Here is a 143,889-nt window from a genome sequence, read left to right as displayed (position 1 = left end):
AAAAATTGTTTCGTTTTTATATTTATCAAGATGCACAGCAATTGCGGTCATAGTATGAAGACCGAGAAAAGAAGTAGGAGTGTAAACAGCAGAGAGATAACAAGTTTCTTTGTAAAAAATGTCGAGAAAAGAAACAAATGATTCAGCCATCCTAATATCATATTCGGATATAGCGTTTTCGCCATGTTCGCTGTTAATGTAAGAAACAATAACATTGACGTAATGCTCGGATAAGAAGTTGGTCAACATGAGAAATGTAGAATTCCACCTAATTTTGTTATCTAGGTGAAATGTGCGTTCTTGGAGACCGTTTAGTCTAAGGCGTCTCTTAAGCTCATCTACTCTAGAGGTTGAACTATTTATCCAACTAATGTAATTCCTAATCTTGTTGATCGAAGGGTCATAACTAGAGGCTCCGGCTTGAACTATGAGGTTTATGATATGGGTAGCACAACGTTGATGCAAAATGGTATCGTCAACGTTAAGTTTCTCCTTTAACTCCCTAATCATGGCGTTGTTGCTTGTGGCATTATCTAAGGTTACTGATATAATCCTATTGGTCAAACCTCACTCACCTATAACACTAACTATGATGTCTAAGATGTTTTCACCAGTGTGAGAACCTTCTATCCTCCTAAAGGCTATGATACGTTTGTTTAGGTTTCAATCGTCATCTATATTGTGCCCTACAACGCTCATGAAATCCATCTTAGATTGATCAGTCCATATATCCGAGGTTAACGCAACGCTATATCTACCAGATGATATTGTTTGTTTCATTTGTTCCTTTTCTCCTAAAAACCATTTTAGGATATCGGATCTCAACGCTTTTCTAGACATAATTTGAACGTTTGGAATTATTGAACTCATGAATCTAACGAAACCTTGAGATTCGATATGACTAAAAGATTGATCGGTGGAAACAAAATATTCTACTAACTCACGTCTAAAGCTTACAGGATCGATGTGACTTACCTGGCTTGACGAGGCTCCAGATTGAGTCCCCTGGCAATGCCTGTGATGACTCCACAATAGCGACGTCCCGACTCTTGTGTTGTGAGCGCTGAAGATTTTGCCACAACTGTGACATTTTCCGGCTTTTTCTCCGTTCGCAATCACCTTTTCAAAGAAGGTCCACACAACGGACCTAGCACGACGTCATGGTGATTGTTGTTGTTGTTGAGCACCTTCATGTTATTGTTGTTGTTGTTCTTGTTGTGCTCATCATTGTCGTCGTTGTTGGGTCTCCTCTTGTTGTTCACGTTGTCGAGGTCGTGGAACTTGACTTCGAGGTTGAGGTGGTGGTGGTGGTGGTAGGTCTTCTTCTTCTTCCTCCTCCTCCTCCTCCTCCTCTTCTTCATTTGGATTTTGGGTTTCATCGTCATCTTTTTCTTCATTTGGATTTTGGGATTCACGATAATGTTGCTCGAATACTTGAAATTCTTGAAAAGCCACTTCGGATGGCGGAATTTGAGCTTGATAAGCTTGCTCGGGATCCATTTGAGGGTAATATGGCATTTGGGTGTTTGGAATTTCGGTGAATTCCGAATGGTTGAAAGTAGGAGCAACATAATTTGGATCGAAAGAGTATTGGGTGGTTGTGTCGGGGGTGTTTTGGGACAAGTGCAACCAATTTTCTTCAAAACGGTGCATTCGTTCACCTCGGGAAGCTCTTCCCCTTCGACCTCCTCGGTTGTGGGATGAGGATGCCATGAAAAATTGAAAGCGTTGGAGAGAATTTGAGATTAAAATCGAGAGAGTTTGAGAGAATTTGAGATTGAGATTGAGAGAATTTGAGAGAGTTTGAGAGAGTTTGAAGGAAAGGTGTGAAGAAAATGAATGAAATGGGAGGTATTTATAGATTTTAGAAATAAATGGGTAAAAAAAAAGCCGAAATGTATAACGGCTATAAAAAAAGGGTAAAAAATTCAACGGATCTTTTTTTTGGGCCGTTGGATCAAACCGAGATTTAAAAAAAAAAAAAAAAAAACCGGGACTAACGGGATCACTGGATCCCGTTAGCCAACTTAACGGGACAGGAGTCCCGTCCGTCACCAGTAACGGGAGTCTCGCTCCCGTTACTGTGCCTAACGGTAGCGGGGATTCCGTCCCGTCCCGCTACCGTTAGGTCAGGATTACCTCAGAGAGTGAGAGGGAAATTTTATTGGGGGAGAAAGAAGTTGGTCAAACATTTTTCTCTCATTCAGTCCATATTTATATTTATAGTAATTCAAGATCCTACGATCAAGGAAAAATAACATAACTATTTCATTTTGTGTTAGTGTATTTTTATTCTAATCCGCATAATAAATCATAATCATAGCTCTAGTTTGAATATAATAAAATATTAACTACATAGAATTAAATCAATTAGTTAATATTTTATTTTTATTTGAATATTATATTTATCTACCTAATCAAATTTGTGAAACACCTTTTATTATATTCCTTAAAAATAAAACTCAGTAAATTTCGTTTTATATATCAATAAAACGACATTCCAAGCATTACCTCTAGCCGTGGACTTCATTATAAAGCTCGTTAGTCCTTGTGGAATTAATTAGGTAATAACTAATGAAAATGAGTGGATGGATTAAGTACGGTGCAAGAGAAAGGAAAGGAAATTAGTGATAAATTGCAAATTTTCAAAAAAATTAATTGGTAAAATGTGAGGAGCAACTAGAATCCATCTCTTTGTTGTTCGGTATAAAGAAAAATATAGATGAATCATTGATGTTTATTGAGCTAAAAGCTAGTTTTTTTCTCTAACAACTTCATTGTCAAAACTAGTTTTACGAATCTGAAATGTGTGTTGCAGTCTCACTAAAAAAATGAAGTTAGATCCGACTTGGAGACTACAAACCTAATAACAAGCCAAAAGAAACTTGACTATTTTACTATATCATATAAATATCTTACTAAAATCTCTCAGTTGCATTCTTGATATTATTAGAGCTTAGTTACTCTTTATACCTATAGAGTATATCCACTAATATAGCGACTACGTAAGTATTGGTCCTGCGAATTCTTTCGGAAATCTTATATGCAATCTATTGAACATGTACACTCTTTTTCCGTAAAGGTTGAATTCTGTATATCTAATTCTACTTCTCTCACCATAAAAATCAATGATTCAACCACGATCGGAGATAATATCGACTAGTCGCGATTAAATAGTTGTGACAAAATGATGTACAATTGCAACCAGATACGACATTTAAAATAACTTTAAAAAAATGGCATTCGGTACCGCTCATTTAATGGGTTCAATGACTTTTAGTTGCAATTAAATAGTCGTGGCAACGTACTGTATAACCGGCTACAGTCGTGGCTAAAAGCTAGGCTAAATAAGACGGAGGCCCTATCTCCTATCATTTCACCTGCTCTCTCTCTCTCTCTCTCTCTGCGAACTTACTCCAGCAACCACCCTCCGACCACAATTGTAATTTCTCTCTCTCTCTCTCTCTCTCTCTCTCTCTCTCTCTCTCTCTATATATATATATATATATGGGTATATATATGCGTGCGTGTATGTGTGTTTTTAGTGTTTCTCGATAGCCCATTGTGATGCAGCTACCTGACCAGTGTCTATCGTAATACGATTGTCGACACACGACTGTTGAAATCCCACCGGGAGAGCCCATGGAACTATTTGTGTAATACTATTGTTTTTCTATGTTTCTTGATACATACTATTATTTTTAATAGTTTAATTAATTTTTTTTATCATAGGTTGAGATGGTAGGAGTTTACAATAATATAAGGGGTCATGCACTAAGCAAAGAATCAGCCAAAAAACCAAAATACGCGCGAGAAAGATTCAATGTGGATCATTCTAGGGGTGAGACGTGATCATATTACCATGGTATATAGGTCTAGTTATTCATAAGAGAGATTTGATTGATGCAGAGTGACTCGATGTTGCAGCTCCATCATCGTTTGCATCAACGTCATTGTCATGCATCCACTACTTGATATAATGGTCGCGATGTATGGGATCATCCAGAATCTCGTGGATGAATTTCATAAATAAACTCATATGTTCCCCTTTCGATTCTTTTAAATTTTGTTGAGCTGATGGCATGGTTCAATGTCGAGGCTGAAAACACTTTGGCATCTGCTATGCAAACATCTCAATGATCTCATCCTCAAGCAACGTGGCCATCATCAACACATGCTCAGACGAATTCATATTAGCTAGGTTTCACGTCCACGACAATCTGAAAGAGGGTCAGGTTCAGGGCGTCCACAGTTGAAAGGGGCTCCAAGAAGAAGACCGATCGGTCAAGAAAAGGAACTCAGTTTTAGTAGAGATTCACTAGAGTTTTAGTAATAGTATGACATTTGTATTATTATAGTGCTTAGTTTGTTAGTATTGTTTGTATTCTTAGTTACACTTTTTTTTATATAATTGTATAGTATTCCCATTTTATTATATCATTAATGAAATATATTAATATACCAATATATAATAACACATATATATATGTTATATATACATATATAATATATGTATATATATATATATATATATATATATACAGTGATGGAGCCAGCTAAGGCCCAGGGGGGGCTTAAGCCCCACCTCAATTTTTTTTTTTTTTGCACTTTTTGCCCATTTTAAAAAAAAATTACATTTTTTTCCCTTGAAAATTTATACTTTTGGCCCAATTTTTATAAATTTTTTACAATCAAGCCCCCCCTAATTTTTTTTTTCAAATTAGCCCCCCTGATGGGCTTTTCTGGCTCCGTCACTGTATATATATATATATATATATATATATATATATATATATATATATATATATATATATATATATATATATATATATATATATATTGGGAGACATTATTTCCATGACTAGCCCATGCAAGCGCCGTGGCTATATAGACGTGAACGTTTTGCAAACAGCAACGAGGCTACAACTGTAACTTTTGTCACAACAAATTTGCAGCTAAAGGCTGAAATTAAACATATGTTTAGCTATGATTAAATTAATCAAGGAGTGTAAAAATATAACCTTGAAGTCTATATCACTTTGGGATTTAGATCAACCACCATGTTATCATCAAAGTGACTCTGATACGTGTGTCGAATGGTTACTTAAACGACACATTTATTTAGATTTTGTTCACGACATGTGCAGATTATCAACACATAATTTTCCACTTGATGAACCTAGAAATGTGTTTCACATTTGCGATTTTTAATCTATTTATCGAGTCCAAGATTAATCACGACCAATTTTAGCATTCCACCTAAACTTAGATGTTTCATACTCTTAAATAGATGAAATAAAACTTATAATCATATAAAAAAAAAAAAAAAAAAAAAAAAAAAAAAAAAAGATGTTTCATAGTCTTATAGATTAATCACCTACTAGTTACTGCAAAAGTATGGATTCGGCTAATGCTATTAAACCAATATATGAAATGAAGCTCTTAATCATATAGCCAAATTTCGAGTTCCTATATCAACATCAGGAAAAATGCTATGATGATTACATAATATTCTCGTAGGTAATGAAGTTTAACGGTTGAACCATTCATACTGTTTGTTTAGAGTATCTTCACATATCCAAAGTACTTGATGACAGTGTCATCATGACACAAGGGAATTTAAGCGAACTTCGACCAGGTCAACACCCTTATGCAAAAAAGCCCTCACCAAGAAACGTTAGAGAAATACATAGATTGAACGGGAGAGGATTGTGGCTTTGAACATCTTTATTTTGCAATTCCCTGATAAATGCCTCAATTTAAATTATAGCCAATTACTCAAATATTAAAAATATAGCTTAGCATTTACATCTTGCCTTAATTTGAGATGTTTTCTTAATTCTTAGTTAATTATGCTAGAACTTTAAGTTACGGAATCTAAATGAGTTATTTGCCTAAATCCCCCCTTAAATTAATCTCTATTTGAATAGCAGCAGTTTAAATGGCTTGTTTGAATTGACAAAATAGAACAATCCAAATGAAATGGATACTTGAACAGGTGTGCCCAACATAACTATAGCCGTAAGAAAATGGATGAGAATGGCAGTGACACGCCGGACTGAACTTGCATTTTAATATTAAGATGAAAATGAGACTGCCTCGCTTGAGTATATTAATCACACAACAACCAGGTAGGTGCTAAAACTTAAAAGCAGATAGCTCTTTGCTAAGGAGAGTTGGAGAATAAAGGATAAACAAATCAATACTTGGATAACCCCGTCAGATTCAATCTAATAAATATTGAAACGAAGACACGCTGTGAGACATTTAGACATCCAAGCATAAAGATCTGACACCTAACCCAAATAATAATTGAAAAGAAAATTATATCATGAAACTGCAGTTCTGATTTCTGACAGATAGAAAACTAAAGAAACCAACCAACCAACTGGAGGTATACATATGGATGTTAATAATAATAATAAACAGAAATATTCAATAATATGAAGGACAAAATTTTCCTATGCCCGCAATATTACAGAGGCAAGGAAGGAATAATACAGTTATCGAAAACTCACCAAAACAAAAATACATAAGTAACAATCTATGAAAAAGAAAAGAAAAAAACAAAAAGAATAATAATACAGGAAAGAAACATGACAATTACCCAGAATAAACTAGAAAAGTGAAGAATAACTTCTGAGATCGCCATTGGTATTGGTAAGCAAAATGAACCTGCCTTTCATTCCGGTTCACTTATTTAGTATCCATCCACCGAGAGAGAGAAAAAAAAGAATCTTAATCTGTCCCCCCAAAAAAGAAAAACTCTTCTCCGAATTAGTCAAGAAAGCCGGCCGGAATTTCTATACAGTTTCAGTCAAAGGAAAAAAAAAAACAAAAAGCTTCTTTCTAGTACAGATAATGCCTAATTCTCTCGGGCTTCCTTCTCCAGTTATTGTCGCCGATGAGGGGCTTCATCAAAACCCGCTGATCGTTCCCCGTTTCGGAGCGAAGCAGCGACTGAAGCCTCTTCAAATGGCCGTGGCACTGCTTGTGGCCAAAAGGGTTAGCTCGGGCAATGAAGCCATCCTCGTCCGGGCACATCACTCTTTGGTACGGCGACTGCCATTTGGCTTGCAGATACGCGAGAGACCTCCATGGCGGGAGAGGCATCGAGTTCTGCTTCAGAGAGAATCGGGCTGCCTCGGCCATCACTTGGAGGTACTGGCTCAGCCTCACCGACAAACCCACAAACACCACCGGCAGAGAATTCAGAATCCTGTCGTACGAATCGACCGCTCGGGCGATCTCGAAATGGCTCCTGAAGTCTATATCGATGAGGAAGCGATCGGAATTTCCGGCATGGCCGCGGTTTATCACGTCGATGTACTCGTGATCCCCTACACATATCATCACAATACTAACCTTGAATAATTTACAAGTTTAAAAGCTACCAAAGAAATCACCTCTACCTCGGCCATCATTTTGATTTTAAAAAAGCCCTTTATTCAAAATTATAATTCACCTTAAATCATCGAGTTCAATCCAATTCGAACATTCTCTTGTTCATAAATTTGTAAAATGATTCAAAGTATAGTTTTCTTCGGACAATCTATCGCCTCAGAATTAGAAAATCTCAACCTACAAATTCACCAGCCGAAAAACGAGATCATATAAAGAAAAAATTACCTCCGGGGACTTTTCCAGAGCCTTGCCACTTGGAAGTGCAGACCGCGGCGTCGTAGCCAGAGAGCCTCAAGAGCTTGACAAGAGCGAACCTCATACAGCTGGCGTTGCAGAGCCCGGGCTTCATCACCGCCTGCAGCTCCGTCTTCTTCATCGACACTATTAGCGAATTCACAGTCGAGACCAAGTCGTCCTCGAACTGCGCTATCGGATGTTTGCAAAACTACACACCATTAAAACAAAAAAGCATCAATCATCCGATTCTAAAACACAGAGAGCTCCAAAATTAGGGCGAAATCGAAAGAAAGAGAGATTGAATGAGAAAGACTTACCGGAATTTTCTCGGCGAGGTGAGCGAGATCGGAGATACCAGACTCGCTGTCGCTGCTACACCACGATTCAGCCCCGGCGCTTCCGTTCTCCAAGAAATCGCTTACCATTAGACCTAAGTCGTGTTCGCTCTCGTGGCTGATTCCGCCGCCGATCTGGTGGCCTCTGGCTACCCAGAGATCGCCGCCGGGAATCAACACGCCACAATCCATCTTCTTCTTTCTCCACCGACCGAGATTCAAGCTTCTCTACGCCGCGTGATATCAATGAATTTCTTAATAATTTAATATTCCGAAATTCATTTCCTCCAATCAAAACTTATTTCTTCTTTCTTTGTTGTCTCCAATAGTCTATAATGTTCTATTATTTATTTAGAATTTTCGTTTTCCTTATTTTGTAGAGCAGAGATTCAGAGATTATTTCTATAAAAATCGAATTCGCAATTCTCTCATTTGCTCTGGTTGTGTATCTTTTAATGAGATAGAGAGAGAGAGAGCGAGAGAAGGAAGAGAAAAGAGATATAAAGCGTTTCTTGTTGGAGAGGAAAGGTAGAATGTGTGAGAAAAGACGGAAATGGCGAAGGAAAGCACCGGGAAAAGAGAGACAAAAAAAGTTTGGTTGGAAGTTGGGATTGATTGACGAAAATGTCCTCCTCTTTCGGTTGAACGGATAAGGATATTTCATTACGGAGAGAGACTGGAATTTAGTGAATTTGGACGGGAATAATGGTCATATTCTTTGGAACGTTATTTGATATTAGAATTTTCTTTTTTTACTTCTTTTAAAGAAATCGTTTTTTTTTTTTTTTTTTTTTTTTGGCGACATTGTAGTCGTAGATAAAAATAACTATATAAGATCTCGCGGGATCTCATTTTTGTATTATTGGTATCATGTAAAAATTAGAAAAAATAAATTCATAAGATGAAATGTGGTTTCAGAATTTTTGTCTCAAAACCATCTGAAAAAAGGACAAAACCGAGATCCCATGTAGTATCATTTAGTACTCTTTTTTTAAGTTATATTTTTTTCATTATAAATAGGAGAGTTTTTATTTTTTTTTCAATTGCATTCATGATTAAATTATCAAATATGGGAATTCCGGAACAGAAAAATATGGTAACGGGAATTTTCAGTACCGTGAAAAATAGTTTCGGGATTTTCCGGTACCGTTTTCGACGGCTCCGGGTGTCCCATTTCCCGTAAAATGTGGGACGAAATTTCCCGATACCGTTTTAAAATTATTACTGAAAGTGATTGTCGATTACTTTATATTCAATTGATCTAAGATATGAACCAATTTTTTTTTTTTTCAATTCTCAATTTCAAATAATTTGATTCGGTTAATTGTATTTTATTATCCTAGATAGTGGGTGTCTATCCTCACTCTTCTTCTTTTTTATCAAAGTTTTTTTTATTTAATGCAACTATTGAACAAAATAACAACGAAATTAAAACTCTACGATACTGTTGTGTAACAACTAAAGGTGATTGGATTAGCTTATGTGATTTCATCAATTTGTGAAGACATTTTATGATCTAAAAAAGGAGAAATTTTGGTTCAAAATCGATTATAACATCAGGATCCATTGCCCCATAATATATAAGATTTTCTCTAAGGCGTTGGCAACCCTCCTCGAGCCGATCCTAGAGGCACTAATTGACGAAAATCATAAAAAGAAATGTGATTATGTAGCACTTAAACTCGAGATGAGTAAAACACACACAAAAAATCGAGACAAATTTTCAATATAGAAAGGTGGTTTAAGTCATGTCCACCTACTCCGGTCCAAAGCCTCGGAAAAAGATTTCAATATAGAAAAATCGGTCATCACTTTTTTCTCAAACACTTATCCAAGGAGTACTGCAGAAGTTCATGCCCAACTTGAGATCAATATCTTCATTGGGATTGATCTCTATTTGGGCTGCCTACCTTCCCGCTTCGGTCGAAAATAGTTCAATTTAGTTTCTTGAGGACAAGAGCAAAGAGCTGGGTCAATGGGTAGGGTAATAAGCACTACTCTATGAGTGAAAAAGAGATTATTATTAAGGCGGTAATTTAATCCATACCGACTTCTATAATGAGTACCTTTAAGCACCCAACAAAATTTCGTAAGGATAAGAAAAAGGTAATGTGCAACATTTTGGTGGGTTCAACCGAATGGAATTCAAAGCTACATGTGGCGGAAATTATGCAAACATTAAAAAGAGATAGAAAATTGATTAGTTGCAACAAATACTTATATATTTTAAATTAATTATAATGATTAATTTTTAAAATTTAACATGAAACACTACTTTTTAATTTTGTGGAAGTTGAACTCTAGCTCTCTCAAAGAGGTTATCTTGTGGACAAGACTTCTCGTTACCAAAACTAAGTCACTGTGAGTTTTAAATCTAAGGTATTTTTGGAACTAACGCACCGGAATGAAAAAAAAAATGAATTTTTTTTTTATATTTTCTTTTTGTTATTGGATAGAAAAAAATTCAAAGAAATTAAGTAATCAAAAGTCAAAACTGGTATTTCATTTTCCTAGCAAATTTGAATAAAAGAAAAAAGAAATACAAGCAAATTTTGAGTTTTGACATGCGATGGTCTTACATGTACATCTCTTTCTCTCTATTTCCATTCTCTTTAACATTGGATTGTTTTTAGAGTTTAGTTGGTTATACCTTTTTTTTTATCATTTGCCGTTTTACAAATAAGTCTTGTTACTCAAGTTCAACAATTAGAGGTTAGTATTTAGAGAAATTATCTCAACTATCATTATTTTGATAAATATTTTTTAATATTTTACTAAAAATTTAATTTGACTAAAAATACTAATAAATCATTTGTACAAATATAATTTTACCCTCGAAAATGATGTCAACAATTGATATTTATTCTTGATATAGATATCAACAATTGACATCTATTGTTGACATCTGTGAGTTTTTTATTCTCTGTTTGTTGACATAGATATCAACAATCGACATTTATGTCAACAATTAACATAGATTGTTGACATCAATTGTGATGGTAAAATTATATTCGTACAAGTAGTTTAGTAGTATTTTTTTTTTTTACCAAATTAAGCTTTTGGTGTGAAATTTTTTTTTTTTATCAAATGGTGATAGTTTTGACAATTTCTCTGTTATTTACTTCCTTAAATTTTGGTTCTCTTGTCTTTGGCACACTTAAATAATATTTTTTTTATAAATTTACAGGTAAAATATTTATATAATTGTCGAGACTCGGGATAAGTTAAAGAACAATTCAAACAGGTTTTTTTTTTTTTTTTTACTTATTGGAGAAGGTCACTATTCAAACAGATTTGGTACGTTAATTTGACTAATCATGAAAACACACCATGGCCTTAATATTTCTTTTTTCTTTTTTTCTTTTACGCGGCACAGGCACTTGCTGAAAATTATAAGATTTTTTACATTACTTTCTGACAATTAACATAAAATTTTAACATAACAAAGACTAAAATAGTCATATACCCGACTCAATCTGAAATTCTGAATACATTTTTATTTATTATTTAATATTTATTTATCCAATACTACTTCTATATAAACGCATAACGTTTTTCCAGGGCATTCGAAGCTACCGATGAAAATTTGTCATATAAAAACGCCCTAATCTTGTGATGTCTTCATCCACAATTTGATCAGAACAAATAATCAGAATAATGGAATAAATAAACGCCCTATCTTATATTCACAATATTATATCACGTTCCATAATCTTCTTTTTTTAATTTAAAGATTCCAGGCATTATTTCTCACCATAGTGTATTGATTAAGAAAAGTCTGTAAGAAGAAATTTCATTTATACCTAAAAACAACTATTGTTAAAACAATGTGTACTTAATGAATTATGAGGCCAGTTGGGCAAATTTCAAAAACTTTATATCCTATTTGATAGAGACATCATGTTGGACCCAAAATAGTATTGAAATTTCTAGTGAATTATTAAATCTGTCTGTATTTAACCAGCTTGAGTATTGTTTATGTAACCTAGAATTGAAATTTCATTCTCACAAACAACTATATAATCCAATTAATTATTTATGGTTGAAGTTCTAGCTGTACACATTAGATTTGACCACATGCTTCCGAACATTGCCCACAAGCAAACCGTGCAAATAAATTTTCCTATGAAAAAAAATAATCTATTAAAATATGGTTGGAACTTGGAACCGTTGGATTGTCTAGCACAAAAATTATGACTGACAAAGTTTTTTCTTTCCTTCTTCTCACCTATAAGGTGAGGTGTGTTTGTAAATTGAGAAAATGAGTTGGGCAAAATAGGAATCTCGTGAAGTCAACTACTTTCCTTTTTATTTCTTTATTTTTGCTTGGGAACCAAGTCACTACAGCAATTGCGCAACTTAGAATATTTGTATAACAAATTGTAGGAAACAAGAAACATGTGAATTAACTATGAAATGATTTAATTCGATATAAATAAATAAATAAAAAACTATGAAATGTTTTAATACATCTATATTTCCTCTTTACTCTTTCTTTTTCTCTCTGCAAAAAAAAATATTTTTTTTATTCTCAACCATCACCCTCCTTCTCGTGGATGAGACACCATTTTCGGTGCTCTCTGACTTAGGAGATGATGATAGTTTTAGTCATCTTCTCTATACCATCATTTTTAGAGCGTTTTATGTCATTCTTGCCGGATTCTGCCTCGTCCATCCCGTCGGATTCCGCCTCCCTCATCCCAATGGTGCTCGGATTCAGTCTAACCTTCGCTGCCTCCAGGCACGAAGCCACATGGAGGTGAGAGGGGGCTATAGCCCCCCCTCAATTTTTTTTTTTTTTGCATTTTTTGCCCATTTTTATTTTATTTTTACATTTTTATACCCTCAAAATTTACAAATCAACCCCCCCTGAATTTTTTCTTGCAAATTAGCCCCCACTAACCTAGATTTCTGGCTTCGTCCCTGACTGCCTCCATCTCCAACACTCTCGACGGCGTCGTTACGATCATCCTCTATCTCCGCTTCCCTCGGCTCCGTGACCCGTTACACCGTGACTCCCCCGTGCGTTGGTGGTGTTTGTTGTTTCTTGTGGTGTGTTTTTTTTAGAGAATATGTTAGTTTTAGCTTCCGTTTGGTTTAGTTTTCTAAACTCGTTTCTTTTTTTAAATTATGTTTTCTTATTCTAATTTTTAAATTTAAAAAAAAAAATTAAAATTACGTTTCAGAATATTTTAAATGTTGTTTGGTTATGTTTTCCATTCAATTGTTTTTAGATTTTAATTTAAAGTTTAAGAATTATAATATAAGTACATAAGAGAAATAAAATAGAAAAGAACTTTTGTTTGTTTTCTGTTTTCCAACTAAATTTCAAAGCAAAAAAAAAAAAACATAATTCCAAATATGTTTTCTAAATTAATAACCAAATATGTTTTCTAGTTGTGTTTTCTAAAATTTATAATTAGAAAACAGAAAACAAGATTGAAAAACTAAACCAAACAGGGGCTTAGTTTATCTTTTGCATTTAGATTTTTTAAGCTTTGATGATTTATCCACTATACTATGGTGGTTTTTATGTTCCAAAGATGACTTAGCCATCTATTGGGTTCTTAGTTTAGGTTTTTTTGTTCGTCTTTTGGCGGTGCAAACACTCAAATGTCTTTTACCACGGTTGGCGGTCTTCGAGTACTTTGGTTTGTTCACTAACCTTTGAGAGTTTTTCGAAAGAGCCAATGAATTGCTCGAATTTTAGTGTGGTCTATATTCCAGTCGGAAGTTCTCACACAACGTGCTTTCATCCGGTTCTATAATTGAATCATTGTTGTCTTAAGTCTCATTTTATCTTGTTAAGAGATGTACGATGTTCGTACTCTTGGATTTCATACCTGTTATTTATTGAAAGTCTTGGGCAACTTTTAATAAAAAAAAATAATAAAAACATATGAATTTAGACAAATTAATTTCCTAAGAAATTATTACTACCTGCACAATGTTCAAAAACATGAACTTGCGTAAGTTTGTCATATATAATAAATTAAAAAGAAATAGTTATATATGAATTTGTGATTACCCAAATATATAAGGATATGTAAATCGTTATATCATCTATATATATATATATATATATATATATATATATATATATATATATTTTTATACGTAGTTACTCAGATAAAATTAGATCTTTTATACATGTGTTTGGCGTTTTTAAGCTATCAAAAATCAGAAAATAGTTTAAAATATGACCGATATTTTCATAGATAACATATCTTATCGAAATATTTATTCCGATATTATTTTGTTTAAAATTTATAGGACACCGCTTTATTTATTCCAAATTAACATTGTGTTCCGAATCCCGCAATATTTCTATACGTACTGCAAATAAATTTACAAAAAATTATACTAACTAAGCCACGTAAAACTTTTGAATTGCATTTTAGCCAACGTTTTAAGATTCTTTATTAACTAATCAAATTGATGACGTGACAATTAAATTAAAATTTTGTGTACCGATTATATCCTTGTGGTCAATCGGTTAGTTATATATTAATTTTTGAAATAAAAAAAAATTGTTAATTAATATGCATTTAACTCTGATTACTTTAGTTGCTACTATAGCTATTAACAATTTTATAACAACATATCTCCATAACATCTCTCTCTCTCTCTCTCTCTCTCTCTCTCTCTCTCTCTCTCTCTCTCTCTCTCTCTGATCTCTCTCTCGGGTGGAAGTGGAACAACTACACAGCAGGAGCAAATGGTGGGGTGAAACAAGAAGAAAAGGCGGAGGCTCGCCGAAGAGGAATTGCCAGGAGTTGTGTGTGTTGCGTGAAGGAGAAGTTGGCTGAGAGGAGGTTGTTGGAGTTGTTTTGTTCTTCATGAAAGTTAACATTTCTAGAGTTTAAACATTTCTCTATTTTTGTCTAAATTTGGAGATGGAAGTTTAGGGTTTCCTTTGTTAATGTTATTGTTTGGATTCCGAGAATCTAAAATTGATTTGGATTGAAGATCCTAGGTTTTCAGATTTGTACATTGATTTGATTATTGAATCTCTAGAAATTTGTCTTTGAAGATGTAATAATTTAAGTTAATGATACGTTGTCGTTGCGATCTCTTTTTTTTTTTTAACTTGTAATAATTTGTTTGTTTTGATTAATTTGACGCATAATATTATTGAATCCGAGATCTCTGTTTTTCGTAACATGTCTTATTTTTATTTCGGTTAATTTGACACATAATATTTGTTATTTACTGAAATTAACTATTATTTACTAGTATTTAAGAATACTAACAGTACTATCAGCTTTCTGGTCCAGCTCGTCAATGGTGTTCTTCGTGTCGAGGATTTGTGTGGGGTATTATTCATGTGGTCTCGTCAATGTGGTCTTTTGCGTGGTCTTATGCGTATTTCACGGGATTCGATTACAATTTTTTATATTTTTAATTCTATTTCTAGTATTAAATAATTAGTTTCATGTTTGAATTAAAAATTGAAAATAGTCAAATGTGGGCTGTGAATTTATTTTAGAAATGATATTTCAGACTTTTTAATTATGTTTATTTGGTAAAATGACTATTTTACAAAATAAATAAAAGATTGGCTCTTTTCTAAATTTGTGATTGTAAATGGCCACCTATAGCGCCCCATATATATTGCAAATATCAAAACTTTTAAACTAACTATTTCATTAAATATTTGCGGAATGCTAAAAAAAATGCGAAAATACTTCAATAATATGCGGTAACTAGTAAAATGAAATTTGCGGCACAACATCTGAAAGCAGTATTTTAATAATTTTTAGATTATTTAGTATCGAAAACAAGGATAAATGAAATCTATTTGTCTTAGCGTATAAGGTACGTTTGTTAATTTTCTTCTTCATTAGAAATAAATTTCTCAATAAATATAAAATTATGACAACTCTAGCTTTAAATAAAAAAAATACGACACACAACTGACATTTTAACTTCTTCTTTTCTAATCAAAATTATTTGCGCATCATGATAATTCAAAATTTGAAACTATTTTAATCAATAATTATATTCACTCTTTCAAAGAGAATAAATACAAGTATTATCAAATTAACACGACATAACGCAATTGATCAAGTAATCATTGTGTTATATTTTTGTTTCGTTCTTGCATAAAGTAGTAAATAATTAAGCATTTGATATATCATCATAGTTCATATAAAGTCTCCGATTTGTAGATGAGACGCGGATAAAATAAAAGCCAGATTGCAATTATTATGTCCCCATGGATTCCATTTTGGAGCGTCGTGAGCTGACCAAATCAAAACACACGTTTCCGATTAATTGGTTGGGCGGCCAAGCTTTATATATCATCACGTTGCGCTCGACTGCGTTCTTACTTTTGCATTACTTTTATATATCGTCATTAATCAAAATACTAAAAATATGCTGCAAAGTGCAAGTTCATTCATCAAAGTAAGTAAAGATACTGCATAGCTCCTTAACTTTTTAGTAAGCATACAAGAACTTATAAAAACATGAGTGCAAACTATTTTATTCACTAAATGAGAGTCCTGCATTTTGTTTTACTTTATTATTTAATCGTAACAATAGTGTGTTTATAATATTTTTTTTTTTGGAAGATGTTGCAATTAGCTAATTTTTTAGCTTTTTTTTTAATTTTAGTTAAAATTTTATTCTATTAGAAAAATAATTCACAAGGTCGAAGTAAATTAAATTTAATTTACTTCGGCTTGCTGGACTATTTTATTGATAAAATAAAACTTTGACTATTTTTTTAAAGGAGGGTAAACTATTAGACTACTGACTTAACTGTCCCATAATTTTTTATCATAAAAATATATTTTTTTTTTTTTAATTTGTAAACAATTACTTTTATTGATGTTTTTGTTTTTAAAAAGATTCTATAGATATATAGTAATATAGAGATTTTAAGTTTGCATAATATCTAATAATTAGTTAATTATAATTAATTACTATTGATTTTATTAACAACAATTAATTGACAATTTTGCTCAAATAAATTCCACCCATTGACAATTAATAGCCTAAAGTTATTTTGGCAAAATTTTCAATTGATTGTTGTTAATAGAATCAACTATAATCAACCAAGTAATTTTTTTAGAACGGAAACTGTATTATTGATGATATTTATGAAAAGTGAATAGAGGGCCGGCCTGATAACTATTGTGGCCTTAGGCAAAAATTGAAAATGAGGCCTAATTAGAAAGATGGAACCTGGAAAGTGATGAACAGATTGCTCCAACTTCAAGCTTTAAAGTTGATTTTTTTTTCTCTTCACTTTCTTGCTTGAGAATAACTTCTGTGAAAAAAAAAACCAAATAACGTTGTGATTTTCTCTGATGTTTCAAGTTCGTTTGTTTTAAAATCTCTTCTCTGTTACTTCTCTTTGTGGACCTAAAAACCATAATGTAAAAGCCCACCTGCACCCATACTATATGACACAACGTCATAATCAGGTTTGGTCACAACCAATCATCATCAGTCTGATAGTTAATTATTTGGATGTGTTCAATATTTAAGTCTTTAAATTTAGTGGGCCAAGAAACTACAATTTATGAGGCCTTTATTTTTCTTCAAAGAGGAGAGACCTTAGGCAATTGCCTAAATTGCCTAAGGGAATGACCGGGCCTGGTGAATACAGAGTTCGCAACGGAGATAAACTCTTAAATAATTGCTGAAATTGTTCAAAGAAAGAGCATAAAGTAATCAATCAAGAGAATTGGACTCCTGAAAGGTAAACAATAACAGAGATGTCGAGATTACTCTAACAGGATTGCTCCATCTCCCTCCAATGAAGAGAACGAATTTTTTTGGCAGACTATTAGTTCCGCGTCGAAGACCATGACATCAAAGAGTTCATTTGCTAAACGACAACTCTCGTCTGAAATGAAAATATTATTACCTTCAGCTTTTGCTTGAGCATAGTGAGCTGAAATACATCTTTGATCCGGCTGATAGGTGCGTTACTCACGCGAAAAACTCATATTTTCCCGACTAAATCCAAGCTTGTTCTCAAATATTTGTGATGTTTTTTGTGTGTTTTTGAGAGACTTATAGGTTTTAGAGGCCAATGAGGTATAAAGGAGGTTAGTAGAGCATCACGTGAAGTAACGGAGCAATTTTGAGAAGATTCGAAGACTTTTCGCCAAGTTAGAGCAAAGAAGAAATACAACGTCCTCTTGTGAACAATTCTGAGAGTTTGAAGTAAATATTTTGGATGCTCCAATTCCATGATTAGATAGATCTCTCTCTTAGCTTTTCAACACATATTTATTTGCAAGAATCGGACATCGGAGCTAGGAGTTATGGCCGTTATAAAAACGGTGCGCGCCGGAAAAAAAAAGTTCGCGGCGCGACCCAAGGACCTCGCGCCGCGAGGTTCCAAAAATCACCGAAATCGATCTCCGAGCATGAGGCGCGCGAGGTCCGCCGAGATGTCAACCTCTCGGCGCGACCCTCAAACCACGTGCCGCGAGGTCCTCCGAGACAAAAAAAGAGGAAGCGCGGATTTGGAGTTGATCTGAGCCGTTGGATCACTTTTAATTACCCAGTCTGCTCCGAAAATTAAGAGAAACCCAAGAATTTCGACCTAGGCCTATAAATACACCTCTTAACCTCTTGTTTAGGGATCTTAGCACTTTTTTATTGTTTTCACTTAGTGTTTGGGAGAGATAGAGAAAAAGAGGAGAGCCGTTCTTCATCAATTCGCGCCAACTACAGTTTTATTCTTCTCCTTTACTCTTGAACTCCCGTATTTTAATTTACAATTGAGTATTTAATTATGGTTTCTTCTTCTTCCTATTCTTTTATTCTCTTTTTGTTTTCTCGCTACGCTATGAACTAATTCCATTAAGGACTATGGCGTAGCGGGTTTAGGATTCGGTTATGGATATGATTTAATATATTGAAGTTCAATTTCCAGTCTCTACTACTTTGCTTAATTCAAATCCGTTTTAATGCTTGATCGAGATTAGCTACCTTGTTCATGATTTTATACTTCAACTTGATGCTTAAGAAAGATTAGGTTGTTAGTGTTTTGGTTTGAATTACTATGATGCATGCCTAGGCTAGAGATAGTTAGGCTGCCATAGAATCGCGTGAATACTCTTGATATGAATGCTTGCCATTGTTAGGGATTGAGATCGAGAGAATATTTTCCTAATTTTGACATACGTTGTTAGATGCTCGAGAGAGATTTAGCAATATTATTTTTGTGAGTATGGTTAGCAAAGAGTAGTGAGTTGATTATTGATTGTGCGTGAAATTCGTATATTCAAACCGTTGAATAAACCCGTGAAGCCTTGGTCCTTAGCCTCTCTTTCTGCTTACAACTATTATTTAAGTGTTTTGTTATTTATTTGCATTAGAACTCGTCAATAATTTGTGACATCTTTCCATCCCCTCTTTAGTTCAATTCGTGGTAGTTGATTTGTTTGTTGATTAAGCTTGTTTCTCGTGGGACCGACACTCGTACTTAATTCACTATATTACTTGAGCGACACGTGCACTTGCGCGCGTAAAAATCGCAACAAGTTTTTGGCGCAACTTGTTGCGATTTTTACGCACGCAAGTGCACGTGTCGCTCAAGTAATATAGTGAATTAAGTACGAGTGTCGATCCCACGAGGAACAAGCTTAATCAACAAACAAATCAACTAGCACGAATTGAACTAAAGATGAGATGGAAAGATGTCACAAATTATTGACGAGTTCTAATGCAAATAAATAACAAAACACTCAAATAATAGTTGTAAGCAGAAAGAGAGGCTAAGGACCACCGGCTCACTAAAAAAATGAAGGGAAAATCCTATCCGAGGAGGCCACATTATTGGAGATGGGCTTTCGAGATCAACATCGGGATTAGAGGACAATCAAATCCCGCGGAAGAAGAAGATTCGGAGATTGCTAGCGTTGGTTGAGGATTTCCGAGGGTCGCAGAGAGTCGAGATTCGCGATTCGCGCGGAGGGGTTTGCAGTGCCGGAGAGTTCTTGACCAAGACTAGGTCGACAAGCTATGGGGGAGCCGTGGTCATGGCGGACGGCATCAGAGAAGTCGGGATCATGGTTGTATCGTTGAAATTTCGGAGAGCGATTGTCACCGCCAAAACCAAGCAAGGATCGCGGAGAAATTTGACGACAACGGCCGTGTAACGCCGAGGGTCGAGGAGGGCTGCGGTGGGCGGCGTCGGAGAGGTTGGAGACAAGGCCTGATTGCAGAGATGCCGGAGGACGCTGGTTGATGACTTACTTCCAAGGGTCGCGGGTAGTCTGGAGGCACTGGCGGAGGACATGGAGGCGCGGTCAGAGAGAGGCAAGACAAAGTCAAAGATGAGAGATCGAGATAGTGGCTGCCAAGTGGCAGTCTCCGACTGAGATTTAGAGTTGTTGAGAAAGTTTTTCCATAGGAAAAAAAAGTCCACAATGGGGAAGGGCTCATCTAAGTGTAGAGAGCATTTCATTTCCTTAGAGAGGAAAATGCAAGCAAGAAAGAAAAGCTTTGAAACTAGCACACAATAAATTTGATGTGACTTAGTTGCTTATAATTTATTTTTAAAAATTTGTTTAATGTTTTGAATTATATCTTATTGCTCACAATTTTATTTATAAGAGTTATAATCTAAAATAACTATTTACAATTTGAAAAACGAATTAATGGCAGCAAAAAAATTCAAAGTTTTACGCTTAATACACTTAGTTACCAATTTTTTCGGCGGGTAAAATACCTAATATTTGTTTTTGGTTACATTGTTACTACTTAGTTCAAATAAACGGTTCAGATTTAACAATTGCTTTTTATTTGATTTTTATTATCTAATAATAATAATTAATTAATTAATTTAAAAAAGCAACAAATTAGAAAACTCTCTCTCTCTCTCTCTCTCTCCCTACTTTTACTTTATTTCTTTGTAGTTTGACTTTGATGAAAAAAATATGAATATTTTTTTTTTCAGAAATGACACCATTTTCAAGAATACATGGTATATTATAGTAGTGCAAGACAGGTGGCACTATTGGCCAAGATTACATGATTTTTGTATAGAGGAATTAAGCTGAAAGATGATAAATCATCTACATGTAAGGGGCATGCATTTATGCAGTCCAGTGGGCTCGAACCCAAGAACTCTCCATCGAAGTATGTGCGATATTACCACTAGACCAAACTAGCTACCACCTAAATCAAATATTGTTATACTGCAATTTAGGTTAATTTGCAATATGTGACAAAGAACACAAACAAACACTATAATGATTTTAAAATACTTAAAAATTGGAATTATCAAAGTGCTCTTTCCACAATCATCATCGGAGAAGAAACCTGCACGGCATACCAACCATTTCCTTTAATCCCCCGAATTCCATTTCGAGAACAATAAAAAGGCAGAAAAAATTTGATAACCTCCTTGAGAGTGAGAGTCGGCGAGCGGAGTCACGGCGAGTTGTTTGGAGTCGTCAAGGAGGTTCGCGGAGGTGTGGAGGAGAGCATTAAAGTGCGACTTTAGAAGCTTGCCGAAGAGCGTAGTGATGGCTTAAAGACCGCCATGAGAGACTCTGAAACTTTCAACCCCGAGCAGATCTAGGCTACAACCAAGACCGCCAAGACCTCCGACGCCGGTCATTCGCTCCTTCGCGTCCCTCACACACACAAGCTCCACGACCACCTCCTACATCGCCGATCGGGTAGAGATTCGCTGATCTAGCCAAGCCACATCGACCTTCGACCCACTTCGTCGCGCTCCTCCATCATCTCCGCTGCGCTTCCACCTTCGCCCATTTACTTTGATTTCTTTTTATTTTTTTTATTGTTTTTTCTGATTTTTTTTAATTAAACATTTCATTTAAATTCACAACATCATAAGATTACGACACGTGGACATCCGTCCAACATCCGTCAAACATAACGATCAAAGTAGTAACGGTGGAACCTGAAACAAACATTAAACATTTCATTTAAATTCACAACATCACAAGATTACGACACGTGGACATCCGTCCAACATCCGTCAAACATAACGGTCAAAGTAGTAACGGTGGACCTGAAACAAACATTAAATATTTTATCCGCCGAAAAAAAAGAATGAGTATCAAAGTGTATCCAACGTAAAACTTTGGGTATTTTTGTCAGCATTAACTCTTGAAAAAATATGATTATTTTTAAATGATTTAAAACAACTACTATTTTAAAATATAGCAAAACTAAAAATTTTATACAACTCTAACCGGTCATCCAAAAAAAAAAAAAAACTCGACTAGGAATGAAAGCTACGATTGTTGTCGACATCAAAGGGCGTTTAAATGTTCAAAACACTATTACATACGAAAATAGTTTAAATAGTTTAGATACAGCCAAAAGTTTGATTTAAAAATAGTTTATTTGTAAGTTTTTCTAATCTACTTTGTAGAAGCTATTTTTTTGTTTGAAAAATAAAATAGTTAAGAGTTCTCGAATTAATAAATTAAGTAATAATTTATTATATACTAAGAATGAGTTAGATGTATAAGGAGAGGTTTTGGAGCCATAATACATAATAGATTTTGGATCGGCGTTTGGAAACCTATCCATATGATAATACACACGCCCCAAAGTTGTTGTTGTATGGATTAGAGTCTAAGAAGACCCCACCCAATTTTTATGCAACGTCATCTACGACATCCTGATAGGTGCATTAATCACGAGGAAAACTCCTATTTTCCCGACTAAATCCGTGATTGTTCTCGAGTATTTGTGATGTTTTTTTTGTGTATTTTTGAGAGACTTGTAGGTTTTAGAGACCAATGAGGTATAAAGGAGGTTAATATAGCATCATGTGAAGCAACGGCGCAATTTTGAGAAGATTCGAAGACTTTTCGCCAAGTTAGAGCAAATAAGAAATACAGCGTCCTCTTGTGAACAATTCTGAGAGTTTTAAGTAAAGATTTTGGATGATCCAATTCAATGATTGGGTAGAGCTCTCTCTTAGCTTTCCAACGCATATTTATTTGCAAGAATCGGACATCGGAGCTAGGAGCTATGGCCGTTACAAAACCGGTGCGCGCAGGAAGAAGAAGCGCGCGGCGCGACCCAAGGGGATCGCGCCGCGAGGTTCCGATAATCGCCGAAATCGATCTCCGAGCATGAAGCGCGGAACGCGAGGTCCGCCGGGATGTCAACCTCTCGGCGCGACCCTCTAACCACGCGCCGCGAGGTCCGCCGAGACAAAAAAAGAGGAAACGCAGATTTGGAGTCGATCTGAGCTGTTGGATCACTTTTAATTACCCAGTCTGCTCCGAAAATTAAGAGACACCCAAGGATTTTGACCTAGGCCTATAAATACACCTCTCAATCTTTTGTTTACGGATCTTAGCACTTTTTTTATTGTTGTCACTTAGTATTTGGGAGAGATAGAGAAAAAGAGGAGAGTCGTTCTTCATCAATTCGCGCCAATCACAGTTTTATTCTTCTCCTTTACTCTTGAACTCCCGTATTTAATTTACAATAGAGTATTTAATTATGGTTTCTTCTTCTTCCTATTCTTTTATTTTCTTTTTGTTTTCTCGCTACGCTATGAACTAATTCCATTAAGGACTATGGCGTAGCGGGTTTAGGATTTGGTTATGGATATGATTTAATATATTGAATTTCAATTTCCATTCTCTACTACTTTGCTTAATTCAAATCCGTTTTTAATGCTTGATCGAGATTAGCTACCTTGTTCATGATGTTATACTTCAACTTGATGCTTGAGAAAGATTAGGTTGTTGGCGTTTTGGTTTGAATTACTATGATGTATGCCTAGGCTAGAGATAGTTAGGTTGCCATAGAATCGTGTGAATACTCTTGATATGAATGCATGTTTTTGTTAGGGATTGAGATCGAGAGAAGATTTTCCTAATTTTGACATAGGTTGTTAGATGCTCGAGAGAGATTTAACAATATTGTTCTGTGAGTATGATTAGCAAAGAGTAGTGAATTGATTATTGATTGTGCGTCAAATTCGTGTATCCAAACCGTTGAATAAACCCGTGAAGCCTTGGTCCTTAGCCTCTCTTTCTGCTTACAACTTTTATTTGATTATTTTGTTATTTAATTGTTTTAAAACTTGTCAATAATTTGTGACATCTTTCCATCTTTCATTTTAGTTCAATTCGTGCTAGTTGATTTGTTTGTTAATTAAGCTTGTTCCTCGTGGGATCGACACTCGTACTTAATTCACTATATTACTTGAGCGACACGTACACTTGCGCGCGTAAAAATCGCAACACATCCCATGATCAAGTGCAAGGTATCTTCTAGAAGGTGTCCACGGCGCCTATAAAAACGAAAGACAATTCACATCCCATGGTTGGTGGGTCACAGTAGTTTGAAGCGACGCTGCAATATGGTTGAGCCTAAAGGGTTGCGACCTTCTTCAACGACAAAGATTGGGCTCGACTCGGAATAAATCCGCCATTGATGCCTCCTTTGATCTTTAGACACCTCCGAATTTGGATTATTGGATATTGTGGTATTGGACATAAAGAATTAGTCGTAGGACACCGAGGTTTGGCTTGGACTTCAGGTTGTTGTCTTTATGATCGCCTTGGATATTAAGACGTTTATCTTCTGTTAGAACTCTAAGAGTGTGTTTTTTTTGGACGTTTGGGATCAATTACGTGCTTCTAACAATATGCGAGTGATTGTTAAACCCTAGAAATGGGTTGGCATCTTGAACTAACTAAGCTCATGTCTCGAGGGCTCTAAGCTTGTACGAGCAACTCAAGCTCAGGACGCCACTTGAGCTTGGATGTCCAGCTCTGAGCATCCGACTCCATTTTTTAAAAAAATAATTGGCTGCGTAGCCATCTTAAACACTAGCAATTTTTTTTAGCCAACCTTTCGTTAATTTCATGTAAATAGCCATATTGCTTACGTGGCAGCTTATTAATTAAATTAGGTTTACACTTTTTCGCTTATTTAATTCGCAGATTCTTTTAATTAGGCAGTTTTTTTTTTCAAATTTCGAATCAAATAATGAAACCGAATAGGGAAGCTTTCAAATTTGAAATTTGAAATTTCCTGCAGATTTTGAAAGTTAATAGCCCATTTATTGTTATGTATTTGGAAGTTTTCAGCGTTGACTTTAGGTAATTAGTATCTATTTTCGTGGAAATTTATATGGATAAAATCTGTAAATATATTATTCATTTATTGATATTATTTTGTCTTCCATATATTCATAATTTCCAGAATTTTCGTGCCCAAAATATTTCCAGAATTTTTTTCAGTTTATTTACACGAATATACTGTGAATATGCTTTGTATTTACAATGAATATACTGTAAATATGTTTTGTATTTACAATGAATATACTGTAAATATGCTTCGTATTTACACGAATATACTGTAAATATGTTTTCTATTTACACGAACATACTGTAACTGTAATCCAACAACAATACTGTCACTGTAATCCAACATTTATCCCAAGCCAAGCCAACCTAATCCGAAGCTTAAATCAAAATGTGAGCAAAAAAAAAAAAAAAACTGTTCTTCGCGGAGTCCATGATTCCGATCGGGACCTTTGGACGCAGATCGCGGAGAGGAGGACGAAGTGAGAGGCGCCGGAGTTTTTCCCGACGATGAGGCTGTTCTTCGTGGTAGATCTGCCTCTTTGCGTGGACGACGGGCGAGCCTGCGCGAAGGTCCAAGCCGGCGCTCATTCTTCTCGTGGAACGTCGAGAAGAGGACGGAGAACGAGACGAGGACGAAAGCGAGGTTCCAGATCATGTCCAGGACCATGATCGGCTGCGAGTACGCGTAACTCTCTCCTCCGCCGGAGATTTGTTCTTCTCCGTCGTCTTCGTCATCGTCGTCGGCGAGGATGGCGATGGAGAGGAGGCGGAGAGAGAAGGAGGAGGGTGTTGAAGGAGTGGTGTGGTGGCTTCGGAGGGGAGGGTGGGTTGTGGAGAGAGTGATCGCTGCTTAGGGTTTTTGCATTTTTTTTTCCTTTTGGATTGTGTTTCGTTCGGTTACTTGTGGTGGTTTTAATTTGGTTTAAATGAATATCCCTCGAAATCCGCGCGAGTAGTTAATGCCGAAATCTGATTTATTTTTTTAATTAAATGAATATATTTCTTGGGCGGGAAACTGCTGGACATATGCGTCATTTCGTCTGCTGTAAATAAATGAAACTGGATATTTACAGCATATTAACGAAAGGTGGGCTAAAAAAAATTGCTTATTTTTGGGAGGCCATTTAACTTAATTACCCATATATAATAGTAATCATCTTTATTTCTAATTTTATAAGGAGGTATAAAAATAATGGAATTACTAGGCGATTTACATTTGTTCCACTCAAATTTTATTAAGCTTCAAAAACTTTGCATTTCCATTTGTACTATGCAACTGTTCTCCATTTTTTTTTTTTAATATATCTGTTATTATTATTTAATACATCGTTTCCATTCAGCGACCAATAAATGCAGCCCACGTTTCACACCTATTGATGCATCTTTAGTTATCATAAGAACATATTATGAAATAGAATATGTTAGATTTTAATTGAAGCCCGAATATGCATGAGTTGTTTGCACTAATATACATAACCACCCAACACAATGAAATGATGACTAGTAAGCCACTCAACCTTATATTATTTGTTCAGATCTGATTTTGTGACATGATATTTAAGCCTCTAAGAAGAAGAGACACATGTCTTATATCCAAAGTCATTACATGGTAATCAATAATTGACCAATTGGATTTGGATATAAATATAATATCTAAGTCAGAAGGCGTACAACAAGTTTTTAAATAGCTTTCGAGGCAAAAAAAAAAAAAGGTTTTTAAATAGCTCCTTGTTGGCCAGCGCCAGACCGGACTGGAAGGTATCAAAAACCTATTTTCATACTTCAACTCTCAATATATTATTTATCCAAAGTAAGATATATCAATATGCTAGGAAAACCCAATTAATAGTCCGTTTCTATATGGATCACGGCTGAGTAATTACAATACACTATAAGTTTTTATATATAAATTCTCTACTAGGATTACATGCATTCCCATGTAAGTTAGCGTTGGAGCTTGGAGGAAAAGAATACTTCAAAATCTAATTTAATATTGACTTTATATTATATTATATATATATGATAGAGTCTTATGGATGTATTTGATCTTAAATAAAATTATCGATTAATTATAAGAAATCCCCCTCAACTCTGGTTCGGTAACAATATACCCCCTCAACTCTGGTTCGGTAACAATATACCCCCTCAATTAAAAAAAAACCACAAAAACTCCTCTGAATTTTGAGTTTTCTCGATTTTTACCCCTTCCGTTAAGCTTTCTCAATTACCATCCATCTCCGAGACACGTTTTAGTCACGTGAGGGCTTATTTGAGGTTATAATCGTATTTTTACCATCTACATTTTATTCCAGGGACTATTTATATTTCAGAATAGTTTTTATATCATTTTTAATTATTATTCATATTAATCATTTGCACTTCAGCTCTATCGTTCGGCGCCGATTCTTCCGGCAGGGCTTCCAGCGATTCGCCCAGCTCAAATTCGGCATATGCTTCTTCAGCCATGCCTTCTTTTCTCAGCTTCATGGCCTGGCGTTTGTGAGCGAGGGACTCTTGCTGCAACTTGAAACGATCGCGGCTCGAGATTGGCTTTGGCGGGACGGTCGACAAAGAGCTCGCCCAACCCCATGTTCTCAACCTTCGCCCCCGAACCACACTCTCGTCATTAATCCGACATTCTCGTCCAATCAACCTTCCTCCTCTCCCAATCCGCCATCAAACCCACTGCAAAACCTTAATCTCCGTCCCCAAGCAAAAACCCTCAATCAAAACAATTAATAAATCACAATCCAACGGCATTGATTCCTCCGCCCACGCTGACAATTGAATTGAGCGGAGCTTCGATCCCCATGGCAGATTCGGGCTTGACCTTGTGATGAGCTTGGACAACGACGTAGATGGGTTCAGGCTACATCCACTGATCCGATCCATCGACTACGGAAAAATAGATCGTGTTAACAGAGCAAAAATTGATCGTGAAAGATGAATCGTGATTGTGAATTCGCACACGAACTTGGAAGTTCGAGATCGACGAAGGAGGAGGTGAGTTTAGGGGAGGATTTGGGGAGAGAGTAGTGAGCGTTGGCTTCGGAGGAGAGGCCATTGAAATGAGAGCAGAGGCAACAAGTCCAGCTCCACTTGTCATGCTCACAGAAAGTATTGAAGTACGCCCAGCAATTCTTGCACCGCCGAAAAAGATCGCCATCGCCGGCGTAAGAAGTCGACCGGCCTTCCTCGTTCTTCGCCGCCAGAGGCCTCACCGTCATGCCCCATGGTGGCCTCGCCATAAGAAGCCGAGTTCTCTGAGCCAACTTAATATATTTTTGGATTTAACTAATATTTAAATCATTTAAAACATTTTTAAATACAATAATATATATAAAAAAAACTGATAATAAATTCCATGTAGTTAAAATACCATTATAACATCATTCGCGTCCTCACGTGATTAAAACGTGTCGCAAAGATGGACGGTAATTGCAAAAAGTTGACGGAAGTGGTAAAAGTCGAGAAAAATCGAAGTTTAGAGGAATTTTTGTGATTTTTTCGAGTTTAGGGGGAATGTTATTACCGAACCCATAGTTGAGGGGGATTTCTTGTAATTAATCCTAAAATTATCGTTATATAGCTTGAAAAATATTTTTTTTGTGTTAACGTATAATCAATGCATATAATAGTGATATTAAAATAGACGAAAATATAAAATATTTAATGAATTGGGTTCCCATAGTTTAGTGGGATAAATAAAACACAAAAATATATCGACTAGCATATTTTCTTAGAAAAACCGCACCAACTCGGTCATTAAATCTTAGAATTTAAAAAAAAAAAAAAAAAAAAAAAAGCAAATGCTACAGGAATTTTAATAAATTAGTCAAATCGGTTATATGTTGTAGTTTAAATATCTAACACCGAATATAAGCTAAATACTACCCAACGTTTTTTTTTTTGTGGTAGTTAGTTTGGTCTAGTCGTAATTTCACACCACTACCAAAGTTGAGGTCGTGGGTTTGACCCCATCGACAGCAAATAATACCTTTAAAAAAATTGCTCGACATTTTGGTCTCTTTATTTCTATTCAATAAACTTTTTATTTTCTAAATTCTAGCAATTACGTGTACATAATTAGAAAATGAGGGACGAAAATTTAAATCCTCATTTTCATAAAAGTTTGTATTCACGTTTGGGCGGTTTCAATTTTTTTTTCTTTCTCGATCTTCAATTTTTGGGTATCTCTCTTTTTCTCACTCATTTATTTTTATTTTTATTTTTTGTAGTAAAATTTTGACTCATTTAATCATATAAAGAAACTGTATATAAAAAAAAAATGGACCCTCAATTAAAGTTATATCCACCTATTCAAATATGACGTATACTTACTATTGGGTCGGAATTTCCCAAAACCCAAGAAATGGCCCACCCCAAAAATAAAAGCCCACCTTTCCATTTCAGCTTTCCCACGCGCGCAACACCCCGCCTACACGCACCCGCCCAGTCGTGCCTCATCTCCTCGCGCCCGTGTGCGTCACTCTCTCACCTGTATTTTTTAATAGTGAAAATGCCATATGCATTTCTGTATTTAATTGAAAGTAGTGACAGTTAGACCTTTTTTAGATTTATCACTTGTGAACACGTGACGTGGGAGGACTTGGCTACGTGCCTTTGAATCCGTGGGATTAGGAGTGTGGTAGTGGTTGTTATTCGCTCAACTTCACGCCATAAGTGAGTTTGCTCTTCTCTCAACTCGACGGCAAGAGTGAGTTTGCTCTTCTCTCAACTCTACGCCGGGACTCCTCTCGATTCCAGGTTGGGAGTGAGTTCGCTCATCGTGGTTTCCAAAAAAAAAAAGAGAAAATGTGAACTAGAGGAACACGTCTTTGTGACGTTCACTCCCATGGCGGGCCCGGCTGGTCCACATCTGTGTGGGTGGAGATGACCTTGATTTCTCTTGGTTTTCGTCTCAAAAGTATTTTTGTGAGAGAAATTGTCGGGTAGAAAACTTGGTAGAGTCTAACTAGAGAGAGAGAGAGAGAGAGAGAGAGAGAGAGAGTTACCTTCAATTGGTGGTATGTGGGGGTATTTAGAGTGAATTGAGGTTGTGTTTGTGGGTTACCTTGTGACCTCGTTGGTATAAGGTTTGGGCGGTCAGAGGTGTTTTTTGGGGAGGAGGCATCATTTGGGGGAGGACGATGTGATGGACGGGGGAATTTCATTGTGGGAGAGGACGATTCTTCTCGGGCCAGGAGAATGTGCTGGCCCATTGATGAGGTGTCTTCTTGCCTTGGGCGAGGAGTCCTTTTCTTAGGCCATGGCCGAGAAAGCCCAACTACCAGGCGAGGAGCTTCTTTTTGTAGGCCAGTTAGAAGAGAAGCTTCCTTCGGCCAAGTAGCCCTTTTGACGTGGCAATGAGTAGCGCCTTTTTGTAGTCCTTTTTATTCGTTTCGGGCTGATTTCTCTTTAGACCGGAGAGGATGCTGAGCCATGCTGTTGTACCTTTCTTGCTTAGGGGGTCTATTTTATGTCACTTCGTTACTTATGTCGCGATAATTAATTAATTGTGACTATTTCATTGATTTTCAAGAATATCGCGATTACCCCTTTGGTTTAATGCCTTTTTACTGATTTATAAACAATAATATTTCGGAGGATTTTTGCTACTGGACTCCTCCACCCAAAAATATCACTGCTTTTGCTTGTTTCCCTTTTGTGTTAGTAAGAATATTTTGGTGTCTCTTTCGGAAATAGTTCGTAATTTTCTTTCACAGTTATTACATTTCTAGGGTTTGAGAAGTGAAATCGAATTTGGGGAAAACGGAACTCTGTTCTTCAAAGAATCAGAGACCAATTGATTTATTCGACTTGAAAGAATTATACAGGTAAATTGGCTTTATATAGCCAAGAGAATAGCCAGGTGAATACAAGAAAAAGGAAACCAATTAAAAAAGTAAAAAAAAAAAAAGAAACTAACTAAAAAAACAAACGACATAACAAATCTTGGGTTCTAATACACCCCCTCAAGATGAACTTGGGATGAAAGTTCATCTTGGACTGAACGTGGACTCCGGAGAAAACATACAACTCCGCTTAAAAAAAAATTTGCTCTTTGTAGAGTTGGAGAAGACAAGAGCTCGACGAAGATGAAGACAAAACTCTGACAAAGATGTAACTCTACTTGAACGCCCCAAAACTCGTAGTACACCTCCACGAATAGCCTTCCTCCGCGATGACCAAGCTCTCTTCACCTCAGCGGCGCTGATCATCTCCCAGTCCCACGACTCCGGACAGCGGTTGAACCACCAAAAAAGTTTGGACATCGGGGTTTAATAGAGAGAATCTCGGACTGACTTCGGCGAGGAGTTGTTGTGGCTTTTCAGGCGAGGTAGACGAATGAATCTGGAGGGCTTTGACATGGCAAGGACTCGCTGGAGTTGAATCTTGAATGTCTTGACATGGCGTGACTCGCCAGAGAATGATCTTGAAGGTTTGACACATCTGGAATCGCCGGAAAATGATCTCGATCGATTGACACTTGATGCAACGTCGTCTTGACTGCAACTCATAGACGGAATTGTCTCCGAATTAATGAGAACCCGTCTGAACTTCAAGAATGGACACCGTCTCGTTCTTTCACTAGATCGAGAGAAATGAACGTCGTCTAAAATCTTCATCGGATCAAAATAAAGAACTCCCCGTCGATGAATCTCCAAATTCCGCCATGGACGCACGGGAAAGGAATCAGAAATTGCAATCGAGAAACGAGAGAAAGACAAACCCAGAATTGGATTGAGGATAGGTGTCGCCGATCCCGTCGAGGTTTCTTCAATCGTCATTGAAGAGACGATGAAAACGAAACAAATCTCGGATTTGGGGGTCGAATCGATGACCTAATCTCAGAAACTTTGATGAAAATCGCTCTGAACCGGGCGACTCGTCTCCGTCGATGAAGCTTCGTTATCCAGCATCACAGCAACAAGAAGGAAGCTTGAAATCATGAAGGAGATGAGATCGAAAATCGGAAAACTCAGAGATCGCGCGCTCTGATACCATATTACATTTCTAGTGTTTGAGAAGTGAAATCGAATTTGGGGAAAATGGAACTATGTTCTTCAAAGAATCAGAGACCAATTGATTTATTCGACTTGAAAGAATTATACAGGTAAATTGGCTTTATATAGCCAAGAGAATAGCCAAGTGAATACAAGAAAAAGGAAACCAATTAAAAAAGTAAAAAAGGAAACTAAAAAAACAAACGACATAACAAAGCTTGGGTTCTAATAACAGTTGAGGGAGAGAGAATAGCGTGGGGTGGGGAAGAGAAAGTCCATTTATCTTTTTTTTTTTTTCTTGACTAGGTCCATTCTTTTGTACATGTTATCTCATGCTTAAGACTAATCAAGTACTCTCAAACTCAATAGAACAAATTTTATTGCTGGGAATAAAGTTTTTATTTATAAGTTTTTAATATAAAGACCCGGTCACTATTCTTTGAAGTCAATACTAGTGACTTCGTTGAAAGCATGGATGATCTTTTATTGGGAAATTCTATAAATATCTTATTTGAAGATAGTAATTCTTAGAATATCTAACAATTTAAAATTCTCCATTCATGTCTATGTTTTATTTCAGATGATCTTGCTCTTATGTTTAAATGAAACTGTTGACCGTAGAAAAAATGCTAAACAAACTGTAAAGAATAAAAAGTATTAGTCACATAAAAATGTAAACAACGATGAAAGACTATAAAGATGACGTATGTATAGAATAAATGAGTTTAATAGGAACCGAGGTAATTTCCACGTCTCTGTGTATGGTCTGATCATGGGCCTCGATCATTTCACTTTGGGCTAAAACTTTGGTTACTTGGTCAATAGCTCTTGGACTCTTCTCACATCCATGACAAAACCCATCCAAATATCAGAATTTCACGAGTTTATCGAGTTAAATATCGCATATAGATTTGAGGAGCAGTTTAATTAGATGCAAATTTTATATTTAACACTCTAATCTGACCAAGATATAAAATAAAATTAAAAAAAAAAAACACTCTAATATGACCATCACAATATTATCGATTAAAATTTAACATTAAAAGAATATCCATTGAAATATATAAAGATTGTTGTGAAACAGTAGAAACTAAGATTAAATCGCGCGTTTTATCCAAAAAAAAAAAAAAAAAGATTAAATCGCGCCTTGGCTTGTTCATTTTAACTTAACTATTGAGAAATGAGCTTACCTATTACCATTTATAAATCTATTTTTCATAATCAATCAAAAATGGTAATTTGATCAACTTTATTACTGGGCTCAGTGTACAAATACTCATTTGCCCTTAATTTATAATTTTTATCAATCATAATCATTTCCTTCTAAAAAAATCATGATTTTTTAGTTCTCACTTTAAAAGTAGTGGGTATTTTTCCTCTATCTCCAACTTTCTCTTTCAAGTGAATGTACATTTATAATATTAAAATATAGGATAAATTATATATTTTCCCCCTCAACTTTAACACTACTAACGATTCACCCCTTGATGTCGGAAAAGTTGCAAAACTCACCTTGTAATCCTACATCGTAACAAACATGATCCTTCTGTTAAAATTTGTTTAATGGTGTTAAATAATTAAAGGTAAAAATGTATTTTCATTTTGCATTCTTTTTTATTATTATTATTCTGTTCAAAAAATTGAAATTAAAAAATAAAATGTTTTGTTATAATTATTATTATCTCTCATTATATATATATGTATATTTATTACAGAGAGAAATTTATTTAATGCTTTCAATTTGACGTTTATAACTTATTACATCTTGTTCCTTTAATTATTTAGAATAAAAACATTTAAATCTACTTTCTTAAAACAACATCTCTCTCTCTCTCTCTCTCTCTCTCTCTCTCTCTCTCTCTCTCTCTCTTCTTCGTCTCATCCTCTTCAATTCAAGGGAAACACGACGGAAGGCCTCGATTTTGTGTTGTCCCGTGGAAAGCTTCAGAACTGAAGAACCCACGACGTGCTCGCTCTCTATTATCTTCCCCTAATCGTTATGATTGCCTTTGTTGCCCAACTGAGCTAAGCAATAATCAACACATCTCATCCGTCGCTCGATTTGACCTTTTGAATGCCTCTGTCAATGACTCTCACTCCTCCTCATATACACAATCTCGTCCAAAGATCATCACCGTCGGATCTGATTGATCGTCATAGTCGTCGTTGCTCCGAAAGGCCTCACCCTTATCCTCATCGGTCGGAGCCCGAGAAGCTTTGCGAAGTCTCTGAATGGATGCTCGAAAATTACTTATTTGTCTCTCGAAGGCAACGAGATCGCAACCGACGTGAGTTTCTCCATCGATCTATTTCACAATCAATCTCCGCTCAAACTCGAATCGGGTCCGGCGCAACAAAACCTAATCCCCATAATTCCATTACTCTTATAATTTTTTTTTATCAATTAGCACGAATCTTTCGCAAACGAATCAACAAAAAAACAATGAATTCATACGAATCATAATTTTCTTGCTGGCTTGCCCTATTCGGAGAATCGTAATGGTGTTTAGGGTGAGAAGAAGAAGAGCAGGACAGAGAGGAAGTAAATAAAATTAATTATTTTTATTTGACTTTTAATGAGGGTATTTAGGTATTAACATAAAAATTAAGTGAAAATCTGACTAAAATGCGATTCATAATTAGATGTCCGTCAACAAAACTTGACAGAATGACTATATTTGTTGCAATGTAAGATTATAGGGTCGGTTTTGTAACTTTTCAGACATTGAGGGGTGAATCTTATTGGTGTTAAAGTTGAGAGGGGGAAATATGTAATTTATCCTAAAATATATGAAAAAGGTTGGTACATGTATTGGGGTTTGTGTTCTTTGGTCTAGAGGCGTATGTTTCGTCTTATGATTTTTCCAAACAATGCATTGATTAATCGTGTTGTATTATTAGTATGTGGAGCCATACACTTTTTTATTAGAAAATTATGTAGATTTCTGATTTTCACTTTTGTAGCGTCTTCACCATTTATTTTATGTCGCTTCGAATCTAGTGAAGATTTATAGCCACACGACTAATATAATGTATGAAAAAAATGCAAGATTGCCCTTGTGATTTTCGAGAATATTTAAAATAAAAACATTTTTTTATAAAAACAATAAATTAAATATAAAAAGAAATTAAATTTGTTGACCCATTAAAATAGGATGTGTTTGTTAAAAAATGTGAATCGCAAATAAAAAGCATATTTGATTTACGACCAAAATAAATTTTATAAAATTGAAATAGATAATTAAGATAATTATCATTTTTTTTTTCCGTAACCATATTAGCTTATTTTAAGGAGAAATTTACATTGGTCATCATCATCTAGAAAAAAAAAGTTGTTAACAATTTGTTTCCATTAATAACAAATCAAAAGACCCCTGTTTATATTTCATTGTAATCGTTATGTGTTACACGGTTTATTTTTTTAATAATTGGTTGAAGTGGGATTGACAATTTGACCGTTGAAGATGACGGTTCCGGTCATGTCCTCTCTGAGGACGCACATGAAAGGGTGATCATCAACAAAGTCAATGGTTTCTCGGTCACCTGAGCCATGGCAACTATAGCTTTGGTGCCTTCCTCGTGGACTTATATCACCGACTTGTGGTACATCTCTGATACCATGAGGTATTTATTCTTATGCCTTGGAACCATATCTTTGATACCACTATCCGCGTTAAAAAGATGCAGAAGTCCCATGTCTCGAAGAATCGAAAAAAGCTTGAACTCGGACGTGACCTTGAACTTCGGGACTCTGAATTCGCCGAGAGGCCTTTCTTGGCTCGGAAGGTGGTGGTCTAGGAACCTGGGCTTGTTGCCCACTTTGAGGGCCAAAGAAAAAAGCCCATCTATCGCGTCTGGGAGAAGTATGCACATCGTAAAACAACGCTTCTCGTCTTCACCTTGTTTGAAAAACTTAGTACTTATTTTCTACCACATTGAAAATGGGGGTTACAAATAAGTTAAAACGAACGTGAGCATCTCTTCCCTACCTGGCTTTAGCGGAGCCCTATAACCTTGAATCTTTTGTGGCACTCGACGCATGCTCGTCATAAAGGCCACTCTGTCCGAGCTACGGTCAAGAAGGTGGAAATCATCGTCTTTTGTCTTCGAAGCATCGAACATGAAACGTCACTACCCCTTGTGTCGGTGAAGATGAGCCTCATTGCTATGTTGATGATTTGCGATAGATGAGGCCGCCAATTTCTTTCTCGGCCCATGAATTCATTTCTTCTAAGGCATCAGAACCCTAGTCCACCGCATTGAAACCGCTAAGAATAATCAAATATGACCTAATTTGAATTATTCTAAAAGAAAGAGATTGTCTTTCCTCGATTACCTTCTGCTTGAAATCAACTATAAAAATGGCGACTTTGTAAGAATCTCTTAGAAGCCGCTGAAAGAGTTCTTGAAGGGAGTAGACTCATCGATCTATGCCATATTGACCAATGATATCAAAGGCTCGTGGACGGGGCTTTTGTCGGAGAAGAGTTTCAACGCCAATAACCTGGTATCCTTCGCGGATTTGCTATAGAAGAAGGAGATGAGCTTTACCAACGGATTACTCTTCGACCAGGAGGCGGTGAAGCTGAGGATTACACTGATTGACGTCGAGGACATAATTATGTTGTTGTCCTTGCCTTCAATACAGAGGACTTGCTTCCATAGCCGTGAACCAACGTCGGTTTGGCTCACGATGGCTTCGCTTCTCATGAACAATAAAAACAAATTGGTTGATTTACAGTTTTCAAAAACACAATACTAAACCTATAGCTCTAGATACTCATAAACTTCAAAAGAAAAACATAAATATAATACTCTCCTTTAGAGACAATCAAGCAAAACAAGATTAAAAGTTTAAAAAATATATATTTTTGGATTACAAATCAACCTTCTACCTTAAACCTTAACATCACAAATTCGAAGGAGATAAAGAAAAGTCATTACCTTTGAAGCTTAGGAACTTGTCCTCCTCTTCCACAGCGTCGTTGCTTATGCTGAGGTGGTGGTCATTCGTGTTATTGCTGCTAAGGTGTCGATCTGTCATATTGTTGCTGCTGAGGTGGCAGTCTGACGTACTAATGATGTTGAGGCACTGGTCTGTCATATAACTATTGCTGACATGGCAGTCCGACGTGCTGACGTTGCTGAGCTGGCATCCCGTTGTACTGATGTTGTTGAGGTAGCAATCCAATGTGTTGTTGTTGAGGTGGCGATCGATAGTGCTGCTACTAAGGTGGCAGTCTGACGTGTTGCTGCTGAGGTATCGCCCCACATCTACGGCCTCCCTGTGGGGCCCATCCTCGGCTACCACATTTTCTCTTCTTTTTCACCATGGTAATCACTACATATATATGACCAAACAAGAACCTTTATTTCAAATCAAACATTAGTAGCATAAATTAAGGCAACACCACTTAAAGTATCAAAATCCCTCAAATCACAGCAAACAAGGATTAAGAAAACACCAAACAAGGATTAAGCTTCAAAAATCAATCATCAAAAGCATGGATCATCATCAAATCAGTGTTTATCCATCCAAATCCCTAGAGTGAAAGAGACGAATTTTTCAAGAACTTCTCGAATTGTTCATGAACTCGCTGAATTTTGGTTGATTATCCAAATCTTGTTTTTCTTGATTGTCTCTAAAAACCTATTAAGTTTATATTTTTATTTGAAGTTAATGAGTACCTAGAACTATAGGTTTAGTATTGTCTTTCCAAAACACCGCGAGTCAACCAAAATTTGTTTATTATTGTTTAGAGAAGTGAAGCCATGGTGAGCAAAACTGACGTTCGTTCATGGCTATGGAAGCACTTCCTCCGTATCGAAGGCTGGGATGGGAACATAGTTATGCCCCCGATGTCGATCAGCGTAATCCTAAGCTTCATCGCCTTTGGGTCGAATAGCAACTCGTTGGCAAAGCACATCTCCTTCTTCTGCAGCAAATCAGTTGTGGATATCAGGTCAATGACGTTGACGTTGAAACTCTTCTCCGACAGAAGCCCCGTCGACGCGCCTTTGATATCATTGGTCAACGAGGCTTGGATCGATGAGTCTACTTCCTTCAAGAGCACTTTTAGGCGGCTTTTGAGAGATTCTTACAAAGTCGACGTTTTTACGGTTGATTTCAATAACAATGGAATCGAGGAGAGACAATCTATTTCTTTTATAATAATTCAAATCAGGTCGTATACTAATTTTCACGGGCTTAGTTTTTGTGACTAAACCGTGCGGCCTTAGCCCACTCAGTAGGCTAATTCAGCTTAAAAACTTTACAAAGAATGGGAAAGTTAGCTAGGGAAACAAGAATAGAAGTGATAAAAAGTAAGAACTTTGTATTGATACTCATGATAGCATACAAAATAAAATGACTCCCCTATTTATAGGGAATGTGACAAGTAAAGAATTCTCTAGAATCTTGAGAGAAAAAGTACAAAAATGCCACTTCTAGCATGTTCCTTAGAAGGTACATTGAATCTAGACACCTTCTAGAGAATTTTTGAGTTTGAGAGACTTGTAGAGCTTTCTAGGATGTGTTTGGGCGAAATTCCACCTTGGGCCTTATAGACAATTGGGCCAAATGTTGCTTGGGTCAAAACTTTCATGTATTTGAGAGCTTTTTTGGGCCAGGCTGATCAAGCATCTTGGGCCACCTTACTAGGAGCGTATTAGTGGTTTCATTGCGGTGGCCCAAAGTTATGATGCCTTAGAAGAAGTGAATTCATGGATCGAGAAAGAAATCGACCGCCTCCTCCACAACCTTCTTCCTCGCGTATCGATCAACATAGCAACGAGCATGACTACAAAATATGGCAATTTCAACCTTCTCGACGGGAGCTCGGTCAGAGCGGCCTTTATGATGAGCATGCGGAACCAACTCGTCGAGTGGTAGGGGTCTACAAAAATTAATCAAAAATTGGTTAAACCGATAATCGAATCGATCAGAAATTGAAATTCGGTGTCACGTCATCAAACCAAAAATTTGGTTCGGTTAATCGATCCGATTTATGAAACTGGATCGGTTATCGATTTTGAATATCCGAAAATTTAGTTATCATTTATTTAACCAATTTTTTTATTTTTTATTTTATAAAACGGATAACCAATTTTGAAACCGAATAACCGATTTGAACCGGATAACCAGTTATGAAACTGGATAACCGGTTTCAATCGGATAACCAATTTTTTTTTAATTTTAATTTGGTATAGAATTGTAGGAAAATAAATTGGTTTGAACCGGATAATCGGTTATGAAAACCGGTTAACCGATTATTTGGTTTACCAGTTTCAAAACTGGGTAACCGCTTTTCAAAATCGGTTTTCAAACTGGATATCGGTTTGCATAATTCAATTAACCAAAAATTCAGATAACTGAATTTCGATTTTGGACCAATTCGGTCCGGTTATTGGTCTAAAAATTTGAAAACTGAATATTCGGTCCGATTCGTAAAACAGGCCAAAACCGAACCGAACCGCACCGGTTTCAGCCCTATCGAGTGGCACCAAAGATTCAAAGTTCTTGGGCTCCACTATATTCAGGTAGAGAAGAGATGCTCCTATTTGTTTTAACTTACTTTTAACCCCTATTTTCAATGGGGTAAAAAAAATAAATGCTAAGTTTTTGAAACAGGGTGAAGACGTGAAGCTTCATTTCATGATGTACATATTTCTCTCGGACGTGACAGATGGCCTTTCCTCTTTGGCCCTCAGAATGGGCTCCGAGCCCGGGTTCTTGAACTGCAACCTTTCGAGCCAAAAAAGGCCTCACGTGGTATTCAGAGTCCCGAAGTTCAAGGCCATATCCGGAGTATTTGTAGTCCCAAAGCTATGGTTCGAAGGCACAAGAATAAATACCTCATGGTTTCAGAGATATACCACAAGTCGGTGATCCAAGTCCACGGGGAAGGCACCGAAGCCACAGCTGCCATGGCTCGGGTGATGCGGTATGTTATGCCCGCGGGATGACCAGGAAGCCATTGACTTTGTTGTTGACCGCCCTTTCATGTTTGTCCTCAGAAACATGGGTCTTTTGATTTGTTATTAATGAAAATCGATTGTTAACAACTTTTTTCTAGATGATGATGATCAATGTAAATTTCTCCTTAAAATAAGCTAATATAGATACGGAAATAAAAAATTTGATAATTATCTTTTTAAATCACTAACTTCTAGTTATCTATTAAGTTTTATAAAATTTAATTCTGTCATAAATTAAATATGGTTTTTATTTGTTGATTCACAAATTTTAACAAACACTTCCTATATTAAGGGTCAATAAATTTAATTTCTTTTTATATTTAATTTATAGGTTTATAAAAAAATTATTTTAAAAATTCTAAAAAATCACGAGGGCGATCTTATATCTTTTTGATACATTAATTTAGTCGCGTGGCTATAAAATCTCCACTAGATTCAAAGCGAAAATGTCCAAGAGGCTTGAAAAGTTAAAACAAGGTTTTTGAATCTTATATATATACTAGAGTTTTAGTAACGCGCTATGTGCGAATGATTTTACGATATTATAAATGATAATAGTAAGTAAAATTTGTAGAGGTTAACTTGTGTTATCAAGCTTCTAAAACAATGGACACTAAAAAAACCAGCAATTAAGAAAAACCCATTAAAAATCATGAGTAAATAATAAAATGTAAAAAATTTACTCTGTACATTAGTTAGACTTTTATTGGTATATAAAACTTGTGTTCGCTTTCAATGAAATATGGCTACACATATAAGGTGAAGAGAAATAAATATGAAAGAGAAAAATAAAGAGAATTTAATAAAGAAAATATAAAACTATTTAAATATATGGAATGCGTAACAAAATTACAAAAGTTAAGAAAAATGTTTTTATGATTCTACATTGCATAATCGTTGCTTGCTCCTCTCTCACCAATTCGGGTTGTATGTCATGGTTAAGGCATCCAGCTTTCTAAATTGTTGAGCCAATATCATAGCTTCTATATTTAGCATATCTCGTGGACCAACTGTATCATGTAAGATACTTTTTTTTACCAGTATCTATGGTCTTTCAATCTACTTATTCCAACAATATCTATGATAATACATAAAAAAAATCATACAAAATCTACGTGTAATATTAATAGCACATAATTTTTCCAATAATATATATATAATAACATATACTCAAAGTAATATATGTTATTGATATAGTATAATATAGTATTATGAATTATGATCATAATATACATAAAAAAATTATACAAAATATATTGATGAAAGAGGGAGAAAAATAAAATAAAATAAATAAAAATAAATAAAAAATACAAAATATATTGACGAGAGATGGAAAAAAATAAAGGCCGGAAAAATAATATAGGCCGAAAGGCCGAGGAAAAAAAATTTAAACGTCGGAAGGCAAAAAAAAAAAAATGCAAAGGCCGGAAGGCAAAAAAAAAAAAATAATAATAATAAAAAAAAACCAAAACCGGAAGGCCAAGAAAAAAGAAGGAAAAAAAAAGCCGTCACGTGTCGTCGCCTGGCGACGCCACGTGGCGGCCTCTGGATGCATATGGGGGAGTGGAGTTTTTACTTATTCATAAGTATATGTTGAGGATATATATAAACCTGGCACGATTAACGGAAATGCTTTTCAACACAACTCACGATGTTGAACGATCCACTCACAACGCGACACATGACACTGAACATCCACGTGTCGCGTTGTGAGTGGATCGTTCAACATCGTGAGTAGTGTTGAATAGCATTGCTCCACGATTAATCCACATATTTTTCTAATGAAAAGTGTGTGGCTCCACATGCAAATAATACGGCACGATTAATCAACACGTCATTTGGAGAAATCGTAAGACGGAACATAATCATTTAGACTTAAGAACAAAAGCCTCTAATATACATACCCACTATAAATGTACATTCACATGAAAATATGCATAAATTCGGACCGCTAAAAAAAACAGGGCATCCATGTGTTTTCTTCAAGAACAAGAGCGGTCTAATATAAAAAAAAAAAAAAAAAAAAATAGTTAATTAAAGACATTTATATATATATATATATATATATATATATATATATATATATATATATGTTATTATTTCTTTGATACAATTGGTATTATAAAATGAGAACAAGTATTGACCATTTTATTAGATAGTTAATCAAATTGAGAACAAAATTATATAAATATGAAACAAAAGCACCTAACGCATACACATTGTACTTAAAAGAAAATAGTCAACTTAATATTGTCGTGATCAATGCACTCCTCCAACAAAAGTTGCGCATGATATTCCTTACTTCATCATGCGTGACTATACTAATATCATATGCAAGTATTTAAAATAAATTTAGAATTAGTTTATATATATTTTATGGTTAGCTAAATTATCAAACATATGTGTATATGAACTATGAACTTATAGAGACCCGTCGTGGTGCAAGTTTATGCAACGAATATGCATAGTGCAATGATCGAAGTATATCAATTTTTTTTTTTTTTGGAAAATAATAAGAATATTTTTTAAAAGTTTGAAAACCAATTAAATCGAATAATCCGATCATCCAAATTAAACCGCATTCTTTTTTAAACCGCTTTATTAAAACACGATGAAGTTTGAGTTGTAACCAATTAAAATCGTAATTGTTTCGGCTTGATTTGCTTTTTATAGTTGTAGGATTAGGTTGAACCAAACCAACTTGATGATGTTAATCTTTTAATTTTTTAAGATTGAAAATATTTTACATACACTACTGTTAGAAAATATATATCATTTTTTAATAATATTATAATTAAATAAAAAATATTAAGTGTTATACTTTCTTATTTGCGAGTACATAAAGATTTGGCAATTAAAAATATGCGTAATTTTTATTAAAATATGTAAATTTTCTAAAGATAAGTAAAATTTTGATTTTATTTGACATAACGTATTAGATATAATATACATACATGATTTTCAGTCGAGTTATAAAGTTATTTGTCGAAAATTATAATCAGAAAAAACCAACTCAAATTAACCCAATTATTTTTTGTTGGTTTAGTTTAATTATATCATTCAATCGGGTTGATTTGAGTTTTAAAACTAAAATTAGTTGTAGCGATTCAGATTGATAGCACGTGAAAAAACCAACTAATCTAATCCGATTACACCTCTATCTAAAATAGTGGTAATTTTGAATTTATACATAAATAATATATTTTAAAGCGGTAAACGATCACTTTGCAATTATTACCTCATAAATTAAATTGTAAATAATAAATAGAAGCAAGAAGGCTAAAAACATTTAATAAATTTTTTAAAAAGTCTGTAAATATTGTTGACATGAGAAATCACACCAAAAAAATCACGACAAATTACGAAAGGAAATTGATCGATTTAGATATGTAAATGGACCTCAATTCTCTTTAGTAAGACCAAACAGAAAAGCTAGACGAATTTAACAATGAACAAAGAGAAGAAAATAGAATGTAAAGTAAGCTCGGGACTGTTTTTATTATAATCATTTAAAGTAATACAGAGATGTTAACTTGAAGGCAAGAATCACAAGGTCGTAGAGTAAAAACGAGAGTGACGTGTCTGACATAGACTTGATTATCTTATATTTATAGTACGAGATGCGAGGTTGCGAGCTCCGGATTACTGGTGACACGTCGTTTGTCATTTTGGAACTCACAACTACGTCTTGGGACACCTGTCATTGGAGACTTATTCGTATGAGGGATGGTTACGGATCGATCGGGCTGATTGGCTTCATATCTGCGGATCTTCGGGGAGCGGTTATCTTGAGCGGATATTTGAATCTTTTATCAGACTGGCATAGTTCCTGAACCTGTTAGCACTAATACGTGGGCTTGAGCCCAATTTCCTTGTTAGCTTGAGGACGAAGTCTAACATCAACAAAAATTATTTTTGTTGAATTTTTTTTTTTGTACAAATTTATTAAAACTGAAAAGAAAAAACAAGGGGGAATGGCCGATTCTACTACTCATTTCAGTAGTTTGGACCAAAATATAGAGTAGCCTAATTTTGGACACTTTTAGTAGTGTTTTGAGGAGAGATAATAATTTGATACCCGGTTTACCCTTTAAAATTTAATTTTGTTCATTCAAACCCTAAACCAAAACTTGCTCAATAAGAATTCAAGTACGTCTTGTTTATTGTGTCATCACAGCTCTCTCTCTCTCTCATCTATTTTTTCTCTGCGTGTGAAGGACGTTTGAACTTCCTCCATGAGCTGTGTGTGTCTTTGAAGTGAAGCTCAGCTCTCGGCCACCTCGTCATCGTCTAAAAGTAAGCTTCTTTCGTTCATCGCCGTCGTCGTCTTCTCTCATCTCTTTTTGTTTCTGGGTTTTCGTTCATCCTCGTTGGGTTTCTGAGTTTCTGGGTTTCGGAGAACATGTTTGTTCAACGTCATCCTCGTGCATCTTAAAAGAAAGCTTTTTTTTCGTCGGTCATCTTTGTTTTCGTGTGCTTGTTGTCTGGGTTTTAGGTCTTTGTCGTTCTGGGTTTGTTGGTGCCATTACCCGCCGTCTCTGTGTTGTTTGTTGCTGGGTTTGTTTGTGTGTTGTTCTTCGTGTTTTTGGACATTTGAGTTTTTTTTTTCGCGTTCTTGAATTGTAGACTGTCCCCGTTATACGTCGTTATTGGAATTGTAGATATACATGTCTACAATTCTTGTAAATGTGGACATATCGGTGTACACCTTCAGCTGTTGTAGACTAATACGTCTATTACAACTGAAATTGTAGACCTATATGTCTACAATTACAAGAATTGTAGACATATATATCTACAATTGGTGTAATTGTAGATATACATGTATACAAATAGTCTCATTGTAGACATTTAATTTTTTTCATACACGATAATAACAATCAGATATGCGTTTTTGCTATGCAGGAATGTCAGTTGTAACAATTGTAGATATTATAGGTCTACAGTTACTACAATTGTTTTTAACTGTAGACTTATAAGTCTACCGTTTATTACAGTTTTTATTACAATTATACATATCAAGGGGAATTGGCGGCATAAATCATCAAACTCTTTCTCTGGACTCAATGAGAAAAACAATTTGAAATCCCTAAATAAGAAAAGGACCCCAAATTGCTTCTTATTTCTCTCGTCTGCTTAACTTCAAGTCGCGATCTTGCAGTCATGGGAGAGCTTTGCTACTGTGGCATTCTTGTTCGCGAGTGCGCTTCGTGGACAATTTTGAATCCTGGAAGGAGGTTCCACGGTTGCATCACAAAAAAGGTAAGCTCTCGAATCACGATTGTGAATCGCGTCTTTGTTTTCGTCGAAAAGTCACCTCTTTGTGTTTGTTTTCTCAGGAAGATGGTGGGTGCGGGTATTTCAAATGGATAGACCCAGAAATGTGCTATAGATCGAAGCAAATCATTCCCGGTTTGCTGAGGAGGAAAAACATGTTAGAATCCGAGAATGCGGGACTTCGAAGTCAAATTTTCAAGCTGAAGATGGCTCTGTTCGTTGTCATTGTCATTGTTGTAGTTTTTTACATGCTCTGAATATGTTTGGTTAGTCAGATAATAGCTGCTCGAATAAGATTTTAAGGTATCTGTTTTAAGGGTTTTGTAATGATGTAATGAAGATGATTTCAATGCAATGCAATGACAATTTTTTGTTTGAACTGATACTTTTGCAGTGTTATGGTGGTGATGAATTTACAATGTTATATTTCAGTGAGACATGGTTAATGATAGAATTGAATTATTATAGTTGTATGTCTTTTTTACGTCTTGAATGCATTAGACATCATTGTCTACAATTAAACTGATTGTAGACATTTATGTCTACAATTGTGGTGATTGTAGACATTTAATGTCTACAATCAGTTCAAATTGTAGATATATATGTCTACAATCATCACAATTGTAGACATCACTGTACACATCTGTAGACACAGCCATAACAAAACAAAAGCATACCGAAGCCATACAGTCATAATAAAACGAAACAAAAGCATACGAAAATATATAGCAATGTTTAGGCATTCAAACTTCAAATTGTCATACAAAACCATACAAAAATATAAAACATAGTTTTAAAAGTAACTTCATAGTTTGAGATTTGAGTTCATGTAAACATAAAAATCCCAGCCCAAAGATGTCGGAAACTCGTCGTCAGATTCGTAGCCGGTCGCAAGTTTCACCGCCACATGGTCTCCTCAAACTTGTCCAATGCGCCGAAGAAGATGAAGTTGTGGTCCACAATCTCTTCTTCGGGGACAAATCTTACAAATCCCTGCATATGTCAAGAAAAAAGCATGAAACTCTACACAAACAGTCCTCATATCACCAGAACTATATCTACACAAACATGTAATTGTAGACATTTATAGCTATAGTCACTAGACATAAACATCTACAATTCTAGTGACTATAGCTATAAATGTCTACAATTACATAAATTATAACCTATGAAATCTTCAACACACAGAAAATGCAAATCAAAGAATTCTACAATCACATAAATAATAACCCAAATTCAGCTTTGCATGCATCAAAAAGTTACCCAAAATGCTCAAAGTGAAGAAATGTACCTCATTTACAGTTGCTTTTCGTTTTCGGAGCTCAAATGGCGATGTCTCATCTTAATTTGACGCCGGCAATTCAGTGACTAGTTTTGGTTTATTCACTCGACGAGACGTTGTTGGCTTCTTGGCGGGAGACTTTTTCGCTGGAGAGACTTTTCTTCAGCGGCGTCGGACCTTTCTTCGTCGTCCTCGAATTCTTCCGAACCGGCGCGCATTTTTTGGCCGTCATTTTCTGCAATTTAGCGTTTGAAAAAAGGTGATTCGTAGAGATTTGAAAGAATAATGAAGATTAACAACGAACCTGAGATATTTAGGAGAGATTAGCAACGAACCCAGAGATTTCGACGAAGTGGATGAGTATTTCCGAGATTTCGGCGAAGTGGGTGAGGGTTTTAGAGAGAGAAAGAGTCGGAGGAGAGATGAGAGAGCGTGAACCAAGAAGATGAAAATGAGTTTCATTTGAGTTTTGAAATATTAACTGACGCTATTGTTTAATGAGGTATTTTTAAAACAAAAAATAAATTCAAGGGCAAATATGTACTTGCTCACTTAAGCAATTACTAAAAGTGTTTAAAACAAGAAACTCTATATTTTGGTCCAAACTATTGAAATGACTACTAGAACCGGCCATTTCCCAAAAACAAGACTTATCTTCAGTAACGACCCACCGACTATCTGAATGAGAGCTACAAAACAATGGGCCTCAAGGGCCGATTAAAGCCCACATACAAAACAGTGAGTTTCGAACTTTACTTTAAAAGGGATGACAATATACCAGTAATACCCCTCGATATGTCCGATACATTTCCTTAGGTTAATACCAAAAGAATATTCCAAATTGTAGGGTATAACCGTAATTCACTTATAAAAATCGTACGACAAACTGGGAAATCCACAAAAAATAAATAAATATGTTTTTCTTTCACCCGTAAATGCTATAATATATAATCTCGCACACAAAGTACCAAACACAAAACCACACTATCTGAAGCTCTTTCTCTCTCGATCCCCTACTTTGTTCGATTTCGATAATTCCGAGAGAAAATGGGAAGGAAGTTCTTCGTCGGCGGTAACTGGAAATGCGTAAGTCTTTCAATCCATAGGTTTCCGTGTAAAAATCGAATGAATTGGATCGTTTTAAACCTATTTTTTGGTTCTTAGCTCAGTGCTTTTGAAAAACGAAGAACTAGTGATAGATCTCAATTCACGATTGTCGATCTAGTCCTCGATCTAGATTTTGTGCGATCGTGTAATTTATTTGTGAATTAATTGTTTTGTATTGTTTGAAGTATCAAAGACTGGTTTTTATTATCAAATTATAATATTTATATAGGTGGTCTTCTTTGATTGTGTAGAACGGAACCTCTGAGGAGATCAAGAAGATTGTCAACGTTCTGAACGACGGTGATGTGCCTTCCAAGGATGTCGTTGGTATGTAAATCTGGATTACTTATTGTCGTTTTGATTGGTCTTCTTACTGATTACTAGCTTTTGTTGAGGTTTAAGCGCTAATATTAATAACTCCACTGATTTGTGATTTGAAATGAACAAAAATAAATGACAGTTGGATCTATTCTACTTTGACATGTTATTAAACATGTCAAATAAAAAGTTTAAACTTTCATTAGGTTTTTACTGTACGACAAGCAGCAAAAAAATTGAACAACACATTTTACTGGTATTGAATGAGTTTCTGTACTAAATTGATCACTCTTATATAGAATTTGAACGGTGGTGATGTAAATCGGCTGTTTATTATTCGTTATCTGTGTTATAGATGTTGTGGTTAGCCCTCCATACGTGTTCCTTCCGTTGGTGAAGAGTACGTTGAGGCCAGACTTTCATGTTGCGGCTCAGAACTGCTGGGTTAAGAAAGGCGGTGCTTTCACCGGTGAAATTAGGTATATTTTTATAAACTATGTTATGCAACTTTAGTTGTAATTTTTTTTGTTCATTTGTCTTAAATGTTTCTTTAGTATGTGTGTACTAATTAATATCTTTTGAAACTTGCAGCGCAGAGATGCTTGTCAATTTGGACATCCCTTGGGTCATTATTGGTCACTCCGAGAGAAGACAAATACTAGGCGAGACCAATGAGGTATGTTGTTGAACACACTCCTTTTTTTTCACTGTAATAATTGCGATATAAGCAATATTGAACTGTATAATGGACCGATTTTATTTTTGTTTTGTTATCGCAGTTCATCGGTGACAAGGTTGCCTATGCACTCTCGAAGGGTCTGAAGGTGATTGCTTGTGTTGGTGAGACCCTCGAGGAACGTGAGTCGGGATCAACCATGGATGTTGTGGCTGCGCAAACCAAGGCCATCGCGGGTAAAATCTTTACTTCTAGCGCACATAATATATTGGTGCAAGTTTCTTAAACATCGTCCTTTGTTTCCCTGTGCTGGGTGTGTCTTTTGTTAAGCGCTTTTTGGAGTATTCATTTTTATTATAATCTTATTATCTTACTGCTCACTGGGTTTACTTTATTTTCTATATGTGTGGTTTGTTATTTTATTTATTTCTTTTGGATAAGGAGTATTTTCAATTACTTGTGCATTTTGGCTGTTGAAACTCTGTGCCCTAAAGACGTTGCTAACTATTTCTTAAATAACTTGTTGCACAGAAAAAGTGTCAGATTGGACTAATGTCGTCGTAGCTTATGAGCCTGTGTGGGCTATTGGAACTGGAAAGGTCGCTTCTCCAGCTCAGGCTCAAGAAGTAAGTCAATAGTTATTTATATTACGTATAGGTTTGTATGCCGTATGTAGGTATGTATCTTTAAAGATGACCATTTGGTATTATTTAGTAAATTTGGTGATATAGTTATTTTTTCTGAATTGTGTTTCTGCGAAGCTGAACATGTCATTCATTTGATAAATTATTTATTTTATGAAATGGCTCAATGCTAAGATGATATATTAATCTGTTAAATTCCATGGGGGTTTTTTTTTTCATCATTCGATGTTTTATCGAATATTTTACTGTGATAGGTACATAATGAGCTGAGGAAATGGTTTGAGGCTAACACCAGCCCCGAGGTTGCCGCTACAATCAGGATTATTTATGGAGGTATGATCTTATACCCATCTTTCTTCCCTTTTTTCCTTGTAATCTCAGTGCCTGGATTTATCTGAAAATCAATCGTCATAACCTGAGTTTGGATTTGTTGAAACTGTTTATTGGGCATATATGTGCATAAATGCGGGCTTCATGGAATCGAGAATGCTATTCCTTGCAAAAAAAAAAAAAAAAAAATCGAGGGGGGTTGCTCTAAATTGGAACCAAGGTTTTAATAGGCGTAAACGGTAATCGAGGCGATTTATGTTTTTGAGGCGAGGCGTAAGCCAGGCGTATTGAGGCGTAAGCCTCAGAAGATGGGCATAAATTAATTTTCTGTATAAATCTGGAATCATTCCAAAATAAATTTAGACTGATAATGCTTAGTTTTAACTTTCATATACTAGTTAAACAATGAAAACCCAAAAAAACGCTAATCTACATTTTAGATCAGGTTTAGAGTTATATATATCAGATAATGAAAACCATTAAATACTAGTTTTAGACTTAGATTCAGGTTATGTGTTAAAAAAACCCTAATTTACGTTTTATTAATCTTTTACTTAAAAAAAAACCCAAAAAAGGCCCAGAAAAAGCCCAAACTTTTAAATTGGGCCTTTTTAAAAAAAAAAAACTGCCCTAATTCATGCGAATCTGGGCGAAAATTTCAGAGAACCAGAAGGCGCAAGTCGACTTTTTTTTTTTCCAGGCTTAAGCCTTAGGCTTTTTCCGACCGCCCCGCCTCAAAAGGCGCACCTTGAAAACCCCTTTTAAAACAATGATTGGAACTTAATAATATCAAATAGAACAATCGAATTGAGTTTGTTTTCTTGTAGTTTTGACATTTGAACATATTCCATAATCAGGTTCTGTTAGCGGATCGAACTGCAAGGTGCTGGCCGGACAGCCTGATGTCGACGGATTTTTGGTTGGAGGAGCTTCTCTTAAGGTACAACATTCAAGTTTATTTTTTAAGAGGCGATTTTTTTTTTAAATTCCTTTCCTTGATTAAACATGTTTAGTCCTTTAATCTTAATAAGCATCTTTGTGCTGCATTTTACTCACGCTATTTTATACGTCCACAGCCCGAGTTCATCGACATTATCAAGTCAGCCGAGCACAGCGCTTAAAGTGTCGGAGCAAGGGCAGTTGATTTTTCTTTTTAAAACCCTTTTGTTTTGGAGGTAGATAATCTTCTCCGTACAATCGCGTAGATAAATTTTCGAGAATAAGTTGTGCGTTTTTTGTTTTGCTATTTGTATTTGGAAGAGCACTGTGGATGTATCCGTGGATGAATAAATATTTTCGACCAGCAAACATCCGTTTAGGCTGTTGATAGTTCCAGCAGAGACTGGACGAGATTACTTTGTTTAAGAAATTAAAGCAGTCTTTGCACAGATTTGATAGCTTAGAAAAAAAAATCAATTTAAACATTTGATATTGCTAAATAGTCGATTTTAGGTAAATGGCCATTTTCAAACCTAAATCATAGGTAAATAGTCAATGTTTGTTATATGAAAATGATTATTTATATAAAAATTATGTCTAAATGTGAGTTGCTTAATTAAGATACGTAGACTATTTAACAATGTCAAAAAAATAAATCGGTTATTTTCTTAATGAAACCAGGACTGATTTTTATATAGAAAAAGGGTAAAAGTATAGGTAGTCTTGGAAAGTTTCATAAGGTTTAGTGTTCACAGTCGACTATTTTACAGGACATTTACGGCATAAGTAAAGCCTTGTTTTGTATATATTTTTATCCTACGGACTAACGAGTCATGGCAGCAATTTGGCTCAAACAATAATTCAGTAAAAAATTAAACTCACAAGTAAAAACGCAAAACCGATATAATCTGATTTAATATATTCTTTAGTGAAAAAATGCTGTTTGCAATACGTGTGGAATGAGCAAGTAGCTCGTTCATTGAAACTTTTACGAATTTTATGTGAATCACGCGTTGTTTTTTTTTTTTTTTTGGGTGTGTGTGTTTTAATTAGATTATTTAAGACATTATACATGTAACATGAGGCTGTGGTCTCAAAGAAGAAAACATGAGGCTGTGGATTAGGTATGGTAAACGGCTCTAGTCGGCCTTCTAGATTTGGAAGAAAAAAATATCCAGTCAGGAACAATCAAATTAGGATTTGAGTGATTTGTCAAAGCCTTTGATGTCCAAGTAGTTGACTTTTGAAGTTGACATCTGTTATTTGAAGACAGGTGTGTGTAGTTATTATTCGTTGTGTTCGTGTACCGTTACTTTCAGTTACAACGCCAGATACCACCAACCAATTCAATAATCACATAACGCAACAATCTCTCCACCCTCCAATAATAATGATGATAAGATTTAGCAATGGATTCATAAACACAAAAGCAATGGTATTACAGGTTGAAACGTTTTAACGTTATTCATGTCCATGTGCGTTGGGGGAGGAGGAGTTCAGCTAGACGACCAATATTCTACAGTTCGCTACAAAGAACTTCAATAAATGAGCTTTCAAGTCTCTTATGCCGAATCTGTGCAATGTATAGAAATGTTTTGAAGTGAAGGAAATGGGCGACAGCCTCCTTCTCTTCATGTTCCGCTTAGAGAAAGGATGCGGCCCGAGACTTGGACGTGAACTGTGGGCTTCTAACAAACCCTTGTTGATCCATAGAGAGCCGAATCGGGTGTCCTAGAGAACCGATTCGGGTTACGTGCATGCACTAAAACAAATAACTACTTAGGACTTCTCCAATGCACCGCTATAACAGCATATAAGATGTTATTTTGACTCCAACCACACTGCATATCACACTATATATGGTTGTGTGTGTGAATGTACATGTGTTTATATATCAGTTGAACCTTTCCACTTAGTACCAATTGATTTTAAGATGGAACCCCATGATACTTTAACGATATAATCTTTAAAAATTGTGGCCCTGATTATGTGGTATTTTAATCCTCTTCATCTCATTAAATAATGGCTTCCGCCTCAATGATGGACCGGATACATGCAGGCATGCCAGGCCACCAAACAGTAATCTTACAAGCAGAGGCGGAGCTAGAAATTCACTTGAGAAGGGGCACAAAGAAACTAACAACAAAAATCATAATTTAATTCATTACAATTGTCCTCTACGATTACTCATACATTGAAAATATTGCATAATACTTTCATTTTCAACTTTATCAAAAATATCTTTCTCTATGTATACGATCAAACTCTCATTCATCCACTTATCATTCATCCGATTGCGTAATTGACTCTTCACAATAGCCATAGCAGAAAATGCTCTCTCAACTGTAGCGGTAGCAACGGGAAGAATAAGAGCTAAGTTCAAGAGCTTATAGACCAAAGGGTACACTTGATTTCTTTTTGTCTTCACCATGTTTTTAGCGAGATCACCAATACCTCCTAGTTGTGAAAAATCAATGCTAGAACGAACATCACATATATAATTCTCAAGTTGATCGTCAAGTTTCAAAAGCTCGATTGGAGAAAAGTCTTCCGGATAGTGCTTAGCAAGACATATTAATCTTCCTTTATCAAAAGAAGAGAATAAATCACGAGGGCATAAACAAGCTATACAAAGAAGCAATTCCGTGTTCACCTCGGTAAAACGGTCATTTAGCTCTCGAAGTTGCATATCGATGACGGCATAAAATATATCAACTTTGAAGTGATGCAAGTTTGTAGCCTCTTCCACGTTGCGTCGCGATCGACCTCGCATAACAAATCTATCATTCATCCTCGGTATATCTATATTGTACTTTTTGCAAAAAGAATAGATATTATCAAGTAACGACTCCCATTCTTCATTTCTCATCTTTTGAAGTTGTGTCTTGGCTATCTTCACAAGATTCATCGCATTTACAATATCTTGATCTTTTCGTTGTAATGCCTTCGACAACTCGTTCGTGCTCCCCCAACATCTTTCTCATCAAATGCAAACTAAAAACAAACTCGAATGATTGGATCGTATCCAAGAGGCTATTTGCTTCACATCTTTGTTCCATGCTTAATTTGTCATCTACAATCTTTTCAAGAACATCAATGATAGAGGGAAACATGTGAATCACACTTATCAAAGTGTCATAATGTGAACTCCAACGTGTCTCACCCGGCCTTTTAAGAGTGGTAGATTGATTTAAGCCTTTTCCACTTAGCATTTCACCACTCTTTAATGCCTCATCGTTCACCACAACTTGTTTTTCATGAAGCATGTCACAACGCTTTGAGGAAGATCCGACGACGTTCAGTAAAATAGAAATTGTACCAAAGAAGGATGCTATATGTATTTGTTTCTTTGCCACGCCGACAAGAGCTAACTGAAGTTGATGAGCAAAGCAATGAATATAAAAAGCGGATGGATTTTGCTTCAAGATTAGTGCTTTTAGGCCATTGAATTCACCTTGCATATTGCTAGCCCCGTCATATCCTTGCCCACGCAATCTTGGCATACTCAAACCATATTTAGAGAACAATTTATCAATCGCTGCCTTTAACGAGAGAGCAGTGGTACTAGCAACATGTTCAACATCAATAAATCGTTCGATTATATCTCCATTCTTGTTCAAATATCGCAAAACTATAGCCATTTGTTCCTTCATAGAAACGTCACGAGATTCATCTACTAACACGGCAAAGAGTGCATCACCAATATCTTTAATGATAACATCAAGAGTAATAGCAGCAGCAGCAGATACAATATCTTTCTGAATATCCGGTGACGTTAGTTTATTATTTTCTGGAGCCTTGTCTAGCGAGACATTCTCTATCGCATCATTATGAGCACACAAAAATTTCAACAACTCCAGAAAGTTACCTTGATTGGCTGAATGTTCAGATTCATCATGACCACGAAATGCGAGACCTTGTCGTAGAAGAAAGCGGACACAATCAACAGATGCATTTAGGCGAGTTCGATACTCACTACGAGATACCTCTGTATGGTTGGAGAGAATTGTCTGAATATGTTGATCTTGATTCTTCAAAGCCTCGTAGTTCTTCCAAGCATTGTTATGAGCACTGCCTATCCCTCCTACATGCTTTTGAAAATTTTCCTTTTTCTTCCAATTTGAATATCCAAGCCCAACAAAAGAATCACCACCGGATTGTTCTCCACAATTTGATCTAAAAAGATAGCAACATATACAATACGCTGCATCTTTTTCAATACTATACTCTAACCAACTTTCGTACTCTAGAAACCAATCGCGGTTAAAACGTCTTGATTTTGTTCCAAATTTTGTAAACGGAAAAGAATGATCTTTGGGTTGACATGGACCTTTAAGCATATAATATCGTCGAACTCGATCGCGCAAATTGGGATGATATGTGATGATAGGAAGTCGAAGACCGGGATCGGTGGGAAGAGCTTCAACACTAAATTCATCATTGTCCACCTTTGCATTTTTTTCAATATGCCATTTGTCTTGACATTGAGATTCTAATTTTCTCTTAAAATATTTACCAATACCTATGCCAAAAATATTAAACAATAACCATAGTCAAACTTTAGCAATTTTATAAACATTAGCTAATAAAAATCATCATCAATAGAACACTTCAATCATATAAAAAAAATCATCTGCATGATTTGGGAATTGAAGTGAACAAATAAGAAAATAAATTTTTAATTGCTAAGTGATACCTTGAGAATGAGAAGTCATGGAGTTGGAGTGAACAAGACCTAGTGGTGAATTTTTTTAAATGGCTAAGTGGATTTTTTTGCCTGCTGCGCATGGATTTTTGAAGAAGAAGAAACAAAAGATATTTGGAGTTGGAGTGGAGAACAAGTTGTACGGTTGTTTTCTCTTATTGTATTGTATATATAATTTATTTTATTCATTTGGACTTAAAATGGGCTGTGAAAATGGGCTGCAGTGGTCCTTTGATTATTTATTTAAAGAAATAAAATTACTGCTATTACTATTATGTTGATTGTGATTGGGGATAGTACACTGACAGTGATACGTGTGATATCTAAATCTGCTATACCATATATATATATATATATATATATATATATATATATATATATATATATATATATATTTTAAACGTCAGGCGGGGCACGTGCCCACTCTGGCCCCCACCTCCCTCCTCCTTTGCTTACAAGAGATATTACCAAGTTTAGCAATATTGTGCGCTACCTTGTTTAAAGTGCGGGGACATAACACAAACTTGATAGAAATAAACATATCATGTCAATTTAAAATATCACTTAAAATAACACCAATGGAAGTATCATTGAAGCATTGACGAAGTAAATTATCGACGATGCCTTTGCTGTTGGATTCGAGGATGACACGTTGAAAACCCAAAAGTAAACATCATCAAACGACAAATAAAATCTATGTAGCCTCAACCACTTCGATGACAAAAGTGGCATCTATATGCCAGTAAGCTGAGGCTAGAGAGTTACTGGTCTCATCACAAATGAATAAGCCGAGGCCAACTTTTATGGCGACTTGGTTGATGTAAGCGTCAACGAAACCCATCCATTCTCCAGCGGTTTCCATCTCTGAGGACTTTTGGATGTAGGGAGGGAATGAATTTTCGGCTGAGTATCATGTGGCTTATAGTTTGAATCATGATAAGCCGCTAACAATAAGTTCTGGAGACAACAACACAATCTCGTGAATCAGTTTGTTTATGCATTTCCAAATGCGCCAAAGGATGACAATAACCTGATCTATAGAAGAAGAGTGCATATTAGAAATCAACTCCAAACAGAAGAGATAAAAGTTAGGTCACTTGCCGTGTTTTTTTTTTCAAGGGTAAAAGTACACAACTTGCGGATATCGCGGAGAGCTCTGCATCCCCTAAGGGTATGGCGGGTGGTTTGAATGGAGCTTTTACAAAGATGGTAGGTAGTCGAGACTCCCATATCGTGACTGCGAAGGTTGGCCATAGTCGGGATCCATCCATTGGAAGCTTACTAGAAGAAAGATTTACACAGAGGGATATTAAGAGCCCAATTTTTTTCCACCAAACCTCTAGACCATTGCTGGGAGAAACTTGACCGAGGCCCGACGCCCGAACGGCAAACCAGTATTCGCTACAAACCGTGAATCTACTCGACTTTTCAAAATTTCAAATCAGTGTATCATTAGCGTTGCGAAGGGGCCAAGGAATCGATAAAATGGCATATGCTTCTAGATTTGTGAAGACATTTCGGATCAGGTCACCATCTTAATTACCATTCTTAAGATGAATCTTATACACCATAAGGTAATCTCTAAGGTTTCGAGCCGAAAGGGATTTCATGGGGACTCCTTTCCTTAGACCTTAGACTTACGGATCTTAAGATATTAATCTAGATCATTATCAAGACCCCACCCTAAAAAAAATAGATACCAGCATCTTGCTTCACGGTCTTCTATTTTTTTCTATATTTCATATGGAACTCGCGAGATAGAGTATTTGAAATAAGCCGATTTCTCAAATTTACGGGACCAACTACTGTATAGTTTGACTCATTGAATTCATTTGTTGTTATACACTGCTCGCGCGCTCCCATTCTTTACGGATCCCTTTGTCCTGATAGACAAAAGATCAATTTTCCGTTACCTACCCTCCAGATAGCACCCTTGGAAAGTAAATTATTACCCCAAAGATTACTCTTCCTCATGAACGAGGAAGTTCTCTTTCCCAAGGCAATGATGAAATATGAATTTTGGTGATTGAAACCTTCCAGAGCACTATGGCAGCGAGCAAGTTAGGCCAATTGTAAAGACGCAACGCCTGTTTGTCAAGAAAAGATTGGTTAAAAATAAAAAGATTACAAAAGCCTATACCTCCATTTACGTTGTGCGAACAAAGATGTTCCCATGTATACCAATACATTTTTGAAGTGTCATTACCGCCCCACCATAACCGAGCACACATTTTATATATTTCATCAAGAGAAATTTCATTTTGTGGACCTAAAAGTGAACAAAATATCGAGATTAGACCTCATATTTTAAATATATCCATAAATGGACTTTTGTCTCAATTTCGGACACAAATGCCCTTTTGAACAAATAAACTCATTTCACTTCCACTCTCTATTTTCCGAATCCCTCATTTGGTCTTTCACGCTCAATTCCAACAAGATATAACTAAATTCGACGAGATACGAGGGAATCCGACGAGCTAAGATAACCTAGAATGACAAAGTTTCACGTATATTTGATTTTTTCCGCTTAAAATGCTCAAACATATTAATTTTATCGTATAGCATCGTACATTATCGTAGGTATCGTACACTATCGTATATTATTGTACGTTATAATTATAATGTACATTATCATTTGTATGAATTTTATCGTACATTAAAATTATAATTTATCGTATCTCATCGTACTATTTCCTACGACATCGTATATCATCGTACTATATCGTACGACATCGTATAATTAAAATTATAATTATAATGTACATTCGTACTGCATCGTATATTATCGTACGTTATAAGTATTATGTGTACATTATACTTATAACGTACGATAATATACGATGTCATACGATATAATACGATGAGATATGATACATTATAATTTTAATGTACGATAAAATTCATACAAATTAAATTGCGTTATAATGTACGATAATATACGATAGTGTATGATAATGTACGATGTTATACGATAAAATTCTTATTTTTTTGGGCATTTTAAGCGGAAAGAGTCAAATTCACGTGAAATTTTATCATTCTAGGTCATCATAGCTCGTCGGATTCCCTATATCTCGTCGAATTTAGGTATATCTCGTCGGAATCGAGCATGAAAGACCGAATGAGGGATTGAGAAGATAGAGAGCGAAAGTGAAATGAGTTTATTTGTTCAAAAGGGTATTTATGTCCAAAATTGGGACAAAAGTCCATTTTTAGATATTTTTAAAATATGAGGTTTAATCTCGATATTTTGTTAATTTTTAGGTCCATAAAATTAAATTTCTCTTTCATCAACCACTGAACTTGGAAATCTAAAAAGATTCATGGTGTAAATGAGGGTGGACTGGATAACAGCTTTAATTAAGACCTCTCTCCCACTCATGGAAAAGAACTTAGACTTACAATTGAATAATCTACCCAATATCTGGTCTAGAATCGAGTTAAACAACCCGTTTTTGTTGTGACCGGCGTATAGCGCAGGAGTCCCATGTATTTTTGGACTCCGAGGGCAATGGCCATCGTATCGCAATCTTGGGCGTCCATGTTAGGGATAAAACAGACATCATATTTCTCAAAGTTAATTAACTAACCCGAGGCATTGCCGTATATCTTGAGAATGGATTTGAGACAGTTGCAATTTTTATATCGTCCCAAATTAGAAAAGGCTATCATCTGCGAATAGCTGATGAGACACCGTGGCACCGGATCTGCCACACTTTAGTCCATTCAAAGAGCCCTGGCGACATTCTTGATGGACTAGATCAGAGAAACAGTTATCACAAATCAAAAAAAGAAACGGGAAAAGAGGGTCGCCTTGTGAGGCCACAAACCGAAGAGAAATGACTGTGGACAAACCATTTATAATAACCGAGGAAGATACCAAAGAAATGCATCTGTATATCTATAAAATTCTTTGTAGAGGAACGACCATTCCACTCTATCGTAGACTTTAGTCATATCCAATTTCAAAGCTAGATTCCCGTAGACCTTTTTTTGCTGCATTTGAGTGCGTGGATACATTCTAAGTCGATCAAAGCATTGTCGGTAATGAGTCTTCGAGGGAGGAACACACTTTGTTCCTCGAATATGAAATCATAAAAAATTTCTTTCAATCTATTGCACATAGTCTTTGCAATAATCTTGTACACCACGTTCTTTTGTTTCTCGACGGTGAAGTAAGACTAAGCTCATGAGCTTATTATCCTAGGTCGGAACAAGTTGATAGGATCCCTTTTTTTACGCCCCCACGTTGCCACACGGGAGGGACATGGGGGCATAAAAAAGGAAAGAGATGGATGGGGTTTCTCTCGCTTTTGGCATAGCGGGCCCCAAGCGGAAGGCCCGCACGACGGGCTATTAGCTCAGTGGTAGAGCGCGCCCTTGATAATTGCGTCGTTGTGCCTGGGCTGTGAGGATAAACTAAATTCATAGACCTTGGAATGAGAATCATTTTTGGGTATGAGAGCAAGGAGTGTGTGATTAATATCTTCCAAAGTGATGTTGCCATTACGAAATTCAAGAGCAGCCTGAGTCACGTCTTGGCCCATGGTGTCCCAGGATTGCTTGTAGAAGCCAACGTTCAACTATCGATACCAGGACTTTTCATGGGATCCATGTGGCCGAGGACGAGTTTTATGTCTTCGGCGAAGAAAGGCCGGTTGAGTTTGTCATTCATACTCGTAGAGACCTGGCACGGGGTAACATCAATCACATCTCTAAATTCAGCAACAAAGGGGTTCAGAGAGGCAAACAAATTTGAGAAAAATCGGCATCACCTAAGTACTCAAGGCCGTAGACCCGATTTCCGTGTCTGACTCAATGGTCTTGATCTTGTTGGAAGACTTTCGTTGAGAGGTGCATTTGTGAAAATATACAGAATTTTTATCTCCTAGCTTAAGCCTCCATTCCTTGGAACGAGAAGCCCAATACTTCTCTTCTTTTTCTCACACGACATATTCTGTGTTGCGGGAAGTGAAAAACATTTTTGAAACATTGAAATTGCATTTTAGCCAACATTTGATTCATAATGGAAAATCAGTCACTCTCATTATTAACTGACCAAAAAGGCCAAAATATCCTGTAATCAATTTTAATTTAAAATAAAAAATACTAACTGCATGTCAATTTTTTTTAGAAATCTATTTGATTAAGATTTGACTTTATTTCCGTATTTTTTCTCTTTTCTCTCTTGTGCACTCTACTTATTTTCTTGGTCTGTAGCCACGTATTTATGTATAAAAGCTAACATTGTCTCTTTTGGTTAGTAGTAATAGGAGTGACTAATTCTCATTTATTTTGTTTTTTTTTTATAAACTAAATGTTGGTTAACATGTAACTAACAAGTTTTATATAGTTTAGTTAGTTATAATTTTATTATTTTCATGATATTAGTAAAATTATAAAATTCTAATTTGTTAACATGTTTAATATAGCAATATTTGTACGAAAAGGACAAAAATGCTACAAATGACCAAAATACTATAATTAAAAAAAAAAAGGAACCAAAAATACTATAATCATAAAAATTCAAAAATTATTTACACTAATAATTGGTTTCATATATGACTTGATTAATACTCGTAACAGTCTTATATGGTAGACTTCCTAAATAAAGATTGAACCGAGATCACTGATCTAAGTGAGTCGAGGTCGTATGGATCTCAAGCTGGTGAAATTTTAGCCCCCTAATAACGTGTCATGATTTTTTTTTTTTTTACGTGATCGAATCTTCAACATTTGATGATGTGATGCTGCTTCATTCGTTTATTATTATTATTCGCTGGCCGTAACAACATTATTATAGATTATTTAGTGTTTAACATATCTTTAATACCAGAAATAATGATACGATAGAAAGACGCAGTATTCAATATTTAACAGAATATTTGGTATTAAAAAATCCATTACGTAGATTTGAATTTCGCTTTCAAGCTGAGATCTAAAGTCAAACCCCCCAAAGTTGGCCAAGGAAAATATATTATATACATGCATACACACATATATGACACGGGATATTTTTGGGTTGCTGACGTATTGCAGACATACCCAACTATTGGCCATATTTTTCCATTTAGTTTTTTTTTTTTTTTTTTTTTTTTTTCAAGCATTAGAGCATCTTTAATGGTGCAAAAAAAAGGACTTGCTAGCAATTTTGAAAAGTTTAAGCTATTAGCTTAACCATTGTTGCACATTTTAGCTATTTGCTTGGTAGAGCAAATTAGCTCTATTAAGCAAATTGGCTCTAAACTAAGCTAATGGGTCCCACTTATTTTTCAACCAATGAGAATGCAATAAAATGTAAAAAAAATATGGTTAATGTTTAAGTAATAAGATGGAGATTGGCTTACCATTAAAGATCAATGTTGCTTAAAAAAATTTTACCTTAAAAAATTGATTTGACAAATTAAGCTAATGTATCATTAAAGATGCTCTTACATAGCTCTGACCAGACACCATGTGATCTAGTTGCTGGAAATTAACTACATTATTGGTCCCCTGTCTTCTTCCTAACATTTGTTATATTTTATGGAAAAATTCCATGCCAGGGAATCTTTTAACCTCTGTTTATTTTTTTTTTTTTTTTTTTGAAGTGGAGATTGAACCACGACCTCCACACAGGAAGTGGTGTGGAATTACCACTAGATTATCCTAGGTACCACTTAACCTCTGTTTATTTAATAATATTATTTTTTATTATCTTCTCTGCAATTATTTTCGGTCGGTTTTAACTTTTAAATGCTTGCGTATTTCATTTCTCAAACTTTATAATCATTTATATTTTTGTTTTTAACTGGGGTTGTAGATACCCTAAAAATGTATAGTACATAATCTAAGCAAAAATAGAAGATAATTATGACTTCGAATTAGTGATCTTTGTAGATAGTGATTAAGACGTACTTTTATTTAAAGTTCGGCAAGATAAGCAATAAAGCAAAGAGTTTGGCAACACATGTGACGGTACAATACGTGAACACTTTTAATCATAGAGCCTTTGACTTTGAGCATTATGATTTTATACATATATGTATATATATCGTTATTTTCAAAGGGTCATTAGGTGTTGCTCAAATAGTATCTATTTTGTTGACAAAATATAATTTAGACAAAAGTACTAATACATTATTGATAATTTGGAATTTATTTCTCTATATTTAATGAGTGTTGACCTTATAATTTGGACAAAATTTTCACATCTGTATTACATATGACGAATTCTTTAATATGGACTTTCATAATCATCTAAACTTTCATTCAGGGGTTATCTTCAGAAATATTCAGTAAGAAAATAAAACAACAAAGGAAAGATATGGCTTATGAAATTGTAGATCTCAACGAGCATAATAACAAAGTTAGCCATCTGTAATATAATTTAAAGAAAAGGACAAGGGTGATTAATGTAAAGATATCCTCACCATATTTCTTAGCTTTATAAAATTGTTGACAATAGGTGAATATCATCACAACTATTTTCTAGTTTAGAGGTTTAATTGCACTTGTTGGTCAACTCTACATAAAAAATAAAATAAAAGATTAGCGCTATGTTCAATTATTTGAAATTTCTAGTTATTTTTATTCCGTATCGTCCAAAGTTATTGATAATTTTTTTCACAACGATTAAATTATTCGACGCTTCTATATTCTTTCAAGCAAATTATTCCTTTAAGAGTGGATGTTTCGGTCCATAAAAAAATTCTTAACTATTTCAAATAACCAATTTGGTTAATTACTTCTTTCAACAAAATAAATTCAAGTACGTAACGAAAATTAAATAATAATTAAATTTGAGTGTCACATGTATTCTATCTCAATTAACTAAATATGAGTCAATCTATGCGAGTTGTGGTTGAGGATTTAATCCTTGCGGAACACAACATGTATTCATTGTTGAGGCTTGAAGGTTATTTAACGTCATTTATGTTTAAATAATCAAATATTATACCATGTAAGATTAAATCATAAAAATTAAAACCTTTCAAAGTTTCACTGAAGTTAAACCCAAACGTTATCTACCAACATCCCCTAAAAAGTAAATTTCCCATGAATATTTATCCAAGTTGAAATATCTCAAGGTCTTAATAAAAACTTATATGAAAGAACAGACAGGTGAATCTGTGATAATCACATGATTCACTCCGTTGATACATCTCAAGAGAAAGACCAAAATTTCCACAAAATTGAGTATATAAGGAAATTATTGCATATCCTGTGAGCTTAAGGACCCATAAAGATCACTTGTTCAATAGCTCCAAGGCTACTTTCCTAATCCATATTAAAAAAATTAATAATCATACATACCAATTACAAAGGCCAAATGATTTTGGCATAAACTACTTATAAGAAAAAAAAAAAAAAAAAAAAAAAAAAAAAAAAAACACCTGCTGTATTATCTTGAAGAAGCTTTGACCGATTGACAAAAGTACTTATTTTGACCGATTGACAAAAAAGACAACTATTTTTTCTTTTTGCCTAAATAGATAAGCTAGTACCCTTTTTCCAAGCATCTCACGTGTAATTAAAAGAAGGAAAGAAAGAAAAATACGTTGGGGGAGTGGACCCCACATTATCGTCCGGAGGCTGAAAACGCCCACTTGACCACCCCCACCGGCTCAGCATGCCCAAAAAAAATATATATATATATATATATATTCTAAGACAATTGAATCTATTAATTAATCTTATATAGGCCTACGTTATCAACAAATAATCACATATATTCATTTCTCAACTGACCGACTTTTATCAACTTATGTAATACTTTTTCTGAATTCAAAAGGAAAAAAACATATCAAACGCCAGCCTGGCGTTCAATCAAGATGGTTTCTTGTACTATTATTTACTTAACCATGGAGTATATGTCATTTAACAATTATAGTATCGTCTTGAGTAAAAAAAAAGTTGTTTATATTAAAACTAAGATGCAAAACATTAGAAATAAAAGATATTACTTTATGGGTTATATAGGTATATAACTATACGACTATAGAGATTTTGATTTTAGTCAACATTCTGATAATTTCTTACTAATAGTCACAGCAATCTATTTACAGCGTGTTAAAATACTAAAATGTCATCAAATAACTCCCACCTATTTTCACCCCAAATAATAAAAATTTAAAAACAAACATTCGGTCAATAACTACTCGCGCTATTCGAGGAACATCATTAACGTCATTAATTAACACCACCGATTCATGCAAACCCGATTATTCACTCGAAGAAAATTTCGAACCCAAAAAACCCTAAAATATTTGAAGCTAAAAATATTAAAAAACTCGGACCCAAACTGTGGCGATCGAAGATTGTCTGGGTTTTTTCGGCGTTTGAAGAGTTTCCGGAAGCTTTTAGGCGATTGAAGATCATAACCACTCAAACCCAACGCTAAAGAAAGGTAATATCCCGAGGGTTTTTTATATTTTTTTTTTCAAAAATGGTTGTTCTAAATTTTTGTTGACGGTTTTAAAATTGTATTAACAAAAAAAGTGGTTATGGAATGGGATTAAAAAATAATTGTTAATAAACTCAATTGATAGTGTTTTTGTTAGTATTTTTATGAGTGGAAATTATGTAAAATAGTCGATGGGGTTTAAATCGAAATATAAATCGTCTTTTTCCTTACTGTGATGAATTTTGTTTGCATGTTAATTAATCTTAAATGATTATAGTGTTAATTAGGGTTTGCATGTTATTTTTTGTTCCTACTTTACCGAGAAATAGTGTTTGCGTGCTAATGTTTTTTTTTCAAAACTATTAATTAAGGGTTTGTAATCTGAGAATGACGTTAGTTTGAAATCAATAATATTGTTTGAACGAATGGCCAAGAGTTAAGGCCGAGAGTTAATTGATGAATGCTCTTGTGTATTTGATGTTATGATGTTTGGTACATTTGTTATTAACATATATAATTGCAATGGCGAAGAAATCTACATCAAAGAAGAAGGTGAACACCGAGGACACACAAGAAAAAGAGATCAAGTCGTCTCGTCGGAAAATAAAAGAACCAAAGGTATGTTTTGAATGTGGTAATGCTGAATATGTTAGATGTTTTATTACTACTGGTTTAAATACTGTAAATGGAATATAATTCAATTATATGAACTGAATAAAATCCAGTTTTGCATGGTTTGTTGTAGTAAATAGATTTTTTGTAAATTAGCTGTAAATAAGTGGTGTGTGTTTCTAGGATCTACTATAGGAAAGTGGTTGAATCTGCATGTGAGATAAGTATATGTAAATAGCTTGTTAATAAGTTATTATAAAAAGTCTGATAATTGTGTCAATAAGTCACAAATAATTTTGAGAGTGTGTTGGTAATATGCTACTATAGTTTGTTTATTCTGACAATAATACATCTGCTTTATAGATTGGTGAACTGATTGTGAAACGAGAAAATTGGGACTTGAAACAACGAATAATAGTTCATTCGTCGTTTAATGTCATTAACAACCTGATGTCACTCCTCGAAACTAAACATCAAATGGAGTTATTCAATCATGGGTCATTCGCTCATCTGCAACATCTTAAAGGGGAAGTGTACCCCAAGAAGCTGGCACATTTACTCGTCCTTAGTCAACTGGAGTCGGGGAACAAATAAGAACTCCATTTTAACATCGAGGGAAACATATTGGTATTCAATATCTACGACTTTGAAATTATTTCAGGTTCGTATTCAATTCATATTCTAAGTTTATTTAACAAATTAAAATTTGATATTGATATTCAGTTTATTTACATTGTAAATGTAAAATGTGTATTTACAGGGTTAAACTACGACAGCGTACCGCGCTTACAAGATCAGCTTCGTTCGGACAATCATTTGAAGGATGAATACTTCAAAGTGGCCGGAACTCAGCGAGCATCATACTTGCTCGGGATTCTGAACAGTAAATTAGGTGGGAACGATGAAGAAAGAGTAGCACTCATGAACTTGGCCAGTTTGGAGACCATGATTCTGCCTCGCGAGCGCCAAACGAAAATTCTTGATGACCATTTAAAAATGGCCATCGACACAGACTTGTTCAAAAGCTATCCGTGGGGGACAGTTAGCTACAAGGCCTTGTGCTGATCCTTAAAAAAATCGAAGAACTACGCTGCCGAACGAACGAGATTCAACATCGATGGGTTCCTGCATCCATTAATTGTGTGGGCATATGAAGTCATCCTATAATTCGAGTATCACAGATGCACATCCCGAACCACCGAGTTAAGCATACTCGGACTACTGAAATGGCATTTTAACTTCAACCCCGAATACGACGAACTACAACGTCATATATTCGATAATGAGACAGTAAATAAGTCTCCACACTCATCAGTGTAAATATGTAAATATATTGTTGTAAATGACTTTTTTTTGTATTAGGTTCGTATTCGTCCACTAAACGCTACGGAGGAGAAAATGGCAGAAGGATACATTGAACGGGTAGACCCTGCCAGTCCAGAGTCAATCCCCGATCCGGTTGACAATGGCAAAGGCGTTGCTAGCAGTTCAAGAGGCCCTGAAACTGAAATGCCTAGCCATTCGACCGAGGACATGCACATGAAGTTGGATCACACTCTCCAAACAATAGAAGTCCTCAAGCAGCGTGTGGATGAGGCCCATGAAAAGTACGGCGCGTTAATGGAATTATTTCAAGCATACATCCGTAAGGATTATGATGAAGCAACACTGAGGCAGCAAAGAAGAAACACAGTAAGAGTTGTTTATTGTATTGAAATTAGTTTAACATCTAACAATCAATTAATAGGAATCAGGAAGATCATCACTAACTGACAAAAGCGAAGAACCACGACACTCACATGAAACCATTCCTGTAAGAATTAGAGTTTTGTAAATACGGCTAACCATCAGTAAATTGGATTAATTTACTCATCACATATGAAATTAACAGGAGGTGACCCCTGTTTAGAAGAGAACCCCAATTCAGGAGACGACCCCAATTCAGGAGACAACTCATGTTCAAGAGACGACCCCAGCCCAACTTCCCAAAAAAGAGGTATTCGGGTATATCTGAATCTAGTAATTGAATTTCAATGTCGTTATATCGATATCCATTTACAGAAAAGTAACAAGACCTCAGCCCACCCAAGTGATGTTAACAAACATGGTATGATCTTATTAGAAGCATATTTAGCTGATAAATCAACACTACTAATATTGTAATCTTAATTACAGATGCTTCGGAAAAGGACATTGAATGTGGAGACAACAGCCTCGGAGTCTATTTCTATGGTACGTAGTACTGTAATTATACAAACAATTGTACTAGTCGACACACTATATTAACATAACTACATCACATGATATTTCGCCACTGCTAGGGGAAAACGCTGCTCATTATAGTCCAGTAAGTAAATGTAGTTGGAAATCTAAACAGTGAAAGTATTGTAAACTAACCGTAACTTGTCACGTGATGACATGCAAAAGCTACAATATGATTGAGTTTTTACCGTAAATGATGTGTTGAATAGCATACCTAACAACTACGAATTTGAACAACGTCCACAGGTTGTTCAAGAGGAGGTGGCTGAGCCTAAAGTTGTACCTGGTCGCGAATACAAACGCTTGAGGAAGAACGACAAACCAGTGCTCAAGCCAACAATGAAGACTGAACAGCCCAGCCAAACACTTCCTAGGCAGCCAACTACCGTTACAGACATTCCCCCAAGCCAGTGATATTGGCGTAGGCAACCCCTAAGTATTTATATAAACAGTTAAATGTTGATTAGTCATGATGAGATGATTTAAATGTAAATTTGTGAATTGAATGTCTATACCGTTGTTAATGAACATGACGTTGCACAGGTGGATATTACTCCGACACGACCAAAAAAGACATCACCAAAGGTCTCAATTCCACAGCCCGTACTACCAAGACCGAAACGTACATGTAGGAAGTCCGTCTTTACAACATCTCCATACGTCATTGAAACCAAAAACAGAAGGAATGACAACGAGAATCCTCCTAAAGACAATGACGGCCACGATGCAGATAACGTCGGTGACAAACCAATAAGTCAACCATATTTTGACTTAGGAATTTAGCTTATTTACTGTTCTAATGTCCTAAACTAGTATTTACTGTTTTAATGTCCTAAACTAGTATTTATTGTTTTTTTGGAATGTATTTTGGGTCCCTTAGCAGTTTTTGAAAGACTTGATGAAAAATGCTAAGTGGTTAACGGAAAATGACTCTGTTTTGGGTTTTTATTGTTGATGCCATGTTACTGGAATAGTTAAGTCGATATGTATTTAAGTTTTTGAAGTTTGAGTTTCTTCTCAATACTGTAAGTATGTGTATATCTACAACTTTTATCTTTTTTTTTTGGTCTATTTACATGCATATACATTAATTAACTACCAATATGTAGCCAATATTTTGTTAATTTATATTTATAATCTATGTTTTGTAGATCTATCTAACACAAATTTTAGAATTGCATCTACGTTATATAAATGTAATGGACTCAATTCTCGTTAGAGAAAATAATCATAATAATTAGTGATTAAATTTATAGCGCCATGAATCATAATAAATGGAATCGTAATTCTCAGTGAGGTGCCACGTGTCTACCAAAATATATCGTACATTCTTCGACTTATTCTTCGTCTAAGCCAAGGAAAAATTAATTTAAGCCACAAAGTACAGAGAGAGTCAATGACCATACAACATACCTTGAAAATGGATTCACAGTTCTAGAATCAACGCTCGTAATGAAGCCGGCCGAAGAATGAGAAATAGGATAGACAAGGTGTACCGTGGCGCAAATATTTATACAAATCGTAAACCGTTGTTGAACACTCGAGGAAGTGTTCCACTATAGGTATAATTTTCAAGCACCGAATTCTAATATTTACCGTCCCTGGATATTTTCCGATCATACGAGCATTCATTCAAGGAGTCATGTATCCTTAAAATTAAGCATATACTATTATATTGAAAAGGAGTTTAACGGGGCCATCAACTGCCCAATGAGATGCCCAATTTATCATCCACTTTTAGGAATATTTTCCATATAAAATGGTTAATATCTTTTGATTTATAATTAATGTAACGATTAGGCATATTTATTATTTTAGCATAAAAATATGTTAAGGCAAGTATTGTTGCATTTTTCATATTCTTAGCCTTCTACAATAACTTGATTAGATGTTTATATTTGAATATGAAACATCTAATTTCGGAAAAACAATTAAACTTGATCGGTGATTAATTTAGACGTTGATAGATATATTTAAAATTACATACGTAAAACACAAGGTGTAGGTTCACTGAATGTGTTTGTACAAAATGCTTGTACATGACTTGGAGAGGCTTTGATAAGATGTGTCATTTACATAATCGTAACAACACACATATTGAAGTTACAATGATTTTCATATGAAAATTAATCTTAATTCTAACATGGTCCTAACTCCTACATTTATATGTTATATTATCGGACTTTTTAATTCATTTGTGCACAACTAGTTGTGGACTAAACACATATATATCGGTAATTCAAAATATGATCAATAAAGAATGAGATATAGAGATACAAAATCCAAAGCTCTTTCAATTTAGAGATTTAAGCGTTGGATTTAGAGATTTAGAGTTTTAGAGATTAAGAGAAAGACTTTTAGTATATTATTCCCATTTATTAGAGTTTGATTTATTAGGTCCATAGTATTCGAATCGACTCTGACAAGATGAATCAAGATATAATGTTATAGTATGTTATTAGTTACACACTAACATTTACAGTTTAATTATTGCACGTTCCATTTGTAAAATGTGATTTGACGACTTTATTAAGATGGGCTTTGAGTTTGAATTAAAATAAATTTCAGAGCCTAGTAAAGCGAGGGAGATGAGCCACCCTTTGGTTTAGTATGTTTTTATACCGATTCTTCTTCAAAATGCATGATATAAATTATTTTTCTACATACAAGATCGAGTACTATAAACATTTAAATCTTAACTAAAAGATACAATCTCTTACTTTAAATTTTATGCTCAACTAACTAACAGTATTGTGTTTTTGTAAAATTTGATTATCATATAAAAATTTTGAATTATATAAATAAGAAAACTGAAAAAATTCGACCCACATACAGTAGAGGAGCTAGGAATTGAAGTCAAAGGGGTAAATTTGAAAAAACAAATTAAGGAGAGACAAATTTGAAAAAAAATCACATAAATTTAGACTAAAAATATAAAATATATAAAAATTTAGAGTAAAATTTATAATTTTTTAAAGTTCAGAGGACATTGGCCCACCCTGATCTCTATGTGGCTCTGCCACTGCCCACGTAGCTCTCTCTCTCTCTCTCTCTATCTATCTTTTTATATATATAAAGTAAAAGAATAACTTATGCTCACAAAACACTGTTCAATAAACAATATTTTTGTTTTTTTTTAGAAAAACTATTTTTTATATAGAAAAACAAAGAGATTGGATCCTAAACACAAGTATGTTCATTCGTATCGTTTTTTTTTTATCCGAAAGATAAAAATGTCTTAAAAAAGCTTTAAATATATTTTTTTTCAAACTTAAATATTTATGGAAATGTCTCTATATATTTTTCTTCCAGATTAAAATATATTAATTATTTCGCAACAACGCGAGAGATACTGCATGTACATACATATATGTTAAATATACATATATTATATATAGTATGAAAAATGTATAAATGATCATATAATTACATTTTTCGATAAGAGTGGTCGATGCAATTGGTATGTATCTCCGACTCTACTAAATAAAGAGAAGAGTTGGAGTGATATCAATAAAATAATAGAAAAAGAAATGCTAATACTTCTCGAGTGTGGTAGATCATCAATAAAGTATAAATGTTCATGTTTTTCAGAAACGAATATATAAATATATATATATATATATTAAATAATAACGAAACTGATATATAGTTGGCGCTGTATGGGTGGATACATCATATATTTATCACCTATGTTTTTTTTTTTTACACACGACACGCTAATTTAAGAAGCACGAAAAAATTATGGGAAAATAAAATCAAATCTCAAAAGAGCTAAGTCAACCATTGCACTCTTGTCTTCTCTCATTTAATTCCATGAAGAAAAAAAAAATGTCATCCAAAAGCGAGAACGTTCTTCGAACGAACAGAACGACCCCACAACACTCCAAAAATTCACGTTCTTAAATCAAAGCAAAACCATTATTTTATCTTACTTTTATTGGTTGGTTTGTCACATTCATTCATTCATATATGGCTCTTTGACAGCCAAACTTTTTGGTTTGAAAAACCTCTCTCCTTTCACACTTAATACCAAATCTTATTCTTCACGGGCTTGGATTTGGCCTTCCTTTCAACTTGTTCACACTTTTTTGTTTCTATATCTTCCTCTTTGACTGTACAACTTTGAGTAGTCTTCTCTGGTCCGAGACATCCATTACGGATTGAGAAGAAAATACCCATAAAAAAAAAAAAAAAAACTCCATGGGTTCTTGTTTCAGCTCAAGCCGAATCAAAGCTGAGAGCCCAGATCGTCATGGTATGACACTTTTTCCAGCGACTCTTTTGTTCATTTTGGTCTTCTATTGCTAAGCTGAGAGAAGCGTAGCTAGGATAGGGTAAATGGGAGGTTTTCGTGCAGATGACGTATTCGATGAAATGACTCGGTGAAACAAAGAAGCTCAATTGTGTTTTTTCTTTTTCTCTGTGCTTGTACATGTAAAGGGTCGAACTCCAGAAGCAAAGTGTCGTCTTTTTCGGCGCCTTCGACGCCCCGAACCGAGGGCGAGATACTACAGTCGCCGAACATGAAGTGCTTTAGCTTCAACGAGCTCAAAACCGCCACGAGGAACTTCAGACCAGACAGTATGGTCGGCGAAGGAGGTTTCGGCGGCGTCTTCAAAGGGTGGATCGACGAGAATTCGCTGAAAGCCGCCAAGCCCGGGACCGGCCTTGTCATCGCCGTGAAGCGCCTCAACCAAGAAGGCCTTCAGGGTCACAGGGAATGGCTGGTAAAGTTGATTCCCAATCCTATCCCTTCACGATTGAGTTAGAAACATCAGTGGCGTAACTTATTTTTCTTTCTCTATATAGGCTGAGATCAATTATTTAGGGCAGCTCGAACACCCGAATCTCGTGAAATTGATCGGTTACTGCTTGGAAGACGAACATCGGCTTCTGGCGTACGAGTTCATGCCGCGGGGCAGCTTGGACAATCATCTTTTCAGGAGTGAGTCCGATCGATTCTTCTTTGCCTTCGATTCGGAAACTAGTGCTTCTTATCGCATATTTATTCAATATACATATTTTTTAATCTGGTGTAGGGGCGTCTTACGTTCAACCTCTCTCGTGGGCTATTCGGATGAAAGTCGCACTTGATGCCGCAAAGGGTTTGGCGTTCCTTCACAGCGACGAGGCTAAAGTGATATACAGAGATTTTAAAACTTCCAACATCCTCCTCGATTCGGTACATAAAATGTTTCATTTGATGCAATTTTTTTTCTCTTTCATTCTTCTCTAGAGATTCAGATCAAGTTTTTTTTTTTTTTTTACTAACTATTGGGTTCATTTTCATTTTTGGCGTAACAGAAGCACAACGCGAAACTCTCAGATTTCGGGTTGGCAAAGGATGGGCCGGAGGGTGATAAAAGCCATGTCTCAACGAGGGTCATGGGAACATTCGGCTACGCGGCTCCCGAATATATGGCCACAGGTATATATTTTCGGAATTCAAAGCAGTTAATGCTTTTCACATGTTGAGCTGCATAATCAACGGACGAAAAAAATATATATGTCTAGCATTTCAATGTAGAAGTTACTGATTCCTTTCTGACATTTCATCTCTTTTTTCTTTTGTGAAGGTTATTTGACGAGCAAGAGCGACGTGTACAGTTTTGGAGTGGTTATGCTCGAAATACTGTCTGGAAAACGAGCCATCGACACGAACCGACCCTCGGGAGAGCACAACTTGGTTGACTGGGCAAAGCCGTACTTGGCGAGCAAAAGACGAGTCTTCCAAATATTCGACCCTCGGATCGAAGGCCAGTACTCACCAAACGGAGCTCTGAGGGCCGTGAGCATCGCGATCCGGTGCATAGCCACGGAGCCGAAGCACAGGCCGAGCATGAAAGAGGTCGTCAAATCCCTCGAAGTGCTTCAAGTCCCCGAAAATGATGGGACCGAGGGCCCCGCGATCGCCCGCAGCCAGCGCCACAGTAAGAGCCTCGACGGCCGACCATCCAACGGTCACAAAAGCCCGAGCATCGGAAAAGCGTCTTCGTATCCTCTGCAACCGTCTGTTTCTCCGATCCATACTTTGAAAGAATGAATCCACAAAAGGGTATAGGAAAATTAACGTCCAAATCGCTGTGTGTGTATATATATATATATATATATATATATATTTATATACATTGGGCTCATCCGGTTTTTTTGGCAAACTATCTTTCATCCGGAATCGCGACAAGGTTTGACCTCATCCACTGATGAATCTACTTGTAACAAAATTTTGTATAAACAAGCTTGAAGACACACGTATAGAAAACATTGATGAGGTTGCTTGTATTGAATTGAGTCAGCCATTTGTTTGAGCTAATAAATAAATTCACAGAGGTCTTTTTTACTTAACTTGCCGTGTTCGTGTTGTGTAACTTATTTGTTTTTTCTGTTTTGAGGAATTTACTTTTTTCTAATGTTTGATTCTGATGTGACTAGCATATACCATAATTGTATGGTTTGTGTAGTTCTAGCAAAAGAGGAATCTGGGTCCAGTTGTGATATAGGGAGAGATAGTATAAACTATAAAGTTATCAGGGTTATCCAAAATTTGAAAGTTCAGTTCATCCTCAACTCTTTCCTCTTTTATGTTTTTATTTTTATTTACTTTTGTGGAAGTGAGGGTTATTAATTTTCTTAAATAGAAAGGATTGATTTGAGTTGTTGTACAAGATAACTGGCAAACGCTAAATTAATTAAGCAAATCTTGCAAGTGTTGCAACATTTATCATCAGTTCGGAATACAATAACAAATATGGTAATTTAATTTTTGTAGGTATAATATTGCTCAAGGATAAAAAAACAATAAGTCAATCCGTATAAGAAAATTAGGTACCAAAATGTTTTTTTTTTTAACAGAATACCAAAATGATTTTATTTATCACAAATTCTTAGATATTTAGTAATTATATAATATTAATAGCCTCTAATTCTAGTGGACATGCAATTTATACAGTTCCATTACGTGATGTAATATCTAACGTAAGGACATTTCAGTCATAGCAATATAATTAAAAAAACAAAATCACATTTCTACCTTCCAGCTCAAGTTTGAGGAACTTTACGGGAGAAAAAAAAAAAGACATTAGAAATTAGAACTACAAAAAAAGTGCAGCTAAAACCATCAGCCCGGAAGAACAAGTGCAGTGCACCGAGACTTTCCTCATGTGTTGCGAGTGCTTATACACGTCAGCATAAGCTGCTGAGTTGGCATTGCCTGCGTGCAATAGCTCTCAGCTGAGTTGTATGCTCTCACTAGTCTAGCGTGTGTTGTACGGAACAATAGACTAAGTATAAAAGTCTGTTGTGTTCTCTGTACTCTCGAATACAAAGTTTGGTATCAGAGCTTTAAAGGCAAAAGACCTTGCTCAACAATGGCATCATCGATGTAAGGTCTTGGAGACAGCACTTCATCCACAATGTTTCAAGTTTCTCCAAATTTTTCTCCGCATCTCAATCAGACTCGATCGCAACAATTTCATTCTCTAGAGGTCTCAAGTTCTTCAATTCTCAATAAAACTGCATCAATTCCATCTTCGTTCGTCGAGATCCGGCCAGATCCATCTCAACTTCCAATTAGGCGTGCAAATCCAGAATTTCAGAACTGGATGAGGTACGATCAGTTCTTAATTAGTTGGCTCTTCTCTTCTATTTTTGAATCAATGCTTGGACATGTGAATCATTGACGATCGTCATTAGAAGTCTGGTTTACAAATGAGAGAATAAATACCACTCACTCAAAAGCCACGTCACTACTCAGCTGGAGAACTTGAATTTGCAAGCCAATTACAAGGGAAAAGGCAAACTGGCAGTAGGTAATGTGTCACTTCTTTTAATGTCTCATATTGGTGATTCTATCATACATGTACCTGCCACTCATACTAGCCTTAAATTTAACCAAACACCTCATGTACCACAACTTACCAAGAATCTTCTAAGCATTTTACAGTTCACTTGTGATAACAATGTCTTTATTGAATTTCATTATGGTATTTGTCTTATTTAGGATAAGTGCACTGGAAAAATCCTTGTGAGTGGAGTGCTTAAGGATGGTCTCTATCAGCTTCGTGTGTCTCACCCTACACCTCAAATGTCTTCTCAGTGTCTCATTCAAGTCAATCTTAAGTGATGTCTAGTACTCCTAGAGAAAATGTGTGTAATAGCTCAACAAACGTTGTGACTAATAAGCCTTTCTATAACTCTGTTTGTAATTCTACTTGTAATACCTTAGGCTCTAAACACTAATCATGTAATCAACTCTGAAATTTCTTTGTAGCATAGAAGACTTGGTCATCCTTCTCCTAATGTACTCAGCCATGTAAGTCCACATCCTGTTCATGAAATAAATAAGTCTTCACTCTATGCTTCATGATACTTGGAAAAATGCATCAAAATCCATTTCCAAAATCTTTGTCAAAAATCACATCACTCTTTCAAATATGCACTCTGATTTATGGGAACCCTCACCTTATGCCTCTCGTGAAGGATATAGATATTACCTAATATTTGTAGATGACTACAACAGATTCACATAGATCTTTCCTTTGAAACTGAAATATGACACACTTTCAATTTTTAAACACTTTAATGCCTACGCGGAAAGACATTTTCCCACGAAAATAAAGAGATTACACACAGACTAGAGAGGTGAGTATAGGGCTCTAGTTACACTTTTAAACACCTTAGGCATTTTTCACATTCACTCATGTCCCCACATCCATCAGCAAAATAGAATTGCTGTAAGAATGCACCAACATATAACTAAAACTAGTCTATCTTTGCTATCTCCATCTCAGCTTCCATCCAAGTACCCCATTATGGAAAATTCCCCAATGCTACCTCCCGTAGGAGTCTGGGTTGTGTCTCAGTCCCAGTGTGGCTGATCATCCTCTAGGACCAGCTACTGATCATCGCCTTTGTAAGCTATTGCCTCACCAACTAGCTAATCAGACACGAGCCCCTCCTCGGGCAGATTCCTACTAGTGGGATGCATTCTTCACAGTTGTTTCACTTATCAATGTAATTCCCACACCAGTTCTGCAAAACAAATCTCCTTATGAAATCTTGTATTGCAAGCAAACCTGTTTTGTCATCAAATAAAGTATTTGGCTGCACCTGTTTTCCATTTCTAAGGCCTTGCAACTCTAACAAATTGAACTACACGTCTTTTAAATATGTCTATCTAGGTCCAATAGGTCATCATAAGGGATACAAGTGTCTTCACTCTAGTGGGTGTACATTGTTAGGGATGTTGTTTTTGATAAAACTGAATTTCCATATATGTCTATCTTTCCTAACCAGTTATCTCACCAAACAGCATCATCATCTAACTCACATTCCTCTTCTTACACTATACCACTAGCTCACCAACCCGTGTTCCCTATTGTAGATCACCACTCATACTCCAGTGCCTCACATAATCACGTGTCAACTCCACACAGCTCAAGCTCTCTCTCAACACCCAGTGAACCGAAAAAATGTCCACAATTCTGATCATGCTCCACTTTTGAGTCTTGTCCCTGACCAAGAGCCATGTCGTGATCCAGATCCAAGGATGGCATTTTCAGACCAAAAGCCCTTATAGTTCAACATTTTTTTTTACTCTATCTCACCTGAACCACAAAATGTGTCTGAAACCATTGCAAACCCTGAGTGATATGGTGCTATGAATCATGAATATGAGGCTTGATAAGATATGGTACGTGGGTTCTTATCCCTTATATAGATGATATGAATGTGATATCCAACAAGAGGGTGTACAAAACTAAGCTAAATGTAGATGGCTCTCTGGATAAGCTTAAAGCTAGATTTGTTGCCAGAGGATTTCAGCAAACTGAATGAGTTGATTACTTTGATACATTCAGTCATGTGGCAAAGCACTCAATTATCATAATTTTGTTCACTATGGCTACAACTTTAGGATGACCTATTCAACAAGTTGATGTGAACAATGCAATCCTGAATTACTTCCTCAATGAGACTATGTTCATGGCACAACCAACATGCTTTGTGGATCTCAACTTTCCTGAACATGTGTGTCTGCTAAAGAAGGCCATCTATGGGCTTAAGCAGACCCCACGAGCCTAATTTGACCAGCTCAAGCAAGCACTCACAGGTCTTGGTTTTCACAGCTCTTCATTAGATCATTCTTTGTTCTACAAAGGCAATGGAAAAGATGTTATGCCCATCCTTGTTTATGTGGATGACATCTTCATTACTTGTGGTAATAAGACTCTTCTCAAGCAAATTGTGTCTCAACTCAATTCTTAATTTGCACTGAAGGATTTGGGAGCTTTCAACTTTTTATTGGGTTTTGAAGCTCAAAAGACCGGTAATTCTTATCATCTTGCTCATAGAAAGTACACCACTGATCTTCTTGTCAAGACAAATCTTCTGAGTGATGACCCTTGTCCCTCACTAATGTGTCAAAGCAAGAAGTTCAGTGTTGTCGGGGCTGAAATGTTTGAGCATCCATAGGTTTACAAAAGCACAATTGGTGCACTTCAGTATTTGACTCTAACAAGGCCTGATATATCCTATCCTGTAAATAAGTTTAGTGAATTTCTGAAAGAGCATTCTCATATATCTCAAAGGTTCACTTGATAGAAGCTTGTTGTTCAACCACGAGCATCACTCTCAATTGAATGCTTCTTTGATGCTGACTGGGCGAGTTAAGTAGATGACATGCGCTCGACCACATGCTATTGTGTATTTATTGGTGGAAACTTGGTGAATTGGTGCTCATGCAAACATAAATTTGTTGCATGATCGAGTTGTAAAGCTAAGTACAGAGCTGTAGCTGAAGCCACTTTTGATGTCACATGGGTCAAAGCATGCTCACAGAACTTGGACTCAAGTCACTAGCTTGTGCTTTTACTTTGGTGTCGTAATGTAGGCGCAGCTTCCTTGGCCTCCAATCCGGTGTTCCATATTAGGACTAAGCATGTGGAAGTGGATGTGCATTTTGTGCGTGTAAATGTACTGTCAAAAGTGCTTGAGATCAGATATGTCCTTACTGAAGATCAAGTGGCAAATGTGTTCACCAAGCACTGTCGATTCCCAGGTTTAAAGCACTCAACGACAAGCTAACATCAGCTTCCTCTTCGGTGCAATGAGTTCAGCTTGAAGGGGTGAGTTGCGAGTGCTTATACACGTCGGCGTAAGCTGTCGAGTTGGCATTGCCTGCGTGCAATAGCTCTCAGTTGAGCTGTATACTTTCACTAGTCTAGTGTGTGTGTTGTACGGAACAATAGACTTAAGTATAAAAGTCTATTTTGGACTCGTTTGTAATTTGAGATTGCTCAATAATAAAACTATCGTTCTTCTCTCTACTATCGAATACGAAGTTTTACACATGGACTTTCAACAGGCTAACATGAGAAGGTGAAAATTGGCTGAAAAAAATGGAGGATAAAATATTAGGGATACTCAAAATTCTATGTTGGGTTCGGAAAAATTTGTAGAGATTTTTATTTTCCATCAAAATATTATAGGAAAAATGGACTATCCTCTTTAGTGTTTCCATTTGTCAGCGTACTGGTCAGTTCATAACATGTTGTGACAAGGAAGAAGACCAAAAGCGTGTTCAGGCTCTCGCCGCATAACTTTAGAGTGTACGACCTTAACCAAAATAGGCGGAATAATTTATGCTTGATTTATAATAAGCTATATAGCATTTAATTTCAGGGAATTTCAATGTATAGTCATTGCATGTTTTTGGCATTGTCTTTCTAAAATATATATTTTAATTTTTTTTAATTTTCAAAGATTACAACGGAAGGCTTGTCGAAGTGGTTTTCAAAATCGTGGAGAAAAAATGTCATATATTTTCTCTCCCTTTCACTCATATATTTTCTCTCCTTTGAAAGATTACAACAGAAGGTTTGTCGAAGTGGTTTTCAAAATCGTGGAGAAAAAAGGTCATATATTTTTTCTCCCTTTAACTCAATAGTTATGCATTTGTAGATAGGAATTGAAAATGAAAAGAAAAGAGAGGAAAATGAAAATCGATGTTTTTTTAGAGAAAGAAAAATTGATGTTAGTTGTGGGGGTGCAAGTAAATAACTAAAGTAGATGATTAAAATGCTAAGAATTACAAGTGAAAAGGAAGTTTTCTACAACTTATATTCATTAGTACCCATCTGTGTAGCTTGTTAATTACACATATTTTGTTTGAAGATAATAGTGTCAAGAATATTTTTATATTATTTTTTTTAATTTTCAGATGATTTTGCTATTATTAGATGTGTAACTCTAAATGGAAAAAAATGCAATATAAAACTAAACAATACGACATAAAATTGTAAACAATAAGAAAAATGATACCAGTATAGCTAATGAGATATTTTAATAATTAAGTTTGAAACGAACGTTTGGAAAAATTTCAAAGAAATGTAGGTGAATAAATTTGGAAAAAATATTATTTTTTATTTTTTTTTTAAGTTCAACATTTTTAAAATAGCAGCGGTTTTAATTCTTTATAGAAATGATGAATTTAATATATTGTATTTCTTATTCATGAACTGTAAATATATCCCAAAAAATATAACAAAATTATATAAAAAGGGCCGATTAAACAACTAGCCAAAATAACAGCCTACTTTAAAATTATAGCCCAACTATTTACATATTTAGGAAAATAGCCAATTTATCATGACAACATTCCAATATTCCAATAATAACCTTAGGTTAATATTATTAACTATCATAGTAAATAATATCATCCATAACAAAAAAAAAATAGTAAATGTAATTAACAATAACAAAAACTACATTAAATCTTATTTGTCGTAATAAGAACAATAGTAAATCTTATTTACCGTAACAAGAACAATAGTAAATCTTATTTACCGTAACAAGAACAATAGAAAATATGATTAACCATAACATTTTCTAGTTAATCTAACAGGAAAAGTATAAAATATGAGGACTAGTTAATCTAACAGTAAATACGATTTACTAATTATTTCCGTGAACAATCGAAGACAGTAAATCCGACAGTAAATCATATTAACTATTGAATAAATCACTCGTTTCTATGGTAAATATAACAGTAAATCTGATTTTATTTATAACGAAATACCTACGATATACACAACATTACAATTCTATTTTTCACAAAAATTTCTAAATATTTTCTCATATCAAAAGAAAGATCCAAACAACTAAAAAATCCTCCGATTAAAGATAGACAAAAAAAAAAAAAAACAAAAAAACAGAAGGTTCGGGAATCCAGGTTCCAATCAGAACCTGAGCTTGGTGAACCTCTCTTCGAGCCTCTTCTTGGCCTCCTTGAGATCCGCGACCTTCTTGTCCTTCGACTGGAGAGCGTCGGTGGTCACGTCGTCCCGAGCCCATCGGAGCTTTCTCTTTTCGGCGGTGGACGCGCAGGCTCCTCTGACCAGGCGCGGGTTCCTCGGGTTTCTCCGGTTCCGGCGACGCTCCTCAGCTCCGGTCTCAGGCGGGCTTCATCTCTGGCGCAAGCAACGAAGGCTCTCACTCTCCAGATTTGCGCGACGGAGGCTGGTTCGACGGCCGGCTTTGCTCTGCCCCGGTGACGCCTTGCGACGAGGAGGGTTGTCTATCCCGCGCCTCTCCAGGCGACGGCGTTCGACGACTCGGACCTGCAATCGCGGCCCCAGATTCGCGCGACTGGTCTCCGTCCCCCGGCGTTCCTTCGTCGGCGCTCGTCGAGCTTCCTCTCCGGGCCTTTCCAGATCTGTGCGACGAGAGCCGGCGCTCCCCAGATCCGGTGAGTTTTCGTCCTTCGCCGGAGCTCTTCGGCGGCGATTTCGTCGTCACTGTCATCGGATCTCTCACGATCTCCAGCAAGATCGGGCAGAGAAAAAATGGAGGCCGTTTACGGTGAAGTTAGAGAAAATGGCATTTTTGGTACTACGTGTAATATTGGCTATTTAGCTAAATAAACTAATAAATTGGCTACTATTTTAATATCCTCTGCCTATAGGCTAGTTATTAACAAATCTCATATAAAAATCTGATAAATATAACAAAATTATTATTTATTTTTGCTGTAAATATTTTAAACTCGTTATTAATTTAAAAAAAAAATGCACTATTGCACCAATATCCGAGGGAAAATTGCCAAAAGTAGGACTAAATTAAGGCAAAATTCCATTTTCCTATTTTTTTCAAAAATTTACCAAACTAGGACCGGTCAAACAAAAGTCAAATGAGAGATACACAAAAATCTTCCTATTATACCATCATACTAATTACCAACCTACAATCTTTCCCAATAAAATCTCTTATTTTTTCTAACTCTTTCTATTTTCCCGCTCATCCCATCGAAAAAACGATTTTTTTTTTTTTTATTAGTCTTAGTTTGGTAAATTTTTGAAAAAAATAGGAAAATGGAAATGTCCCTTAATTTAGTCCTAGTTAAGGAAATGTCCCATATCCGAGGCTTAGAGCACTTATAGGCCCATCAAAGTTGAGCCCAAAGACACGAAAGGATCGGATAGGCATAATAGTGAGTCGGGATTTCTAACTGTGCCGAGGGGTTTCAGACTCTCTCAACCTCTTCCTTATCAATGGCGTTCATTCACCACGTGTGCTCATCCCCGTTCGCACGTGCCTTCCGCACGCGCGCCATGTCATCAGCGACGGCCGTACCCGCTCCCTCCGTCGCCGTTGCGTCACGTGCCAAGTCCGACGACTCTCGTGCTCTTCTTGGCATGTCCGAGGCCCAACTTCAACAGCTAGCCCTCGACTTGGGTCAGGTATATCACCGTTTACAACAGAGAGCTGATTCTCCGATACATACCGTAATTTATTCAAGAAATGAAATGCGGTGTTTTGGTTCTCTCCTAAGTGAGAACTTGATAAACCGTTGTTTATAGATAGAATTATGTTCAACAATTGGCTTGTGATATAATGCGTGTGTATGTTCTGAAATAATGTGTTAGACTTTTGGAGTTCTTAGTAGGGTTTATGGGAGGGTTTAGGGACTGTTCTGATTGAAATTCATGTTCCGGGACTAAAATGCAACTCTCTCTCTCTCTCTCTCTCTCTCTCTCTCTCTCTCTCTCTCTCTCTTACAATTTCGTTACTTTTAACAGCAAGGTTATAGAGGGAAGCAATTGCATCATCTAATTTACCAGAGAAAGATCAGGGATGTTGAGGATTTTAGTCAGTGTAAGTTCTCTCATCCACTCACTTTTTTTTTCTTGTCCTTAAGTTTGTGTTTTTATGGTCACTCTGCGGTGTAGTAACTGATTGGTTTATTCCATTGGCTTTAATTGAATAAATAAAGTGCCAAAGGCGTTTAGGAATGAGCTTCAAGAAGCAGGATGGCAAGTCGGGCGGTCTCCTATTTACCAAAGCGTCACCGCCACCGACGGAACCATCAAGGTAATAATTCTAGTTCCGGTAGTAGATGAAGGGAGGTAAATGGAAAGTGAAAAAAGTAAATTTTATTGGTGTTGATGACATGTCACAGCTGTTGATAAAGTTGGAGGACAAGAGGTTGGTTGAGACTGTTGGGATACCCGTTCCGGACGATAAAGGTTCAATGCGCCTCACTGCCTGCGTTTCATCACAGGTTTTTTTTTTCCCCCTTAAAAATGTCCTCTTTTTTTTTTTGTTCCAAAAATGTTGGTTAATTTTTTTTTTAACTTGGTTTCTTCTTCTCTTTAACAGGTGGGTTGTCCTTTGCGCTGCTCGTTTTGTGCAACTGGAAAAGGTGGGTTTTCGAGGAACCTTCGCCCACATGAAATCGTGGACCAGGTAAAGTCTACCACCATTTTTTTTTGGTTCACACTCTTTAAGGATCTCGTTTTTTGCCCAAACGTAGTTTTTTAAAAACTGTATATATGTGAAGGTGTTGGCTATTGAGGAAGCCTTTAAGCACAGAGTGACAAACGTCGTGTTCATGGGAATGGGTGAGCCGATGTTGAATTTGAAGGCTGTGCTTGAAGCTCACCGCTGCCTGAATAAGGTTACACACTCGAGTTTCATTTTGTACTTTTGATATTTCAACGCTTTTCTCACATCTCAGATTTCCTCTTCTCTCTCTCTCTCTCTCTCTCTCTCTCTCTACGTAGGAAATTCTAATTGGACAAAGAATGATCACAATCTCAACCGTGGGCGTTCCAAACACTATCAAGAGGCTCGCTTCTCACAAACTTCAGTCCACATTAGCTGTCAGGTTGAGCAGTTTTTCGGACTAATTTAATTCTTCTCAATAAGTTTCGGTGCTAATCTTTTCGATTTCGCCACATCAGCCTGCACGCTCCTAACCAGAAGCTTAGGGAAAGCATCGTGCCAAGCGCAAAATCGTATCCTTTGGACGCTCTCATGCAAGACTGCAAAAACTATTTCACCGAAACCAGTCGACGGGTTTCTTTTGAGTACGCACTTTTAGGTAATATCATCTCTCGTGCTTGTTACTCTTACAACACACACGCCTTTGATTTCTCCGCGTGGATAAAATAAAGTAAATGTGTTTCGTCTTGAAGCCGGAGTGAATGACTCGGTAGAAACCGCGACCGAACTCGCTGAGCTGATCCAGCGTTGGGGACGCAATTACCACGTCAATCTCATACCTTACAATCCAATCGAAGGGTCCGAATTCAAGCGGCCGAGCAAGAGAGCGGTATTTATTTATCTCAACCGAGTTTTTCTGGCTTGTAATTTCGGGGACTCAAAAGTCGGTGCTTTGTTCAAATCTTTGAAGGTATCGGCTTTCGTGGCTGCTTTGGAGTCTCGGAAAGTGACGGTGAGCGTACGACAAACACGAGGCTTGGAGGCAAACGCGGCCTGTGGACAGCTCAGAAATGAATTCCAGAAGAGCCCTTTGCTTAATGACTCAGAAAACGCCGAGCCACAACCCGAAGTTGCCACAGATGTGGAACTAGAAGATATGCCGTCGGCGGACTTGGCTTTGACAACATAACCTTCCGGTATATTGATTGTATCATATAAAAAAAAAAAAAAAAAAAAAAAAAAAAAAATCTGTTAGTCAAACATGAAGCTAGCTTTGTGGCTATGATATTTGTAATTGTAGAATTTATATGTATTGTTTCCTCTTATTTTTTTGGCTGGCTTTGAGAATGAAGAAACTAACTAAGATAAAATTCTAGATTTGAAAAAAAATTGTTTGAGGGAAATTATTTGGTAAGATAATGGATGATGGGTAATTGGGCAAGGAAATTAGTTAGTTGCAACAAGATTTTTTGAAGAATTTGTTGCAACTAGCCAATCTCTTAACTTTATTAAGATTCTAGCTAAAATTTTATTTTATTAAAAAAAAAAATAATTTATCAAGTCCGCAGTAAATTAATTAATTAAAGAGTAAATTTAATTTATTATTTAATTAATTTAATTTACTTTTTTAGTTAATTAATTTATTACGGATTTTATGGACTATTTTTTTAATAAAATAAAACTTCGTCTATTTTTTAAAATGAGAGTCAACTATTGCGCTACCATCCTAATTGCTCAAAATAAAATGGGAAGAAAATAAGTTTGTTTTTATTGGGAGATCCTAAAAACTAGGAAATTTAAATACAATTTTTTTTTTTTCGAAATTAAATTAGTTTAAACAATAGAATCATACACAAATAGGAGTAAATAAGTTGGTTATTCCACATTACAATTTTTTTTCCTTCGAATTAGACATATCTAAGAGAGTTTAGTTACAAACATGTAACTAATAGTGTCAATTTTGTCACTATTAGTTACATGTTTGTCACTATTAGTTACATTTTTGTTACTAAACACTTTTAAATCTGTCTAATTTGAAAAAGAGTAGTAATGTGGTATCAACCGCTTATTTACTCTTATTGGTGTCCAAACCCCTTTAAAGAATTAAGGACGGGCTAGCTACCTCGTCCATATTAGACCTGTCTTATAAAATAATAGCTCAACTATGAGTTTAATTGGGTAAATAGTTCAAACTCAAACCCAACAATATAATTTCGTCAAATCCAAATTTGCGACTCCAGAGCTCAGACATCGTCTCTCTTGGCCTTCGAAGACTTGAACGGCATTGAGATTGACTCTGACGGTGCCATATTCGGTTCTGCTATTGTACGGAAGCTCGAAACCCTAGGCTTCACGAACGTCTTACTACGAACCCACACCGTGCTCGACCTGCCTCGCTAGAGCAAAGTCAAGTCCTTTTTCGCCGCCGAGAAGCCCGAATTCGTGATCCTTGCTGAGGACGGAGTAACGATCAGATTAACTCCAGCAGAGTTAATCCGATTAACCTTCACAGTTAATCGGATGAACTATCAAAGTTGATACGCAGAACTGGACTGCGACCTTCGAACAGCCAGACTGGCGCAACCGCATGACTCGTTGATGTTCGAGTTCGTTTCCGAGGTAGGATAGTCACAGTTAATCGGATTAACCTTCACAGTTAATCCAATTAACTATCATAGTTAATACGCAGAACTGGACTTGCGACCTTCGAACGGCCGGATCAACACAATTACGGGACTCGTCGATGTTCGAAATCGTTTTTGAAAAAGGTTCGTCACAATTAATTAGATTAATTATGACAGTTAGTCGGAATAGCTGTTGCCAAAATGGACTTGCAGAAGTAAACGAGTCAGGGAACACAAATTCATTCATGGCGGCTCCGCCTCGGATGCTCTCCATCGGTGTCGATCACGATATGAGACGATGCTCTCTCCCTTCTCCTCGTCCTCACCGAAACCCTAGCCGAGGCCAGAGAACTTCTCACCGGAATCCACCAGAAAAGAACCAGCAAATTCCTCTCTCGATCTCACTAGCGAAGAACCAGATCTGCCTCCCTCAGCCCCCCCTCCTCTGTCGGATCGGCATCGTCGAGGAAGATCTACATCGGAAACGTCCAGGTGAACATGGACTTGGTGAGATTAAGGGACATCTTTGTTTAAAATGATCTATGGAATGTGAAGATCTGTTCACATGTGGGTTAGAGAAGAAGAAATTGATTTCGAGAAAGGGCATTGAGATTGTGATTAATGTTGGCTATTTCCATAAATAAATTAATAGTTTGACTATTATTTTAAAGGTACTCCCATTAAGTGGCTATTATGGCCCAGTTTGGCATTGTTGTGCTGCTTTCAGAATTGCTTTTAAACAGTTTTGTCAGAAAAAGTGTTGTCAGAGAAAGTAATGGATTGTTTGGTTAATCAAAATCAAATGCATTTGATTTTTTAAAAAGTTTCAGTTCAGTATTTGGTAAACAGTTTTATTTTATTAGCTTCTGAATGTCAGAAAAGACTAAAGTACACCTAAATAATATTAGTTAAATCTCAATATTAATATAAAAAGAAAAAATAAATAATTTAAGTATTTTATAAATAATATAAAATAAAATCTCATCTGTCTTGGAAAAAAATATTATTAAACGAATAAAAATTATTGTCCCATCAAACTTGCAGCAATATGATCCCTTAAAATTGTCATCTCTAAAGTTCCTGAATTATCTTGACTTTCGCCATCTTCATTGCCGTCGTGATCATCATCTATAGTAATGTTATCTGTTGTTGTATCTTCAAAATCCAGATCATAATTTGCGCACTTCCTGATAAAGTTATACAAAGACATTGTTGCGATAACTATTTTTACTTGTTTGCCAAATGGGTAGCTAGGCATGTCACGTAGTACCTTCCCCTTTTTCTTCCAAACTCCAATGTTCTCTCAATCACACTTCTATGAGAGGAATGCGCATGATTAAATACTTCTTGATAACCATTTGGTTATCCACTTGAACGGAATACTGGAAGATGATATCTTTCGCCTTCGTATGGTCCTAAAAATCCCTTAATTAGTGGATATCCAGTATCAACCAAGTAATATTTACCTATAAAATAAAAATAAATTTCAAAACATAAAAATAATAAATTGTTATTAAAATTCGAAAAAATTATACTTGATGTGAAATGAACCTGTAGGCGGCTTTGGAAACTTAAGACTAGGATCACGCAAAGCTGTTAAGAATATTCTGGCATCATGAGCCGAACCTTCCCACCCCGCATATGCGTAGATAAATTGCATATCAAAATTACACACTGCCATGATGTTTTGAGTTGGAATTCATTTTCTTCCAATGAATGATACTTGATCTTCAGGAGATATGATAGCAGAAACATGGACACCATCTATATCACCAATGCAATCCTGAAAAATCAATAAAATAGGTAAATGAAGAAAGAAAAAAATTAATCATAAAATTTATAAGAAGAAAAAACATAATTACCTTAAAATGCGGCATGAATCTATTGTCTTTCAAAATTTCTTTTGGAGTGGACTTGAATTCTGGATCTTCTGGCTTCAAAATGTTTACACTCATCTTACATATGCAATCCAACACCATATTAAAATATCTACTGACAGTCTCTCCAGAATGTTGACTAATCTATTTAAAGTGCCATGACCTAATGTAAATAAAAACATCGCCAACATTTCATCAACAGTCATTCTTCTTGATTCTTTCAATCCGTAGTTTCTTCGTAATTCAGTGCTTAATTTGGTAAAACATTTATGTCCATTCTGAACATATATTATACATCTATGTCCATGTCCTCTTAACATCTCCATCAGCCATGCATGTCCAGTTTGAGAAGAAGTCATACATGGAGTCTTGTATATGTAAGTCACATAATACTGTCGAATAAGATGTGCAGCCGTGCAGATGATTTGATCCGTGATACGTTCTTCGTCCTCGTCAATATTCATCTTCTAATTGTTCTATATAACAACACAACATTTTCAAACTGTAAAAGATCATATAATAATAATAATAATAATAATAATAATAATAATAATAATAATAATAATAATAATAATAATAATAATAATAATAATAATAATAATAATAATAATAATAATAATAATAATAATAATAAACTTATGACATTCAAAAGTAAAAGAAAGTCGTTACAAACTTAGAAATATCCCTACAAAACTTGAAAGTAGTAAAAAAAAACGACACATCATATTCCTTTAGATTGTTCAAATTTGAGCCATGTAAGTTTCTTGTACGGATCTTCAATTGACATGAACATTTCTATTTTCTCCTTGATCAAGAACAACCTGGTTGTAAATAAATGTAACTCGCTACATATCTCCACTCCGGGTAAGGAAGTGACAATTTTCATGATAGTGGCTATGATAGAATCAAGTTGATCAATTTGATGTTGTTGCCGGTGCACTCATTTTTTCGACAGCTTCACAAAAACGATCAATTTGTGCTGATAATTTCACCGCACCTCCGATTTTCTCACTTTTTCTCTCTCTTTTTATTTTCAAGGAATCGAATTCGCATGATTTAGAGTTAAATTTTTTCTTTGTACTCGAACCATGTGACTCGTTATCACTCTCAAGTGGAGTAACATCTTCTACTCCATTGCTAACCTCACTTGGAATAGTTCCAAAGACAGGTGTCCAAGCATGATCACTAGTTGCTGCCTACCTAAAATCTCTACAAATTCTAGTTGAAAACCTTCTATGAGAAAAGTATTGAGCGGAATATATTTTCTTCTCATTAACTGGAATTATTTATAGGGTACAAGTAGGTTAACTATTTCCTAAAATAAAGCAAAGAAAGAATCGGTATAATTACAACCGAATATACAGCAATAAGGAACGAATAATACACTTTAAACTACTTCCTAAATATAGATACACCTAATATACTACCGAATAACACTCCCCCTCAAGTTGGTGCAAAGATATCAATCATGCCCAACTTGCTAACTAGTTCTTCAAATTTTTGACAGTAGAGCCCTTTGGTAAGTACATCTGCGAGTTGTTCTGCTGTTGGAACAAATGGTAAGCATATTTCTCCTCTTTCTAGCTTTTCCTTGATGAAATGACGATCAATCTCCACATGCTTAGTTCGGTCATGCTGGATTGGATTGTGTGCAATGTTGATTGCTGATTTGTTGTCACAAAACAGTTTTATATGGGCTTCCAACTCAATCTTCAATTCCTCCAGAATTCCTTTCAACCAAATCACCTCGCATACTCCTTGAGCCATAGCTCTATACTCCGACTCTGCACTACTTCTAGAGACCACATGTTGCTTCTTTGTCCTCCATGTCACAAGGTTTCCCCAAATGAACGTACAATAAGCTGAGGTAGATCTTCGGTCGTCTGAGTTCCTTCCCCAATCAGCGTCGGTAAACACTTCAACCTGTCTGCTCTGATTTTTAGTGAAGAGTAGACCTTTTCCTGGACTACCTTTAAGGTAATGTAGGATTCTATAGACTGCCTCGAGATGTCTTTCTGAAGGATTATGCATGAATTGACTAACCAGGCTCACAGCATAGGCGATGTCCGGTCGAGTGTGAGCCAGGTAGATCAGTTTTCCAACAAGCCGTTGATATCTCCCTTTATTCGCTGGAACCTCTTATTCTTCTCTTCGGAGCTTGTGATTTGGATCAATAGGAGTAGAACACGGTTTGCAGCCAAGTAGACCGGTTTCTTTCAACAGATCCAATACATACTTTCGTTGGGAGATAGCAATTCCACGGTCTGATCGAGCTACCTCAATTCCCAAGAAATACTTGAGATTTCCCAAGTCCTTAATCTCGAATTGCTTTGCCAGCAATTCTTTTAACTCAGTCAGCTCACTCTCGTCGCTGCCTGTCATCACTATATCATCTACATACACAATTAGAATGGCAATTTTACCTTCTTTGTTATGTTTGTAGAACATTGTGTGATCAGAGTGAGCTTGCCGATAGTCTTTTTCTTTCATGGCCTCGGAGAATCTTCCGAACCATGCCCGAGGAGATTGCTTGAGACCATGCACACATCTCCGCTAGGGTGTTGGTCAAATCCCGGTGGAAGTTGCATGAATACTTCTTCCTCCAAGTCTCCATTCAGGAAGGCGTTTTTTACATCAAACTGTAACAAGGGCCAATCTTGGTTCACGGCTAGGGACAGTAAGACTCGCACCGTGTTGAGCTTTGCTACTGGAGCGAATGTTTCTTCATAGTCCAGCCCATAGGTTTGTGTGAAACCTCGAGCGACAAGTCTCGCTTTGTATCGCTCTATCTGACCATTAGCTTGATATTTGACCGTAAATATCCACTTACAGCCAACAATATGCTTCCCTTTCGGTAAGTGAGTTACCTCCCACGTGTCATTATTCTTGAGTGCTCGCATCTCTTCCAAGACAGCCTCTCTCCACCTTGGAATGCTTAGTGCTTCCTGTATAGAACTCGGGATTTCATCAGTAGTTATGCGGGTGATAAAGGCTCTAAAGGCTGGAGATAGGTTCAGGTAGGATACATAGTTTGACAAGGGATAAAGGGGATGTTTGGTGCATTCTCGAACACCTTTCCTAAGGGCTATTGGGTCCTCAAATTGAGTTTGTAATGGTTCAAAGGTGTTACTTTGTTCAATATGGGCCGGTTCTTCTAAGGTTTCATCAGAAAGAGTGGGAGAATTGTTACCTTGACTGGAGTTTGGATCCGATGAGGACATTGTTTCAAGTATCGGAGACTCGTGACTCCCCCTTGAGTGAACACGTAATTCAGAAGTTGGGTCCTCAGCAGAACTAGTTTGAGTGTCATTATCTGGTGAAATATTTGGTGTGGCATTAACATTATCAGGTTCTAAGTTTTCATTTGTTACTTGCCTTGGTAAAACATCAGTTAATTCCCAAAAACGATCTTCAATATGTGTGATCTCCCCCTGAAGAGAAGTTTTTTCAAAAAAAGGTTTTGATTCAAAAAATGTGACATCACTACTTGTGAAGAGTTTACCCGAGCTTGGATCAAAACATTTAAAACTTTTTTTGAGTCGGTGAATATCCTAAAAAAATGCACTTAATGGCTCTAGGATCTAATTATTCTTATCATGAACATGAATAAAGACAACACGACCAAAGACTTTCAGAGGAACATGTGTAAAGCATCGGTTTTCAGGAAAATATTTTTGAAGAGTATTTATCGGTGTGTTATAGTTCAATACTTTGATTGGCATTCTATTAATTAGATATGAAGCAGTAAGTATTGCCTCACCCCAAAATCTTTTTGGAACATTCATAGAAAACATTAAAGCTCGGGTAACTTCTAGTACATGTCTATTTTTTCTTTCGGCAATACCATTTTGTTGCGGTGTATCAACACACGAATTGTGGTGGATTATGCCTTTTTCATTTAAAAAATCTGAAATTTTGATTAGTCGCAAAGACAAGATGTCGCACACAATGCGTTGACAATGTGTCCGACAACTTGCTTGAACACAGATATGGATAAACAACAAACAGTGCAGAAACAAAGTACACATGATATGGTTACCCAGTTCGGTGAAACACACCTACATCTGGGGGCACGCTGCCAGTGGAAATGTTTTTCACTATCTCGTAGTCAATAGTACACACAAGGTTTATATCTGATTACAATCAACAAATCAATAAAACCTAGAGACTATTACCACCAGTGATCACCTAGTCAGGGACTCCCCCTGAATTTGAGCTCCGTCTCAATTCCACCCTTCGAGCAACCTCCTGGCTCGGATGACCTTTAGTCTTCAGTTGTACGTGAACCTTCAATCACGAGAACACAAAACCCAACTCTCACCGACACTCAATCTTTGTGGAATAGTGTTTGAGAGAAAACACCGCTTATCACCAAAACACACAGCCTCCCAGTCCGCCGGTCTTGCACGTCTAAGAGCTCTGAGTGTTTGATAAAAAACGTCGAGGCTGCTAAGGGGGAGCGCATGGCTTTTATAGCAGCTGTAAAATCCTGGAAAGTATCTCGGGTTTCCTTACCCGGCCTCAAGCAAATATCACAAAGTAAAGACTCCAGCGAGGCGAATATTGTGTAGTGAAGACAGCAGCGAGAGATATCTTGAAATGAAGGCACCAGCAAGGCAGATATCTCGTAATGAATACAGCAGCGAGGCAATAACTCAGCAATAAGTCACCAACGAAGCAATCTGACAAAAACTGGAAACTTGCCTGTAAAAGAGTCTGCACACTGGAGGAAAGATGTCATACCAGAAGATGAAACATAACAACCGACATATTTCCACACATCTTGCACTAAAAAATAAAGCCAATAAAAACGTATCAACAATCTCCCCCTTTGGCTATTTTTTAGGCAAGCACATCCAGGACCAGTTCTCATACCAGCGTCATGACCAGAGAAGAGAGTCAAAATAAATGACCTCATGACGCCTCTCCCCCTGATTTCCTTAAAATAATACCAAAGGCAAGGATAGACCAACGCAGAGGGATGAACAACAGCATGTAAAGGAATGAGAACTAGAACACACGCATATCATAAACCAGCAAAAGTACGATAAAGCTGTCTTACAAAATATCCAGAACACTCAGTCAGAAACACAAGCAACAGAAGCGAAGAAAACCAACAAAAAGATGTCTAAGAGGTAGTTAGATGTTACAGACCAGAACAAACAAACATCAACTAGAGGGATTAGAGACATTGTTGGCGAGACCTTTAGGACCCCGTGAGTCGCTACTGACATCATCTTATGTATCTTCATCATCAGAACAAGCAGAAGGACCCGGCTGAGAGGTAGTAGCACCATCAGCGGTAGAGGCGGGTGTCATGACAGAGATAAGACACTCACAAGCGGTCTTTCTTCGAGTGGAGATTTATATGACTTCCTTGAGAGTAGCGACTTCTTCCAACATGCCTTTGAGGATATCGCTCTTGGCATTTTCCGACAGGGGGGCAACTTTGATGGTACGACCAAGGGAGACAGAAGTTGCGACAGAAGGCATAACGAGATCTCTGGCATGTTTCCCTTCAAATAACACTTAGGACTGAAGGAGAGTTCACTGGGAGGTTTACCTGCAATGTCATCAACCCTTAGCAGATCTCTCTTCTACGCCATCAGCATACCTGACAGGAGAGAGGGGAAGCCAATAGGAAGCTTCACAACATAGGACTTAGCATGCTTGGCCAGGTGGTTGAACACAAACTCCCCAAAGTCGAAAGACGCCCGGGTGCCAATCTGATAAATGAGGCATGCCAGATCTGACTTGATGCTTGAACTGTGAGACGAAGGGGCCCAATTTGAAATACCAATTCTGTACAGAACCGAGTATTTCGCCGAGAGATCTGAGGAGGGCAGAGAACCCTTAGAAGGCCAGGTCTTCTTCTCATCGTTAGTGAGCTCTTTGGCAACCACATCCAAGGAGGGGAACCGATCGACAGTGACAATTTTTCCTCTTCCCAGATACTCGTTGATGGCAGTGGATGAGACATCAAAGCATTGGCCGCGCACGTAGACTTTCCCAAACTCAGGGTGATGAGGCTGATCAACTTCAGAGGACAAATTGACTATGCACTCTTTCACCAGTTTAGGATAATAGGGCCCGATTCCAGAGACAGTTTTGCCGAGTTGAGCATCGGACAAAAGTTCCATGATCACATCAATCTTCAGGGCTTCCTTAGACAGTTCCTTTTCCAGAAAAATAGATCTGTGATAGACATACCTCCATTTTCTGACGCGGTCTTCCTCATAAAAGGAGACATTGTCCAGAGGGGCGGCGGGAACATCCTTGGGAAGCTTTTGACCTCCAATAGACTTCCTGGAGATGTGAGACACGAACTCAGGACAGTTATCTTCCTCTTCCTCCTCAATATCCTTCAGAACATCTGGAATTGGCTCATCAACGGTTTTTCCCTTCAGCTTTTTCTTGTTCAAACCCATCTTCACCGGTTTCTTCATCTTCTTCTTAGCAAGGATGGGAGTGGCAGCATCACTTTCTTCCACCACCTTTCTTTTCTTCTTTCTCTTCTCCGACAAAAGCGTGGCTAGGCACACGTCGTCATCTTTCTGAACCTTCTCTTTCAGAGAAGCAAGAATATCCTTTTCAACATCCTGGACTTGTTTAGTCGTTCCTTCTTGCCCCGGAGAAGATGTTGGCACATCTTTTGTGACCTCTTGACTCAAACCCAACATGCCTCCAACGACATCCACAGGAATAGGCTCTTGAGCATGGGGAAGCGAATCCCTATCCCTAGGAATATCAGTAGGGGTGATAGAGGCAACATGATTACCTTGAACAATCTGGTGAGGGCTTTCGATGAGAGATCCACCGGTGAGGGTTTCTCCTTCTGGAGCATCATCATCTTTTCTTCCTTCATCAGACGAACTACTGGAGCTAACATCTCCTGTAATGTCGGTGATCGAGAGAGCGGCTTTCTTGAGCATGGCGCTTCTGACGGCGGAGAGGGATAGATTCTCAGGGGGAACTGATGACCCAGCGATTGCACCTCCGGCCTGACCATCGGCGCGTTCACTGGGGCGCAGTCCCCGTACCCTAACCCCGTGCATGTTGCTTTCAGCGCCTGGTTTCCTTGTCGTGACATTTTTCTTTTTCATTGTGGCTTTTACTTTCTCTGATGGAGTGGTTGTGCTGATCCCGCTTCTGGTGCCAACCATTTTGAATAGAATTTTTAGAAAACTGTCACACAGGTAACCGTCGAGAAGGATAAACGAGCAAATATGGGAAACAAAGCTCAAGATCAGCGAAAAACAGGAAATTTCAAAATTCGAACAAGAAGTAACTTCCCTTTCTTTCTCGAGAATGGAACCGTCTGCATGGATGAGAGCAAGGCACGGAGAAATACGATGTCGTGACATAAAGTGGGCCTTGATCGATCTTAGGCCCAGAGAAACAACAATTGGCACTTTAGCCCGGCAAAACAGTCGAATGGGCCAACCAGATAAATGGGCCCATGAAATGAAATTCACAACAGACACGCGAACAAGAATCAGAGAAGGATCAGCACAGAAGATAAAACCAAAAATCCCTCCGATAAACAGTAATTGCTATTGATCAATAACGCATAAACCAAGAGAGGATCTGAGATTTTCAAACCGGTTAGCATCCAAAGCCTTGGTGAAAATATCTGCAAGCTATTTTTCTGTGTGGATGTATTCGAGTTTGATCTTCTTTTCTTCTACAAGATCTCGAATGAAATGATGTCTGATCTCTATATGCTTGGTCTTACTGTGTTGAACAGAATTCTTTAACATGTTGATTGCGCTAATGTTGTCGCAGAACAATGTCATGACGTCTTGTCCAACATTATATTCAGTTAGCATCTGCTTCATCCAGAGAAGCTGAGTGCAGCTACTCCCCGCGGCGATGTATTCAGCTTCTGCTGTGGACAAGGAAACACAGTTCTGCTTCTTGCTGAACCATGAGATGAGATTGTTTCCAAGGTAGAAACATCCACCAGAGGTACTTTTTCTATCGACCGTGCTACCTGCCCAGTCAGCATCACAGTATCCCACAAGCGTAGAGGAAGTATCATAAGTATATAAGAGGCCAAAATTGGCAGTTCCTTAGATGTACCTTATGATTCGCTTAGCTTGAGCCAAATGACTAGCTTTGGGATTGGCTTGATATCGCGCACACACACCTACAGAGTAGGCTATGTCTGGTCGGCTGGCAGTGAGGTACAGAAGACTACCAATAATACTCCTGTAGAGGCTTTGATCAACAGATTCTCCATGTTCATCCTTAGAGAATTTGATGTGAGTAGCGGCAGGGGTCCGCTTGTGAGAAGAGCTTTCCAAGCCAAACTTCTTAACCAAGTTTTTGGCATACTTACTTTGGGAGATAAAGATGCCATCTTCCATTTGCTTGATCTGGAAGCCCAGAAAGTAGTTTAGCTCACCGACCATACTCATTTCAAACTTTGACTGCATTTGTCGAACAAAAAGGTCCACCATCTTGGTTGACATTCCTCCAAAAACGATATCGTCAACATATATTTGGGCAATCATAAGATTTCCATTCTCTTTTTTCACGAACAATGTCTTGTCAACTCCACCTCGGGTGTAACCATTCTGCACAAGGAACTGAGTCAGTCTCTCATACCATGCACGAGGAGCCTGCTTAAGGCCGTAGAGAGCTTTTCTGAGTCTGTAGACATGCTGTGGAGAGCTGGGATCTGTAAACCCTTTTGGTTGTTCTACATAGACTTCCTCATTCAAGTACCCATTGAGGAAAGCACTCTTAACATCCATCTGGTAAAGCTTGAAGTGCATGTGACAAGAGATGCCAAGCAGGAGTCTGATTGCTTCAAGTCTTACAACAGGGGCAAAGGTTTCATCAAAGTCTACGCCTTCCACCTGTGTATAGCCCTGCGCCACAAGTCTAGCTTTGTTCCGAGTTATATTACCATGTTCATCAGATTTATTCTTAAAAATCCACTTAGTTCCAATGACATTCACATTGTCAGGTTTAGGAACTAATTCCCAGACTTCATTTCTTTCAAACTGAACAAGTTCCTCTTGCATAGCATTGACCCAGTATTCATCATCAATAGCCTCATTAATATTCTTAGGTACAATCTTAGAGACAAAGAAGAGATTACCAATCATCTCCCGATAATTATTAGGAGGTTTTGGACGAGTCTTTATTCCCTCACTGATTTCGCCAATCACCTCATGAGCAGGATGATTTTTTTGAATTCTTCTGGAAGGAATTCTTTGTTCAGTCTCAGGAAGAGATCCTTCATCTGGAACAATGTCGCTTACTTTGTCATCAGCATCAGTCCTGACATTTGGGTTTCCAGACGAGATGTCGTCCAAAGAGTTTTCAGCATCTGTCCTAACATCTGTGTTACTAGGAAAAACTTCATCCTCATCATTAGTACTGTTAGTAACATCATGATCATCGATAACCACCACATTTATGGACTCCATCATAGTCTTAGTGCGTTTGTTAAAAACACGATAGGCACGACTATTTCTAGAATATCCAAGAAATATACCTTCATCACTTTTAGGGTCAAATTTTCGTCGAGGATCTCTGTCAGCAAGTATATAACAAACCGAACAAAAGACATGAAAGTACTTCACATTAGGCTTTCTCCCCTCCATATTTCATAATGAGTGATCGAAGTACCTGGACGAATAGTAACTCGATTGTGAATATGGCAGGCAGTATTAAGAGCTTCTGCCTAGAAATGTGGTGGAATGTTTTTAGCCAACATCATAACTCTAGCCATCTCTTCGAGGGTTCGATTTTTCCTTTCAACAATTCCATTTTGTTGTGGTGTGATAGGAGCAGAGAATTCATGGGCTATCCCTTCTTCAGTACAGAACTTAGCAAAGCTCATGTTCTCAAATTCCCTCCCATGATCACTCCGGATCCTGATCACTTTGCCGATGCTCTCTCTTTTTTCTCTCTGAACCTTCTTACAAAGAGCTTCAAAAACAACAAAAGTGTCAAATTTCTCACGAATAAATTCAACCCAAGTATACCTGGAGTAGTCATCCACACACACGAACACGTATCTCTTCCCTCCGAGACTTTCGACCTGCATTGGTCCCATCAAATCCATGTGAAGAAACTCCAGAACACGGGATGTGGTAAGATGTTGCACCATCTTGTGAGACTTCTTGACCTGTTTCCCAATCTGGCATTCACCACAGATTTTTCCTTCAACAATCTTTAGATTTGGGACACCGATGATGGCGTTCTCAGAAACAATTTTCTGCATGCTTCTGAGATTAAGGTGACCAAGCTTTTGATGCCACAACTTGGTTTCGTCAACCTTGGTCAAGAGGCAACTGTTGTTTGGTACGGGTGACCACATGTAGCAGTTGTCACGTGATCTGGTTCCTTGCATAAGTTCATCATGTTCCTCATTAATCACCACACACTTATCACGAGTAAAATTAACATGTAAGTTTAGATCACAAAGCTGACTAATACTGATGAGATTAGCAGTAAGTCCTTCTACCAACAACGCCTCAGTCAAGCAAGACATACCAGGATAGTTTAACTGACCTTTACCCACAATTTTGGCTTTTACTCCATCTCCAAAAGTAACATGGCAGTTGGAGTAAGGTTTCACGTTGGTCAGGAAGGTGTGAACACCTGTCATATGACGAGAGCAGCCACTATCGAAATACCAGTCATTTCCGGTGGATGCACTCAGAGATGTGTAGGCAATATTGGCATGATAGTTCGTATTTTTTACTCTCAATTCCAGCCGAGTAGAAGGTTGTTGACGAGGTAGGACATTCCTGTGAATGGACTTTTGCTGACGAACGTTTCTCCCGTATAACCGATAGCAAAATGGTCGAATATGCCCCTTTCTTCCACAATAATGACATACCCAACGAGGTCTGTTGACTAGAGACCTGGTTGGTCCAGAGGGATGATGCCAGGGAAGATCATGAGATTTGTCATTACCAGATGGTTGGGGCAAGTTTCGCGACATCTGGCTAGTCTGCTTTTGGGGAATGAACGTAGTCTGGGATGATGAAGCTCCATGGGTGTATCCAAGCCCCTTCATGTTCTTTGCGGGTTTGCCAATGGTGAGTATTTTTTCAAGGCTGTCAGTCCCAGAGTTCAGCATTCTGACTGATTTAGTCATTTGATCAAGTTCCCCATTCAGCCGACTGACTTCCTTCTTCAGATCCACAATCGTTTCTAGGAGCCTTGCCTTATCTTCTGTCAGAGTAAGAATAAAAGCACACTGTTTTTCGAGAATCTGGGATTCCTCAACCCATTTGGTGTGCATGGTATTGTATGCTTCATTCATAGCATCGTCAGATAGTTCTTCATCTAGAACATATTTCTGAGAGCATTCACCAAATTCATTAGTAGACTCATGAGTATGGACAGAGGCAGTAAAGGCTACAAAGTTACTTATCTGATCTGAGTCGCTATCTTCATCATCTTCATACGAAAGAGTAGCGTTGTATCCCTTTTTCTGTTTCTTGAGGAAGTTGGGACACTCCTTTTGGATATGTCCAAAACCTTCACATTCGTGGCACTGAATGCCTTTGCCTTTGCCAGATCGTTCACCACTTTTACTATTCCTGTGAGGATTAGCATTCTTCTGGAATCGTTGTTGGAAATTGTCCTTGACATCTTGCGAGACATTTTTCCCATTCATCTGATTGAGTCTTTTCATGACCCTGCCATAGTTTTTTGCAAGCATAGCTATAGTATCGTCAATATCATCGTCAGAGTCTGAGTATACCTGTTCCCTTTGTTCATGAATTGAGCTTTTGAGGGCCATCCCTTTGCGTTTCTTTTCCACCTTAGGAAGGGAGAGCTCAAAAGTCATAAGGGATCCCATGAGCTCGTCGAACTTCAACGTCTTTAGGTCATGAACTTCCTCAATGGCCGTGATTTTCATTTTGAACCTAGAGCTCAAGGCTCTCAGGGTTTTTCGAACAAGATCTTCATCTGTCATTGGTTTCCCGAGAGAATAAGATTCATTGGCAAGATCACGAATGCGAACGTTGAACTCAACAACTGATTCATCCTCGAGCATCGTGAGGGCTTCAAATTTGGTTGTGAGATATTGAAACTTCTGCTCACGGACCTCTGTAGTTCCCTCATAGGCAACAACGAGGATTTCCCAGGCCTCTTTGGCAGTAGTGCATGTATTTATCAACCTGAAAACATCTTTATCGTCTCCGTTAAATATAACATTAAGAGCACGAGAGTTACCAAGGGCCGCCTCATCTTCAGTGGGGGTCCAGTCCTTTTCGGGTTTTGTGCCAGTACGGGCTCCTTTGTCATCATTCGTCATAGGAGCTTCCCACCCGTGTATCACAGCTTTCCATGTTCGGCAATCAAGGGACTTCAAGAAAGCGGTCATGCGTGCCTTCCAATAACCATAGTTGGTTCCGTCGAGTACTGGAGGGCGATTGACAGAACCTCCCTCTCGGGAACTATCCATAATAGGCAATCAGAAACAAAAAAAATCCAGGAAACCACCAAAAAGATCAAGGTGCCTGCTCTGATACCAATTGAAATTCTGATTAGTCGCAAAGACAAGATGTCGCACACAATGTGTTGACAATGTGTCCGACAACTTGCTTGAACACGGATATGGATAAACAACAAACAGTGCAGAAACAAAGTACACACGATATGGTTACCCAGTTCGGTGAAACACACCTACATCTGGGGGCACGCTGCCAGTGGAAAGGTTTTTCACTATCTTGTAGTCAATAGTACACACAAGGTTTATATCTGATTACAATCAACAACTCAATAAAACCTAGAGACTATTACCACCAGTGATCACCTAGTCAGGGACTCCCCCTGAATTTGAGCTCCGTCTCAATTCCACCCTTCGAGCAACCACCTGGCTCGGATGACCTTTAGTCTTCAGCTGTACGTGAACCTTCAATCACGAGAACACAAAAACCAACTCTCACCGACACTCAATCTTTGTGGAATAGTGTTTGAGAGAAAACACCGTTTATCACCAAAACACACAGCCTCCCAGTCCGCCGGTCTTGCACGTCTAAGAGCTCTGAGTGTTTGATAAAAAACGTCGATGCTGCTAAGGGGGAGCGCATGACTTTTATAGCAGCTGTACAATCCTGGAAAGTATCTCGGGTTTTCTTACCCGGCCTCAAGCGAATATCAAAAAGTAAAGACTCCAGCGAGGCGAATATTGTGTAGTGAAGACAGCAGCAAGAGATATCTTGAAATGAAGGCACCAGCAAGGCAGATATCTCGTAATGAATACAGCAGCGAGGCAATAACTCAGCAATAAGTCACCAACGAAGCAATCTGACAAAAACTGGAAACTTGCCTGAAAAAGAGTCTGCACACTGGAGGAAAGATGTCATACCAGAAGATGAAACATAACAACCGACATTTTTTCACACATCTTGCACTAAAAATAAAGCCAATAAAAAACGTATCAACAAAATCTCCCATAATTTTATTGAAGTATTCCCTTCCATTATCAGTTCTGAGAATTTTGATATGAGTTTGAAACTGATTTCTTATCATTTTGTAAAAAAAATTGAACGTATTAGCAGCATCAGATTTTTCTTTTAATAAATAAATCCCAGTATTTCTAGTATGGTCATCAATGAAAGTGATAAACCACCTAGATCCTGAGAGATTTGTAACGCTTGAAGGCCCCCACAAGTCACTATGTATTAGAGAAAAAGGTTTACTCGGCATATACTTTAGTGCAGGAAAAACAGATCTTTTATGCTTAGCTAGTTGACAAATTTCACATTGCAAAGAGTCCACATCTTTATTCTTAAACAAAACAGGAAATAAATGTTTTAAGTATCTAAAACTAGGATGACCTAACCGAAAATGCCATAACAATATTTCATCAGATAATGATAATAAACTAGAAGTCTGAGGTTGCTGAATTTGTTTACTCAAGTTGGAGTCTATGTAGAAGAGTCCCCCACTTTCCTTAACATTGCCAATCATCTTCCCCGAGCGCCGGTCCTGAAGAAAGCAACCAAAGGAATTAAAGGTAAACTGGTAGAAAGAATCGAAGACAAGTTTGCTCACAGATAAAAGGCTACATGCAAGATTGGGAACATGTAACACATTATTTAGGGTAAGGAGTGGTGAGACAATGACATAACCCTTTCCAGCAATTGGTAGGAAAGAGCCGTTAGCAATTTTTATCTTTTGGGAACCTGAACAAGGAAAATAGGAGCTAAAAACATAAGATGATCCTACCATATGGTCTGTTGCCCCAGAGTCTATGATCCAAGGATTAGTATCTCTGATTTTGACATTCATGGCTGATATAAAGGTACTTTTTTAAGCTAAGGAAGAGGATGGGGTTGTGGATGATGATGACTGATGAGAATTCCACAAGTTAAACATTTGTTCTAAGTTTTCTTTGGTGAAGAAGGGCTGCTCGGAAGCTGCTGACTCAGTGAAGACGTGACTGGCGTGGGAGGCAGCCTTGTCACGAGCTGATCGATGTGATGGCTGGAAGTCTTCAGGTTTCAATGAAGTTTCCAGCACTTGGCTTTCACATGGCCGGGTTTGTGGCAGTGGTCGCAGATGGGACGTTCACCTCTCTTTTGGAAGCGACTCGTCATGGTCGTAGTTTCAACCGGGTTTGCAGGTTCATTGCCTTTCGGCCCGAGCATAACCTGGCGACGGCTTTCTTCTCTTCGTACCTCTGCAAAAGCCTCTCGGGAATTGGGCAGTGGCCCTCGTCCGAGGATTCTTCCCCTGACTTCATCGAGATATGTGTTTAGCCCGGCCAAGAAGTCGAAGACTCGGTCTTTCTCCACCATTTTTTGATAGAGTGTACTGTCGGTGGGGCAGCTCCACTCATAGCTGCAATACAGATCTAATTCCTGCCATAGAGTCCTTAGATCAGTATAGTATTGAGTGACAGTCTTCTCACCTTGTCTTGCTTTTCTCAAACGAGTCTTTATCTCGAACAGTTGGCCAGCGTTGTCGAGATCCGAGTAGGTCTCTTTTACTGCACTCTAGATTTCGCTAGCGGTTGGTAGGAAGAGGTATGATCTTCCTAGACTCGTCTCCATAGAATTCACCAACCATGACATGATCATGGAGTTTTCAGCCTCCCACGTTGCATAGGCTTCATCAGATTTTTTCGGCTACACAGTAGATCCTGAAAGGTAGCCAAATTTTCCTTTACCTTGGACATACAATTTGACCGATTGAGACCACTCCATGATATTTCCTCCATTCAGCTTGTGAGAGGTTATGGAGAGGGTGTTGGTATGGTTTTGATCGGAATGACCAGTAGAGGAACTCGGTCCACCAGACCGAGTGGAATTTCCGGTTGAACTGGTACTAATAATACTCGGATCAGTCATGATAATTGGCTGAACCGATTAGATAAGTTTTTAGGGTGTTTGTGGCTCTGATACCATATTAGAAAAGTATTGAGCGGAATATATTTTCTTCTCATTAACTGGAATTATTTATAGGGTACAAGTAGGTTAACTATTTCCTAAAATAAAGCAAAGAAAGAATCGGTATAATTACAACCGAATATACAACAATAAGGAATGAATAATACACTTTAAATTACTTCCTAAATATAGATACACCTAATATACTACCGAATAACACCTTCTTTTCGAAATTTCGCTACATTAGGGTGCATCTGTAAAATGAATGATCAATTTTTAGACTGATAAATGCTCACAAATTGTAGATAAATTCTAAATATTTGATAATTACCTGTAATTTCTTATCCCATCATTCATCACTTGCATCGATTGTTCTCTTTTGAATGTTCCAGCCAAGACCAATTTCTTTGCCAATGAGTTGTTTCCACAATTTTCAATCATTCTTGAGAGAATCCCATTTATTTTTCAATTGAACTTTATCATACGTCTTTCTAGTGTTAATTTTGAAGTTCTTGATCAAGTTATCCTATCCAACCTTCGTAAAATGAGTTCGTGGTCGTTGTCCACCTTCAACTTCTTTAACGCACTACTCACAAAATAAATTGAGAGTCTGCGCATCCCAAACCGCCTTCACTCTTGATTTAATATTCTTATTTTCTACTATGGTTGTTTTGGCTATCCATCTAAAGCCAAAATAATAAGTGTAAATTTTAATTATAATATTTTATCAAATAACTAAAACGTACACATCCTATATACATATTAAAATAAACTCAATAAACTATAATATAATATTCATTCATATAGTAGCTATCATCCTATAGTAGCTATCATGAGATCCTGTTGTCCTTGGTTATGATGAATATTGAAATAGTAATATAACAATCACTTGTGCAAAGCATCAGAAACGTGATGGTGCCATGATGGGCAAAAAACAAAAAACAATGGCCCATAGAAAGACATCCTTTGAGCGAATTGGTCTCAAAAGTCAAAACGGTCACTTCAATAATAACCAGGAAAGCAAAGAGAGTAAGAGACCGACAGATAAATAGATAAACATCAGAAACATACCTCTTGATTTTTTTTTTTTTGGGGCAGAGAATTGTTTTGATGATGCGAGGAGAAGAGCTTCGCGAATACTTAAAAAAACCCTAAAAACAGAGTCACGGAAAAATAAATAGTACGTGGAGAGAGAGAAACTGATTCCTAAAAAAGTGACTTTTTGAAAAAGTATCAAATATTTGCTTTTAAATTTGCTTATAAAAAACAGAACTTTTTATTAAAGTGTTTTTTTTAACTTACCAAACATAAAAATTGACTTAAAATTCTAAAAAAAGCAAAAGCACCTAAAAATAAGCAACGCCAAACACACCTTGTGTTACAAATCTCAATAAGTAATAAGGGTATATTTGGTAGAATATAGTTGATTTCACTTGCCACATAAGTCTGAAGGCTATTAAAAAAAACTGAAACGTTCGCTAAAATGAAATTCATATGTTTCAAGTACCTTAGTTTTTTATTTTAATTTTTTAAGATTTAGTTTTCAAATAAATATTTAATTTATACATAATTTTTAGTTTTAAAAAATTTATATTTCATTCATAAAAGAGAAAATTGCGGCAAAAATACCATGAATGTTACGCTGCATATATTTAACTATCCATTTTTTTCCGACTGGTAAAATTCATAATATTTGTTTTTAGTTTGCTGTTATTATCTAGTTTAAATCAACAATTCAGATTTAACAATAATTTTTTATTTTAATTTTTAATAGAAGAATTTGTTGCAACTAACCAATCCTCTAGTTTCTTTTAAAATTGTAGTTGAAATTTCATTTTATTAAGAAAATAGTCCACCAGACCGAAGTAAACCCTTTTAAAATTGTAGTCAAAGTTTCATTTTACTAAGCAAACCTTTTTCTATACGTAAAACCTCACAGACTCGACAAATGGCTAGCCACCTAGCCATCACCGAGGGCGGCGTCCCTCTCTCTTTCTCGACTTCTAAAAGAATGGATTCCTCCCCCTTTGTCATGATACGATGGTCTTCTTGAACTCACGGTTATTCGGGATCTTGCCTTTATCTCCATTGTACTTCTCGAATCCTAGAAAAGTGACTTAGGGCCCTTTCAAGACGAGATATGTGATCAAGTCCGCTCATGCCACATGTCTCGCCTATATCCAAGGAGAGACGCGAGTCATAGTTCGCGAGGACGATCCCACACGCACGCCACGAGAAAGGGTCCCAAGCTCGCCGCAAGGACTCGCTCGCTCTCACCAGTTAATTTAATTTACTTCGGTCTAACTGAAGTAAATTAAATTAATTGTTTTTGTTAATTTAATTTATTTCGAACTAGTGGGCTATTTTTTTAATAAAATGAAATTTTAGTTAGAATCTTAAAAAAAAAAAACCAAGAGATTGACTAGTTACAACAAATTCTTAAAAAATTAACACTATATAAAACAAAAGAAATAAAATGAATAAATACAACTAAATTCGACATTATTTAATTTGATAAGATGGCCTAGCTTAGTTGAGCTGATAGAGGGTAGGTTCGAGTCACCGGGAGAAAAATAAATAAATAAACTTTCAACTCTGTTAGTTGATGAGTTTGAATTTTTTTTCTTTCACATATCTAAGACGGTTTTGTGATGGATTTCCAGCTGAAAATATTGTGAAAACTCATCGATCAAAGACTGGGAGGCAATATCAATCAGCTGGCGATCATCAATACCGTGAATATTCAAGGGCTGAGATTCTGCAAGTAAGTCTTTTACACTTCCGACTTGCCGGTCTCGTATCCCACAAGGGACTATCCGATTGAATGAAGTTAAGTCTGTGGTGACATTCAGTGCTAGGCCATGATATGTTATCCACCGAGACACTTTTATTCCTATGGCTGCCACTTTCTGGTTGCCTGAAATTGAAGAGAGAGAGAGAGAGAGAGAGAGAGCAAGTCAATGTAGCAAATCAACGTCACATTGGTGAAAATTGAAGGTGACCTAGTTACTTCGTTGGGAAAAGAAGAAAAGACCAATCTGCTTATAGTGTTGCAATGATCTTGAAGCATCTCAAAGGGTATAAAAAGAGCCCATAAGAGTTGGCAAGCTCATCTTTATTTATACATGGGACATGGGATAAAACCATAAATTATTTCAACTAAAATTGAGTTCCCTTTGTGTTGACTTAGTAACTCAAGCACTTATCTGTGCTGAAAAGAGTGAAAAAAACTATGAAAGTGTACTGATAGAAATAATTAGGAAGCATACCAACCCAAACGCCTGTTAATCCCTCGATCCTCGAGGCCTTGATAGAGAATGCGTTCGAAAGAACGCGAATGACTACTTCCTCTAGCGCCCTCAGGTACCAATGAAGGTCCATCTGGTGATTCCGAAGATTTATGATCGGGTACAAAACAAGCTATAGTTGCAAGAAAAACAAAGGCGGGGGGTCATATACCATAATACATCAAATTAACCTTCGTAAATTATAAATGTCAATAAGTTTCAAATAAGAAACTATTACTTTTTAAGGCATAGTCAGTCAAACAACACAGCCCAGCTACCTTTTCAAACTCGGAAACCTAAGCTACTAAGCTTCCAACACTACCTAGCGTTCTGGATTTCAAACATGAGAAAACCAGAACACAGGATTTTCAGCAGCAAAAGAACGAGTCTTGTCTCATAAGCATCATCACACAGGCTCTTTCAATCATATCTCAAAGCCTTCATTAAAGAATCTATATATCCATTGAATGATCACTCAAACCAAGACCTACGTACACTGAATTATCGGAGTCCTTATCCTCAGTGAAGCTTCTTATCATTCACTAAGCATCACGCACTAGCGTGTAGAGATTGTCACATTGCAAAACTTAGTTCTCCAATGTTGCCAAGCAAGAAGTCACATTATCAATCTCCAAGCCCTCCTAATCACCAGAACATCTATAATAAGCGTAAACTCTGTTCCAACCATTACCAAATCGATATCGATATCCGATATAAACACCAAGCTGAAATCTCGTTACGTCTCGCCTTAAATAACTCGTTTGATTCGGTAACAAAAAACATTAAGCCGAATCGAAAGCGCAACGAAACGAGTTACCTGACCGGGGCCGTGAAACGTATCTTTGCCGCCGCGATCGATCCTGTAAACTTCGCACCGCGAATCGTCGACGTCGCCGGAGCTTCCGGTGCCCATCGTGTAGACGGGGCGGTGCTGGAGCACGATCAGAGAGTCCGGACAGTCACTGCCGGCGCCGATCGCCGCCTTCTTCTCATCGACAATCCTCTTCTGCCAATCCCACGCCTTTCTGTACGGGACAACGCTTCTGTGCAAGTCGAAGCACTCGCACCTGCAAAGCCATTACGGGATGTGAGGTGTTTGTTAAAATGAGTGACAGAAGGTGAGAGAAGAAGACTGACGGTCTTTCCAGCGATGAGAGAAACCGCTGTCGGCGATCCCAGAGAGAAAACGCCGGGGATGAACTGAGAGCGACGAACATCTCTCGATCGTTTGTCTCGGTATTAACGAGTTTGGTTGTTTCTTTACTTGTTTCATTCGTGCCTAAAGGTGTCAATAAGGCCCAAAAGAGACCCGGGCTCACGACCCAAAACTATAATACATGGAGAAAACTTTTCCCACTTGATTAATGATTTAGTATTATTATTTTTTACAGCCTAATAAATCAGAGAGAAACCCATCCCTTAAAAAAAGAAAAAAAAAGAAGAAGAAGAAGAGAAAGAGAGAGGTGCGCAGAGAAAGCGAATACAATCTGGTGAGTCTGAGCTTGCACCCAAAAGGAATGTCCTTTCCCAAGAAACAGCTCTTCACTCTCTTCCGCCGGAGATTCACCACAATCACCGGCAACACCACCACCGCAGTTTCAGCCCCAACCCTCCGCTGCACGAACCAAATCGCTTGGGACTACAAGCTGTTCGTCGTCCAGGAGTCCCAGAAGGCTCTCACGGAGTACCTCCACGCCACGCAAGGCCTTCCCTTCTTCTTCGCCGACCTGATCGCCAAGAGCTCTCTCTTCTCCCTCTCCAACCTCCTCCGCAACGTCCCATTCTCGGCCCCGGATTTTCCGACCACCATACGAAAATACCTCAGGTACCAAGCGATCAACGAGTTTGAGTTTTTCTTCGAAAGCATAGGCTTAGATCACCAAGACATTCCTCAGTACTTGCCCCGGAACCGGTTCTTCTTGTCCAGCGATGGCGAGGCGGTTCTTGAAGCTTCCATGGCGCTTTTCCGATTCGGGTTTCCTTGGAACACTCTCGGGAGATTGTACGCCAAGGAAGTTTCGATCTTTCGCAGGCCCGTTGGAGAATTGACTGCGTGGCTCGGCGGGGTCAGAGACTACTATGGTTTCCACAATCTGCAGCTCGTTGGTTTGTTCCTAGCTTTCCCTGAATTGCTGATACGGGAAGGCGAGTTGGGGTCCGATTTCAAGGCGTTGTTCGAGGATGTGAAGAGAGTGTTTGAGGAGTTCGATAACGGAGGTTCGGCGGAAGGGAATGTGGATGGTTGGTACGGCGTTTGTTGTAACATTCGGCTTCTTTACGAGTTGGGTTGCGAGAGAGGAACGGTCGGGGAATTCCTGCATAGAGGGAAACGAATCCTTCTCGAGTGCCCAAAGCAAGTTTTGGAGGATAAAGTAGAATACTTTCACAAGTTTGGTGTTGGGAAAGATAAGGTGGGTCGATTGCTCCTCCAGAATCCCGAATGGTGGGGTCTCGATCTTCAAGCTGTTGTGATATCGGTGTCAGGATTGTTGCAACACTTTGGAATGGATGCCAAAGAATTACAGTCCTTAACCATGAAATACCCCCATGTATTTGAAAGAAATAAAATGGGTAATTTACTAGGTATAGCGAAGGCATTGGATCTACACGAATGGTTCTGCGATAGGATTAAGAGTTTGGGCAGCCAAACATTGGTAACATATGCCATTGATCACTCTGATAAACAGCTTGATAAAAAGTTCCAAGAAGCCGTGAAGAAGATCGAGTCCACAAGATGCCACACTCATACAATGACCCAATTAAATTTCTTGATGGGACTCGGATTCGGAGATAATGTCTGGACTCTAAATGTATTGCGTTGCATGCTGGCAGCTCGTAATTGGTTACCAGAACGCTTCGATCACCTTCTCAGCCTCGGTATCAAACACTCGAAGCTCTGTTTGATGATGAAAACGGCACCGAGGATCCTCCGTTTAACGCCGCAGCTCGTGGAGAAGAAAGTCGGCTACCTGTGTAAAGAAATGGGGTCTTCTGTAAAGTACCTGGATTGTTTCCCAAGGTTTTTGGTTCATGACTTGGATAACCGAATTAAGCCCAGGCACAGATTCTTTGTGTGGCTCAGACAGAATGGCTTGGATACCAAGAACTATTCAATCAAAACTATGATTGATACTAGTGAAAAAAGGCTCATAGCGCGCATTTTTAGCATTCATCGAGCTGCGCTGAAACTATATCTAGAGTGTTATATAAAATAGAGTTGTTACTCCTCTTTAAATTAACAGTTCTTATTGATTTGTTTATTTTTGTTACATTTGGGTGCTTACATAGTATCATTCTATTTATTGTACCAGCTAATATTTGCACAGAGTGGAATAAACTCATCAGTGTCAGTCTGGTTAGCAATACCTCTGACTTTACATTTTGTGTGTTTTGCTGAAACTATTCTGTCGCCACCTGGACTTGTTATGGCTGCTTCTTCATCAAGTGAGATTTCTCTGGCGAGCATGGTCGTGGAAGAGGCCAGGGAGCTTCGGCAAAGGTAGATCAGTTTACGTACAAGGTCGGGATGTCCGACGCCTTCTCTGTCACTGTCGCCGTTGAAGCCATATTGTATTTCGTATTAATTTTTTGCTAATCAAATCATACATATGAGTTTGGGAGAGTCGATATATGTCTTGTTCTGGGAGCCTCGGCTCAAGATCAGTTCTTCCTCCTTCAGCCATTGCTTTAGGATGAGCTTGTGGGTTGGCTTGTCTGAGAGAGAGAGAGAGAGAGAGAGAGAGAGAGAGAGAGAGAGAGAGCTTGGAGCACTGTTTCAACTGCTGCGTTTGGGACAAATTATCTGACAATTAGCTGCTAATCTGTAGTAGTTTCAATGCGCACAACCCGAAGCCGCTTGTGGCTTGTGGTTCTCGAAGCCGCTGCGGCGCTTTTTCAATTCTGGTTTCCTTGGAACACTCTCGGGAAGTTGTACACAGAGGAAGTTTCGATCTTTAACAGACCAAGCGAAGAACTGACGGCAAGGCTTGGCAGGATTGAAGAGTTCAGTGGGTTCCACAATTTGCTGCTTGTTGGTGCGTGCTTGGCTTTCCCTGACTTATTGCTCGGGGAAGCTGGCGAATTGGGTGGTGATTTTGAGGCGTTATTTAATGATCTGTAGAGGGTATTTGAGGAATTTGATAACGGTGGTTGCGTGGAAGGGAATGTAGATGGTTAGTATGAGGTTTGCTGTAAGATTTGGTTTCTTTACGAGCTGGGCTACGAGAGAGGAACAGTGTGGGAATTCATGTGTAGAGGAAGAACACGTACTCTTCTCGAGCTCCCAAAGCAGGTTTTGGAGGATAAATCGAACTATTTTTTTTCCGAGTTTGGTGTTGGGAAAGACGAGTACACTCTTTGCTCCTCCGAAATCCAGAGCTGTTAGGTCTCGACCTTCCAACGCCGGTAATATCAGTGTCGGGACTGTTGGAAGACTTTGGATTACACGCAAAAGAATTACAGTCCTTAAGCACGAAATACCCTCATGTATTCCGATAAAAATAAGATGGGTAATTTGCCCGGTATAGCAAGGGCTTTGGACCTACACAAATGGTTCTTCGATAAGTTCAAGAGTGTGGATTGCCAGACATTTGCATCCTATGCCATGGATTGCTCTGATCAAGAAATTGAAAAAATGTTTCGAGACACGGTGAAGAAGATCGAGTCAAAAAGATATCGCAGTAAGATAATGACTAAACTAGATCTCATAATGGGACTCGGTTTCGGAGAGAATGCATCGACTCTAAAGGTGTTGCACTGCTTAGAGGGGGCCATTATTGGGTTACAAGAACGGTTCGATCATCTTCTCAGCCTGGGTATCAAATACTCGGAGGCTCGTTCGATGATAAAAACGGCACCGAGGATCCTCTGTGTAAGTCCCGAGCTCGTGGAGAAGAAATTCGACTACTTGTGCAACGAAATGGGATCTTCAGTAGAGCACCTACATTGTTTTCCGAGGTTTTTGCTGTTTGATCTAGAGAAGTGGATTAAACCCAGACACTGATTTTCTGTGTGGCTTAGACAGATTGACTTTATGGCTAACAATTCTTCAATTAAGCATGATTTATCTTAGTGAAAAAGATTCATAGCGCGAATTTCAACCCTTCATCGAGCTGCTCCGAAACTTTATTTTTAATGTTATCTTTGCTAGAGTTGACTATGTTAGGGATTTTTGTTGATTTTTTTTAATTACAAATATATTATAATTTTTCTTTTGGCTGGGGCAGAGAAATTTGAATAAATATACTTCAAAATGCTACTGTCAAATTTGAATAAAGGAAACGCATTTTACAATCTCATTTAAAAAAAAGACATCTGATTGTATTCTATCTGCCTCACATTTGTACTCAAAACATAGGTTTTCCAACGACAAAGCATTGCCGACTCTCACAGAATCGGAAATGCAATTGAAAACCGTCGCATAGATTATTTTTCAAACGGAAATCATCACAGGCTCATTTCACTTGAACGTAGAGAAAATAATCTCATTTCTAGACAGTGAAAACACATTGCAGAGTATCACATATCATCGCCAATTATCAACTTAAGAAAAAAGTCAGGAAAATCGCATATAATCTAATATATATGTTTGTGCAAATTGTGAAATGAATAGTAGCAGCGATAAATTCCCTAATATAAAGGCTAAAAAAAAGAGTTCTTTTTTGTTGGCGAAAACGATAGAGAAAGGTGAGCTGTACGAGTTTATGAGTATTCTTGTTCGAAGTGTTAAAGATCTAGTTTATGATTTTACGGCAAGAAAGTTCGAGAAAAAAGAACAATTACAATTGATATTGATTCAAATTTTGTCATCATTATTAATTAACTAATTCCGGATGTTTAAACTTGAGATTTAAGATTTAAAGATCTTGTTCGCAATCGGCGCAAATTAATTCGTTGAGTCGAGGCGTTCTTGATAAAGTCGGTTAGCAATTCGAGAGATCTAAAAAATTTCCTGATGCACTATTTATTTGTTAATGATTTTTTTAAAAAAATCTAAATTGTACTATTTTTAGTACTAAAAGCAATACAATTTCTCTCTTTTCACTCTTTGTTTCAATGAATCATTATGATATTGTGTTAGTCCAAACTCCAAAAGTTTGCACCCAAGTGAAAATTTGAATAGTCAACCTTTTCAAATAACTACATAACCAAATTTCTCAGGGTATATCGTGTAAACTCATATTTCTCAAGAACGAGGAGCTACTCCAGCCAACTCTAATTCTTTCAAAACTTGCTACCATATGTTCGTTAAAAAAGAGAATGCTTGGTCTTACAGGGTAAGTTAGGCACGATAAATTCAATCATGAGCGATTTCCCCATCCAAAATCTAGGCTATCAGTTTTTTAATTTTGAATTATTTTAATCTGACCAACCAAGCTAGAAAGGGGATAATTTCATTTCCTATCTGTCTTTCGTCCAATGCACATCTAGTAGACATTCTAACTCTGAACTTTATAATTAGCCATTTGTAGAAATAAAAAATATGACGGTAAGTATGCAAAACAAAAAAACAGTCATACTAAAATTACCACGGTAAATAAATAAAAAAAATTAAATACATTCGTCAACTATAAAAAGGGAAATTTCGTATTTTATATGTGAAATTACACATGATTTAATTTCTAAAAGGATGTTGTATAAATATGAAAAATTTGTGTATTTTGACCAAAACATATTTCTGAATGATCATAAGTTGTTGAATGCAGTCAAATGCAATGAATTGCGGTCAATTGAAAGTTTTAAATTGTTAAATTTTTTTTAATAAAAAACTGTGTGCCCAGCCAAAGTACATTTTACATAAAATTACACATATATCTCGGATTTTTAATTTTGGAGACATGTAAATACAAGCCCTAGAAATGAACTGTTAAACTATGTCCGAGCCAAAAAAAAAATGACAAACTATGAATTACAGTGAATAGTAAAATTCCAAGATACAGTCGGAGCTTCGGATAGCAGTCAAAAGTGGTATGTTGCAAGAGTTAATAAGAGCGCATGAGCGTCAGTTGTATTTTTTTTGGTATCCATGCGATTTTTTTTTTTCTTCATAACCTGGTCTTATGTTTGAGATATAGACATATGGCTATCCATTTTTCGAACGTAGATATCTTTCTCCAATTCAATGTTTGTTCCTTAATGTCCATTTTTAGCATGAGATTATATGTAAATGTGAGACATTATTAAAAAAAAATATATGAGAAAGACAGAAGTTTATCATTCTAAAAGTATAGGTAATTACTGTCATTTTACCTTATTTGTTATCCTTCCAAAATCTCATGGCAATTTTAATTTTTTTTTTTTTCATTCTTACCTTTATATACATAATGCATAATTGATTACATAGAGTACAAAATAGAAATATGGGAAATGGCCCCAACTAGTAGTGATTTGGAAAGTTTGGACCAAAATGTTGTGGTCCATGTTTTTGGACAATTATACTACCAATCTGAGGAGAGATAAATCTTTGTTACTCTTTCTGTCCTTTAATTTTTAATTTTGTTCATTTTAATCCAAAACTTGCTCATAAAGCCAAAAAAAGCTCTCACCTCTCACAGCTCTCTCTCTCTCTCTCTCTCTCTCTCTCTCTCTCTCTCTCCCTCTCTCTCTCTCTCTCTCTCTCTCTCTCTCTCTCTCTCTCTCTCCTCTGTTTTTCTCTCTCGTTCATTTTGACATACAAAAAAAGCTTACCTTTTTATGTTGGTCGTCCTCGCTCACCACCGACGAGCTCGAGCGCGTGAGCACATGAGGATGAACCTTTTCTTGAGATTCAGCACATGGCTTTGTTTCTAAATCACGACATTGTTCATGGCCGCGATCCGGTGGTGAGGCAAAAAAATCATCTCAACTGCAATTTTTGTTGTAGACATGGCCGGAGATCTAGTTCAGGTATGTGTCGTTCTGGGTTTGTTGGTGCCATTACCCGCCGTCTCTGTGTTGTTTGTTGCTGGGTTTGTTTGTGTGTTGTTCTTCGTGTTTTTGGACATTTGAGTTTTTTTCGCGTTCTTGAATTGTAGATATACATGTCTACAATCTCTGAAATTGTAGACTGTCCCCGGCATACGTCGTTATTGTAATTGTAGATATACATGTCTACAATTCTTGTAATTGTAGACATATAGGTCTACACCTTCAGCTGTGGTAGACTTATTAGTCTACAACTGCTGAAAGTGTAGACCTATATGTCTACAATTACAAGAATTGTAGACATGTATATCTACAATTGGTGTAATTGTAGATATACATATATACAAATAGTCTCATTGTAGATATTATAAGTCTACAGTTACTACAACTCTAGACGTCGATATCTACAATTGTTATTAACTGTAGACTTATAAGTCTACAATTTATGACAGTTTTATTACAATTATACATATCAATCTAAAGTTATTCTGATTTTTGAATTTTCTTATTCAGGTATGAGAGTGAACATATTTGTTGTATAAATGAGAGACAAGCCTCCGACATACAGATCACGTGTCGTCGGTAGACCGAAGAAGAGACGGATACATTCTCAAGGGGAAGAGCCTATTCTTAGGAAGTGTTCGCGATGTGGAGAAGTTGGTCACAACCAGACTACATGCAACAGTCCAGTTCCTTTGTTCGAGAGGAATGGATGAATTATTATAGTTGTATGTGTTTTTGGAACTAATTTCAGTTATTATAGTTTAATGACTAATTATATGTCTTTTTGAAACTTGGAGTGTATTTCAATAATGGATGAATGACTAATTATATGTTACAATTTCAGTAATTTATCTCTTTTTTACGTCTTTAATTCCTAAACATAAATGACAATAGCTCGTCGGGAGAAGCTGACGAGCTTAAGGTTCGTTATCGGGATTCACTGTGAGTCGGTTCAGGGGTTCGAGAATTTAACGAGTCTTAAATAAATTAAATGAATAATCCGAAAAATCATACAAACCGAGAATTCTGAATTAATTAACCAGAATTTAAATTCTCGAACATTCTTAAATAAATAATTAATAATCCATGAATACAATCTCAAATCCAAAAATTAAAACTCGAGTCTAACGCTATAAAGCGATAAACGACTCACGAGTGAGATCGAGCTTAAAAATCTTTTTCTGAATTCACTACTCTTCGGCTTCGACGCGCTCAGAAATGAACATCGAGTCAATTTCTAAATTACTCAACTCGTCATAAAAACCACATTTCAATCTCAGAATTAACTAACAGAAACCCGAGCCCGAACGAAATATCAAATCTCAAATCAAATCTCGGTTAAAATCTCAACTCCCAAATCTATTTTCCAAATCAATCATCAAATCAAACTGAGCGATTCATCAACTAAAACACAAAGAACTCCCGAGGTTCAGATTTTCTATCACAAGACACTAAACAACAACAACAACGACACATTTCAGAACTCCCAGCCAAAAGAACCACACGACCAAAAACAAGCAAACCAAGCTCACGGCCAAAAACACACAAGCAAACCAAGCTCACGGCCAAGACCCAATCCAAAACAACACTCGTCCAAAACCAAGAACAAACCCATAACCAGAAGAATCATCACCGAAAGCAATTCAAATCTTCAACTAAAATCATCAAAACACGTTCACAACCAAAACCCCCAAATCAAAACCTAACCCTAATCAACATGGATTCCAATCTGAAGAAATCTCCTCACCTCTCTATGTTCCTGAAATCCGGCCTCCTCCACAAGCTCTCTCTCCCTCCCGGCGTTTCTCCTAGCTAGCGGCGGCTCACACTTCACGGCGGTCGAGCGCTCGAGGAGACTCGGTGGTCGCGCGCCTGGGCTCGTTCCTTGGCAGCGATCCACGCGAGAGAGCTAAGCAAGGAGAAGATGATCGGAGTGGTCGAGGTGCGCGTCCAAGCTGGGCCTCCGCGGCAGCGGCGTTCTCCCTTCTCTCGGCCGGCGCGCGCGCGGTGGAGGATCGGTGGCTGTGAGTCGCGCGATGGAGGAGACTCGGTGGTAGCGCGCAGGAATAGGAAAGGAAGAAGGAAGGCGAGGAAAGGTGGCGGTGATGATTTTGGGTGGCCGGCCGGGAAGAGAGCTGGGATAATGTGGTCTGGAAAGTATTTTTTTCCTTGCTCTGTTTGCTCTCCAATGTCGCGCGGGTGAGGAGAGAAGAAGAAGAAGATAACGTGAAGAATGAAGAAGAAGGGCAAATATGTACTTGCTCACTTAAGTAACTACTAAAAGTGTTCAAAACAAGAAACTCTATATTTTGGTCCAAATCATTGAATTGAGTAGTAGATCCGGCCATTTCCCTAGAAATATTTTTAAACTTTAAATAGTGAATATAAATCTCTTTATTTATACCAAACAGGTTATACTGTATTTTAGTGGGCTTTGAGGTCTATTTAGGTCCAAGTTAAAAACCAGGCCGAAGTGACGTCATCAGGAGCAAGAAGACTAAATTAACTTAGGGCTCGAAGTGAGGTCATCTTCAGATCGAGCAAAGTACTAAAGTGAACAGGCATTTCATTACATTTCATATACATCGCTCTAATTCTCTCTCTCAGAATCGAAGCCGATCGTTGACGAAACCTCGTACGGTCACAGAAGGTAACGGTTATTCAGCTGTGTTTCTTTGATCGCACATTTCCGTTTGGTTAGGTCCTGAGAAATCCCAAGAAAGAAGTCAGAAGTTTGATCTTTGGGTCAGATAAATTTTTTTTCCCTTCGGAAATATCGCCAATCTTTACCTTTTTGTTTGTTTTTCTTTTTGTTTTTAAAAGAACAAAACGCAAGCTTTCAACATTTTTCCTTGTAATAGTGGAGTAGTTGCTTATGTTCAGTTTGGAAAATTAGGAAAGAGGAACTAGGTCATTTGGTTTGTTTTTGGAAATTTATGTTACAAATACAATAGCATGTTGATGAAATGCATTCTTTTGTACTTTGTTGTGACTGTGTTTCCCAGGCAATATGAGAAGGTATAGTCCTGAGTACTACAGTCCACCGAGGAGAGAGAGAGGGTATGGTGGCCGAGGAAGAAGTCCTCCAAGAAGGAGTTATGGAGGCGGCGGCGGTGGCGGTGGAGGTGGTGGCTATGGGAGGCGCAAGGAACAGAACGGTGGAAGCCTTTTGGTCCGCAATATTCCTCTAGATTGCAGGTTATGATGATTCAAACCAATAGTGTGGTTCAATTGCAAATATGTATTGGAGTCAATTATTGACATGTTGGAATGCTTAGTGCAGGCCAGAAGAATTACGGGTTCCTTTTGAGAGATTTGGAGTTGTTAGGGATGTCTATATACCCAAGGACTATTACACGGGGTGAGTATTATCTAATATGCTTTCTTTTGTTTCCCAAGAAAGAAATATGTGATGTACTACGTTGGTTGAGTAAGGTCTATATCACCTTTGTTTTGGGGATATATAATGTGTTCTTGGCAATTTAGGTAAGGAGTTTGTTTTATTTTATTTTTTTTGTATATGAGAAGGCAGATGCTGAGGCAAATTAGTGAACTTTTTCACTTCATAATCCTATTCCTACATGGGTCAATTGATGTAGCAATGGATTCTTCTTCTGAAAAATTCTAAACTTTTGTGTTTATTTGTCTTGTTATAGTGGATTTGGAACTGGTTTGTGAAGGGTATATGTTGATTTGAACTTTGAAGTTAAAACAAGACCAAGCCCTACATTTGAGGAAGGCCTACCGTTTAATTTGCCTAGCGTAGTGGTATACCCAAGCGTGTTAAAGTAATGTACAAGAGAAGCATGTTCCACTTTACGAAGAGTTATTATATAATTTACAAACCATTAGAAGTTTGGTGAGGAGGAAGATCGAATTCGAAGACTTCATGGGGAGAGTCTTTTAGTTTCGAGGCAATGTTGATTTCAAGTGCTTCTTATTATTAGAAGAATGTTGAAGCCTTTTCAAGTCCCTTGGATCTTTTGAAGCTACCTTTCGTACTTGACTTAAAGTTGGTCAGCTACTAGGCTTCAAGTATTCTATCCACTTATGTGGAAAAATGCTACAGAGGTGGCGTGTAAGGTATACTCAGTCAGTCGTGACACTCTGGCGGTAACACACTACTAAATTTGGCTAATTATTTTTCCATAGCCTGCCATTGGGCTAACAACTTGGTGATTGACAAACATTGAAATTAAATCGAGGGTTTGTTCTTTCTTCCATCCAGGGAACCTCGAGGATTTGCATTTGTGCAGTTCGTGGATTCATACGAGGCCTCGGAGGCTCATTACCACATGAACGGGAAAACTTTTGCTGGACGGGAGATTTCGGTTGTTCTTGCAGCAGAGACGAGAAAAAGGCCAGAGGAGATGCGTCATAGGACTAAGAACAGGTAGAATTTCCAGTGTCTCTAGAATTTCTGCCCACATTTCCTACCCAAATGAAACAAGACAAAATAAAACAAGAAGTTAAAAGACTAATGACTAATGCTTGAATTTTAGATATGATTATAATTCCAAACTGTGTTATTCTTATGCAGCCGAGGACCTCCACCAAGCTTCGGGGACCGTAGATCGTCTCATTATGGTAAAAAAAAAAGAAGGAGAAATCACTTTTACTGTATAGAAATAATTAAGTCAGCTCTGATCGATGTTACTAGTTAGCATCTAGAGCTTGTGTGTTCTATATGTGTTTTCGTACAAAAATAAATGGCTTTTGTTTCATTTTTCTCTCACGGGCTTTAAACCTTTACTAAAAGTATGTGTGCCTTTTTCTGAATTCTTCTAAGCATATGAGAATTGGATTGATAAGATTTGGTTCTTTAACTTAATCATAGCATATAAAGCTCATTGGTTTAAGGTGTTTTGTTGGTTTATAGCGTTTTTGTATGTTTATATGTTCATACACTGCTTGGCTAATTTGTTATCGATAGCTGTTTTCTAGTGCAATGTCTCTCTGCCTGGCTAATTTGTTATCGATAGCTGTTTTCTAGTGCAATGTCTCTCTGCCTGGCTAATTTGTTATCGATAGCATATATACTAATAGTTAGTTTATACATATACTATCAGTCAGTTTATACTTGATATACAGATTGGTGATTTAACTTGGACTCTTCATTTCCAGACTTGAAAAAAATATTCATAGCTATTTCTGAATTGAGATGCTAATCGAGTCGTCTTACATCTTCGTTAGTTAATTATGGAATCTAATCTTTACTCTGCAATATGCCTCAGAACGTTCTCGATCTCGTTCGGTGTCCCGTTCACGCTCTCCCCGCCGTGCACCAAGCTCGAGAAATCGTCACCGCTCGAGGTAAGCAAAGTTCTTCCAAATGAAATTACTGTTGTCTACCCCTATCTATGCAGAGTGTTAAAGTGTCGTGAAATCTGCCAGGTCACACTCACCTGCCCCGAAGCATCGCGATGACTATGGTGGGTCCCCTAGTAAAAGGCAGCGAGACCACCCAAGATCTCCGAGAGGTCCTCCGCGGGAACGAGAAGGCGATCGTGGTCGCAGATCATACTCTCCGGAATATGATAACACTGTCGAGAAAAATATCAGCAATGATAGGTAAACACTTGGCATCAAATATTCTATTGTTCTACAGTGAATTTTTTTTCCGATGTGTTGATAATGAGATTTTGTTACAGGAAACCCGGATCCGAGGAGGAAAGGGGTGATTGGCGGTCACCTGGTAGAGCATCAAGATCACCTGGACCGAGCCGCAGTGGATGATTGTGCGAGAGATTATCTGGATTAGAAATGATCTGTGTAGTAGAATCATTTACTTTGGTTTGTTATGAAGATTGTGGAGTCAGTTTTAAACCCAAATCCATAATGTTTGAAGAAGCAAAAAAAAATTATGGGAACTTCGTTCATGGTTCTATTCTCATGCTTGTGTTGTGATGTTAAGTGCTTGAAGTTTGATATTGAGTGGATGATTATGCAAGAGATTATCTGGATTAGAGATTATCTGTTGTAGAATCATTTACTTTGGTTTGTTATGAAGATTGTGGAGTCAGATTTAAACCCAAATCCATAATGTTTGAAGAAGCAAAAAAAGAAAAAAAAAAATTATCGGAACGTCGTTCATGGTTCTATTCACTTGCTTTTGTTGTGATGTTAAAGTGCTTGAAGTTTGATATTGGGTGGCAGCCAACTCTACTGCGTAAAATTTATTTAATCTTGGACTTTGTATCAAACCCCAAAAGATGTCGTCTTATCTTGCTTTTACATTTTTTTTAGTAGAATTAAATCCAAACTTCTATTAAAACCATATGCAATTATCGTAGAGATGAAATTTTCAGAGACGGTTGAAATTAGTTGTTGAACCATTAAGCACAATTTATAATAAAGGCTAGTCACATAGCTTTCGAATTTAGTGCTTATTTATTTAAAGTTTTTTTTAGCTCTTCTGATTTGATTTAATTTAAGTTGTCTGAGAGGACTAGAGATGTTTTTCGCTGTCTTTATTGGTCTACAAAGGTTCTCATTAGATTTTTAAAACGGTAATGCTTTGTAACCCGGGTCACGAATTCACACGACTCTCACCAAAAGCATTAAACACCAAAAAGTGTTTAAAAAAAGTGCCACGTGTCAAAAAATGTGTGGATCGTCCACATTCGTGACCCATGCTAAATATCATTGCTCTTTTTAAAATTATACTTTTAATGAAATGCTAGGGTACTTACATTTTTAAATTATACATTGATAATATATGAGAATCAAATCTGGTATACGAACTATCAGAGAACTAAACAAGCAATCCGGATAATAATAGTTAATCTCAGAAAAAATATACCAAAGAAACAAACTCTAGTGTGATTGAACAAAATATAATTAGATTATGATCCTACCCTATTTTACACTTTATTCCAATATAGACTTCTACTATTCACAAAATTTTAAAATAATAAATAGATAAAAAAAATACGTTTTTTTAGTGTTGAATATAAAGATTTGAGTTGGAGATCAAATATTATTTGATCCGACATAATTTGTATAATAAAATGAAAATAAATTGTGTTATAAAGTTTTGGTCTGGAGATGCTAGTTCTTATGTCGTCGTTTTTATGAGATAAAAACGACATGAGATTATTTGGAAAAATCTCAAAATCAGAAAATCCTTCTACCAAAATGCCAAGATCAAAGTTTCCTCTCGCCAAAGGACCTAAAACTAGAAGATCCTGCCGCCAAAATGTCAAGGCCAAAGGATGCTTTGCCAAAAGATCTAAAATCGGAAGATCCTTCTGTCGTAATGTCAAGACCAAATGATCCTCCCACCAAATGAACTAAAACCAGAAGATCCTTCCGCCAAAATTCCAAGACCAAAGGATCCTCCCGTCAAAGGACCTAAAACCATAAGATCCTTCCATCGAAATATAAAGACCAAAGATTCCATCCGCCAAAGGTCCAAAACTAGATGATCCCTCGGTCGAAACTCTCAAATCCGGAGGATCCCTTCGTCAGAACTCCCGAAACCAGAGGATCGCTCCGTAAATTGGAGGACCTCTCCGCCCATATCTCCGATCAATTGGGCCCCACATGCTCATAATCATGACCTAGCGCACCCAAACCCCTATAAATACCCATCATTTTCACCATATTTGGGGTTAAGTCATTTTCTACGTAGGCAAAACAATGCCTAAATCATTTCTCACACTCTCTCTATAATTTGTCTTTAAACTCAAAGAGAAAGGAAAAAAAGACCCCTCATCTCACATTACACTCATACTAATGTAGAGCGTCGAAGCGCGCATCTGGGGAAAACTCTCCACTCCAATAGCTCATTTTCCCTCATTTTTAAGAGTAGAAGAGTGAAGATCCATCCACTTGACGAGAGAAGGGAGTGAAGAAAGACGACCACCATCCTATCGTTTCCTACGAATTTGTCGTGACTTTATCGTTTCAAAGTTTTACCCCAATTAGCTCTTGTCTAAGCGGTTCCGATGGAAGCAACTCAATCCATAGCTTAAGTCACAACCTGAAGCCACCGAGAAGTAATTGGATGACCTAACGCGGCTCGCACGTCCTGTATAACTACGTTTCGCTTAAATGTTATCCGAAAAATGGTGAGTTAACCTTGCCTTTATTTAAAAATTCAGATTCATAAAAAAAACCTTCAAATACAAACATTATTAGGTTTATTTAACCTTGCCACTAAATTAATTAGGTTTCATTCTCGAAAAAAAAAAATTGACCATCAAAATAATATATAAACATCTGACTACTTTTTATTTTGTCCCTCGTCTTTCTTGATAGTTTTCTAGAAAATTAAGAAGAGAAAACAACTTGTGTTAATTAATAGGATTATCGCAACGGTTAATTCCCACTGGAGCACCTTAAACCCTCAAAGGCCCCCATTGGAGAAGGTCTAATATGTCGCGTATCTTGATTTATATTAAAAATGATGTCAGAAAAATGTAGTACGAGTATACCAACGGCATAAAAATGATCCTAATTCTCTATTCTCTATTGCCGCTATAATTCCCTTCCTTAAGACTTTGTGTCTCAATTTTGGGAGGAGGAGTAAGAATTCTAAATCCATCTTTGTCTAAATTTGTTCATCTTTTTGTGTTCTAGCAATTTCAGATCTACTTTTCTTTGATAACTTTGGGGCTTGTGATGCAGGCGCATAACGTGGCAATCGACGAAGAGATGTTGGGGCTGCATAAAGTTGTCAAAGTGGTGGCTGGTGACGAGATATAATTTTAATTTCAATTTTTTCCAACCTTATAGTGTTTGTGAACATTTTAATTTGTTTTTCTTGTTTCTCACTTTGTTTCTGACTGTAGACGGATAAGCCACCTTCCACATTCCCTTTGTGGGCTTCCTGTTAGATTTTTACTTATACAGGCGGAATAATCATCTTCTTCATGGTCATCGGACCACGGATGTTTAGACTTCTCCACCAACTTTTGTGGGTATTTTGAAAGAGCCAAGTGAGTGCTCAAATAATAATGTGCTATATCTATTCTTGTGCGGAAGTATGCACACGACGAGCGGACACTTGTACTTAGTGTTAGATTCACTCTGACCTATGTCCGTGATTTGCTCTGTATTAAGATGTTATTCTCATATGTTTATGGTATTTTCCCTAAGTTCTAACGGAAAATTTCGTGCATTTTTTTAATAAAAAAATCGCTTACCCAGGAATAAATCAATTAATATTAAAAAAAACGATAACTACAAAAAATAATAGAGTTATCATACATATATGTCTATAAAATAGACATCAAAAGTATCATTAATAATGTTCAATCCATTATATTAACATGAACGAAAAAAATAGTACAATGTTAATACTCTATATCCTAGTAGTTAAACAAAAACTGAAGAGTGGGCTAAATTCAACTCCTCCTACTCTTATTATCTCACGCTCATGTTTCCTTTTCTTTGTCATGATCTTATATTACAAAAGTATCATTAATGATGTTCAATCCATTATATTAACATGAACGAAAAAATAGTACAATGTTAATACTCGATATCCTAGTAGTTAAACAAAAACTGAAGTATTAGCAATCGCACGCTGGTTTATGAAATTGTGGGTTAAATTCAACTCCTCCCACTCTTATTATCTCACGCTCATGTTTCCTTTTCTTTGTCATGATCTTATATTAAATAATGATTTTATTGTATGGTCTTATTCTTTCTTGTCATTTTGACTTAGTGATAAATCTTTTGCGAAGTGTTATCAGGTTTGAAATTATTTTATTTGGAGTTGGTAATATCAAATATAAATCACATTTAATAGTGATAAACATTATGAGAAAACATATATTTGAAGGATGTTCCGTATAGCAATGTGTATATACACATATCGCATGAAGACAAGTAAATGATGTGTACATTAAAACAATAACCGTGTATGAGTATTGTCTACCGATAATCGCGAATTAATATGTCTACCAACAAGAACTGTAGACTATTGCAAGTCTGCAAGCAGCTCAAACTTTGTTTCAAGCTCTATTATATTTTGGAAAGTGATTGAAATCATACTGATGTACATTTTGCATTCCATATAAAATCGCACAACTTAACTTCCCCGAGAGTGAGCTACTTTTACCATTATTCCTAAAATATTTTCCTCTTATTTCTAAAACTGGATTGAAATGTCTTGAAAGTTTTTCATACCCCGGTTGTAGCCTCTACTAATTTGAATACTTGAAACGGCCATGCATTAAAGTGGCTTAGTGTATACAACAATTTTGAACTTCTCCTATGAAAGGCGAATGTTGCTTATCACTTGAGGGAACCCAATCAATCACCTCTCTCTCTCTCTCTCTCTCTCTCTCTCTCTCTCTCTCTCTCTCTCCCCCTCTCTCTCTCTCTGTGGATTGCCATGAACTCAAAGAAAATTCTAACACTTATATGATTGAGTTTTCTAATTTATGGCATATACTAGATTACGCCATGCTAATTATGGTACGTTGGAAAAATTAATTTACTTGGAATGTATATCAAAATTTAATATTGATTGAAAAACAAAGGTGAGATTTGTATTAAAGAAAAATTGACGAGAACATCATTTCATAGTGTTGAAAGAAATACATAATCCCTTAAATTAATCCAACTGATCCATTTAATTTGAAATTCATAAACTAAAAAGGGGAAAATAAATATTTTGTTGATTTTCACTAATGATAATCTTTGGAACAATAAGTTTAACAACTTGCTTTCTGATAGATCACACAAAAAGCAATCACAAACAAGTAGTAAAGCAAGAATATAAATGACACAAAGATTCGGTAATAGACACCCCCTATCTCTCTCTGGATTTCCATGAATATAAAAAAAAAATCTTACACTTATATGATTGAGTTTTCTAATTTATTTTGTATGGTAGATTATGCCATGCTAAGTATGGTACATTGGAAAAATTAATTTACTTAGAATGTATATCAAAATTTAATGTTGATTGAAAAACAAAGGTGAGATTTGTGTAAAAAAAATTGACGAAAAGATCCTTTCATAGCGTTGAAAGAAATACATAATCTCTTAAATTAATCCAACGGATCTATGTAATTTGAAATTCATTAACACAAAAGGTGGAAATAAATATTTTGTTGATTTTCACTAATGATAATTTTTGGAAAAATAAGTTGAACAACTTGCTGTCTATAGATCACACAAAAAGCAATCACAAAACAAGTAGTAAAGCAAGAATATAAATGACACAAAGATTCGGTAATAGACACCTAATCTTGGGGCTGTAAGTCCGAAAGTGGAAAGTACCCAGCTACTAATCAATAGAGGTACAATCTAAACTTAGACTTTGCAAACTCTCTCTCAGGTATCCATCTTCTCTAATGTCTAGTAGTATGGTACACATATATAGAATGCAAAGTGTCTATCGAATACAATGACGAAGGATACCAAAAACCAAATTTTAGAGGAAGTAAATTCGTCTTGAAAGACTTAATTAAAGTTGGTTAGATAATCAAAACCCTCAGAAGATTTTGTCGAAATCCTATAAAAATATTTCTCAAATTGGATCGTATCTCCGATAAAACTGAAACTAAAAAGTCAAAGACTTAAATTTCTACATGCAAGATAATATGTTCCACACGATTCTTGAACTACGCTTGAACAACTTGTCGAATAATAATTTTGCTAAAACACAGAACATGCCACACATAATCAATAATATCCCCAATTGACATTTTTGGCACCACACTACATAGAGTGCATCCACAAACTAATCATAATATTGAGTTATAAAAACATGATGCATGATATTATTGTGGAACTAGAACTTGAGTTTGTTCATGCATAGGAATATTTTGCTTCATAGTAGCTGGTCTCATGTAGATTTGTTTGTTATATTTTTGTGAGTAGACTACAGCAATAACATAGGTACACATATGTGATATATGTTATAGCGGAGGCGACCTAGATTTTTTTTCAAGAAAATATAAAACTCTTACTCTCCTTGATGGTTGCTTCCTTTGGTTCGATGTACTTCTGGGCTAGGTCAATGAATCAATGACAGGTCTTGATTAATGAATCAATGGGCCATAATAGGCCACCTCTTGGGAATTACTTCCATTGTCACGCTCATCGTAGCTCGATGGTCTATGTCTTCGACCTTTCATGTCTCAATTTTACCAAAATTCTGAATGAAGGATTGGAGAAATTCAAACAATTCTTGATGAATTGTGGAAATATGGAAAATTTGTCTGTTTTCTTTAGTTGCAACCCAATCAATAAGGTTATGAGAAACTTTTATGGCTCTTGAAAACTTGACATCGACATGTTGGGCAAGGTCTTAGTCCAAGGCCAAACTTATGTTCTTCTAAAATAAGGTGTAAAATTTGATGGTCTCTATAATATTTTGAAACATAATGTTGGTATGAAAATAGTTGCTATAGTCGATCGGGTCTTCAATTCTATTGCAAAGTTTCGAGCTATAAAATATTGCAGCTAGGATGGAATGGGTAACCTTTACAGCTACAATTGCAATGACAACAAATAAAACCTTCCTATTAATGAAATTTCAAATCCGAATAAAATACTTCAAAATTTGAGTAAACTTAACCAAAATTGCTGAATCACGACGATTTTTCAATTGAGAAATTAACAAAGGACTAACATGATACAAAATAAAATTTGCTCTAACACTTTTGTAAATTTGAATTAAGATGGACGTGACATACACAAACAACTACTAATTCAAAACTTCAAAGTCATTTAAAAAAAAACTACTAATTCAAAGGGGCTAATAAATAATTTATATAAATACACGTCCTTGATATCAACAATACTCTCACCTACATCGTCACCTCCAACACTTACACAAGTAAAACAGGAGAGAGAGAAAGAGAGAAGAAAATGGCAAGGGGAATAATGGAGGTCATGATTTTGAAAGCTAAAGGGCTTGGAGACACGGATTTTATTGGTACATTTCTTTCTAATTCTATATTTTTATTTTATTTTATAATACTTTCTAATTCTGTATTGATCATTTCATTTCTGGGTTTTTAGTGCAAGTGATGAAAGCCTCTTACCAGTTACATCCCACGTTATTCTTTGTTTTTATATATTATACATGTTGTCTTGCACTGAAATTCATAATCCTACCAAAGAGAATAAAAGTAAAAATAATTTTCAGTTAATATTTTTGCTAATCTTTGTTTCTGAAAACATGGCAGGTGATATGGATCCTTATGTCCTGATCGAATACAAAGGCCAAGAACACAAGACCAGCGTGGCTGGAGGTAACTAATTCTTTCCTCATGCATTATTTTGCACAAATAATTATGATTAATTAAAATAAAAAAAAAGAAAAATATCTTTGAAAATCGTCGTAAAAATATACATAAAAAAAATCATATTATATGTTCCAATCTCGTGAGATATTTTTAGATCTATTTTTTTGCGTTGTTCAGTGACGAAGTCAAAAGGTTGGACAAGTCGCCAAGCTCTTGTTGCTTGCTGACAAAAATAATAAAGTAAAAGGAGTAGTTGTGTGCACTAAAAATAACAATAAATAATAAATAACATACAATGCCACATAGATTGAATTGAAGTACAAAGGCCAAGTGGAGATATTCAAAACTATGGCCTAACTTGTTGGTTTTACAAGAAAGTGTTTACTAATTAAAAACAAAACATGTTACAGATGTGTTAGTGTTAGCCTCTTTAATTTTGAGTTTTGACCACTTGATCGTTGTGTGTCAAAGGCCAAGGCGGGGCTCCGGAGTGGAACGAGAAATTCAACTTCCGGGCCGAGTATCCCGGCTCGGGTCAAGATTACAAGATTACCCTCAAGATCCACGACAAAGACACCTTCTCTTCCGACGATTTCATCGGCAAAGCCACGTACGAGACTTAAGATATTGTGGCTCAAAATAACATGTGTGTGTGTGTGTGTGTGTAAAGTTTGGGTATTGTGGAAGCAGGATCTATGTTGAGGAGTTATTGTCGCTTGGGGCGGAGAAAGGAAGCTCGGAGATACATCCTCGCAAATACAGCGTCGTTCACTCCGACAATTCCTACCGCGGAGAGATTCAAGTTTCCGTGAAATTCACCAACAACAACAAGGTGATTCATTTCACCAGTTTTATATATTTATTTCTTTCTTTATTATAGATAATGTTAATTATTGTTATCAAGATTGTAAAAGGGGTTGCTTTATTTCAGGTGGAAGAGCAGCGCGGTGGGCACAACTTTGGGGGATGGAAGGAGAGAAGCTTTTAGTTTTATTTATTTTCTTTGAGCGTTGTATCATAAAACTTGTGCGTGTGTCTGTTTTTTTTTTTGGGTAGCTATTTGATGGCTTGTAATGGAAGGTTATGACTAAATTAACGTCTAATTAGTAATTACACTCCTTAATTAATGTCTAATTAGTAATTACATGGCTTAAATAACCCCAGGAAAGTCTTAGAGGATGCTGAACCAAGAGTTTCTCTCTTATATTGATTTACATATATTTTTTCTGTTAGAAAATAAACCAAAACATATGGGAAACTTGTAAAATGTTTGGGCATAAAAGAATGAAAAATAATAATGTTCTGTTCGACCTAAGACATTCTTAGAAAAAAGACAAATAAACATTGAACTCCAAAGGACGCTTAACGTTAATTTTAGCGTAATGTCAAGGTGAAGAAGAGGAATAATTGAGAACGAGTTTTCACCGAGTTTCTAGAGTGGAAGGAAGGAATGAGAACTCCTAGTCCAAAGTGAAGAAGAGGCGTCAAAATGTTGAGGATTCTAAAGATTTTTTGGACGGGAAAATGACTCATAAAAATAATAACAATTATAATAATCATGGGATTCTAAAAGATGTGTTTCACACTAATTCAGTCATGAATTACAATTCTCAGCTAAGACAATATCTTATATCATGGTATTTAAATAATAATAATAATAATAATAATAATAATAATAATAATAATTAGTTGCTCGCAAAGGATCCAATTCTCATTGATTGTGGACTTGGATTTTATTTCCCCTAAAATTAGACATATAAGTTAACAAAAATATTTACTGCAGTCTTTTGCCCGTTTAAACATTCATGCTTTTGTCCACACTTTGTGCAACACATAAACTGCCATCCAAAGTCTATGCGACGCCGATACGGCGATAAATCAAATATTGTGTCATGTAAAGTAAAGACTTTTTGTAGCGAATTAAAGAAAACATTTTAATACCATTTTATTATGTAGCTAATGACTCAATAACTAGTTGGACTATTTTTTAATTCCTATTATTTAGTTAATCTAAAATTTGGACATAAGATATCTAAAGTGGTTGTTGGTGCTAGACTACGTCTACTTAAAAGCTCAATAACTCATGCCCAATACCAAAAGCCTAAATGAAACAATATGAAGATCTAAAGTAAACTCGGCCTATTTCGAGGAACAACTCGATGACGAGTTCATCATAGGATCAACTCGTTGATGGATTTATTACAAGTATAAGTTTGCTAACGAGCTCGGTGATCGATTCAGCTCGACGACTACGTACCCGAAGATAGAAGATTCAAATGAGATTTAAATATGCAACCAAAGTGAACGTTTATTAGGAATCCCATATTGAAAGTGAATAGAAACTAACAACTTATAAAGGTCATGAGTTACTCCTCTCATTTGGTTTCGGATGGAACCTTATGATACTTTCATATGGTATCAGAGCATTCCGACTAACGTCAATGGCGTATCCTGGAAATTGCATTTCCAATTGCTGCTCATCTAGTTCCGACGACACTCAAGCTCGATCGCGACAATTGCTGAATGTGAGAGTTATGAATGAGGGAATCAACTGGAATTGCGAAGACAACATATATTGGAAGCACAACGTTGAACGCTACGAGGCATGTGAGATCATATTGCACGGAAATGCCGAGTTTGAGGCAAAAGATATCACCATTCAGGCACGTAGACATGTTTCGTTAAAGCGATTAGTTTCTCTCTTAGTTGAGAGAAGTTTGTCATACGAGCTAGTTATGAATATCTATATTAAGGAACTTGCGTTTTTAACAATGCATGGCAATCATATATTTGAAGTTCCTGATGGGTACAAGCTGAAGATTACATCAGGAAGTTCAGGTATTTCTCTGCAGTACAAACTTATTTATATGTGACCTCGTGTTTATACACATCTATACTTATTTATGTCGTTTGGTTGGCAGGCATGGAAGTCAAACTGGACCCAATTGCAAAGAATCTGATGGAAAGTGGAAGCTGGTATTGGAAGTACACGATTAAGGGAGTGCATATTAACTTAGAATTGGTAGACTTGTGAACTCATAATGACTAACGTTGTTGAGGCAGATGTGAATCCTAGTTCACATATGGCGTGTATCTCAACCTCTACTCATAATCACTTTCGATCTGAATGGTTAAACACAAGTTCAACCGTCTCATTACTTAATTCTTCTATGTTAATATCTCTTGTTATTAGAGCGATTGTAACTCAAAAAATGTATATGTACTCGGAGAAATAAAGTACATAAAATTATATCTATTTTTTGCTATTATTATTCCATGTTAATGTTAATCAATATGTATTAGCAAATTATGACATTATTTCCAAACTTGTAACATCTATTGTTATTGTTTTATATTATGGAATACGTTTTGTCAAATGGAAAAGTTGTGCGGTATGCTTCGATCTTTGATATAAAATTCAAATTATAGAACATGGAGTGCATCTTAATTATAGCTCAAATACTATTTATCTATCTTACATATCTTGATTAATCCAACAAGAGCCAAAGAAAAAAAAACATACATAAATGGAAGAATAATAAAAAAAAAATTATATATGTATATATGATAATAATAATAAAAACATAAACTGCATGTTCATCCAATGTTTGATGAGTCATGTAAAAAACTTGTGTTCCACATAAACCTAAGGTTGCTTGGGCCAGCAACGACACTGTCGTTTCCGACTAGGCCCGGACTCAACTTCCCGTTCCTCTCCTTCTTCCACATTCTCGGCGAGATCCTCCACGTCAGCACCGTCGACATCTTTCTCGCGCTCTTCCTCGACCTCCATCAAGTCGTCGTCGATGTTGTTCGGTGCATCAAATTCGTCGCCGTAGCCGTACTGGTCGTAGTCGTTGAACGAGTCGGTGAAATTAGGGCTTCGGCTCCGAGGTCGGAAAGCCAACTCGCGCTCGTCGTCGTCGTCGTCGCTGCTGACTAAATCGATAAGCTCGAGGTCGTCGTCGTCGTCGCTGAGTAGATTGATTAACTCTGGGCAGTGGTCACCGTCGTCGTGGTCGTCGTCGCTGCTAACCAGGTCAACGATTTCTGTGGCGGGGTTAGGGCTTTGTTGGTTCGTCGGTCGATATTTGCTGGACACTGAGTCATATTCGAGATTTTCCGAGTCGTCGATATTGGGTGGATCATAGAAGCTGAGCGATTCGTCGAACTCGGGGTCGTAGCGATCGTCGTCGTAGTCGGGGATTGTGAAAGTGTATTTTATGGGAGCAGAGACTCTCATTCTCGGTTTTCTTGAGAAGAATTGTGCGGCGGGTTTAGGGATTCCTTGGAATTCCATGCTGGGAAACATCGAGTAGGACTAAAGGCGAGAATCGTGATATGAGACTTGTGTAGTGTATGCAGGTTATGCGACTCTATATATAGCCATGTACTGTGATTTTGGCTTACGTGAAAAATAAAAGGAAAGTCGGATTTGTTTATGGAAAGTAGAAATCAATCCTACTCAGATTTTTTTTTGCTTCAAAAAGGAAACCAAATTTGTAGGCTTTAAATCTTATTACGTTGGATAATAATAAAGTAAAGCGGTCACTATATACTTTATTAGTTAATCAATTCTTTTACATTATAATATGTATTGTTTAATTTCTCAATTAATTTTTTTATTATTATTATTATTATCTAGTTAATAATTTTTTTTTATAAGCAATCCAAACATAAAATAGTGAACGCTTACATTGTAAAATAAAAAATCTCTTTGACGATAACTCCTTAACATTTAGAAATTTATGTGATGCAAGAGCCATATATATGCCTGCAGCATTAACAAATATGTATGCTGTGGCAGGATGAATTAAGGAGCTTGACCATACAATGAAGTGTCGAGTAAATATGCGAAGAGCATTATCAAGACTATTCTTCGAAGTGAGGTGGAAAAAGAAGGCCACACTGGCAAGTGCCATTAGTATATTGAGATACTTATTAATCCATCATTTATTTGAATAATAATAACAAATATTCATCATTACAATCAGGGGACGAAGCCAGAAATTCAAGTTATGAGAGGCTAATATGCGAAAAAAAGTTGAGACAGAGCTAATTTGTAAATATTTTAGGTAAACTTAAAACTGAAAAAAATGCAAATTTATTTTTTGAGGGGTCTATAGCACCCCCTGAGCACTATGCGGCTTCGTGCCTGATTACAATGATTTTTTCATCTACCATCAATTATTAATAAATTCATTGAAAATATAACAAGGGGTTTGTTGAACACAGTAGCAGTATACTTGTGTTGTGTAGATTCCGTGTAAGTTATGAATGCAATAGTTATGGTCGGTGGAATTTTGACAATACATAAATAGCTAGAGTGTCAATGTGGAAATCGGTGAAAACAAATTGCGAGTGAGAGTAGGGTTAAGGTGTTTTGCCTCGGTCAAAGCACATTGACGCACTCAAGGTTCTGAATAGAATATGATAAACAGTAATAAGGTTTGGGGGTTTGAGATCAAGACCTTTTTTAGGATGCAACAACTTGATTTCAATTTAAATGAAACCCAATGAGTATTGGACTAAGACGGTTATGAGTATTTGACCGGCTCGGTTGTTATAATAATTTATAGATTACTGATCATTAACCAATTTAATAATGAGAAGTTTGAAGATAAAAAATTCTCATAACAATTAAAGCCTGGCCTAATTAATGTGTTCAGTATGTTGTTTGATGTGGACACTTTGGATTAGTCGATGTGGTCAAGAGTGTACGTTTGCAGGTCAATGTGCGAGAACTAGTCTTCAAGATGCAATGAGGCCTAGAGGTTACAAATCATTATCGTTGACTCATTAGGTCAAAGATTATTCATTCAATGATTTTGAAATCTTAGCATTAAATGTTTGGACACCAAAGAGTCATAATTTTGAATTTCCTCTCTTGATTGCTGAGGAAGGCGAATGGAGTTGGCCTACTGATGTCCGCCCGCATGATGGAGCTGAAATAGCTTGTAGCTGAAAGAGATCTTCCCATGAAATATTAGGGAATATTTCAACTCCTCATCCGTCACAACATCTGGGTGTTGTTTGAGAATCAAACCACACATCAATCAGAGATATGCAATAGGTAGCTTGATTACTTCTGATGGATGAACTGAGCAAGAGTGAGGGAAATGCCAGTAGAATGTGCAAAAGGGGCTCCTACAGGGCTATCACCTACTTTGGCCAGATCCTAGTTCTTGACTTCAATCTTGTGGAGAATAGAGTACTTAGAGCTCAACTTAGAAGCAGGGTAAAGACCATTTCCTGGTCACACATTTTTGTCTTTTCTACCAGAGATCTCCTTAACTAGATCTATCTTAAAAGGAAGAAGATCCTCAGAAGAATGAGAGATCCTTCCAAGAAAGTCGTTGATGACTTGGGGAGAAAAATCAATGCACTTCCCACGCACATGAACCTTCAGGTAATCAATGCACTTCTCTGGAAGGTTGACAATGAATTCCCTGACGGCCTTGACATGATAGACACCATTATTGGTCATAGTCATCATGAGATCAACATCCTTAGTGCATTGGACGATCTCTGTAAACTTCATAACATCTTTTGACAACACAAACTCAGGAGCAACGCTCATTTTGACCATAAATTTCCACCGACCAGCGTCTTGAAGTGAGTGAAAAGAAATTTCATCCAAAGGAACATCATGAGCATCATTCCTTTGAATCTTCTTTTTCCTTTCAAAATTTCTCTCTGATTCCTCTTCTTCTTCTAAGATGTTGGTGGCGTAGTCAGACATATCTTCAGGAACAACATGTTCGTCAACAACATTATTTCCTTTCTTCTTCTGCTCAACATCTTCTTCTTCGAAGTAGGTTCTTCAATTTCAACACTTTTTCTTTTCTTTAGTTGAACGGGCTTCTTCTACTTAACATCCTTCTTTATCTTTTTCCCTTTGGAAACAACAGGGGTCTTCACAGAGCTAGGAGTGTCACCACTCATGACCTTCACAAAGTCTTTTTCAGAAATGGTGTTCACGACCTTGTATTGAGAGTCAGTCTTCTGAATCCCTTCCAGTATGTCCTCAGAATTATACCCTGACCATCTGCGTCCATCTGGGCCAGAGTCCGGTTATCATCAGTGTTTACTTGGCTAACATGCACATCAGTACCCTGACCATCCTATTGGGACTTTGTAGATGTTATTTCTTCTGGTGTAGGCACATCAGGACGAGATGAGCTGATGTTCTTAGACTTGTCAGTCCTAAAACCTAGATTTATTGTTGTTGACACAACTAACCCATAGTCATCTCCACCCAAGCTTTCCAACACCATTCCTAGGAGCCTCAGGCTCACCTAGATTCACTATAACCCTAGTTTTAGAAATAGGAGAGGGATAACCTTGTTCCCCATGACCAACAATCTCTGGTTCAACAGTAGTTAAAGTGGTTGCATGAAAGTAAGATTTTGAGGAAGATGGGCTGGAAGTAGCTCCTGTGATATCAACGATTCCCAGAGGTCTTCTAGGAATAGAAGGCGGAATACCACTATCCTTCACAATGACACCACGCATAACCGGATGAGTAGGAAGATCATTTTTCAAGTCTATAGGTAGACCCTAAGAAGAATAGTCTCCGGCCTGACCATTGACTCTTTTAAGGGTTTTTCCCACGAATGTCTTGACTCCATGTTTGTTAAGTGTGACCTTTTAAGGGACAACATCCTTGAAATCTTTGTTCTTGGCACTTTCCTTTTGGGTACTTGTGGTAGACGATCCTCAGCGAGTAGAAATCATTGTCGCAAACAAGAAGTTTCTGCGAAAATATAGAGCTAGGTCTAAGATTACAGATCGAGAGAGATAAATTTTCTTCGAGATAGAGACACAAGAGAAATGATTTTGAAACAGTGTGGAAGTTGTGACGAAATGGTTTTCTCTTGAGAGATAAACCATCTCACTCAAATGAGTGTCAGAACTCGTGGACGAAGTAGTTTGAAAAAACAATTTAACAAAATCGAGCACTATTGGCCCAAAAGAGATCAAAGACTTGTTCCCCACAATCTTTGACCAATCAATTAATTGCTATAAGTCCGGTAGACAAACACCCAAGGGTACCCTTAATTTTTTGAACTGAGCAGTGTTGTTACGTTATATGTTGGCTTTATTTTTTAGTGCAAGTTGTTTGGAAAGATGTCGGTCGTCATGCTCCTACTTTTGGTGAGACATCCTTCCTCTCCTGTGTGCAGACTTTATTTCAGGCAAGTTTCCAGTATTGACAGATTGCCTCACTGGTGACTTTATTATGAGATATTCGTTTAAGGCTGGGTAAGGAAACCCTAGATACACTTCCAGGCCTGTACAGCTGCTATAAAAGCCATGCGATCCCCATTAGCAGCCTTGACGCTTTTGATAAAATACTTAGAGCTCCTAGACGTGCAAGACCGGCGGATTGGGAGACTTTGTGTTTTGTTAATAGCAGTGTATTCTCTCAAACACTATTCCAGAAAGATTGAGTGTCTGTGAGAGTTGGGTTATGTGTTCTCGTGATTGAAGGCTCACGAACGGTTGTAGACTGAAAGTCATCCGAGCACGGGCGGTTGCTCGAATGGTGGAATTGAGGCGGAGCTCAAATCCAGGGGGAGTCCCTGGCTAGGTATTCACTGGTGGTAATAGTCTCTAGGTTTTATTGATTTGGTGATTGTAATCTATATAAACCTTGCGTGTACTATTGACTACAAGATAGTGAAATCATTTCCACTGGCAGAGTGCCCCCAGACGTAGGTGTATTGCACCAAACTGGGTAACCATATCGTGTGTATCTTCTTTATCGCACTGTTTGTTGTTTATCCATTATATGTGTGTAAGCAAGTTGTCGGACACATTGTCAATAAATTGTGTGCGACATCTTGTCCTTGTGACTAATCAGAATTTCAATTGGTATCAGAGCAGGCACCTAGATCTTTTGGTGGTTTCCTGGATTTTTTTTTCTAATTACCAGATATGGATAGTTCTAGAGATGGAGGTTCGGTCAATCGCCCTCCAGTACTTAATGGAACCAACTATGGTTACTGGAAAGCCCGCATGAGCGCCTTCATGAAATCCCTTGACAGCAAAACTTGGAAGGCTATGATACACGGGTGGGAAGCCCCAGTTACTGTTGATGACAAGGGAGCCTCTACAGGTCCAAAACCCGAGAAGGATTGGACCCCTACTGAAGATGAGGCAGCTCTGGGTAACTCTCGTGCACTCAATGCCATTTTTAACGGGGTTGATAAAAATGTTTTCAGGCTTATAAACACCTGCACAAGTGCCAAAGAAGCCTGGGAAATTCTTGCTGTTGCCTATGAGGGAACCACGAAAGTACGTGAGCAGAAGCTGCAGTATCTCACAAACAAACTTTGAAGCTCTCACTATGCTCGAAGATGAATTAGTTGTTGAGTTCAATGTTCGCATCCGAGACCTTGCTAACGAATCCTACTCTCTCGGGAAACCCATGACCGATGAAGATCTTGTTCGGAAAACTCTGAGGGCTTTAAGTCCAAGATTCAAAATGAAGATCACGGCTATTGAAGAAGTCCATGACCTTAAAACTCTGAAGTTTGATGAACTCATGGGATCTCTCATGACATTCGAGCTTTCTCTGCCCAAGATGGAGAAGAAACACAAAGGAATGGCCCTCAAAAGCTCTATTCATGAACAAAAGGATCAGATGAATGGAAAGAATGTCTCGCAAGATGTCAAGGACAATTTTCAACAAAGATTCCAGAAGAATGCTAACCCTCACAGGAGCGGTAAAAGTGGTGAACGCTCTGGAAAAGGAAAAGGCTTTCAGTGCCATGAATGTGAAGGTTTCGGACATATTCAGAAGGAATGTCCCTACTTCCTCAAAAAGCAGAAAAAAGGATACAACGCCACTCTATCGGATGAAGAAGATGAAGATAGCGACTCTGATCAGATAAGTAACTTTGTGGCCTTCACAGCTTCTATTTATACTCGTCAATTTGTTAATGAATCTGGTGAATCCTCTCAGATATTTGTTCTAGATGAGGGACTATCTGACGATGCCATGAATGATGCATACAATATTCTTCACACCAAATGGGTTGAAGAATCCCACGTTCTCGACAAGCAGAGTGCTCTTATTCTCACACTGACTGAAGATAAGGCAAGGCTCTTAGACATCATTGTGGATCTGAAAAAGGAAGTCAGCTGTCTAAATGGGGAGCTGGATCAGATGACTAAATCAGTCAGGATGTTGAACTCCGGCACAGACAGCCTTGACAAAATCCTCACCATCGAAAAACCTGCAAAGAACATGAATGGGCTTGGATATACTCATGGTGCTTCCTCATCCCACACTACTTTTGTTCCCCAAAAGCCTACTAGCCAGATGTCGCGAAACATGCCTCAAACATCTAATGGTGACAAGTTTCAAGAACAATATCAGCAACATCCCTCTGGACCAACCAGGTCTCTTGTCAACAGACCTCGTTGGGTCTGCCATCATTGCGGTAGAAAGGGGCCATATTCGACCCTTCTGCTATCGGTTATACGGGAGAAATCTTCATCAGCATAAATTCGTTCACAGGAATGCTTTTCCTCGCCGAAAACCATCTACAAGGTTGGAATGGAGAGTAAAAGACACATCCTACCATGCCAACATTACGTACACATCTCTGAGTGCGTCCACCGGTAGCGACTGGTACTTCGATAGTGGTTGCTCTCGCCACATGACATGTGATCATACCTTCCTGACCAACGTGAAACCTTACTCTAACTGTCATGTTACCTTTGGTGATGGAGTGAAAGCCAAGATTGTGGATAAAGGTCAGCTAAATTATCCTGGTATGTCTTGTTTGAGTGATGCTTTATTGGTAGAAGGTCTTACTGCTAATCTTATCAGTATTAGTCAGCTCTGTTATCTGAATTTGCGTGTCAATTTTACTCGTGATAAGTGTATGGTGATAAATGAGAAACATGATGAACTTATGAAAGGTACCAGATCTCGTGACAACTGCTACATGTGGACTCCCGCCTCAAACGCTCAGGCCAACCAATGGCTTATGAGCAAAGTTGACGAAGCCAAGCTGTGGCATCAAAAGCTTGGTCACTTGAATCTTAGGAGCATGCAGAAAATTGTTTCTGAGAAGGCCATTGTCGATGTCCCCGATCTAAAGATTGTTGAAGGAAGAATCTGTGGTGAATGCCAGATTGGAAAACAAGTCAAGAAGTCACACAAGATGGTGCAACATTTTACCACATCACGTGTCCTGGAACTTCTTCACATGGATCTGATGTGACCGATGCAGGTCGAGAGTCTTGGAGGGAAGAGATACGTGTTTGTGTGTGTGGATGACTACTCCAGGTATACTTGGGTTGATTTTATCCGTGAGAAATCTAACACTTTTGCTGTTTTTGAAGCTTTATGCAAGAAGGTTCGGAGAGAAAAAGGAGAAAACATTGGCAAAGTGATCAGAACACGGAGTGATCATGGGAGGGAATTTAAGAATATGAGCTTTACTAAGTTTTGCACTGGAGAAGGAATAGCTCATGAATTCTCTGCTCCCATCACACCATAACAAAATGGGATTGTAGAAAGGAAAAATCGAACCCTTCAAGAAATGGCTAGAGTGATGATGTTCTCCAAAGACATTCCAGCTCATTTTTGGGCCGAAGCTCTCAATACAGCTTGCCATATTCATAATAGAGTCACTATTCGCTCAGGTACTACTATCACTCACTATGAAATATGGAGGGGGAGAAAGCCCAATGTGAAATACTTCCATGTCTTTGGTTTTGTTTGTTATATCCTTGCTGACAGGGATCCTCGACGCAAATTTGATCCTAAAAGTGATGAAAGTATCTTTCTTGGGTATTATAGAAATAGTCAAGTCTATCGTGTTTTTAACAAACGCACTAAGTCTATGATGGAATCCATAAATGTGGTAGTTAATGATGATCATGCTGTTTCTAATTGTACTAATGATGCAGATGAAGTTTTTCCTAGCAACACAGATGTCAGGAAAGATGCTGAGAACACTTTGGACGACATCTCCTCTGGGAGCCCTAATGTCAGGACTGATGCTGATGACAAAGTGGATTAATGCTATGCAAGAGGAACTTGTTCAATTTGAAAGAAATGAAGTCTGAGAGCTAGTTCCTAAACATGACAATATTAATGTCATTGGAACTAAGTGGATATTTAAAAATAAATCTGATGAGCATGGCAATATAACTCGAAACAAAGCTAGACTTGTGGCGCAGGGTTATACGCAGGTGGAAGGTGTGGACTTTGATGAAACCTTTGCCCCTGTTGCGAGACTTGAAGCCATCAGACTCTTGCTTAACATCTCCTGTCATCTCCACTTCAAACTTTTCCAGATGGATGTTAAAAGTGCTTTCCTCAACGGGTACTTGAATGAGAAAGTCTATGTTGCCCAACCTAAAGGCTTTGTAGATCCCAACTCTCCCCAACATGTCTACAAGCTTAGAAAGGCTCTCTACGGCCTAAAGCAGGCACCTCGGGCATGGTATGATAGACTAACTTAGTTTCTTGTGCAGAATGGTTATACCAGAGGGGGAGTTGATAAAACCATGTTCATAAAGGAGGATGGCAACCTCATGATAGCTCAAATCTATGTTGACGATATTGTCTTTGGAGGAATGTCAAACAAGATGGTGGATCTTTTTGTAAGACAAATGCAGTCTGAATTCGAAATGAGTATGGTTGGTGAGCTTAATTATTTTCTGAGCTTTCAGATCAGGCAAATGAATGATGGTATCTTTATCTCCCAAAGTAAATATGCTAAAAACATTGTGAAAAAGTTTGGCTTGGAAAAATCTTCTCACAAGCGGACCCCCGCCGCTACTCATGTTAAACTCACTAAGGATGAGCTTGATGAATCTGTTGATCAAAGCCTCTACATGAGTATCATTGGTAGTCTCCTCTACCTCACTGCCAGCCGACTGACATAACCTACTCTGTTGGTGTGTGTGCACGGTATCAAGCTAACCCCAAAGCTAGCCATCTGGCTCAAGCCAATCGAATTGTAATGTATATCTCGGGAACTGCTGATTTTGGTCTTTTATATACTTATGATACCTCCTCTACGCTTGTGGGATACTGTGATGCTGACTGGGCAGGTAGCACGGTTGATAGAAGAAGCATTTTTGGTGGATGTTTCTACCTAGGAAATAATATCATCTCCTGGTTTAGCAAGAAGCAAAACTGCATCTCCCTGTCCACAGTTGAGGCTGAATACATCGCAACAGGGAGCAGTTGTACTCAGCTCCTCTGGATGAAACAGATGCTTGCTGAATATGATGTTGGACAAGATGTCATGATTTCATTCTGCGACAATATCAGTGTCATCAACATCTCAAAGAATCCAGTTCAACACAGTAAGACCAAGCATATAGAGATCAGACATCATTTCATTCGAGATCTTGTGGAAGATAAAAAGATCAAACTCGAATATATTCACACCGAAAAACAGCTCGCAGACATTTTCACTAAGGCCTTGGATGCTAACCGGTTTGAAAATCTCAGATCCTCCCTAGGATTGTGTGTGATTGAACAATAGCAATTACTGGATTTTGGAGGGAATTTTGGTTTTATCCTCTATGTTGTCAAAGCTGGTACTTCTCTGATTTTTGTTCGTGTGTGTTTCGTGAAAGTTTTCTCATGGGCCCATTTTTCTGGTTGGCCCGTTCGACTGTGTTGCCGGGCTAAAATGCCACTTTTTATTCTTTTGGGCTTGAGATGGATCAAGGCCCATTCCATGTCACGACGTCGTGTTGATCCTTGTCAGTTTCTTATACATGCAGACGGTTCCATTCTCGAGAAAGACTGGGAAGTTACCTCTTATTCTATCTTTGAAATTTTTCGCGTTTCATCGCTCTTCTTTTCCATTATTTCTCTAATTCGCGCTTTCACCCATCTCGATGGTTATTTGTGTGGCAGTTTTTTTGAAATTCTCTTCAAAATGCTTGGAACCAAAAGCGGTATCAACACCACCATTCCTTCTAAGAAAGAGAAAACCACAATGAGGGCGAAAGATGTCAAGTCAAAGAAGCCAGGGCAGGAAAGTAACAAGCACGGTGTCCGGGTTCGAGGATTGCGATCCAGTGAGCGTGCCGATGGTCAGGCCGGATGTGCAATAACTGGGTCATCAATTCCTCCTGCAAACCCCTCACTCTCCGCCGTAAGAAAGGCCATGCTCAAGAAATCCTCTCTCTCTATCACCGACATTACTGGAGAAGTCAGTTCCAGTAGCTCCTCTGAAGGAAGAAGATAAGATGACGTTGCTGCCGAAGAAGAAACCCTCACCCGCGGGTCTCCCATTGAAAGCCCTCACGAAGTTGTGCAAGGTAATCTTGAAACCTCATTTCCCTCTGATGAGAACCCTAGGGACAGTGATACCTTGAATTCTCTTCTCGATGAACAAGAGCCCCCTCCCATTGATGCTATTGGCGGTATGTTGGGATTGAGTAGAGATGTCTTGAAAGATGTTCTAACATCTTCTTCTCTGAGGCATGAGGAAGAGACTGATAGAGGTCAGGATGCTGGGGAAGATATTCTTGCCTCTCTGAAGGAGAAAATCCAGAAAGACGACGACCTTTGTATCACCACTCTTCTGTCGGAGAAGAGAAAGAAGAAGAGAAAGATTTTGGAAGAAAGTGTTCCTGATGTTCCCATCCCAGAAAAGAAGAAGAAGAAAGTAAAGGTTGGCATGATAAAGAAGCGAGGAAAGAAGCCCGCTGAGACTCCTGTGTCTCCTGTTGACGAGGTCGCTGATGTTGAAGAAGAGGAATCAGTGATTTCTCTTAGAATAGGGAACAAGAGATCCGTGGAAGGGCAAAAGCTCCCAAAGAATATCCCTGCAACTCCCTTGGACAATGTCTCGTTTCATAAGGAAGACGGTGTCCTCAAATGGAGGTATGTGTATCACCGAGCCATCTTTTCGGAAAGGGAATTGTCCGCTGAGGCCCTCAAGATCGATGCGTCATAGAGCTTCTGCACGATGCTGAGATGCTCAGGACTATCACCAGCATAGGGGTATTCTATCTGGCTTTGGTGAAGGAATTTGTCGTACATCTCTCCTCATCCTTCGATGTTCCAGATGATGCAGAATTCAGAAAGGTCTTCGTCAGAGGACACTGTTTTGAGATCTCTCCTGGTGTTATCAACGAGTTCCTTGGTCGAGAGAAAATCATTACTGCTGATCGTGTACCCTCTCTAAACATCATTTCTCAAGATAATACTGGTGACGAAACCAAAGTCTGGCCATCTAAGGGAACGCTTCCCTCTTCTGATCTCACCGCCAAATACTCAATTCTCTATCGCATCGGCATCGCTAACTGGGCCCCCTCTTCACATGGGTCTAGTATCAATGCGGATCTAGCATGTCTGATCTACCAGATAGGTACCCGTTCCTCCTTCGATTTTGGTGAATTTGTCATTGATCACTTGGCAAAACATGCCAAATCCTTTGCAGTGAAGCTTCCCATAGGTTTCCCTTCCCTCATCATTGTTATTCTGCTCAAGCAAAACAAGAATATTTTGCGAAGTACAGATGTTGCGGGAAAAAGACCTGGTGTTCTTAACTTCAGTCACAAGCTCTTCGAGGGGAAACATGCTCGTGACCTTGTCAGACCTTCAGTCGCGACATCTGACATCTCTGGGAGCAAACTGAATTTGAGTTCAATGACTGAAGAGGTTCATAGGAATGTGCTGAAAGAACTCCTTGAGGAGATTGAAGCTCTCAAAAAGACTATCGAGACTCTCTCTAACAGGAAGTCCAAGTGTGAAGCCCTTGTTCGAGTTCTTACTGCTCCTCCTAGTGATGCTACCGCCACTCAGCGAAGACAAGCTAATGCTGCTAATGATTCTGTTGATGCTGAGGACTCTGAAGATGCTGAGGAGTCTGAGAACGATGAAGGGAACAATGACAGTACCTAGGATGATATTGGTGATAAGGACGACGGTGCCTGGACTTAATTCTGCTACCCTTTCTTTTTATGATCTGGTCTGTATAATCTAACTTATTTTCAGACATCTTTCTGTTGGGTTTTCGCTACAGTTTATTTTGTGTTTCAGACTGTTTTATGGATGGTGTGTAAAACCTCTCTCATGTTTTTGGTGATATATGTACTGTTGTTTGCTTGAGTTCTCATCCTTTTCAGGCTGTGTTTGTTTCTCCCTCTGTTTTGGTCCATCCCTACCTTTGGTATTCTTTTGAGGCAATCAGGGGGAGAGGTGTCATGAGGTCTTTTTTTTACTCTTTTCTTCTGGTCATGACGCTTGTATGAGAACTATTCCTGGAAGTGCTTGCCAAAAAAATAGCTAAAGGGGGAGATTGTTGTTACGTTATATGTTGGCTTTATTT

The 143,889-nt window shown here is 37.1% G+C and overlaps 11 protein-coding genes, 1 long non-coding RNA gene and 3 pseudogenes across 13 annotated transcripts; 10 read left to right on the top strand and 5 right to left on the bottom strand.

Annotated features, from left to right (window-relative positions):
- Positions 1 to 6,397: 6,397 nt before the first annotated feature.
- LOC149379192 (cruciferin (DUF506)) lies at positions 6,398 to 8,504 on the bottom strand. The gene is made up of 3 exons (XM_089604557.1): positions 7,959 to 8,504; positions 7,630 to 7,849; positions 6,398 to 7,340 (listed from the first exon to the last, which is right to left on the bottom strand). The coding sequence occupies exons 1-3, from the start codon at positions 8,166 to 8,168 to the stop codon at positions 6,850 to 6,852; spliced, it is 921 nt and encodes a 306-aa protein (XP_089460683.1). The 5' UTR covers positions 8,169 to 8,504; the 3' UTR covers positions 6,398 to 6,849.
- Positions 8,505 to 35,356: 26,852 nt separating this feature from the next.
- On the bottom strand, positions 35,357 to 36,174 carry LOC149379191 (serpin-ZXA-like; annotated as a pseudogene).
- A 1,647-nt stretch (positions 36,175 to 37,821) lies between these two features.
- Positions 37,822 to 40,014, top strand: LOC149379190 (uncharacterized). The gene is made up of 3 exons (XM_089603969.1): positions 37,822 to 38,234; positions 39,505 to 39,588; positions 39,735 to 40,014. Exons 1-3 carry the CDS (start codon positions 37,822 to 37,824, stop codon positions 40,012 to 40,014), a joined length of 777 nt encoding a protein of 258 aa, XP_089460095.1.
- A 7,508-nt stretch (positions 40,015 to 47,522) lies between these two features.
- On the top strand, positions 47,523 to 51,048 carry TPI (triosephosphate isomerase). The gene is made up of 9 exons (XM_089602735.1): positions 47,523 to 47,671; positions 47,944 to 48,019; positions 48,366 to 48,489; positions 48,602 to 48,686; positions 48,790 to 48,922; positions 49,218 to 49,312; positions 49,585 to 49,663; positions 50,518 to 50,600; positions 50,737 to 51,048. Exons 1-9 carry the CDS (start codon positions 47,633 to 47,635, stop codon positions 50,779 to 50,781), a joined length of 759 nt encoding a protein of 252 aa, XP_089458861.1. The 5' UTR covers positions 47,523 to 47,632; the 3' UTR covers positions 50,782 to 51,048.
- Positions 51,049 to 52,763: 1,715 nt separating this feature from the next.
- Positions 52,764 to 54,552, bottom strand: LOC149379188 (uncharacterized; annotated as a pseudogene).
- LOC149379187 (uncharacterized) lies at positions 54,244 to 56,166 on the bottom strand (the record flags this gene model as incomplete). The annotated part of the gene is made up of 2 exons (XM_089603968.1): positions 56,070 to 56,166; positions 54,244 to 55,121 (listed from the first exon to the last, which is right to left on the bottom strand). Coding segments are annotated over exons 1-2 (975 nt in total), but the record flags the coding sequence as incomplete, so codon positions are not given.
- Positions 56,167 to 71,548: 15,382 nt separating this feature from the next.
- Positions 71,549 to 73,897, top strand: LOC149379186 (receptor-like cytoplasmic kinase 176). Its single transcript, XM_089602604.1, has 6 exons — positions 71,549 to 71,818; positions 72,004 to 72,290; positions 72,373 to 72,508; positions 72,603 to 72,745; positions 72,868 to 72,991; positions 73,140 to 73,897. Exons 1-6 carry the CDS (start codon positions 71,764 to 71,766, stop codon positions 73,604 to 73,606), a joined length of 1,212 nt encoding a protein of 403 aa, XP_089458730.1. The 5' UTR covers positions 71,549 to 71,763; the 3' UTR covers positions 73,607 to 73,897.
- Positions 73,898 to 75,125: 1,228 nt separating this feature from the next.
- Positions 75,126 to 75,673, top strand: LOC149379185 (uncharacterized). The gene is made up of 3 exons (XR_016294122.1): positions 75,126 to 75,166; positions 75,253 to 75,368; positions 75,560 to 75,673. It is a non-coding gene; the product is annotated as an uncharacterized LOC149379185 (long non-coding RNA).
- Positions 75,674 to 82,037: 6,364 nt separating this feature from the next.
- Positions 82,038 to 84,608, top strand: LOC149379184 (Radical SAM superfamily protein). Its single transcript, XM_089602603.1, has 10 exons — positions 82,038 to 82,295; positions 82,635 to 82,710; positions 82,829 to 82,926; positions 83,015 to 83,116; positions 83,215 to 83,301; positions 83,396 to 83,512; positions 83,619 to 83,722; positions 83,799 to 83,938; positions 84,033 to 84,169; positions 84,251 to 84,608. The coding sequence occupies exons 1-10, from the start codon at positions 82,107 to 82,109 to the stop codon at positions 84,467 to 84,469; spliced, it is 1,269 nt and encodes a 422-aa protein (XP_089458729.1). The 5' UTR covers positions 82,038 to 82,106; the 3' UTR covers positions 84,470 to 84,608.
- Positions 84,609 to 105,557: 20,949 nt separating this feature from the next.
- On the bottom strand, positions 105,558 to 107,754 carry LOC149379183 (octanoyltransferase LIP2p, chloroplastic-like). Its single transcript, XM_089603558.1, has 4 exons — positions 107,580 to 107,754; positions 107,260 to 107,509; positions 106,425 to 106,575; positions 105,558 to 106,072 (listed from the first exon to the last, which is right to left on the bottom strand). The coding sequence occupies exons 1-4, from the start codon at positions 107,657 to 107,659 to the stop codon at positions 105,783 to 105,785; spliced, it is 771 nt and encodes a 256-aa protein (XP_089459684.1). The 5' UTR covers positions 107,660 to 107,754; the 3' UTR covers positions 105,558 to 105,782.
- Positions 107,755 to 107,849: 95 nt separating this feature from the next.
- Positions 107,850 to 110,239, top strand: LOC149379182 (transcription termination factor MTEF18, mitochondrial pseudogene; annotated as a pseudogene).
- A 6,620-nt stretch (positions 110,240 to 116,859) lies between these two features.
- SCL30 (SC35-like splicing factor 30) lies at positions 116,860 to 120,468 on the top strand. 2 transcript variants are annotated; one of them, XM_089602981.1, is made up of 8 exons: positions 116,860 to 116,997; positions 117,353 to 117,545; positions 117,631 to 117,708; positions 118,576 to 118,740; positions 118,888 to 118,934; positions 119,582 to 119,660; positions 119,742 to 119,918; positions 119,999 to 120,468. In XM_089602981.1, the coding sequence occupies exons 2-8, from the start codon at positions 117,358 to 117,360 to the stop codon at positions 120,081 to 120,083; spliced, it is 819 nt and encodes a 272-aa protein (XP_089459107.1). In that variant the 5' UTR covers positions 116,860 to 116,997; positions 117,353 to 117,357; the 3' UTR covers positions 120,084 to 120,468. The 2 variants fall into 2 exon arrangements, with proteins under 2 accessions (XP_089459107.1, XP_089459109.1); XM_089602983.1 differs by lacking the exon at positions 116,860 to 116,997 and adding an exon at positions 118,004 to 118,430 and having other exon boundaries at positions 117,482 to 117,545.
- A 6,656-nt stretch (positions 120,469 to 127,124) lies between these two features.
- Positions 127,125 to 128,780, top strand: LOC149379180 (16 kDa phloem protein 1-like). Its single transcript, XM_089602984.1, has 5 exons — positions 127,125 to 127,248; positions 127,502 to 127,567; positions 128,033 to 128,171; positions 128,252 to 128,393; positions 128,493 to 128,780. The coding sequence occupies exons 1-5, from the start codon at positions 127,182 to 127,184 to the stop codon at positions 128,547 to 128,549; spliced, it is 471 nt and encodes a 156-aa protein (XP_089459110.1). The 5' UTR covers positions 127,125 to 127,181; the 3' UTR covers positions 128,550 to 128,780.
- A 1,301-nt stretch (positions 128,781 to 130,081) lies between these two features.
- Positions 130,082 to 130,785, top strand: LOC149379179 (UTP--glucose-1-phosphate uridylyltransferase 3, chloroplastic-like). The gene is made up of 3 exons (XM_089602305.1): positions 130,082 to 130,225; positions 130,340 to 130,399; positions 130,483 to 130,785. Exons 1-3 carry the CDS (start codon positions 130,096 to 130,098, stop codon positions 130,593 to 130,595), a joined length of 303 nt encoding a protein of 100 aa, XP_089458431.1. The 5' UTR covers positions 130,082 to 130,095; the 3' UTR covers positions 130,596 to 130,785.
- Positions 130,786 to 142,532: 11,747 nt separating this feature from the next.
- LOC149379178 (uncharacterized) lies at positions 142,533 to 143,462 on the top strand. The gene has a single exon (XM_089603967.1). The coding sequence runs from the start codon at positions 142,533 to 142,535 to the stop codon at positions 143,460 to 143,462; it is 930 nt and encodes a 309-aa protein (XP_089460093.1).
- Positions 143,463 to 143,889: the final 427 nt, after the last annotated feature.

This window comes from Urtica dioica, chromosome 12 (assembly GCF_054948205.1).
Source record: "Urtica dioica subsp. dioica isolate 48M chromosome 12, U.dioica_male_clone48M_v1_H2, whole genome shotgun sequence".
Taxonomy (NCBI): Eukaryota; Viridiplantae; Streptophyta; class Magnoliopsida; order Rosales; family Urticaceae; genus Urtica; species Urtica dioica.
Note: the sequence above shows the minus strand (reverse complement) of the source record. Positions and strands in the feature narration are given on the sequence as shown.

Bases quoted from the DNA above. Each gene is read 5' to 3' on its own strand.
- LOC149379192 (XM_089604557.1), bottom strand. From the start codon at position 8,168: ATGGATTGTGGCGTGTTGATTCCCGGCGGCGATCTCTGGGTAGCCAGA. The intron at 7,850-7,958 runs GTAAGTCTTTCT...AATGGTGTGTAG, and splicing joins ACCTCGCCGAGAAAATTCCG to TTTTGCAAACATCCGATAGC. The intron at 7,341-7,629 runs GTAATTTTTTCT...TGATATGTGTAG, and splicing joins CTCTGGAAAAGTCCCCGGAG to GGGATCACGAGTACATCGAC.
- LOC149379190 (XM_089603969.1), top strand. From the start codon at position 37,822: ATGGTGAGCAAAACTGACGTTCGTTCATGGCTATGGAAGCACTTCCTC. The intron at 38,235-39,504 runs GTCGTATACTAA...TTCGTAAAACAG, and splicing joins TTTATAATAATTCAAATCAG to GCCAAAACCGAACCGAACCG. The intron at 39,589-39,734 runs GTAGAGAAGAGA...CGGACGTGACAG, and splicing joins TTGGGCTCCACTATATTCAG to ATGGCCTTTCCTCTTTGGCC.
- TPI (XM_089602735.1), top strand. From the start codon at position 47,633: ATGGGAAGGAAGTTCTTCGTCGGCGGTAACTGGAAATGC. The intron at 48,687-48,789 runs GTATGTTGTTGA...TTGTTATCGCAG, and splicing joins TACTAGGCGAGACCAATGAG to TTCATCGGTGACAAGGTTGC. The intron at 50,601-50,736 runs GTACAACATTCA...ATACGTCCACAG, and splicing joins TTGGAGGAGCTTCTCTTAAG to CCCGAGTTCATCGACATTAT.
- LOC149379186 (XM_089602604.1), top strand. From the start codon at position 71,764: ATGGGTTCTTGTTTCAGCTCAAGCCGAATCAAAGCTGAGAGCCCAGAT. The intron at 72,291-72,372 runs GTAAAGTTGATT...TTCTCTATATAG, and splicing joins AGGGTCACAGGGAATGGCTG to GCTGAGATCAATTATTTAGG. The intron at 72,746-72,867 runs GTACATAAAATG...TTGGCGTAACAG, and splicing joins CCAACATCCTCCTCGATTCG to AAGCACAACGCGAAACTCTC.
- LOC149379184 (XM_089602603.1), top strand. From the start codon at position 82,107: ATGGCGTTCATTCACCACGTGTGCTCATCCCCGTTCGCACGTGCCTTC. The intron at 82,296-82,634 runs GTATATCACCGT...TACTTTTAACAG, and splicing joins TAGCCCTCGACTTGGGTCAG to CAAGGTTATAGAGGGAAGCA. The intron at 83,723-83,798 runs GTTGAGCAGTTT...TCGCCACATCAG, and splicing joins CAGTCCACATTAGCTGTCAG to CCTGCACGCTCCTAACCAGA.
- LOC149379183 (XM_089603558.1), bottom strand. From the start codon at position 107,659: ATGTTCGTCGCTCTCAGTTCATCCCCGGCGTTTTCTCTCTGGGATCGC. The intron at 107,510-107,579 runs GTCAGTCTTCTT...ATGGCTTTGCAG, and splicing joins CTCTCATCGCTGGAAAGACC to GTGCGAGTGCTTCGACTTGC. The intron at 106,073-106,424 runs GTATGCTTCCTA...CTTCAATTTCAG, and splicing joins ATTAACAGGCGTTTGGGTTG to GCAACCAGAAAGTGGCAGCC.
- SCL30 (XM_089602981.1), top strand. From the start codon at position 117,358: ATGAGAAGGTATAGTCCTGAGTACTACAGTCCACCGAGGAGAGAGAGA. The intron at 118,741-118,887 runs GTAGAATTTCCA...ATTCTTATGCAG, and splicing joins CGTCATAGGACTAAGAACAG to CCGAGGACCTCCACCAAGCT. The intron at 119,919-119,998 runs GTAAACACTTGG...ATTTTGTTACAG, and splicing joins AAAAATATCAGCAATGATAG to GAAACCCGGATCCGAGGAGG.
- LOC149379180 (XM_089602984.1), top strand. From the start codon at position 127,182: ATGGCAAGGGGAATAATGGAGGTCATGATTTTGAAAGCTAAAGGGCTT. The intron at 127,568-128,032 runs GTAACTAATTCT...TGTGTGTCAAAG, and splicing joins CAAGACCAGCGTGGCTGGAG to GCCAAGGCGGGGCTCCGGAG. The intron at 128,394-128,492 runs GTGATTCATTTC...GCTTTATTTCAG, and splicing joins AATTCACCAACAACAACAAG to GTGGAAGAGCAGCGCGGTGG.
- LOC149379179 (XM_089602305.1), top strand. From the start codon at position 130,096: ATGAATGAGGGAATCAACTGGAATTGCGAAGACAACATATATTGGAAG. The intron at 130,226-130,339 runs CACGTAGACATG...TAACAATGCATG, and splicing joins AAAAGATATCACCATTCAGG to GCAATCATATATTTGAAGTT. The intron at 130,400-130,482 runs GTATTTCTCTGC...TTTGGTTGGCAG, and splicing joins GATTACATCAGGAAGTTCAG to GCATGGAAGTCAAACTGGAC.
- LOC149379178 (XM_089603967.1), top strand. From the start codon at position 142,533: ATGCTCAGGACTATCACCAGCATAGGGGTATTCTATCTGGCTTTGGTG.